General features: G+C 40.8%; 3 protein-coding genes across 7 annotated transcripts; all 3 read right to left on the bottom strand.

Annotated features, from left to right (window-relative positions):
• Nucleotides 1–61,751: 61,751 nt before the first annotated feature.
• On the bottom strand, nucleotides 61,752–103,590 carry STK31 (serine/threonine kinase 31). The gene is given in 25 exon segments (XM_041122785.1): nucleotides 61,752–63,194; nucleotides 63,196–63,383; nucleotides 67,905–67,973; nucleotides 69,958–70,083; nucleotides 71,747–71,896; nucleotides 72,726–72,812; nucleotides 73,073–73,198; nucleotides 73,923–74,048; nucleotides 74,408–74,488; nucleotides 75,546–75,647; nucleotides 76,659–76,790; nucleotides 77,293–77,412; nucleotides 78,481–78,597; nucleotides 81,168–81,347; nucleotides 85,624–85,746; nucleotides 92,185–92,344; nucleotides 93,175–93,290; nucleotides 95,312–95,480; nucleotides 97,387–97,742; nucleotides 99,447–99,605; nucleotides 100,361–100,435; nucleotides 101,451–101,549; nucleotides 102,996–103,048; nucleotides 103,158–103,196; nucleotides 103,513–103,590. Coding segments are annotated over 25 exon segments (3,003 nt in total). The 5' UTR covers nucleotides 103,532–103,590; the 3' UTR covers nucleotides 61,752–63,163.
• A 3,303-nt stretch (nucleotides 103,591–106,893) lies between these two features.
• FAM221A (family with sequence similarity 221 member A) lies at nucleotides 106,894–117,217 on the bottom strand. 3 transcript variants are annotated; one of them, XM_030009203.2, is made up of 7 exons: nucleotides 117,067–117,217; nucleotides 115,137–115,310; nucleotides 114,254–114,342; nucleotides 112,029–112,235; nucleotides 111,082–111,192; nucleotides 110,309–110,397; nucleotides 106,894–108,533 (listed from the first exon to the last, which is right to left on the bottom strand). In XM_030009203.2, the coding sequence occupies exons 1-7, from the start codon at nucleotides 117,120–117,122 to the stop codon at nucleotides 108,465–108,467; spliced, it is 795 nt and encodes a 264-aa protein (XP_029865063.1). In that variant the 5' UTR covers nucleotides 117,123–117,217; the 3' UTR covers nucleotides 106,894–108,464. The 3 variants fall into 3 exon arrangements, with proteins under 3 accessions (XP_029865063.1, XP_029865062.1, XP_029865064.1); XM_030009202.2 differs by lacking the exon at nucleotides 114,254–114,342 and adding an exon at nucleotides 114,476–114,666 and having other exon boundaries at nucleotides 117,067–117,214; XM_030009204.2 differs by lacking the exons at nucleotides 111,082–111,192; nucleotides 114,254–114,342 and adding an exon at nucleotides 114,476–114,666 and having other exon boundaries at nucleotides 117,067–117,216.
• Nucleotides 117,218–125,182: 7,965 nt separating this feature from the next.
• CCDC126 (coiled-coil domain containing 126) lies at nucleotides 125,183–141,664 on the bottom strand. Of its 3 annotated transcripts, none has more exons than XM_030009208.2 (4): nucleotides 141,548–141,664; nucleotides 130,368–130,503; nucleotides 129,356–129,759; nucleotides 125,183–126,849 (listed from the first exon to the last, which is right to left on the bottom strand). In XM_030009208.2, exons 3-4 carry the CDS (start codon nucleotides 129,591–129,593, stop codon nucleotides 126,668–126,670), a joined length of 420 nt encoding a protein of 139 aa, XP_029865068.1. In that variant the 5' UTR covers nucleotides 129,594–129,759; nucleotides 130,368–130,503; nucleotides 141,548–141,664; the 3' UTR covers nucleotides 125,183–126,667. The 3 variants fall into 3 exon arrangements, with proteins under 3 accessions (XP_029865068.1, XP_029865066.1, XP_029865067.1); XM_030009206.2 differs by lacking the exon at nucleotides 141,548–141,664 and adding an exon at nucleotides 141,464–141,507; XM_030009207.2 differs by lacking the exon at nucleotides 141,548–141,664 and adding an exon at nucleotides 133,006–133,382.
• Nucleotides 141,665–143,685: the final 2,021 nt, after the last annotated feature.

A 143,685-nucleotide genomic window follows, 5' to 3' on the forward strand; every position in this document is an offset into this window, starting at 1 on the left:
ATAGTTAAAAAATAAGCAAAACAGGTCTCAACAATATCCAGTCTTTTGTACATACTGGTTAATGGCTTCTGACACTATAATTTCTTAGACACAGTCTGTAGCTATAAAAACACAGCTTTTATGTCAAATTACACAGCACAGATGAAAGGGAGCTAATCCACAAGGCTACACAGATATTATATTGCTCTTTTCATTGAAACCATGAAAGATGGCCTGGCTAGGAACCATGAAAAACTGAACACCATGGCTTGCTTATCTGTTCCTTCTGCTTGCCACAGCAAGGGAAAAGATGCACATGTGGCAAAGGAAGCAATCTCTAGTAGGGGCCTTAGAAAAGCAGTTCTTATAACTTCACCTTTTTGGCTTTGCCACAAAAACAAATGCAGAAATGTTATCCCACAAAATATATCTACTTCTCCTATTTTCTCCTCCTTGCTTTCTTTTGTGATTTCATTTCATTTCTGCCTTCTCCAGATGCAGAGAATTGGCCCTGTGGACACATTAGGCCAGGTAATGTTCATAGGCGAACAGTCCGTCTTGTAGTAGCATGGACAAGTTTTCTCAAGGTGAAATGTCAGCATAATTCACCAGCAAGTAAACAAACAGGACTAATGGGCAAGGACTAAACGCAATATGTACTTCCTTCTCACCATCACTAAGAAAAAAGAGCCAAAGGAAGGTAAAATGGAAGGAGGCAGCAGCCTAGGGTGCTGAAATAAATATAATACTTAAAAATAAAGAGACAGAGAAAGAGGGAAAGAGAGGGGAAAAGAGAGGGAAAGAGAGAGTTATTTCAAAAACTAAATTGGAAATAGGATTATCTTTACAGAGAATCCTGAACTGGGATGTGCTCCATCTGAACACAAGAGTGGAGTATTAAGCTTCCTAAATTTAGTCTGGAAATGTTAAACAGCTCCACCAGCGGGGTGTAATTCTGCAACAGTTACTGCAGTGGGAGCCACAGGGACAAACATCCTCATCGGCTGGTAGGTGGAAAATGAGACGCTTCTCAAAGCCTCCTGTGATACGGCTACCGAGAGCACACGTGGACTGGACTCAAGAATCCCTGAGAGCTTTCACATTCCTGCGTCCTGGGAGAGCCCAGGGCTCAACTGTTCTGCATGTGTATTCTGCATCGTGGTTGTGCATGTTTGGCATAGCAGCATCCAAAATGAACCAAGGCCTTCCTTACAGGACAAAGAGGAAGAGAGCACCCTCCCGGAGAGTTCATGATCTGTACGTGTGAGCGGCGCTGTGGCTTCCCAGCACCAGCAAGGGAAGAGTCATTCACCACTCCACAGCGAGCATCATCTGCCTTTCCAACTGACATTTGCTGCTATTTCACCATATTCTTTATGTTCTGGGAAAGTCTTAACGAGCCTCAGGAGAGCCAATGTGTTGCCCCTTAATTATTGAAAGAGGCAGAAGGGACTGTTTTACCACCCAAATAAACTCTCATGTTCTACAAGTAAAACGCGTTAATGTCACCTAGAGTCCTTCCCACTTGCTTGTACTGCTTCATACATCACTGATCAGCTTAGTACCTGGGCGTTTCACAGGAGTTTAATGAATTCGCCACTGAGTTAGGGAACCAGAAACATCTTTAACGAGAACAGGGACACAGAAGTATTAAATGACTGGTTTTAAGACGCATGGAAATATGTGGTGGAAGCCCAAGTCTCCTGAGTTATAGCCTTATGTGGTCACAGCACTACCGCCATGTGACAGCAACTGAGTAATGACATCAGCGATGAGATCGTGATCTTCTAGTGATTTTTTCCATACCCCACATGTGGAGGCCCTCCCCTACTCTAGTCTTCAGCCACTGTACACACCCCCACCAGCAACTCACTCTTCTGACAAGTTTCACAGAAAGGGAGTAAACAGCATTGTTAATCATTAAAAAAAAAAGTATGTGTATATATATATATACACACACAATAATTTATTCTCACAGTATCACTCTGTTGCTGTCTCGCTTAGACTGTAGGCTCTTCAGAGCTGAACCAGAGAGCATTTTCAATCTTATTCAGCACACTGTGGGCACCAGTAGAGATGTTTAAAGCCTGTTGCAGTGTTCAACCAGATAGCAGCTACAGAAATTAAGGGGAGTTGTGCAGCTGAATCCCTTAGTCATCCATTTATGCTTCCCCTTCCTCATAAATCAAAGGACAGGAAAGCAATTTAATCGGAAATAAACACAGAATTAACAGTACAATTCAGCTCCTTATGCTCTTTCCTCATTGCTTTTGATAAGTAAAGTCAGCAAACAACCAGACAGCAAAAGAGAAAAATTAAAACCCCTGCTAGTATCACTGTGCTGCAGATTTCATGAAGTCCTATTCCAGTCTGAAATGGAATATTCTTCTAGTTCAGGGCAGTCTGTTTCAATAACTGGATTTTCAATTTCTTAATAAGGATCTGATACCAGTTGTACTGCAAAGCTCTAAAATTGCAGACTATACTTAAATATTTGTTTTATACAAACATGCAGTCCAATCGCAATGATGTAGCCAGATCTCTTGTATTCAGCACTCTGTTCTGATGTGATATGTAAATATGCTTGCTAAAGGACGTGGCCAGGAAGTTACTGCAATAACTTAGTAAAAATATAATAGAAATGGGTAACAGCAACAAACGCAAAAAAAGTAAGCCAACTATAAAGATCATAGTAATTAACACATTACTGAAAATGTTAAAGACTCTGCTGCCTTAGAAAACAGTGCTTCTCTATGGCCCTCCCATCTCACAAAAAATGCAGTCAAAACAGAATCCATCTCATAAGGGCAAATAAAACATTTAGGAGCACAGAAAGCCTGTAACAAAGGGTTGGAAAGATTAAAAGTATTCAAAGAATAATTAATGAGAGGATAGACAAGAGATGTGTGAAAACAACAAATGCCATGAAATTAGCCCTTTACCCTCACTGAAAACAGAAACAACAGGATATACAAATAAACTAATAAAAAGTAACGTATTCTATGGGGGTGGCAGAAGGTTTCCCATGGGATTATCTTGGTGAAGATGCTGTCAGAAGATAGCATAAAGGCTAAATATCTTTAAAGGATTCCCAAAAGGCACCATTTTCACAGAAAAACAGAAGCCTTTAAGTAATATTGGGCAAGCTAAAATATAGATGAGAGCTTAAAAAATTTCTTTTAAAAAGTATTTTACTGGATAAGCCAAATAGTAATTGCTCTGAATTAGGAGGCAACTTCCCCTCTGGGAAGATTATTCCATAGTGTCTATCAGTGGGACAAACTTGCCACTTCAGCATCTACCAGCAGTCTCAGCCAAAGAAAGAGCACCACGCTGGTCTAAACCCTGCTATTTAATAGCAAGTCTTATTAATTGCCTCTGGCAATTGTACTCCTGAGTATGAAAAAATGATGAACCTGCATCGGAGTTTACACCAATGAGATGTCAAAACCAGGCGAATTAATATATATTTTGCAAGAGGCTTGCAAAGAAGAGCACGTGTGCTGTGATTTCAGCTGCAACGCCAGACTGACCAGCCACAGGGGCTGGCTCCAGTGCACGTGATGTCTCCAGCAAAAATCACTAAGAGCGTTGGTCACTCCTAGAGCAGCTCTTCGCTTTCCCCATGCTCTTGGATGCTGCTCCGCACTCCCTGAGAATCAGTATCCATTGCATCTGACTCCGCAGAGCCCTCTTCTGAAATTTTCCTATTACACCTAACACACTTAAAAATTAATTAATGCTCCTGGAAGTAAGATGCCATAATTAAACTCTCTCATTTAAGACTGAATTTAAATGATGGTTTGATGGCACTGCAGTACAGTAACATTCGCAAAGGCAAAGCTGACCTGAGACCTTTGTGATGGGTTTTGGCCGTGTAATTGCCAAGGGCTTTCTACAACATCACGATTTTGACCTTCAGCAATATACATTTATAACCACCCCAGCTTTCGGCAATATTGGCTGAAACACATGCATAGGTGGTGATAGGGATCTCCTCAAGGAGAAAATAGAAGTCTTCGGGATTTTTCCCCCCCCAAACTGAGCCTATCTATGTCTCTCTCACACACACTGAGCAGCCACACAACCTTTATGAGTGACAACGGAGAAGAATAAGATGACATTTCCTGACCTTTAAGAAGTGTTCACTGATCAGCACTAACCGCACCATTTCACTCATCTTGTTACTTACTAGCTTGGCTATAAAGAAAAAAAAAAGCTGAAATTCAGTGTATTTTGCTCTTTACGGAATACTACAAGCACTGTACTGTTCTCAGTGCTGTGACTACGTGTCTTCAAAAGAAGGGGGAAGCCCTGATCTGCTGTTTGCATTCAGCTCCCACTGGAGACAGGAGGGCTGAAAATATCTGACATCAGATAGGACATTAATGTACATACATTAGAGAAGTGGATTTATTAGCTAGGTTTAAAGAAAAAAGATCAGGTTTTGGTCAGAATGAACAGCACACCTTTTTTTTTTTTTTTTTTTTTAATTAAAGCCTGAATAAAGCAATAACTAAAAGCAGATAGTCCAAGAGCAAAAAGGGTTCAGTTTGACTCCATATATGCAGTGTAAATATATCCACAGAGTCAGCCACACTAAGAAAGTATGTCTTCAGTGCAGTCAGAGCATGGGACTGCAGTTTGCACACAGGCATAAAGATAGCTCTGAACAACATAGCGTAGGTCCCAATAACACTGTGGCCAGAGTAAGGTGGACATCAGTACTGACTGACTCTCCAGGTATTCAGCCAGGACCCTACACAAGCTTTGCAACTTGCATTAAACCCCACATAATCACAGTTGATCATCTCCATACCGAAACCAACAGCTCTGGGTCACTTGGTGCATGCACTGATTCACTTGGATGTAAAGGACCATCTTGAATTCGGCATCCAAGAGGGCACTAACACACTGAATCTCATTCAGGGCACTTGTGTGCATGCAACTTATTGCAAAGGAGTTTTTTGGCAGTTCAAGCAAAGAAAAAAGCCTCAGAGAAAGTAAATGACTCATTTCTTTCTCATGAAGACTAACTTCAGCTGAAGATGAAGTTGACTGGAGATTACTCACAGTTGCTCCCAGAAAACGTCCATTCTCACAACACTGCCCTTGAGCAAATGAGATCTTGTGATGAGTCTTTTAATGTCACCATGGCATCCACCATGCTCTAGGCGTCCTCCCAGCACTTCTTGATACAAACAAATGAGAAGGAGTTTGTACAAACCACCAAGCTTTAACCCAAACCTTATCCACACTGCTGCTGCCTGCCGGTATTGTATGATAATCCAGAGCCCTGGGAATGGGCTCACCTCAGGGATAGCAATGCTTTCAGCCTGCAGGCCAGAGAAGGAGTTAGGGAGAAAAAAGGTCCAGCTGGACAGGATGGAAGAGGATGACCTCAGTTTTTGATGGGAGATACCGGGGGGTGGGAAAAGGAAGCAGGAATGTCCTCCAGCCTCCTTGTCTGGGCAGCTACAGGAACGGTGCTTAAGGGAGTTCATTTTGTCTTCTGTCTGCAGCTCTTCTCTGTCATGTATATATCTAAATTCTGATATGAATAATTAGGAGGTTCTAAGACTTTTGCTTGACCCAAATATTTAGCTCCTTTCCCTCTCTGGTGGGAGGGGAAACTACTACCAGTTTTCCATTATGAGCCACTTCTACAGGCAATGTCATTCACCCACACAGCTCTCACAGGGATGCTGCAAGAGGTTTGCAGAGACAACAATCTCCACAGGTCAGGGGTATAGCTAAAATAGGGGTTTCAGCTATCGCAGTAAGCATACACTAGCAAGGTATCCCTATTATCAGTTATGATATCAGGATCATTAATCCTAATTTTTCCATATTTTTAGGCCTTAATTACTCCACATCACACAGCTCCTTCAGTACAGACAGGCTCCTGTCCTTTACTTACATCATAAATTTTACGTATCTATACCCTATACACATATACACATTATTTTTTTTAACATATGTCACATATTGATATATTTTATATATCTACTGTTGTATTTTAACCAAGCAGTATCCCAGGAAAACCAACATTGGTGGATGTTTTAAAGCATAGAAGCAATGTTGCGGAAAAATGAGAAATAAGATTCAACTCCCAAGCAGTGGGCTGGAATACTTGGGAGTAGTATTAATAAGTACCCCTGTTCAGGAGCTCTCACAATGGGAGTATCCTCTTGCAGTTAAAGATATGTTAGACACTTATACTAGATTTGAAGCACGAAACCCAAACCAATAACAAAATCTGGGGATTTACAGTTACTTTTCAGCAGTTCTATCCTCTTTTAAAATCTCTGCAGTTCATTCTTACAAGTCTCTACTGCTGTTCCTAAGAATGTCCCCTTTATTCACATTCTTAATGAAAACAAATTCTAATGGGATTTACTGCCGAGCAAGGGTGCAAAGTCACTATCTTCAAGGAGCTAAAACCTTTTCTGGCTGTAGCCTTGTCAGAACAGTCTTACACGTTTTGACTGCCTTTCTAAGCAGACAACTTAGAGAGATGTACATGTGGGACTATGCTAGTCTTCAAAACCCACTGGCTTCCCTGCTGAAGCTGTCAACACAACACCAACAAATAAGCACCATTTGTGAAGGCCGTTTCAGTCACTATTCACTGGTTCATTAGGCAACAGACTGATCCAGTGAGGACTTCTCTTCCAGGTCTGTAAGAAAATTACATCTATGGATTCATCCTCTATGAATTCATCCTCTTCTCTCAGTATCATCATTCCTTTTCTGTTTTCTTCCTTCCTCTAAAAACATATTTAATATCTTTGCCCATCTTCACCCCTTTATCCCATTAAATTCAGATCACCGAAGATTATTCTTACACTTCTCAGATGCACCTAACAGCACTTCATTCACAACATTCCCATTAGCTTGTGTTTTAACAACATGGTTCACATAGTCAAAAGTGTTTTTAACCAAGAGAACCAAGAAAAAAATATTTGGAAAAAATCAAGACTTTGCACTACCTGTTCAGTGGATGACTACTGCATTTATGGCTTAGTATTTACCTATGCTGTGCAGGTTTATTGCCTCTTACATGTATTATTACTGATGAAATAGGTATGCAAGACTTACTTTTTACAAAAATCAGTAGAAACTCAGAGCCTAAATCAATACGGAACTAAGGGAGAAATTGCATTCTACTTCATGGTCACACAGACTGGATGGTAAACAAAAAAATGGGATTAACAACCTTAAAAAAAGAAGCTGGAAGTACTGTAAGTAGCACAGGTTTCAGATGGACTCTCAGGACCCAGTACATCACCTCTGACTCGTGACACCTCTCATAGTGCAGCACTCTAGAAACACAACTGATGGGAGAGAGCCAGAGGAGTGCCCTAGAAACATAATGAGGGAAAATTAACAGAGAAGGCAGCAAGGAACACAGATATATACCCTGTGGAAAAGAAGGGAGATCAAAAATTTATTCCCACTACTGTGACAATTACAAACCATGACCAAGCAACAAACCAAGGCAGCATACCTTCGTAGTGTCACTAGCCTGCCAAAAGCATGAAAGCCTACATAACACATCTTACCTCACTTTAGTGAGTGACTCCTTGGTCAGCTGCCACAATCCATCGGACACCACAGCATCGTGGCTAGAATGAAGTTTCTGAGAAGTTACTGAATTTCAACAGCAGAATTAAAGTTCCTATTTCTCCATTCCTTGATTTCTCATGAAGACAAAGCATTCCAATTTAATTCTGCATTTATTTCCACCCTGTTTGGGGGCTTGTTTTTGTTTTTAAACAGCGACAAAGTAATTGTAACCACCAACATCCTGAGATGAAACTTTTGCATCACACTTCTCTCCTTGATCTCCTGGCTTAGCTCACCCTGATGGCTTTTTCTCCAGCATTAACTATTTTTCCCTGATTTTTTTCTCATTTCCTTCATGTTGCCTGTGCACAAAACTGTAAATTACTGTTTTGAAATAGACTGCATTACTTCTGCAACACAGTTTGATCCCACAACTCCCCTTGAAATCACTAGGTGTACTCATTAAACAATGCACTTCTCAGCCAGAGCAAGCATACCATAGTCTGCCTCATTTGATGAGTCTAATTAAAGTCTTCCAAGTGCGATATGCCAGCTGATTATCTGCTCTACAAAGAGTTTCAACAGGAGCAGAAGGTGTTTAAATTTCCTGAAATTAGACTTATTTGATCAAATGTCCAAATCATGCTTCAAGTATCTTTCATTTCCCTTTTTTTAAAAAATAAAAAACACATGGCTTGTATTTTATTTATTTTTCACAAGCAGCTATATTATTTTTTAACTATCTGTTTGTATTGGGTCTGGCTGAGATGGAGTTAATAGTCCCCATAGCAGCCCTCATAGAACTGTGCTCTGCATTAGTAGCTAGAGAGGTGTTGATAACACACCAGTGTTTTGGCTACTGCTGAGCAGCGCTGGCACAGCATCAAGGCTGTCTCCCCAACATTTTTGCCCCCTCCCTCAATGGCAGGCTGGGGCAGGGCAAGATCTTGGGAGGGGACATAACCAGGACAGCTGACCTAAACTAACCAAACAGATATTCCATACCATATGACGTCAGCCCAGATATAAAAGCTAAGTAAAGGGAGGCGGAAGGGAAGGCATTTTTTGTCTTCCCGAGCAACCACCACGCGTACTGAAGCCCTGCTTCCCAGGAAGTGGCCAGACATCGCCTGCTGATGGGAAGTAGAGAATAATATCATTTGTTTTTCTTTGCTTTCGCGCGCGACCTTTGCTTTCATTTTATTAAACTGTCCTTATCTTGACCCACGAGCCTTTTGTTATATTTTCTCCCCCCTGTCCAGCTAAGAAGGGGGAGTGATAGAGCGGCTTTGGTGGGCACCTGGCGCCCAGCCAGGGTCAACCCACCACACTGTTCTATACAAATATTTAAATAGGGTTCTTTATCTTCTTCCCCTCAAAAAAAAAAAAAACATTAAAAAAATGGCTTGGCCCCGGTGTACCAAGTCAATTCCTACGTTCACTGTCAAGGGAGCTTGCCTTGTCATACTATTTTTCAGCACATTCCTTTTCTTCCAAATTTTCAAGACCTGAATAAAAATGAGAAGCTATTATACAGCACAGAATAAAAAGAGATTGCTCTGTGAATTTTCTTAGAAATGACAATGTTTCATGCAAATCAGCACATTTTATCAAACAGATTTGTTCTTCAGGTTCAGTGTGTATAATTTGATTCCACATCAGCATGTGGACATTTTTCAGATTAATGTCCCGTATTCTTTTGGCCACATCATTTAGGTGTACAATAAAGATCACAGTAAAGCTTCAGTGCAGTCTAAGGAGTCCCATGACATAGGTCATGGCTCTCCCCAAAGAGCATAATCCAGATCTAGTTTCAGAAGGAACCAGGTATGATTTACGTTTTTGAATGTACATATGACAAATCTGGCCATTCAAGAAAAATGCTGCAGACTCTGCCAGCAGTGTTTTGTCCCAGTTGTGCTAAAGCATCTTTACCGCCAAGATACATAAGCAATCAAAAGGAAAGTTTAGGGTTTGGGATTTTTTATTTGGGTTTTTTTTTTTAAACACATAATATGTATTCAACCCATTGCACACTTCTAATGCCTTAGGGGGAAACTAAGTTTTTTCTGTTCTCTTTGTCTTCTACACCTTTTTTTCCTGGAGTTTCTCAAGGAGAAACATTTCCTCTGGTGGAGTAAGGATGGATGCAGTTCCTGTCTCAAGAGTGCTCCCTGTTTGCATGCATTACTGTAAAAGATAGCAACCCTTCAGGGAGGTAAGACTCAAGGCTATGAATCTGATGCTCTTTAGAGCAGAGGGTATCATGTCTCTGACACACAGCTTGATTTCAGCGACTTTTCCCTGGATAATGGATTAAAAGAAAAACAGAGCAAACCACTAGCCTATCAACGACAAGTATGTCAATGCCCATAAAACACTTAACTACCACTGCCTTTCTCAGCTGCTACATTTCATAGCATTCGTACCGTACATATTCCTCCTCCCAGGCTCAGATACGTCCCCCGCTACTTCCAGCCCCACATCACAGCAGCTTTTGTTTGTTTTTCAGAGGAAAGCACCAGGTGAGGCAGAGTCAAACTTTTGTCCTTGTTTGATTGTAAACGTCTGAAAACTTTGAGTTTTCCACTTCCTTAACTGTATACTGATGAAATATTTTGACAAGGCCAAATTGAACTACAGTTCATAGGCTATGGTAAATTTGATCTTGATTCTATCACTGAACTCTCAAAAATTAATTTTCTTATCACTAAACCACGGAAATATGAATTAACCAGATTGTGGAGCATTTATCTTATGTCAAGATGAACTAGTGGTCTGAGCAACAGTCTTTCTTCTTTTGCTGCTACCACACACAAAGAAAACTGTTGACCTGGTATTTAGAGCATTCTTCATTTTCTACCCACCAGTTGCAGCATTCCTCGGAGACTGTTTGTCATTATCATTGAAAAGTGATTTAAAATATCTCTGGAAAAAATGCCTGTGCAGAATCCACATTGATTCAATACACATATATTTATCACACAAAAGTAAAAGTTTTATGTAACTGTCATTATTCGGTTTTAATCAAGACTTTTTCAGGAGGCTGAATGAAGCCATTTTCTGTAAAACTGTTTTTGCACCTCCTCTTTAACAGAAGTTTTACATGACAATACATTAAAATACAGCTGAAAATGCTGTATTTTATTAAGACTAGATGTTCAAAGTTATGATTAAGCATAGGCTTCCAGGGAATAGTAGGAGAGGGATGTTAGGCACCTTCATCAACACCTTCCAGTACAACACACCAAGATATATGAAAGTGTGTGACAGCACAGCTGTGCCAGCACATCAGTATTGCATAGATAAATTACTCCAGCTAAAAATGTAGAACTCCAGCAACTTAGCCAAATTATACATGGAATACCCACCTGCTACATATTTGCATGTATGGACACATCTGCATATAACACACTTTAACAAAATCTTTCCCCTAAAGCTTTCCATTAGATTTGCTGCCAGAGAGCTGCAAGGTGACTGCACTGCAGCCAGCTGCTCACACAGATGCCGTCACTCCAACACTGATGGTTTAGTCAGAGTCTCTAAGGCAGGAAGGTACTTCTTGATCATCTAGACCAACCTCCTGCTCAAAGCAGCATCAGCTACAGTAGGATACTCAGGACAGTGTCCAGTCAGGTTTTGAGTATCTCCAAGGATCTCCTCAGCCTCCCTGGGAGACCTGTTCCAGCATTGACCACACTTACAGTAAAAAATGTTTTCCTTACATTTTAGTGGAAACTCAGTGAATTTCCTGTATTTCAATTTGTTCCTATTGTTTCTTGTCCTGTCACAAGACAAGAATGAGGAGAGCCTGGTTTCATCTTCTTTTCACCCTCCCTTCCAGTACTTATACACATTGACGAGATCCTCTCTGAGCCTTCTCTTCTCCAGGCTGCACAGTCCCAGCAATCTCAGCCTCTCCTCATGCCAAATGCTCCGATCCTCTCATAATTTTTGTGGCCCTTTGCAGGACCCACAGGATCTTTTCTACAAGCTGCGTGTTCATTTGTGCAGGTCTCCTGACACCTTTGCTTGATTTCCTGCTTGTCAGCTTGGACCACTCTTAAGCTTGGAGGTGATCCTTGAAAAATCAACCAGCTCTCCCAGACTGTATCCCATGGGTTATTAATGCCAGTGCTACTCCAGAGATACCTACTTCTCTGACCAAATCACCTAACATAGTGGCAGCAAAGACTGGCCTGCTATAAATGCTGTCTTAGGAAGAGGTATCAAACGCAAAGTCCAACCCTCTGGGGCTGTCAGCACACCGCTAGAACAAAGTCATTAACCCTCAGGTGTCCTGAGCTATTCTAAGAAAACTGACAGTAAAGCTGATGTGAAACTATCATGAAATTCACACAACAGAGTATGTTCAAAGCCTAGATAACCTAAAATGAATCATGTATGATGTGAGGCTATCCATTACCGCCACAGAAACAATAATTTCTGTATTGTTTGAGGCATCCCTGCACCTGAACTGTTAATTTTCACATTGGGCACAGCACTAGCTGGACTGACGGCTAGATTTGGTATAAAGACAGCTACACCACGTCAGAAAAGAAGCCTATTTAGCCCTGTATCTTCTCTTTGGCAGTCAGCAGCAGATACTGAAAGAACGTGAGAATATACTGTACGTACGTATCCTGGTTCTTCCTGAAGGTGTTCTTCCTACTTCCAGCAGTCAGTACCTCAGGACCTTTGTATAAGCATGTTCTTGAGAAGCAACGAATAATCACTTGCCTTCCCTACCCCTTTATTATTCCATAGATTTTTTTCATTTCTTCCTTAGTCTCTTTACAAGCTGAAGTCCTAATCCAGTTAGTCTTCTCTCAAGAAGAAGCTATTACATGCCCTAGGTCATTCCTTTTTCCCTTTTCTGCATCTTCCCCTAACTCAGCTAACTCTCTTTTTAGATAAAGCAATATTCAAGATATGAGGGCAGCATGTGCTTATACAGTAGCAAAAAGATGTTTCCTTTTCAGTTCTCACCTTCATTCTTAATTTCTAACAGCATATTTGCCTTTCTGACCACTGGAAAGCACTGAGTTGGTGTTTTAAGAGAGCCGTTTAGTATAATTGCTAGTAATTAGAGCCCATAATTGTCTACGTACAGTGTGGATTTTTTTTTCCTTGCGCATATTACTTGGCATTTAGTGACCTGGATCTTCATCAGTCAGCCAGCTTTTCTCAACTTTGCCCATGATCTGGTAATCCTGACTGACTATACTCAGCTGTTCTTATAAAAATACCTTATGAGGTGTTTCAAAGTTATTGTAGCTGTATGCTTGATGACCACTAGCACCAGGGAACTAACTGTCCATTCTCATCAATCTGCAGATAACAACCACCTCTTTACTGGAGCTTCTGGTAGTTGGGGGAGACCACCACAGGTTTTGGGATGCTCTGGTTCACCACGGAAATCACTCAATACCCACAGCTGAACGGGAATTACAGGGAGCACAACTTAGCAAAAATCTGTCTGATATGGCCTGTCCCCGTCACGATGTGGGAGGTTCCTCAGCCAGCTCTAAGGATCCAGGCTGTGTACCCACTTTTACCTTTTCACTGACTCTGAGCCACTGGAAAGCTAGAGCTGAATTAGATGGGAGAATGAAAACAATATTACTCTGATACTGCAGCAGCAATTTATTTCCAAAATGTTTTCATATGTCTTGTATGCGGTTTAAATATATATATATCTCTTTGCCTTTGTTTTTTTTAAAGTATTCAATATTTTCTAGAGCACAGCAGACTTTCATTAATCTCATACTACCTCATCTTGCCCTTCAGATTCCACCAAATACCTGCCCTGTTTAATCAAGGATTTTCACAAAGAGGCTCTAGGAATACAAGTTCAGCTTCTTTACAGGCAGACATTTCAAAACCAGAGATACACCTGCACCCTCACAGACATACATGCACATACATACATGCACACAGCCATCACTGTATAACTACAGTGCTACATATACATAACTATATAGCAAGCACTAAGAACTTTAGTATTTAAAATTACATTCTTGTCTGCATGGTTTTTCTGAGAGTGACTTATGGAATGTAATTCTAAATGATCCAAACATGAAGGGAATATCGCCAAGACTTCTTCCACTTTCTCCTTCTCTTCTCCAATTAAGAAACTTCCATTGATGAAGATATTTTTTTCACGGTCTCTTCAGCAAAACAAAATTGCATGGACTGATTTGAAAATCTGCTAAGGAAACCAGCAAGAAATTTCCCCCTAGAGCTATCATGAAAAATAATTATCTTCATATGGGGAATTTCATGGTTTTGTGAGCTCATAAAAAAATACAACATTTACTCTTGTACTCCATAACATTTAGTCTTACTTTAATTTTTTTGCCCAAGTTTAAAATACTGGTTTTGACATTTTACCTCAAGACAGTGTCGCTTAGTCTGCCAAAGGGAACCAACATGAGCTCAGGCTTCACTGGGAAGGTGAAATTTTATTGTGCTTCTCCCACCTTTAAAAAATTCTGTGTCGTAAAATCTGGCATTGAACACATTATTGTATATTCCAAATTCCACATGTACCCAGCAAGTTTACCTAAGACAACACAGACCATGTAGCCTTTTAAGCAAAAACTACCCCAGGAGCAAAATCTGACAGGTCTGCACAGCTGGAATAGGTTTAAGCCCTGGCTGTAAAATATTTTAGAGAGCTTTTCTCTCTCCATATGGACTCTAAGAACAGAAGTTCTCTGGAGTTGATGTAAACTTCCAAGACTGGATCCCTGAAATTTCAGCAAAAAGGATGAGAGACAATAGCAAGAATTTTCATCCACAGTGATAGGAGTTCTGTGGGACTCCTTTGGGATACATATAGATACATATCTATACAAATATCTTCCCATATCCATGAGTATGTGAAAGGTATATTCAGAATGGAATTTGTGGCCATTGCTTGTGGTTTGTATCGAGTCGGTTGTCTACAGCCAGAGCCCTAAAATCTATGCCTGTACCTAACCAGCTTTCTTCAGACAAAAGTCTCTCATCATTTACATGAGCATTCTGCATCAGTTACTGTCTTTTGTAATATATTTGTTTACTATTCAGTAAACCTCTTACACTGCTTTGCTGCAAAAACAACTAAAGCCCTCCTGATTGTTTTGTGGCTAATGTTCTAAAAACCACTCTTTTGAAGCTTAGGAGATTTCACAATGTGACTACGCAACCTGTATTAACACTGCTGGGAGTCTCTTGGTTTTGTCCAAGGTAAAAATCTGCCCCCTCATTAATGTACATTACATTATCTCTGAACGCATCCCACGATGAAATACAAACCTGTGAAAATCTCTAATCTGTAAGACTGCAGACCCATATTGCTCTCTCTTCTCTTGCACACATTCACTTGGCCTTCCCAGCATGCCATGTTCTGTGCCAACCCTTCTAGCTATCAAGGAGAAAACATAGGGTGGAAAGCCTTTTGTGCTTCACTGCCTCCCTAGATGATACATTACTCCTCCTTAGAAAAACAGCACCTCTAAGGAATATGTTTCTTCAGAGAGCCTTGCAAAAATAATCAGTAGTGTTGGGGTTTATCTGTGCAATCAGCCTGTAACCTGGGTCAAAACTGGTAGTCCTTAAATGGTAGGGCTCCTTTTCTCCTATGAAAAATGTTAGCCTTCCAGTCAAGAGTTAGAACATTCCAGATCTAAAGGGCTTCTGTAAACACTTCTCAAGAACTTCAGTTTGGGTGCCCAATGCTCCTACTCTCCTTTACCAACAGCATCCTCTGGTCAAATTTAACACTCCAGACACACATGAACCTCCCATGAGACCCCCATGGCCAAGGTGCTCCATGGGAGATAAAGTCCTGTTGGTTACTTCCACCTCCAGAGGAGACCCCAGAGTGCTATAACCAACTGGAAATATCATAGCTTTCAGCCAACGCTGGTTTTGACAGAGCATTTTTAACCCATCCTATGGGGAGATCTGAGCCCTGCTGCGTCACTGAGGCAAGCAACTTTGTTGACTCACCCTAAGCAGCAAATATACGAGAAAAACCTTCTTGAGCGATAAATCTAGAGCCTGCAGCTGGGCAGAACCCAATGTGGAACATCTGGAAAAGCTGTGCCAGGGTGAACACTGGGAACAGGAAACGTCCAAGCCAGCCTACACCACAAGGGCACTCACAGTGCCAGCCCTTCAACACTACAGAGTTATTGGAAAGCTTTTATATGCTGCCTCTGTCTCTTTTTTGGCAGTCCCCCAAATTCATAATTAAGAATTATACAAGTGTGATTAGAATATTCAGCAAAATTTGAATAGTTTATGGTTTCTACTAAGTTATTTCCCATGAATCCAAAGAGCTCATAAGATCATTCTGAATAATAAAATAAGTTATTCTTATAGGGATAAGGTATCATTATCTAATATTCATCATGACAGAATATAGTCATCTTACAATTTATGCTGCACTATCCAAGATATTATCTAACATCCATCATCAGCTATGTCTTGAACTGCCTATATTATGTTTATTTAAAGAAATTCAGACAGGTGATATGTTCTACAAAGATGCCATTTTCAAACAAGCAAATGGAAAAAAAAGGCATTGACTGCTATAAATGTAATAAACTCCTACTGACATCTCAAACTCGTTACAGTTCACTAACAAGTATAAAGGCTGATTACTATGATAAAAGAAATACAGAGAAATAGCTTCCTTTCCTTTAAAGGAAAGGAAGTACGATATCTACTCTTCATTGCACAGAACCACCTGACTTTTACTCTTGGCATCTGCCTGATATGCTTCCCATCCTTTTTGTTAATGTTACATTCATTAAATAACTCTTTTTCACCCCTATTTTGTAATGCCAAGCTTTGAACACAATTTAAGATATAAGGGATGCAATTTGCAGAGCTATATTTAATATTTCTAGGGAAGTAATTTAACTGATTATTTCTTTTTCAAGTCCAAAAAGTTAAAGAAATGATACAGCACAGCTGATATGCCAGTTCCTTCCTCTGGCTTACTGATAATAAGATGCCAACAAAATGAAATTTAGCATCATGCAACTAGGCAACTGGGTACCAAACAGGTTTTAAAAGATTTAATCCTGACGAAAACTGTGCCTAGAAATATAAAATCCACTAGGTATGTAATCAGTGGTAGAACAGCTAGATTATTCTAGTGAATCATCCTCTCAACACAAACTAGCACTAGCCAAAACCACATGGCTTGCTTCCCCTGTGGCAAAAGCTATTTTGGAATAATAACGGTTAATATCTGTCAGATAAAACAGACAGGATCCTGATGTCAAAATATGTATCTGGAAAAGATTTTTTTTGTGGTGACTTTTCCTATGTTTTATCCCTTGCACATCATCAGGATTTTAAACTTGCCTGAAATTTTCATAGCCACATTCTTACTGATGATGATGTTAAAAAGACAAAGTCAAACTCGGTAGCACGCAAGAGAGGGCAAAGTTCCCCTGGAGCCTGGGAGGAGCTGGGGCAATTCATCTCTGCCCACAGGTGAGTTTCAGCGTCGCTACTGGAGTGGGTGAAGCAGGCAGCGAGGCTGAGCCCTTCCTCCTTTCTCTCCTCTCTACTCCAAAATCCCTTTACTGCCACTATAAAGCTCAATTTGCCAGTGATGCCAAGACGCCTGAAGAGCAAACAGGGCCAATGTCCCATGCTGAGTGCATTTATTCAGATGAAGTCTTTCTGGTTTTGTTTTTCCAATTATTGAACAACAAAGTGGAGAAAGTGAAAAAGGTCCCTTGAGACACTGCTGCTGTCAGCCATCATTTAATGCTTGTTCTCCTCAAGGCCAAATATATAGCTTGATATAACATAATGCTGCTATAAATTGATTAATAATTTGATACAAAAATGATTATTTGCTCATTTAAAGATTAGTTTTCCTCACTTTGACGGTGAGACATGTGCAGCAGGTCCTTCTTAATCTCTAGCCACAGCCATATTAGAAAAAAGTTTTTCTAGCCAGAGAAGATTTTTTCTAGGATTTTTCTAAGCCAGAGCACATGGAGTCAAGGACCCAATACACAGGTGACAGTGCATCTCAGAGTAGCTTCATCTGAAACATTAGCCTTTTAGTTTTCCCCACTAAGTCTAAGCAAAGGAAAAGAATAATAATAAAAAAAAAAAAAAAAAAAAAAAAAAAAAAATCACAAAAGCAAGAGTACTGAGGGGTCGTTTGAAGCACTTCATCCCATTAAATTTATCACAATGAAATATGTCCACATGGTTTTATTGATGCATCCTAAATCTGTCAGTAAATGATCCAGAGGAAACATAGGACTGAATTCTTGAAGTAGGTGTGAAAATCTTCACTTGCCTGTATTTTCCGCTATGGAAAACTAGTGTAGTAAAGAAAAGAAAGGGTCTTGCGCAACCGCCCTTTTCTGTTTCCAAGTAGAACGCATGGGGCACACACAGTCGGTTTGCCCACCCGTGTGACACTGCCCGGTCAGCGGTGCCCCAAGGGTTCCGCGGGTGGCCCGGCAGCCCGCGCCAGCCCGTCCCCATCTGCGGGGGGTGCCTTCGGAGGAGGCGTGGGTGCTGCGGGCTTGGGGCTGCTGAAGGGCTGGGAGGTCAAAGGCAGACGTCTGCGGCTCCCGTCCTGCCTACAGCCTTCTCACCTGGTTTCCTGGACAGCCTTACTAACTGCTGCTGGTCCCACGCAGAAAGAGGCAACTGCTTCAAGACCGCTTGCTCTTGGCAGCCCCCAGAACCGGCACCTGGCCCAACACCCTGGAAAGGCCATGGGGCTGCTGGGCTGCCAGCACCACCCGTGCCGCAAGCGTCCTGAAGTGGGGACCGTCCGCCACTGATTCCGAGAGCCATCACCAGGGGTGGGGAGGAACAAAAATCCTGGTTCTCCTTGGCCATGAGGTGAGGCTTTGGGTATCTCACTGAACCAAAGAGAAAAAACACTACAGGGAGTGCAAAGGAAGGCCCCAGCCCCACAAAGCTTTGCACAGTGGAGGTCCTCTGTGTCCGTAGCACAACTTAAAGGATTGAGGTAAAAAAACATTTAAAGAATCCCTTTCCCCATAAATTCAAGCTTTTTCGGTGCTGTTTGCAATTAAGGGATAATGCATTTAATTGCTAATTGCACCAGTCAGTCTTGACTTCCAAAAAGCCAAGGGATAGTTACTTTCCCTGAATTCCACTCACATAATTGGCATGCACAAGACAGCGTGCAGACTGAAATAGTAGAAGCAGTGGGTTTATCTGTTCGAGTCTATATTCTTCCTCAATTCCAGGCTGCTTTGATGACAATGATTCTAGCTGGATTTCTGGTCTCTTGCTGCACAGTAGTTCTATATTGCAAAAAAAGTAAAGACAGAAAACTTTGCAAAGCAAACTTTTCTTTTATGAAGATACCATCCTATGTTTAAAAAAAAAAAAAAAAAAAAAGAGAGAAAAGCAAACATGCAAAAAAAAAAAAAGGGGAAAAAATGCTCAATCTTTTATATACAAGAACAAATACCCAAATCCTAGTTCTGTAAATTGTTTTGAAAATACGTGATGTGGTTCAAGTTTGGCTATAGCACAGGAAGCCAGTCACTCTTGAGGAGAGATGCCAATGATTTTGCAGTGAGCAATGTCGTTCAAGTCTTCTGTGTGAGCTGCAAGCCTCACAAAAAAGCCTCATAGTGCTTCTGAGCTGTTGTTATTATTAGGCAATAGCATATGTAAGCATCCTTGACACATTCAGCTTGTCAACACATTTCAATCTCAGGAGGACTCTAAAATCTTTGCCTAGCATGTTCAATAATGGTCTCAGGAGGCAAGAAGGAAAGGGGAGGGCAAGATTACAGCATACAAACTGCGGAGATCTTGGATTTTGAGTCACCCAAAGCAATGAGAATCAGCAGTGGCTTGCTTAATCTTTTGTTTCCCTTCCATAATGAGCCTGCCTCTATGAATACAGTTCTCTTGCCTCTCAGCTGTTATCTGCCACTTCATAAAGCAAACACAGCTTCAAATTTGACAGTTTTCTTTTTGTTAGTCTTTGTTCTGAGACCAACTCTCCTGTTGATCTAAAAAGCCAGCAGCTCTCAGCCCCATCCTGTCCTGATTACAATCTTGTCTCCCCAGCGCGAAGACTTTCTTCAACTTGTTTTTTCAGTGCTTTACCTCCCACCCCACAAACCAGAGCATCTCTACTAAACCCTACCACATTTGTGTTTCTCCCTTAACCTTAATAAGGGAAACTAAAGCTAGAAATACTGCAGGAGAGTAACACTGCATCCTATAAACTGTCTGGTCTACAGCTGATCAGAAATTTTTCTGACAAAACTTCAATTGTGAAAAATTTTGCAGGACAAGGACAGCCAGTAACAAATTCTACCAGTCACAGCAGCATTAGAAATGCCTGCAATAAAATTGCTTGCTTCTTCTATTAAACAGCTTTTGGGGGATGACACATTTTGGGAGTTGACACATTTGGGGAGTTGTCACTTCTTAAAGTCTGCAGCGTATAAGCAATGTGATCTAGGTTTGTAACATCTTGTTGGAACAGCTATATTTAATAAGAACAGCCGCTCTGGATCTGACAGAGGAGCTGTCTACCCCACATCCAGGCTCCCACAGAGATGAGCAGCAGATGCCTCTGATACAGGACAAGAACTGGGCAAATATGGCATAATACCTCCCCCAGTGCAACTTCCCTGTTTCAAACAGCCTGAAGTTTGGGCACATCCTCAAACAAACATATGATCTACTGCTTAGCAGGCAAAGGATTTTTCTTCTTTTACTTTTGCCATGGTTTTGGGCACAGATAAACCTTTGGGAATAAAGCCTTCTATAACAGTCATTTTTCACTGTTGGCCAGATGCTGTGCAAGGAAGGACCTCTTTTGGTTCATCTGCAACCTTCACGGACCAGTTCAAGACTGCTCATTCTTGTATTATAAGAAGTTGTAATGACAAGCATTGCTTTGTCACTATATCACTGCATTGTTTAAATCATGGGATATGCATCATTTCAGAACCTGAGCATTTTTTTCTTTTCAATTAATCTTCAAATTCATACTACTAAGCTGAGTTGAAGGGTCCTAAATTTTCATTAAAATGGCAAACCAAGATGTGCAGTCAGTTTCCAACTTTATCAAATTCATGAATCGTATAATTTTAATCAAATCTTTCATTTTCTTTTCTTTTGGGGGGGAAGGGGGAGGCAATAGATAGGAGGAAGGAGATGAAGATATTTATAACACTTACTGGAAAAAAATTGTCTTTTCTTTAAAAACCTTTTTAAGGAAAGAAACATCTAGATTCATGCCTAGAAGTCAGGCATTCAAGAAGGATCTAAATATAAGTATTTTAGCACTGGTGCCTGACCAACTTGTTTCATATAGATCTGCTCAGGTGCAAAGACCACCATGAGAAAGCTTACTGGCCATTCCCTGTTAAACAAGGCAGATGTTGATGTGGCCCATCAGCTTTTCTACACATCATCTCTGCAGAACCTCGAACTGCAGTATTGGGCCTGCTCCAGACACAGCCACATGCGTTGAAACGGAGGGAACATAAGGACATATGCAAGAGTCACATTTAAATGTGGAAAAGTAATCAGAGATGCGTTTTAGACACTTAAGAAACCTAACAAGTTTGTTTAGGGCACTAGCATATTACATAAAACCCAGAAAAAGTTGCAGTATGTGCACTCAAAAGGCTCCAGACTATGCAGGGATGAAGACTGAAGTAAGGAGATGCAAACAGATCAAGCCAACAGCCTTAAATACCTGAAAGGCTACAGTCTAAGGATTTTCCTTTATCATCTGTTGTTCTTTGCCTGAAGTGAAAACAGGAAGGCATTGGTTAGATTTAATTAACTGAAAAACACCTGAGTATTCAATGCATGGCACCTCAGCCTTCTTCACTCAAGACTAAACACTCCAGCAGACTGCCTTTGCTATCACTGTCCTTGTCCAAAACCTGGAGATTCCAATTAAGTGTCCAAAAATATCTGTCAAAGTACAGTTATACTTCCTTGTTGATTCCAGCAGTTACAGTGAGAAACCTTATGTGAACCCAGCACTACAGCAGATCCCAAGTGCAGATGAAATAAGCCACAATGACACAAACACAAGACACAGAGCAAGCTTTGCATGCAGATTTACTCGTCTACACTTGGGGTTTGCTCTTTACCCTAGGGTAAAGTCCCAGTGAAGGCAGAGCAGAGCCAGTGTCATTCTTCCCTTACTCCACTTCCCAGGTTACTCAGCATACACGTCTCAGAGCACCAGAGTCAAACATCCTTACTCTCTAACACGCTTGTCTATATGGTTGCTTCTAGCTCCAAGCAACTGTCACTAAAGCAAGGTTAATAATGCACGTAGCCCGTTTGTGAATATACACTCTACAATATGCTTCAAAGACATCATCACTTGTTCACTTTTTAGTGAAGTAAGCGGAACCACGCAAACTACACTGTTTGGTCATGCAAGCACACATGGAGAGACAGAAAAAAGATGTTAAGAAGATGCTCCTAATTCAAGGGTCTGATGATGGGACATTTCCCAGCAAATAGCATTTGGACTTCAAAACAGAGAAGCAAAAAAAGCGCCAACCTTAGCAGCGTTAACTCCAGTAAGCTTTGGTAGAGAAGCATGGCAAAAAACACTGGAGACATTCCAATATTTACAGATGCAACTTTCTCCCTTTGAATTAGCAAGTTAAGAAGAAAGTTAAACACAAAGTGCAAAACATTATTAAAAATATCACATAATGAGACTAATCAGAGCTTAATCATGACTTGGTTAAATTCACTCATAATCATTAAAACTGTAAAGCTTGTTACGAGAGTAGCCCAGGTCTGGGATTTCCCCCCTGACGACAGTACCAGCAGAAACAGGTAAAAAGCACTCCATAGCAAAGCTAATTGAAAGAAAAAGAGCTTTCCAATGGTATAGGAGTGGTGTTCAGAGAGGGAAAATTACTGTTTACAGTCTTAATATGTAAGGGGCTATTTTGAGTGGCACTATCTGTTCCCTCTCTTCCTTCCACACAAAGCAATTGTTCTCATGATGAGCGGCGCTGCCAAAGTTAACAAGGCAGATCCAAACAAACTTGTTGCTCGTTACCTGACAAGCCCCTCGGTCCAGCAGATCAGTCTGTCCCCTCCTGGTGCACGTTCACAGTTAGATGAAGGTGATCTAAACCCACGTTGTCACCAGAAGGGGTAGAGCTGCCCCCAGCCACGCTCTCCTGCCCTGTGCCGGTGGTCGTACTCACACAAACCATCTGGCCAGCCAGATCCATGAGCTGACATGCAGTTGAAAATTAACCCTGAAAAAATAAGGTTGCTGGCTAACTGAAAACAGATTCAATGCCCTGCACAGTTGCCCATAATGCAGTGCTGGCACAGGGAAAGAAGCAGAAGAAACATGCAGGCAGGCGAAGGGCAGCACTAGTCATTTCAGAGGTGGCACAGACTTAGATGAACTTAACCTGTCACCAAACTACACCCTGAAATCAATCCCCACATCACTCGTGAGGCCCTGTCTCCCAGGCATGGGGGTTTCTGATGTGTTTTGCATCAAAACACGTGGTTTTGGAATAGCCAGGGGCACCTACCCAGGGAAGTGGGGGACAGAGCTCCATCTTCCACCCGACTATCACCTCGAGAAGTCTTATTCAACCTCCTCTGCTCTATGCCCCATCCATACATTGCGATGATACTTAAAATTACCTGGATCCCTACAGATTAGCACTTGAAATAAATCACTGTTGTAAAACTTCTCAGACTACACAAAAGCACAAATCCTCCTTTTCTTTTGGTGCAGCTTCTCTTGAGGACATTTCTCTTAGAACTGCATTCAGCGGAATGAATCAAAGTTTTCCTTGCTCTTTCACAGTCTACCTTCTCTGGTTTACCTGGTTTGATCTAACTGGGACATTCACCATGTTACACAAATACATACACAAAGTATGTAAGATTCAAGTCAGGAGATGATAAATGAAATGTGAAAAATTAATATCTGAGTTGCGTTTATTATCAAAAGACTATTGGTTTGTCGTCAACTCATGGACTAATGATTACTGTCTTCCACCCCAAAATCTCTTGAGGTTCTGCCTGAAGACCAGGAGTCCCTTCTGGTTAGCAGACAACTTTTTTAAAACTTAAAGGTACAGACAGAAGACAAATAGCAGAAGTTGGAAGAAAACTGTAGTTTGAATCACAGACACTTCAACCACCTGGCTTCATCACAGTACATAGCAGGTTGACCACAGCAAAATCCCACAGAATCTCACACCAGAGATACAATTACAACATACACAAAGTGAGGGACGGTCACTGTGGGACATCGAAACCAGATTATCTACAAAACTGTTTCCTTCAGAGGTCTTTCTCAATGCTCAGGGAACAACCCTGGAAGCGAGTTACATGGGATGAAGTTCACTCCAAGGAAGGGAAGGTCCAAGAACTAGACACTGTAGGAATATAAGCACTTTGCAAGCCATTTAAGTCCCATGTAAGCATCATTTTGGAGGCGTGATGAGAATAAGCATTGTGTTGGTCCTTATGTGAATGCAATAGATAGAGAAGATAAAAATATAATCTTAATTTACATCACACTTCAGGGCTGTAAAATCTCCACATAATGAGGTCCACAGGATATGCATAACAGACAATTCAAACAAAAAGCCAGAGTAATATTATACTTTCCAATTTCTGAAAATAAAAATAATCAGAGAACAATTATCAAAGTTTGAGCTCTTCTTTTGCTTTGAAAATAGAACAAAGCAAGAGTTGATGAGTGAGTTGTAAAAATGAATGATTCAGGCTATAACATGCCTCAGAGGAGGTAAACCTGAACTTAAAACAGTTTTAAAAAAAAAAAAAAAAAAAAAAAGGCATGAATTTGCCAGCCAGCCAGCAAGGGAGGTTTTGCCTCTTATTTGATTACTGGCATGAAAGTCACTAAATCCCAACTCTCCTGATGAATCACTGAGAGTGGGTTAACATAAGCCACAACTCTACATTTTCTGTTTCTTCAAAGTTATGCATTATGCTCTGATAAACAAAATTTTTCTTGAGTCATCAAGAAGTCAGCTATCAGCATTAGATTTATTCTCATTTGCTGAAAAGCATTAAGGAAGAGCCACTGTCACGTAAACCAAAAAACTTGGTTCATTTTTGCTAAAGTAAACAAGAAATCTAACTTGTTCTAACAATGGAAAAGGGCAATTTTTTTAAGATATCGTGCAACATGGCTGCTTGTGGTAAAAAAAAATCAGTAAGCCGAGATCCTTTTTGAGTACCTCATTCTCATGGCTTCCAGGAAAGCAGTAAGTCATCAACACATCTGAATATCAGGGTCTGAATCTGAAGGCATCCATTTCCTTGATGATATGATTTATAGCCATTTATTACCACAGCTTGTAATCTATACCTGTTTGTCTATGCCATCCATAGTGGTACATAGTGGACCAGTAGCATCTGTACAGATTTAGCTCTACAGGAGATTTCTGATAGCTGTCAATATCCTATACAGTAAAAGCATTTCCAAACAACTAAATCCTAGACAGAAGCTATCACTAGGCCTTTGCTGAGAGGGAGAGAACCTATTAAATATACATCAAACCAGCTGCCATGCAAGCCTAAAATACAAGAAAAAAATCTATAAATAGAATTATAGACAAGGGGCGGGGGGGGTATATAAAACAACCAAACCCCAACAACTCAAGGCTAATAGTGACCACAGTTTTTCAAAATACATTCACATGCAATAAACAATTGCCCTCACAACTGACAGCATCTGCTCTCTGGCCTTTCACAGCTTTAAATGAAAGTAGGTCCTTCAGAGTCAACCAAGGCAAAGAGAGCAGAAGCATCTCATAAAAGGAATAAAACAGTCTGTAGCTAACACTCTGTTAATCACTATTACACTTAAGTAGGAAAAGTGAAAAAGTACCCCTTTTGATCCTGATACACAGACTACACTGGGGCCATTTTCACCGGATTTTACCAGAACATACAATTTGACAAGTATGCAATTGATGTGGGACTCAGTTCTCAAAGGTGAATATGCACCTTCATCTTCATGCAAGATGCATGTTGATGGGAATCAGCTGTGTTCAGCACCTTTCAGGATTGGGAGCCCAACTGCAGTCAGACAAGAAGTACTTCTCTCTCTCCCATTTCTCCTTTCGTGCAATTTACTCTGCGGATGCTTTGCCCAAACTCAGCCTTGGTAGGAAACATGTTCTTTCTCTGAGATGATCAGCTCTTTGCAGATATTACCATTTTTGCATTAGTCTATTCTACCACTGTTCATGGAAAGAAAGGGCTCTTTTCAGAAGCGCTACAAGTGAGGGAGGTTGTGCGAGTCTCCCTCCTTGGAGATATTCAAAACCCATCTGGACATGGTCCTGGGCAACTGGCTGCAGGTGGCTCTGCCTGAGCAGGACCAGGTGACCTCCAGAGGTCGCTTCCAACCTCCACCACTCTGTGATTCTGTGATGTGCAACCTCCTCTCAGGCACCTGGAGAGGGATCTGTACTTCTGAATCATAGCGAAACACTCCCAGTACAGAATTAACTTCCGAACAGCAGTCAGAACATTTGAGGGACTCATCTAAGGTACACAGCAAGGAAATTCTGTCTTCAGCCCCAGTCTTTCCCAGGGCTTAAATAGCTGTATCAGTTTGGGATTCACAAGTTTTCTAGATCACACCAGATTATTTCCAAAGCAGAGTAGGAGCCATTTCAGACCTTGCCTGCAAGCAGCAACAGCCCCTAATCTTTGCACAGTAACATCACTGTTCGAGCATCCCAACTGCACTGCAGACAAGAATTCCACGCACCCGGCAGTCAGAGAGGATTCAAATCCAAACACCTTTGTTCCTAAAACTACTGGAGTTTTGCAGCTATTCAGGGGGAGAAAGATTTTTAGCCTGCCAGAACCCAGACTGGTGGACCAGAGTTGTGCTTGTTCTCATGGGTGAAAGAAACCAGCTATGTTTTTGCATAGCTGGGAAGAGCCATTTCCACTTCAGCATCATTAGAGCAAGGTGCTGAGAAGGAAATGCATGGCTGGTTCATGCCAGGTCTCTCATTTCCCATAGATAAATGTCATAACCACCAAGCAACTCCACATACTTGGGGACAGGATAGCACTACCCCTCTTTTACCCATCTTTTTGGGCAAGAGTGTCTATGACCACTATTGTCAGCAGATCTTTTATGTACCAGCTGCTGTCCTGCAGACACAGGGACTGACAGATATGATGGAAATTCTACAGCCCACAAGCACACTCGTCATTTAGGTCCCAAAGGAGGTTTGGAAACAACTGAAAATTATCTTTTAGGACTTAGGCACCTAATTTTACTAAATCTTAAATGACTAAGCCTTTTTGTAGTTCTCTGGGATATGACTGCAGGTAGGGAGACAGGAATTAGAAAAGACAAGAATGAGAACAGAATATTATTAAACAAGCAACAGTAATATAGGAGAATATGAATTATATAATACCTGATAGTTTATTAACCACTTTCTTTGGCATTCTGCATTGATAAATCATGAGGAAAGATAACAGACAAGACTATTAGTGTCATTTGTGGGCCAAAAGTTTGAACAATTGAATAAGATTTGTCATGCCTTTGGAGAAATGAGCATTTCTGTATGTCACTCTTTAAATTTGCCAACTGAAACAAGTAAACCTACCAAAAAGAGGTATCTAGAGTACTGGATGTTAAATAATGGCATATTTTTGCAATTTATGAACTCCAGATTTGAAATTCACCTAATTGCAAGCAGAATACAATCTCCCCAAATCCTAAGTTTGTCACTAATAATGAACAGTATAAATTTAATCTTGACTCCATAAAATGTCCTTTCTTTTTCTTAGCAATGGTCATAAAGAAACATCGTGCTAATAAAGGTAGCATGATTTATTTTTGAGGACGATAATACAAAGATGCTGCTGTAGAAGCAATTGTAACATTTACCAAAGGCGCCCATAGATTTTTATTTCCAGACAGGAAGATTATGACTATATAGTCTGGGCTGCTATGAAGCACCGATGACAGACAAAACAATTTCTGCATCAAAGCCCATAAATTCCTGTTCAGACACTTCCTCACTTTCAGAGGGCTGTCTTGATTTACAGTTTTTATATCATATCATTATGCCCTTGTGTGACACAACAGCTTTTAGCCCTTTCTGTTAAATATGTACCCCATGTGCATAAATAGTGTGTGTGCATATACACGTATATGGATTGTGAAAACAGCTATAAATTAAGAAATCTTACATCTTTGAGGAGAATCAATTGGGTCTACACTGAAAGTCTACTTGAAGACTCCTCATATACTCCCCACCCCTCCCAAATTGAACCAATCAAACCCAACTGTTTTGTTACCTGATTGCAAGCACCTCATCATCTGGGGCAACATTCTGATTTCATCGTCTTGGCAAAAGCTGGACCACAACTTCAGGACATAGGCCCAGCCCAAGTCTTCATAAATACATCTCCATTATGGCACTGCACCCCATAAATCAGCATTTTCATTGCTATTAAGATATCTGTGGGTCCTAATACATTAAAGAAATATAAATGCAAAATCAGTCTTTGCTTCACTACAGCAGGAACTTACGCTGAAACCAGCGGTGATCTTATCACAGAGTAGACAAGGTGTAGGCTTAGGCGTCTCTCTAAGTAACATCCTTTGGGTTGGACCATGAGCGGCATTTAAACTCCAGGCTTTCCAGAACTGAAGAGGAGATCAGTCTTCATGAACAGGTGTGGTGGGTTAGCCTTGACTAACAGCCAAACGCCCACCCAGCGGCTCATTGACTCCCTGCCCCCACAGCAGGACCTATTTACAGAGAAGTAAATAGGAAGAACAGAAATGAGAAAGCTTGTGGGTTGAGATGAAAACAAGGAGATCGTTTACGATTACAGACTCAACTTGGGGAAAATTAATTTATTGACAATTAAAAGAGATATTTAATTACTGATTTGGGTAGTAGGAAACAAAAAGACACATATTGAAACAACACCTTTCCTCCCCACCTTCCCACACCCGATCTCCTTCCTTCCCTCCTGCATCCTCTACGTACGCCAAGAGGTATGGGGGTCGATGGGAATGGGGGATTATGGTCAGCAGTTGCTCTCTGCCACTCCTTCCTCCTGACATCTTTCCTCTGCTCTGGCATGGGCTTTCCATGGGCTACAGTTCTTGTCAGGAAAGTCTGCTCTGGCATGGGCTCTCCACAGGCTGTGGTACCTGCTCTGGCACCTGGAGCACCTCCTCCTCCTCCTCCTCCAACCTTGTTGTTGAACCTTGTTGTTTCTGTCCTTTTCTTCCCTCCTCCTCTGCCCGTCCAGTGTTTTCTGCCCTTTCTTGAATACATTTTCCCAGAGGCACCACCAGTTTGGCTGATACGCTCAGCTGTGTCCTGCAGTGGGTCCACTGGAGCCAGTCGTGTCCAGCGTGGGGCAGACCCTGGCCTCTTCTCACAGAGGCCACTCCTGCACCCCACCCCACCCCCTGCCAACACCTTGCCACAGTCACCCAACACAACAGGAGGCACACCAGCACACAGAGGTGTCCCAAAAGGCATGGGTCACATCTGCACGACATGATCCTGCTCAGCACAGAGAAGCCAGAGACAGGCAGAGCCAGCAGCACCCTCACAGCATCATGGGGCAGAGGGAGGCAGCACGACAGTACCAGTTCCTGCACAAGCTGGAACCTTCCAGTGTCTTCTGTCATAAGGAACGCTGAGCTCCACTGAGGATTTTGAAGGCATCAGTGCTTCACCAGGTGAAATTTTGTATATGTTACCACTATATATAGCATCTGTTTGATGGGAAACCCCCTTATCTTGATATGATCATATATTCTGCATCACAGCAAAAAAAAATCTCAAAATCTGAAGAACAAGATTGAGATGGAAGAGACTGATAGAAGGACTGCTCCGTATCCTAGAGAATAAGACCACGCATTTATTACAGCATTTTCTTAGTCGTATGAAAATACCACACAAGAAGCTTAAGTTCACCCCGTTTTTCAGTATTGGGCAACATTTGGAGACATTTCAGGCAGCAAACTTGTGGAATGAAATCAAAAGGAGGAATTATTGGTCTGGGATTAAATCATTAAAATGTTGCAGCTAGAATCCAAATGATTGTTCTGTTCACTTTGAGCACCTTTGTAGGACTGGTGCAAAAGTCTGGCTACAAAATTCTGCACTTCCGAAGACTGGGCAATTTTCAGAACTATGAAAATATTCAGGGAAAAATAATCTGTTTGTTTGTCCACAGGCAAATTAGAGCTTAGATCTGGTAATCTTAAAACAAACAAACAAAAAATGAAAAAAAAGCCAAACAAAAAAGGCCCTCACCATTTTCTAGCTATAGTCACTTCCTCTCAAGAAAATCCAAATGAAGTATTACTGCACCAGTTGCCCAAAGGTATTATTCTTTGCCCTACTTTTTATTTTTTCCCCTCAAGTAATGCCCCCAGGTTTTTCTTCTTTATTCTCATCATGGTTTTGTTCAGCAGTAGAGTTGCTACATCAAAGTCAAATAGCGCTCCTGTTTCTCAGCCAAAACTGAGAAGATATCTAACCACCTTCAGCTCAAGGAAAACTGTGAATAATCAGTTTTGATGATGTTCTGGAGAGCACCCAAGTGGCAGGTCATCTAAATCCAGTCATGCAGAATAAAATCTTTCCAGTCTTCCTCAGTGCAACTTATCCTTAACTGATCCTTACTGATCAGTCTTCACAGCAACACACGTCTTCTTCCAGTACCGTACAGCCTGATGGGAACCAAAGATACCCAACAGTTGGATCACTGACTTGTATCAGTGCTGAATCCCGAGATATAATTTCAAGAATAAACACACAGAAGTATAACATCTACTTCTAATACATTTCCTTTGTTGCCTGGCTGGGAGTTACAGTGTTTGTACTTTTTCTTCTTCATTTTTAAATCATCAGTAGTATAAGCAAGTAGCTTTACAGCTTTGGGCTGAGCAAGAACAAGGTGAGTATCAGATACAATTTCAGGATCTCTGTGGCATTCATTTAATCCTCAATATGTAGGTTTTGGCATCCAAAGTCAAACAACATTTCTGAGATTAGACCCTGGAGAGAAGGAGCCAAAGAGGAATATAAAACAAGCTGAAGGTTTCATCAGCACAAAGCCAGTCGTGGGTGGAGTTGGGTTTTTGAGCAGTGTGCTGTTTTCTTCTAAATGTCTGCTAAGACTGAGGGTACTGATTGAATACAACTGTGCTTGAATGGCTGCTCTGACTACAGAAATTAGTCCTACAGTTGCTGCATGCATGTGTTTAATTATCATGGTCTTGGTTGCTACATGTTTTTATTAGATTGGCTTTTTTCTTTTGTGGCCTTTCACTGATCTGTGTTCACACTTGATGGGGATCGTTCCCTTGAGACAGCAGATCTTTGATCTTCAGGGTTTATTTCAGCTGTCCAAAGCAAGAGGAGGGAAACACAAGCGGTCACAGGCGTGCACGCGCCCCAGGCTGAGTGTCCCGATGAGAGCAGACTGCACAAACAAAGGTTACTCACCAAGGCACGTCCTAGGGGAGGCAGGGATCCCTGTTAATTCCTGTCTCCCGGGACACACATCACCTTTAACCAGGCACACCAAGATTGGGAATACAATTTTCCCTCATTCAAGACAGCACCTAAACCATGTGCACTCTGCCAAAGCCATTTTAAAAATTTGGTTGTTATTTCACATTAGATCAAAGCCCCCAGAAGGACAAACTACACCAAAAAGATCTTTGCTAGTTTCCATAAAACAAGCTTAAATGTATAATCCTTTGTTTTAAACCATCTCTTGAGTGTCTTTAGAAATCTTGGAGCTCCTTTTTACACAACCATTTGTAGTCAGCTTCGTGTTTCTTTCCAGGAAGCACAAAATTCCGATTTCAACGTTATGAACAAAACAATCTTCATGCTGAGACTGACAACTAAGTGGTTAAAGACTGGCATAACCACCTTCACTTGCACAGCAAAACCAGTCAATTGTTTATGTGGTTTGTTACTCTCTCCTCAGGAAGGCAGGTGATTTGAAAGAAACAGCATAGATTTGGGCCAATGGAGTAAGCAATATTCTTAAACATTTCTGCAAATGAAATCCAATGTTCACTAACATCTGTGACTGCTCTTTGTTTGCTCATTTCTCCTTCCTTCCTTTCTATAAATGCTGCCAGTGACCACAACTGAGCTTCTGAGAGCCTTCCTCAGGGATTTATTCCCAAGACCAGCAGGAGTACCCTTCCCTGAAGACATTCACACCAGAAGTTCCAGCACTAAACCCATCACTTCCATCAGAAGTACAACACACATTCTATAAAGACACTTAGCCCTGCTTTAAATCATGGCAGATCCATCACATCCAACAGTAAGTTGTCTCCTTAATTACCTTTACTCTTAATCTTGTGCACCACACACCCCCTCCCTCAAAAATCTATTGCAAGAGATGGCACCTCAGCGTGATGTTATCCCCTGAACCAGCCTCCTCACTGTTACAGCCTGAATGTTAATCTTCAGACCCAGTGCTCTCCTCCTGCACAGATTCGGCAAAATCGAGCACCAGCATGGTAAGAAGCGTTCAAGTTCTTTCACAGTTTGCAAGTTGGCCGAACAGCTATTTCTGCCTTTCCTACGTGAAGGCAACAGATCAGATGGAAAAGCCCAATGGATCAGATCTACCTCATAGATGCTCCTGCTCAACTCCATAAATAAGGGACAGAATAAAGGAGCCATCTTGCTGCTGGAGGTGCCACTGGTGTGACCATTCCCACAGGGGAAACACCACAAGAAGGGAGATGCCCCCCTCCCCGAGCACAGCAGACACTAATGCTGACACTCAGCTTGCCCTTCCCCACCTTTAAAATCATTTACAGCAGTTATGAACCCCCCCTCACTGTGTGCACAACATCGGAGGCATTTTTATCAAAGGAAGGCTATCAATCAAGACCAGCTCTTTATCTAAAGGAAGTGATTTAATCGAATGGGCATGAATCCAGAGAAGCCTTATGAACTGAGCTAGGAGGCCAGACCCAACAACCTGACACCTGTGTCACTGGTGTGAAGTTGGATGCAGAGCTCTGAGCACCTGAAGCCTATGATGGGTGGACACCTAACCTACACCCCATCCCCACCACTGGCAGCTTCAGGGTGCCCTGGGATGCTAGGGACAGAAGGCTCTTCTCCTGGCTGCCATGGCTTGGTGCTCAGAAACCTCAGGAAGATGGTTAATAAAAGCTGGGGTGTAGGTCTCTTCTTGACAGCCATGACATTGTTGTCCGAAAGCTGTTCATTCAAAACCTACTACCAGAACTATCCTAACCATAAAATAAACAAAAACCACAATTGTGTGTATAGTGTTGGCTTTACAAAACTGCAATGGAAGCACTGAAGGCTGCAGCTCTCGTTTTACTCCTAGCGAAACAGAAACATCACCTGGTGCTAGGAAGGGCAGAGTACACAGGCATGACTACTCCCATGAGACTGAAGCATATCCTGCCACAGGTTAGCTCCATCCTCACCACTCAAATTTGTGGACGTACACAAGATACACATGAAACGCATTTGTAGAAACATCAGGATTAATTCTGCAGAATGCACAGGAGTAGTGCTCGCTTTACACCTCAGACTAGCCCAGAAGGTGCTTTGTGTCTCCTCTCGTTTCAGCACCAGACTTCACCCACAGAGGAATGTCCAGGTACAGCCTGTGGCCAAAGGAGCCGTACTTGCAGAGGCCCAAAACAAGCATCCCTTACACCACGCCTGTACCCACTGAGCCTATGCTGTCCACAGACAGGACTGAGAAGAGCGGTATTGGACACAATTTGCCTGAAAAATCCTTTCCATTGCAATAAGCTGCACCACATGAAGAGATTTGCTGAAGGAGCGGCAGTGGGAAATTTCAGCTATCAAAGGGCTGCGCAAGGCTCACCCGGACAACCTCTCATCCACATATGTGGTCACTTCCTTAACGTAAGGATTTTACGCAACTTCTGTCTCTCCAATGAAAACACCATCTCTATCCACAAAGCAGGACCCTTGTTTTTATTCATCAAGATTTCAGAAACAAAAATACAGATCAGAGCAATTATCCTCAGAGAAAAAGCAACAGCAAAACTGGAATGCATTAGCCATAAATGAGGCAATTAAGTCTAACCTTTGCTAACCTGGCAGGTCAATGGTACAAACAGTATGCCAGGAGTTATTTAGGTCCTATAGATGCCCTTTAAAAAGCCAATTATCTAGAAATGAGTGACTCTCTCAGATGACAATACAGCAGCCCTTCAGAAAGTGCTGGGAGGGCGGTAGGGGGGTCTCTCCGCCTGGCCCACATGCAGCTTTCCAGTATAATTGAACAGCTCTCACTGTTCAGAGGAAGGCAAAGGTTTCTTTCAGAAGAAGGTCTTTGGAATTAATTACACTGCCTCTTACTGGGGAATGGTAGGGCACGTTTGCTTGGATGCTATGTCAACATATGAGTAGGTTTTTAAGAGGTATGGAAAAAAGTACAAAGCAAAACAAAAGAAGAGAGGGGACGCAGCAAGCTGTATAAGAGTGCCAAGTTTTTCAAAAATGCCAGGATGAGATGAAACACAACTAACTGAGCTTGAGTTACTAAGAAAAAAAACCCGCAAGCACTAAAATGGCTGTCAGGGCATGTATGCAAACCACGGTTACAAAGCGGGTAGGACAGGCATGCCCATGCTAGGACGGGAAAGGAGGGCCTTATTTCAGTTAACTTTCAAAACTAAAATACTTATCCACATGCTATTTCAGAAAGTGCAGCACATCAATCCCACCCCAGGGACTTCTCCAGGTGACACAGCTGGCCTCACAGCAGCCATCTTAATCAAGGGATGGGATTCCAGGTCCCAGTATAGATTTGGGCTCAATTATTTTGCCTCAGCCCTGATTATTTTTTAAGTCCGTGAAACAAACTAAACCCAGGGAAGTGTTACGAATGATGGTTCAGCTGCAGCCCTGACCCAAAACTACACCACCGTTCTCAGACTGGGCAAGAGGGAACCAGGAAAACCTGAAAGGAAGGCAATGAATTACATTGCTATCTTGTACCCTATCTACGGCGCTCTCCTCTCTCTGCTGTCCCACTTACTCCCGTCTTGCCCCATTGCCTTGAGCATCCATCCCATTTGTCCTTCACTTTCTCTTTCCAGCATCTTTAAGCAGCAGAGGCTGTAAAAGGGCACCAGAAAGCATGCTCATGAAATGCATCCCCCAGCAGAAAAGGAACAGGACAAAAATCACTACCTGCAGCCCCTGCCAACAGGAAGCAAAACCCTGGAGATGAGCCAAAGCCTTGCAGAGAGCCTTTTAAAGCTCAGCCTTCAGGGTGGCGTGGCCAAACACTCTGGAAGGCAGATCTCTGAATATTACATCTATGAATCAAGATAAGCCCTAGGGCCCACCCAGGCAAGCACTATTTCCACTGAAGTGATGAGGCTGCTCACAGTCATAAGCACTACAGTTACTCACACCATGGCTGGCCACCTTCCGGCACCTTCCCAGCTTCAAAGGGTGAGCAGTCCATAGCCTACAGTCTCCCCCAGGTATTCATCCCTGCTGTTCCGACTATGTCACTGTGACACATAAAAATCAGCACTATTTTTAACCATTGCAATACAAAACGGATCTGCAAATTAACAGTATAGATACCACTGGCAGGATATAGGCTACTTTAATGCAATATGCAACACTGCAGGAACAGCAACATGCCTTCTGCATGTGTGCAGTCAGGAACTATGCTGCTCCCACTATCTGCCCTAGCACCGGGATGCAAGCCAGCCAGGCCAGAGCACACATCCATAGAATATTGCTGCTGCTTGTTATGAGACAGGCCCTGACTATCTGCATTATGCACTGCTCTTGAGGACTCATCTCCTCCAGACCACTTTTCTTCTGTTTGTGCAGGATGACAGGCTGGTTCACACTGGTTCCAGTGGCACAGAAGACCCACTGCACTTGAAAAGCCTCTAAAGCGGGAAAAGCATGATGCTCTCTGGGTTAGGAAATTGCGTACAAAAGCACTGTTACTAGTGTAGGCTCCTGTCCTTGTGTGTACTTGTCTTCACAGGCCAACGAGAGAGAATACAAAAATCCCTAAAACGTCAGCAGAGAACAGGGAGCAATTGGAAAGCATGAGATCATAAAACAGTGAAGTACTGCCAAATCATTACATGCTCAGCTTTGACACACAGACTGTATGACTACAGCTTTGGAAAACAAAACATGACTCACAGCACCCAATGAAAGTAAAACAAGCAGCAAACCCAACCACACTCATCAGCCCTGTAACTATCCCATACAGCCCCACCCCTCAAAACCCTTTAATAAACATTTATTAGTTTCTCACCCCAAATTCAGATTTACAACGGTAGACTATTTTCTCCCAGGAGTCCTTTACAGCACACTTCACTCGCCCCCCCAACAGTTACTGGTCTGTAACAGCAGCTGATCTGTACACCAGTCTGTTACAGAGGTGAGCTGAACAAAAAGCATCTCCTGGGGTGTTGAACATTTAATGAGCTGGGATCTCTTAACAGAAGTAAATTTACAAATTTTATATTTATTAGAGCTCTCAACATAAGCAACTGAAATGCACGGACCATTAGTTAAGCTACTTTTTTGGTTGATTACTCTATGTTATCAGAACTCCCTATGGTGATCTGACTACACATTACCCTCTATTTAATGGCAGTAAATGTTGGTGTACCTGATCTGACAATCATAGAGCTTTACAGTTTCTTTCCGAAGAAAAAAAAAAATCTCCAGAAAAGGTGACCCTATGGTCTTTTCTATGAATCGTAAGACAAAGAGCACACTGAGCTCTTCTCAGCAACACCAGCCTCCTCTATTATTAACTTCCCACTCAGTCCACTTAATGCATGCCCCACTGACACTGGACCTAGCAGCTTGTTTCTTACAAGTGCTTAAACAAAGTCCTACCAATTCATCTCTGTTCCCATTGCTATTTTTTTTGCCATTTCATTAACTGCTTAGGTCTGTTTTTTCCCCCCATTTATGTTATCACGGCGGTAGTTTTCATATACCTCAAGCCACCTCCTGTTCAATAATCACCAAGGTCTCAATGCCGCTACCGGCTCCATGTTGACTCAGTCCTGCTGAGACAGCCCAGGGTTGGGTCTGCTCGTACTACAGCCTGGACATGTGCTGCCATCTACTTATAATGGGAAAAGCATTAGTACAGAGGATAAAAAACCTACAATCTCTACTTAGCACTTTTGAGATCAATAAGAGCTCTCACTCAGATCTGACCTTTAATCAAGCAACACAGGACAACAACAAAAAAACCCCCCAAGATCCGAAGATTACTAACAAGCAGTGCTAGTAAATCTCAAAAGCTTAAGAGACACTCTTTGGAAAACAACAGAAAATGTGGAGGGTAGACCTAACCTAAGTATTTGGCATCACTATAGCGCTGCGCTGCAAGCTCAGCAGAACAGATTTTCTTACTTGCAGATGATGTTGTAAATCAGCTCCTTCTGCCATTTAAGCTTTACCCACTTCAACAAACTGGCAATGAGATGAAAGGAAGAAGGCGCATGGGTTTTCCTTGGAAAATAAAAACTGTGTTTGACTATACATCAAACTAGTTGCTTCTTCAGCACCTGGGAACGAATCCTGTCCTCCTGAAGTCATGGCAAGGCTTTTACTGATAAGCACCATAAAGGTGGCGTTCACAGGCCTGTCTTCACACACATGCCTTCTAGTCTGACGTTTCTCCTCCTCCCTCTATCCTGCATTCGGTGCAGCTTTACTTCACGTGGCAAAAGTGATCACAACAGTTTAGACACACCAGCAGTGTTGTGGCTGCACATCTAGTGTCCAGCCACAGTTCTCACTAGATACCGTACAGAGCTAAGCTTGATTTCTGCCTCTTCCAAAGACTAACTTTTCAGCCTTCATACCACTACTTCCTGAAATAAATCTTTGCTCACAGCACATGCCTCCGCTCCTATTTTTGTGGTGCTTCACGTGATGTTCAGGACCTTGCAGACCCTCAGCATCCTCCCTCTCTGCTGATTCTACCCATGTATGACCGGCACCTGCTGCCTTCTCTTTCAGAGCTTGGAGAAGTCATCCTGCTCAGAGACGTTTCTTCAGCACCACTGTCCGTCCAAACTTACTATCTCATGTTTAACCATCTGAATTCCCTCAAAACATCCTCTGTGCTGTTTTATATTACAGTCTACCATAAACGTTTTTCTCCCATTGTGTCCAGTTCCTTAGATATTGCCTACACAGGCACCTGACCAGATCTATGCTGACCAAACAGTTTTTCTCACTGATTTAACCCATTCTTATTGTTCTGTACATATTGTTCTTTCACAGCTCGTTTATCCCATTTCTTTGTTTTTAACTTCTGGTTCCCACCATTATCAAGCCAAATCTTTTTTTTTTCCTCTTCCTTTTAAAGGTTTAAAATATTCTTTGTTGATTAATTACATGTTGTTCTCAGTTGCTTTAGGCCAAAGACTCAAGTAACAGGTCAGAATGAGCACACTGTAATATCGTAACCTACCCCCTCTTTCCTAGCTTGTTAACAAGACTTCTCACCACCACCCTTCCAGTGTACCAACCCCATTCCCCACAGTAATTAATGCCCATTTGTGAAGTACTCCTACCGCTTAAACTGCAGGAGGACCTTGTGTGAAGTCAGTGCAAATGAATCCTTCAATCCAACTGCACACCACTGCCAGAAGGTGCATGGACACCGGTGCTAAACACTCTCATGAGTGAACACTTTCAACCTCTCCTTGGAAATCCCACAGGTTCAGGAGAACAGGTACCAAGCAGTCCTGTCACCTGGAAGCATTAAACACATCATGGCGAAGGGTAGCAGAAGGGAGAAAGCTCTGGCAAAAGGGAACAGCACCAAAAATAGAAACCACTTTATCTGAAAGACTCTTAATCAAAAGCAACCCTTAATAGCAATCCCCAGAAATCACAATGCTCCTTCAATATAATGTCCATGGTGACAATTAGACTGAAGGGAAATTCTTGATACAACATTTGAGTTTGGAAATGTAACAAACCTTTGCATTTAGGTCTGTGCAACACCCAGCTTGCCTGCGTCGATTACAGAAAAAGTAATCAAGGAATTACGTCTTTTCATCTGTTTGGGTTATTCTTGCCTCACAGTGCTGGAACTGACACTGAACTCCCTATTCATTTTTCCTAACAAAACCCAATGATTGCCAGTTGGTTTCCACACTCAAACCTGAAATAAAAACAAGGATCCCACACAAACCTTGTGCAGCCTTTACCAAGTGACTCTTTTTCTCGGAACAAGTTACAGTAATATGGACCTTCTTAGGCAGAGACTCAGCAAACAAAAAAAGCAAGGATTACAATCTCCTTTTCTATTTTATGTCCTGGAACGGCAGCCCAAAGGGTTTGTTTTGTTCACTGTAAGACTTCCTTTTGTTTAGCACTTTTGTCAACAAAATTCAGGGATGTCGGAAATGTTCCATCTTTTCTCTGAAACAACCCAGAAATACCAGATAGGAAATAGGGTTCTGAACATTTAGCATCAATAGCTTTTTGTCCATTTGCCAGGATTTTAAGATAAATCTATTTTACAGACAACCTACAAAAGAGAACTGCAGATGGTCTTAAAACAAAGAATCATGCTGCCTCAGTTAACCAGATTCATTTGCTTATAATGTATGATCTACTAGTATCCTATTCTTCCATAAAAAATGGGGTAGGCAAGATAATTTTGTAATATGAAAGCAAACAGAAGCAAAAATTCTAGATGTCATTCTAATACATCTTAGAAGAGTAACAAAAAATCCAACTCTTTTTACCTTTTGCAAAAGATTACATCATTTATTTAGGAGCTGCACCATCATTTCCAAATGCCTTCTCCACCACAGGAAGTTTCAATTAAATTAGTTATTAAACCCAATTAATTAAGGTTGCACAATTTCTATATACAGATGCACTTGTTTTTGTTCAAGGGAGTCTTATTTGCTCTCGGTCCTCTTTCTAATCAACCTAAGCAAAATCAATATATGAGAGTTGATACAGCCTGTTAGTAGTTGAAGGATGAATTCCAAGTCATTTAGTTATAGTTAATTTGGAAAAAAACTTTCTCTACTACACAAAGCCTACCCAAATTGCCATTTTCTCTTATCTGAGAATCGATCATTTGACTTGATGACAGGGAGGGCTGGGGGGATATGTCCCTTCACTCTACTGTATTAAATGACTAATTGTATTGGGTCTGGCTGAGACGGAGTTAATAGTCCCCATAGCAGCCCTCACAGAACTGTGCTCTGCATTGGTAGCTAGAAAGGTGTCAATAACACACCAGTGTTTTGGCTACTGCTGAGCAGCGCTGGCACAGCACCAAGGCTGTCTCTCCAACATTTTTGCCCCCCTCAATGGCAGGCTGGGGCTGGGCAAGGTCTTGGGAGGGGACATAACCAGGACAGCTGACTTAAACTAACCAAACAGATATTCCATACCGTATGACATCATCTCAGATACAAAAGCTAAGGAAAGGGAGATGGAAGGGGGGCATTTTTGTCTTCTGGAGCAACCACTACGCGTACCGAAGCCCTGCTTCCCAGGAAGTGGCTAGACATCGCCTGCTGATGGGAAGTGGAGAATAACATCATTTGTTTTTCTTTGCTTTCGTGCCCGACCTTTGCTTTCACTTTAATAAACTGTCCTTATCTTGACCCACGCGCCTTTTGTTATATTTTCTCCCCCCCTGTCCAGCTGAGGAGGGGGGAGTGATAGAGCGGCTTTGGTGGGCACCTGGCACCCAGCCAGGGTCAACCCACCACACTAATAAATGTTTTCCAGGTAACATTTTAAGTGAGGAAAAGGAGAACTTAGATGATAACAACTTGTTAGAGCTTGAGGAAAACCTCCGGTCACACAAAATGGCCACAGCTGTTTAGCCAACACTATGAGATCCCACAAGCTGCTCCACAGAAAGCCTAACGTGAAAAGGTTTGCCGTAGTTTTGACTCATCTTCCCTCTCTTCCCACTCACATCCCACTAGGTTTTCTAAGTGTTTTTCTTTTGGTTCTTCCATTCAACAGTTCCTTCAGTTTTTTCTCATGTCTCCTACATTCATTCCTTTTCCCCTTCAAATCCCCTCTTGTCCTTCTCGCCCTTTGTCTCCTGCCTTCTCCCAGTTCACTCCTCCCATTTTTTCCTCTCTAAGTCCATTCCCAGGCAGTTGTAAATGTGACTGCTCAGCAGTCGAGCAGAAAGGGAAAACCCAGGCATCAAGGGAACCTTACTACCTAGGCCTAATCTGAAATAGACTGACATGGGAGCAATTAGAATGCAATTTTATGTAATAAGATGATTTATTCATTAGTACAAGGCAGGGATAAAAGCTTACAGCTGATGAGAGAAGCAGGTTTGTTACAGCTGTCAGTTCCACCAGCAAAATGTATTAGTCATTTAATGTCTTTTTTTTTTTTTTAAACACCAAAAGCATCCTATAATTACATGTATGTGCTCTTCCTTATAGAAGGAGGCTTTGCACAGAGTTCTTTATTTTCATAATGAAACAGCAACAATTAAAGTGTCATGAGATGATTGGTCTGTCAGTGAGTTTGATTGACCCATGTATTACCAAACCCCATATTTAAAAAATATATATATAATAGTAAGATGTTGGACTCAAAATACCTATCTACTTCTCCATAGTAGGAAGGTTAATAAGCATCAGGTACTTCAAGCGCACTCTTAGCCAAGAGATCTTTACAAAAATTCCAATGGTTTCTTTTCAAGGACAGCTGCATTAACAGGAGTCAGCTCTCATTTCTTTCCTGCTTTCAAAGCAATTTCAGCATAGAAATCTGAGTACCAACATTTAAAGCACTTCTAAAGTTGGCCTTCCAAACAATACCGGTAAGTCCCAGCCAAAGATCACCATGAATAACATCTGCACCACTGATGGCATGTGGAAGAGAATGAGAACCTCAAGGCTTTGGTTCATCATCTCACACACTAGCCACAAAATCTGAGACTCTGTAGAAAGTGAAGTACTCTGCTTTATCTCTCAGCGATCTTGACAGGAGAGCACAATTCCCCCTTTGCAGTAGCTCCTAGGTAGAATTCACGTTGGATGGGAGCACTCAAAGCCTGTCCCATTCCTATGTGCTGGAGAGCAACAGGAACACTTAGACCTCAGCAAAACCATACCTGAACACAGACTCAGCACTTAGTGGGACTGAACTGGCAGGAAAAACAGGCAGAAAGGACCCTTGCCCAGTACCAAGTCTCCTAGGTCATTCCACCCTCCCCTTACTTCCCATCTGCCCTCCAAGGACTTTGTCTTCTTCAGAATATGAAATTATGGACTAAGCACCAAAGAAGGGTGCTTATCGCAGAAATGCTGGTGATGGTTCACTTTAAGCAGTATTCTCAACCTGTATGAACCAGACTCTGCTCCTGCTATTCACCACCTAGCAGCGGAGAGCATGAGCACCATCATTGCAGTATTATGGGGGGTTTCATTTGGTTTTACATGTCAGACTTCAGTAATTATATTAGCATGCATGGCCCTGTTAACACTTCAGACAGTGAGATTAAACCCCTAAGACCTAACTTGCATAGAAAGGAACGCAACTGGTGATTTGTGGAATTGACTAAGGCTGGTAGAAAGACATCATACACTGAACAGAGTGAGGCTTCAGACCAAAAAAAAGTGAAGTGTGACAACAGGAAGGTCACCAGGGAAATGAGGAAAAACAAGGAAGACTACGTTCTGTCCGTGGATTTTTCAGTGCAAGGACAACAAGTTGGTAACCCCGTCTTGGATAGGTTTTGGACTGCTTTAATGCCTGACATAGGTAAATTGCTAAGAACACAATCTCATCTTCAGAAGAAGAGTGTGAAGTCTAGCAATCTGCAGAGCAGGTGCCATGTTTGCAAGAAGAGCTGTGATAGGTGGGTTATATCTAAAAAAAAAAAAATTGTAAAGAACTTAAACACCTCCTTGATTTTGTTCAAAACAACTCAGATTATTAAATTCTGTCATTAGATATGCTTTCTTCATGCTCCTTTTGAGAAAGAAAGGTGTCAGAAAAATAAACCCTTTTAAAAAATACACTAACATCTTCCCAGTGTTACAAATCCCATTCATAGCTGCCCTCCCTGCAAGGACACCTCATTCCTCACTGGAAGGAAATAGTCCACCACTACAACATACTGACCTTGTGACACTATTCAAGCAGGAGGTACACACAATGGTGGAAGAGGTGTCTGCCTCTATTTAAGCTGCAGAAGTGCTACACAGAAAGAAATAATGAGGACTAGTCATAAAGCACACAAGACACTTTGTTCTGTACTTTATGAGAAAGCATCAATTGCAGAAGGGAAGGCAGCAGTATAACATGGGAATAGACCGATGCTTTGCACAGACCACAGTGAGCAATGTGACCAATAGCCCAGATGGGCTACAGGGAAGAGATTTATCAGAAAAATTCTCACTCATTTCAGTTTGGATCTACCGTTCATCACAGCTGACTCTACACTCATCACTTAGGACTGCACATCCAATGCATTCTTACAGTACATTGTACTATTTAGAAATGGAAAAGTGTTCATTCACGTAGCTCACTACAGGCTTTGTCCTGAAACAAGTTACACTCCGTAGAGACTCATCCAGGCACATCCTAAAACCTCTTGCCAATGGATGGCTGACATTTCCCTTGCAGCACCTGTGTCAGGTGTCTTCCACTCTACACCAGTCTCCCAGTTACAATGAAAACAGTAAATAGGTGATGAGAATTTAACTTTAAAATAATAGCAGGTCTGCCCTCAGTTTCAACAATACAGCTACTTACTTACACTCTCTAACCAGCTTTAATCTGTCATTTTTCCTCCCCGTTGGCTTGTTTTTAGCTTACAGTGACAAACCTTTCTAAACAATTCCCAGATACATTTTCTAGTTGCTACATTCTTCTCCAAAAACTTCTGTTTGACACTAATTCCCACAGTGCACTGGCCAGGACAGAATACTACCATGCAGAAGTGATTGCACAAGACCTATACACAAACATGCCCACATCCCTCAAATACTAAATGACAGTTTAGTACCTTAATCTCGCTTTCAGATCCTCCTTAGTATCCACTCCTCGCCTTCTAAAGAGGAAAGAGCTAGGGATGTGTGCAGGCTGGAAGAATAGAAAGCCTGGGGCTCTCCACCTGAGAACACCAACTGATGGCTGTAAGTAACATACTACAGAAAATCTAAGTGGGAAGGAACTGCTTCACTGTCTCACAGTGTACAGCAAAGAGAGTACTTGGATTCAAGATCAGAACCTCAGAAGTTGTAAAAATGTTTTTTCGTCCAATCTCAGCTTTTACCAAAGATAACTGAAGCCAGATACAGAACTAGACACAACTCCTAGTGAGCTGAAAACCAGGAATTAAGTGCCTGCTGTTTCCACAACTCCTGAATAAGTTTCATTAGGAGGCCATAGGATTCCCATTCCATAAGCAGTTATGACTTCAGGTTTTTTGTTCTTTCCTTTAAGACCAGGGGTCTAGATTCAAGATTTGTCACCCAAGACTTTGAGTGTCTCAACTAGAAGCCAATGTGGTTCCATTGGTTTGTACAGAAATGAGATAGGCCTTCAAAACAGTCCCTTTGGCAAAAGCATTCTGCGTCTCAAAATATTTCAGAAACAATCATCTGCTCTATGAAGTACAAAGCATCTGGCCTCTAAGTCAGCAGGTTCTGTGGCAATAAACTGACAAAACAAGTCATCTCCAGGGTCAGCAGTGCTGGTGCCTTTCTGCACAGATTAGCTGTGCATGCCTGACAGTGTCATAACTAAGGACAATTAGTGAGTTTACAGCAGCCTTCAGCATGTTAGCCTGAAGATACAGATACATGAGTCATAAATGGGCTCTTTCAGGAAAACATCAGCACAAACATTCCTTCTCCCTATATAAAAAGCACTGCTGTTTAAAGGTTTAAGGTGCTGATATGCACATTAAGAAGCGATAAAATATTGCACCAAGGGTGTACTTTAAGAAATAGAAAAGATACTCTGCAAACCTTTGTGCCAAAACATCCAAAAATCAAAGAAAAAACCAACAAAAGCAGGATCGTGTCATGCTGGTTCCATAAACAAATTAATAAAGAAAATTAAGTGATATACACCTTTGGAGACACTTGGTTTATTAGAAATCTTTGTTCCAGCCTGAAAAAATTATCTCCACTTCTCTCACAGGTGGTAGGAACCAGCATGAAAGCAAACATTGCTCCTGAAGCAAACAGGCGATACGCTGAATTACGCTGAGAACGAACAGCCTCCTCCAGCCAGCAGGCAAGGGTACTGTACAGTTACTGATTCAACTGCACAGAGGTTTTCAGTACCTGTGCAGCAGGCAAGTGACTGCCCGGGCTGAGGCAGCATCCAGAGGCTCCTCTTGGGCTCTGGGCTTTGTTATGCCACAGAAGTTCACACACAAATACCTTCTGCTCCGATTTTTCTAAACCAGGTGAAATAAATGGGTAACAATAAATAAAGGGAGAAGAAAGACTGAAAACGAGATATGTGATTAGAGTCTCACTATGTATAAGGCAACAGCAGCTCCAGATTGGACTTAAAATGCACACATGAAGCCCATTATCTGTAGCTGCTGCTCAGTCTGGCCATTAGCCTAATTTCTTATGGATATTACAGAAAAATGTTACTGTAAATCTCTGCATTCACATTCATTACAAGCACCCAAACCTCCCACTGAAATGCCCACATCAAGTGCCCATACATCATCCTTTGTCATTCAAGTGACAAAAGATTTTTCTTCCCATTTAACTACGTCAAGTATTTTCAGACTCACACTTTCCACCATCAGTTACCAGAACATGCAAATTACTTACACATCCACACAGCTCTGGAGGTGCACAGCAGTACATTCAAACACCTCGTCCAAGGCATCTCATGAAGGATCTTCCCCTTATTGTGGCAGGGGGAGAAGGACCTGCCTGTGTCAGCTCACAGACCATTGCCAGCAGGTCAAGGGAGGTGATCTTTCCCCTTTACTTAGCACTGGTGAGTCCTCTGGAGCACGAGGTCCAGTTCTGGGCTCCCCAGTACAAAAGAGACATGGACATATTGGAGCAAGTGCAGCAAAGATTCATGAAGATGGCTACATGGACTGGAGCATTTGCCACATGAGGAGAGGCTGGGAGCTCAGCCTGAAGACCAGAAGACTCAGGGGTGATCTTATCAAAGTGTATAAATATCTGATGAGAGGGTGTAAAGAAGATTGAACCAGACTCTTCTCAGTGGTGCCCAATAAAAGGACAGGAAACAAAGGGCACAAATTGAAATACAGAAAGTTCCATTTAAACATAAGAAAAAGCTCTTTTTATTGTAAAGGTGGTCAAAACCTGGAACGCACTGCCTGGAGAGGTTTGCAGTCTCCATCCTTGGAGATATTCAACACCCAGTTGGACATGATCCTGAGTAACCTGTTGTAGCTGAACCTGCTTTGGGCAGGAGGTAGGACTAGACAATCTCCAGATGCCCCTTCCAACCTCTTTCACTCTGTGATTCTGTGATATGCTGGTTCTTAAGTGTCTGTTGTCAGCCTAATAGTCAAACAAACAAGCAGCACCTAAGTCACGGAGAGTAAGCACATAAACAGATATGTAGGCTAAACCAATTTATCACAAAATTTTTTTTTTTTTTACATTTTTTTTCTTTTCATAGCATGCATACATCACATATCTGTCTACCCACACACTTGTGAGAGTTGTGAGGTCTGCTTTGGCACGCCCCGAGTTGTTCACATCATCTTGGGGAATATTAAATTAAAATGTCAGCTTTCAGATTAGATACGTTTGAGTGCCTTTCTGTATTTTTGTCAGCAGCGGAGTTAGGAGATTAAGATCTTGGATGCAAACAAGCTTTGCCCTAACATTTACTGACTCCTGGAGAAGAGTAACCGAGTTGAGTCACAGCACAACAAAGAAGTGGATGCAAGCGCATACACACATACACACACACACACACACACATTTTTTAATCATCACCTCCAGGAGGCTGCACTTATTTCACACAGCAACACTTTGAGAAAGTATGAGGATGCAAACCCCTCCTCCTGCATGAAAATCAACAACTACAAACAATACAGTTTCCAACAGGCATTTTACACACTTGTTATAGAAAAAATTTTAAAGGCATCAGCATCTGGAGAAATTCAATTGCTAACTGTGACTTGATCTCTGTCAAATGGTGCAGAAGAACCATGGACCGGGGTGGCAAGCTAAAGGCCCAATGCTGTAATGACAATATTCTGCATCCTGTAAGTGACCTGCTAAAGAAAGTAAGGCTTGAGCAGACACCTGAACATGAGCAGAGAAGCCTTCTGTGCCACTAGCTAGCATATGAAGTGATGCAGCCCTGTAAAGTTGCACTCAAAGGAAAAATACCCAAAGACATGCAGTGGCGGCAAGGGATTCAGTGCAGAGGAAGACAAGATTAAGCAAGACAAGATGCACAGACTGCTGACTGAAAATGAGATTGAGATAAATCATTACGTTATGAAAGTGGAATAACTCCTTTTCCACCCTGCTCCTGCACAGGGCAGAATGTTCCTTGGCATGGAAAAAACTGCATGGCTAATGTGATCTGATGCATTAACTTCATCTGAAGAGGACACTGAAACGTATCCGAAATACGTCCATGGCAACACCATCTCCTTTTGCACCCATAGATGGTCATGGGATATGCATCAAATGTAAGTGGTGTTAATGAACCAAACCTAATCTGCAGAAAACACTGACACTGATCCCTAGATGATAATTTTCTATGCCAATACAGAACATTTTTAATGGGAAAAGACCAACCTCAAAATTAAAAAGGTGTCAGTAATACAAAGGAAACTCATTCCAAACAAATTCGCAATGCATTTGGATATTTTGGCGTGGTACTGCAGCATGAAACTTGGCATCTCACTCTGGAATTCAGAAGAATTTTCTCCTCACTTCCACATTTAAACCAGCCCAGGAAAACAACATGGAAAGTGTTCAAAAACAAAACAACAACAACAACAACAAAACCCAAACACACACAAAACAAACAAACAAAAAACCCAAAACAAACCCACTGTCAAAACACCAGCAACTTTCAAATCTTTATATCATTTTAAGCAATTAAAGGTGAGGGGGGGGGGTTTAACTGTTTCTTTTTTTCTCAGGATTGTCTGGCATATGAGGTGTAAACCATGAGGTGAGATTTCACTCCAGTGCTGGAGAACACCATAAAGAATATATGGACTATACAAAAATTATTTAACAGAAGACTTAATTTTTTACAAATTTTTAGTTGTAAGAGAACTAAAAACCATATGTGAAAACCTGATAGTTTTTCATCAAATCTTTTAATAGTTTCAGAAGTCAACATTCCTAGATATTTTCTTCTGATCTTTCCTTAGTCCCATAAAGTGATGAACAGTAAACATGTGAAAGTAGTTTCAACTAACCAGATGGACAGTGAACTTTAGAAAATAACCTCCAAAACCCCCAAGTATTACCTTGCTTTTTTTAAAAAAAGTCTGCATTTAAATAGGTCTATCCTAAAGTTTTCACAACTCTAAATTAAAATGTATAGAATTGCTTTCAACATTCAAATTGGCATATAAATAGATACATCCCCAGAACAATAAATAAATAAGCAAAACCATACACAGTTTGGTACACCAAAATATTTCGTGGCCATGTTTTGGCAAGAGTTCTTTTAACATGACTGATAGTAAACATCTTTTGAAGCCATTTCTCAGATCTATGCCCTGTCCCTAGCACAACTCAGATTTGTCACAGATAGTCCTAAGTCAATGATAGCTTAGTAAAAGACATCCTTCTCTCCAAAACCTTTAGTGAAAGGCAAAAGGAAAGAATTCATAGGTATGACCGGACAGGTAAGAGCTTCCAGAAGACACAATGTAGAATTACGCTGCTGGAGAAATAACAGCTGCTGGTTATAACTGGCATCAGCAAGTCCCCAAAAGACACAGCACAGATGGGGAGAGGGAAAGGACACAACTGAAGGAGGCAACAGGAGGACGTCGAGTGCTTCCACTGGTACCCACTGCACCATTTCTGGCTTCTGTCGGACAGAAACCCTGGCACAGCTAACAAACTCTGACAGGGATATCCTTCCACTTTACTGGCAAACTTCAGAGTCATTTATCGTGGTTTCGGGGAGTTCTCCACAAGCAACAGGCTCAATTGCATTGAAGGAAAGAGTTTGTTTTCCAGTAATCATTTGCACTGCACTTTGCTACCTAGAGTTAGCACTTCTTCACATTCAGTGATTGTCACAGTTTAGACATTTACTGTCATACAGCTGGCTCTCAGTACTGCAGAAAGGCAGTCCAGTAAAAAGCAAGAAGTTAGATCTTGGCAACTGCAGTTTGCCAGGGCTATTACAAGAACACCAACTCTCAAGAATTTCTCCAGACACTGAAGAAAAATTCTACTTCAGATCCAGGTCCACCATACCTATGTGAAACTCCGAAGAAACCAAAATTGAGTCCACCATAGAGACTTGCTATGGCTCTCCTTGGAAGTGGAGATGACCACTATTGTTCTATAACAGAAATCTCAGTAGTGCATACTTGCAAGGACTGCACTCCTGTTTCCTTTAACTTTGTGACTGGTCCATTAAGTTCCACTTCCATGAAGAGCAAACTCTCAGAAATCTGCCCCAAATTTAACAAGTAGCTTCACGTTTCCTTTTTCCCTTCGATTTTTTAGAGGCACTTCTTCAAATGTTTGGCTTATCTCAAAAGATCTTCTTTCATGTCATGTAATAATGCAGTCTTCCTCTCCATGCCTGATGCTGTCCTATTTCAACACATACCACACGGTAACAGTTACATCAGTAGTAACTTTAGAGAAGGAGTCTTTCGGTCCTAAACATGATGCCCCCTGCCTCTTACTCCAAACATACACTTTTCCTCCTGTTTTCCGTTATTGGCATATAAATTTCCATCACCATTTCCGTTAAACTTTTTTAAAAAGACTACAAGAAACTTTACAAGAATACCATTTCAGCTTTAGTTCCCACCAAGAAACACTGGATGACTCACAAAAAGCCACCAAATTCACATGACACATTGCCCAGATATTGCCTAGATATGTCTATGCTAGACCTACATCTTTCCTATATATTCAGGAGAAATTGATTTTAATATCTTCCAGGAAATGACAAAGTCTCTCTTGTGCATATGTAATTTGGGAATTACTACAGGAGCCATATGTTAATGCTGTAGCCCAAAAGAAAACGCACATCTTTCATCCATACTCTTCCACTCTGGGTCAGCAACACAACATGAATACCATTCCTGTGCAGAAATCAAAACACTCCCAACACCTTTATCCTCAGCCAAACTTACATGTTGTAGGTCAACACATTGATTTAAAAAGCAGAACAGAAGCTACCTAGACATTAGACCTCCTCATCACACAGGAGTTGCAAAGCTTTGAATATACAGCAGGGGAAACAGTGACACTGGTCCAAGTTTACTAAACCACTAAAGACAGATGTTTCAATCCATCTGTACTCAACAAAGCATTTAGGCACAGACTTAAGCACTTTCTTGATGTAAAATCTTTCTGACGAGGTGGGAAAATACTGCACATTCAGAAACAGAGCTGGGAGACGTGGGAGGGATCAGTCTATACCTTGAGTTCACTGCCTGTGGTGGACTTGGAGTAGTGGTACATACTCTAACTAAACTCAACGATTTCTACCGTCACATTTTTGCCGAAATCCGGAATAAAACTCCTTAACAGCAATGAGAAGTTAAGAAGCAGGCACTCCTTTATTGCAGCGCTGGGCACACGGGGGATCGCTCCACCTATCGTGTGCACCTGTCTGGTTTAACTATGCAGGTTAAATACACACCTGTTATACATATTCACTAGATTTCCGAGAAATGTCATACATAATCATTAGTTTTCCGAGAAACTATTAACATATGCAAATGTCCTTTATGCAAGCGCGTTGAAGCCCTCTGGTGGTCTTCAGAAGCCCTCTGGTGGTCTTTCATAGTCTTCCTCACTTGTCCGCTTCTCGACCTCTTAGGTGATTCTGCGCAGTACAATTCTTGCCATCATATATTAGATTACACAAAAGTACATTCTATGTTAATTCCTTTTCTATGATTGGTCTTTTAATCATACCACCTTATTAATATTCTTATGTTAAAACAATCATTGGTTGATCTCACATAATCCATTAACCGGAACTTTGATCAAAGTAGGGTTTGTAAGCAACAGAACTAAGGTCCATAACGATTTCTTAAAACAAACCACTATAATTAACCAATCTGTGTTAAAATTCTATGGTTAACTGACTGTCAACAATACTTGTATTCTTATGATTATGCTTAGCACATTTTGTAATGTTCCTAAGTCTCTATAACTACGTTGCAAACTTCACACTCCTATCTCACGATTTTGTTTTAATCAAATCTTTATCAAAGTATTTGCAACAACATCAGGTGCCTGAAAACTCTTCCAAGATAAACACTACCCTGATTGCATGGATGCAGTGAACAGTAGAATGCTCATTGCCAAGACTGTCTCAACAAGCGAACTGTGAGAGAAGGGACACTTCAGTTTCTATTTACTCAGTCTATCAGTGCAAAGAGTGAGGTGGGTTTCTTTACCTTCTCCTGGTTCAGGATTCCCCCTCGACCTTTGATTTTCAGGCTTCCTGAGAAAGAGGCTAATAGCAAAAATTCAGTATGAGCTAACGGTCTAAAACATTCTACAAATTATATCTCTTCTGGAACTCTTGGCACATCACTCCCTTTAAAAAACCAGTCTGCTTGCATCATACTTTGTATTACTATTTTTTTAACACTACTCCTACCAGGGACAGCTGAACAAAAGTAGGAGGTGTATTTCTCAGAAGTTCACCTCCTTCTGCTGCTTATTCCTCCACCTGAAGACAACTGTGACTAGATCATCATAACTACCTCTGCAGCAGATATGCCAAACAAGCACAGCAGATGAGGAATCAACAGCAGATGACAACCTGTATAAAAAGAGATCCTGTTTTCATCATCAGGAACCATTTGTAAAAAAAGAAGAGGTATAAAAACAGCAGACAGGATTTCGGTAACCCCTCTCAAGGGACAAAGTCAGTCCCACTTTGAAGCAGATATCTGGGAGGCAGGGGGGTCCCATATAAATGCTGATGTAAATGCAACTTCCTGCCCAGCCTGATGACAATTTACCAGCGGGCAGTGTCTTATCTGGCAATTCTTCCCCCATGGCTGATTAGACATATAGACACTATACTCTAAATAGAATGTTTCCCGACAGGATGAGGCATCCGTGGGTGTTTTCAGCCTTGTATCCAAACAAAGCTCGGTATCTTACTAATCACATGCCCATAACATTCTGGCCACAAAAGACAGTTACTGCTTGCAGCAATGCATTTGACAACTAGTTAAGGACAACAGGCCTGTGTATAAAATAAATTAAGATGCTTTAAAACTGATTTAGAGATGTACTGGAAAAGACTTTACAATTGACAAAGCCTTTGCTGAAGTTATCCTTGCAGGCAGAACCTATTCCTTCGAGTGCTGCAGGTCTCTGCAAATGTCAAGCTGCCTTTGGTACAGAGCAAGTCACGCACGCAGCTTCCAATAAAGAGAAAAGGCCAGCCACTTTTTAAGCTTCCTAGGGCTGGAACTGTAGACACATCTCGATTGCATGCAGTTAACCAAGGTCTCCTTTCCTTACCATCTGCAAAAGAGGGATTCTGACCCAGGTTTCTAATTTACCCAATTCAAGGTACTGCAAGTTCACACATTTTTTCTTGATGAAACCAACCTACCTAATAGTGATGTCTTAAGGCAAAGTGATACATTTAAAAAAAAATATTACAAAAGACAGAGCCAAGTAGAACAGAAAAAGAGTTATCCAGCCCGTCTTCCACCCCATAGCAGTTATACATACCTATGTCATTCCTGCCAGACAGTTGCCTTATCTCACTACAGTACTGGAGGCTTCAAGCCTCCCTAAGCCATACATTCCAGTGCTTAACTATGCTGAACTAGAATGTTTCTTTCCCTAATGTCTAACCTTAACTTCCTTTGCTGTAGGAATCAACCCATTAAGCCCCAAAGGGCAGAAGTAGTAATAACTCCATTTTGTTCATCTCAGTTCTAGGCTTTTACCTCTTAGAAGACTTAAAATCCACCCTTTCTTTGCCCAAGTCTTTTTTTCTAGCTTGCAGATCCTGGATTGTAGACCTTTGATTTTCTCATACTCCTCCCTGAACTGTCTCTGATGTGTTTTTATTCTTCCTTGATGCATGATATCCAAGTCTGGAAAAAGTACCTCCACCAAGAGAAAGGGTATCCCCATTATTTTACTGAAAAGACAGATAGCAGCATTGAGGTCATGAGATGTTTTAAGTCTCCAAAAATCCTGTCTTCTGCAATTGATTTACTATGAAGTTGCTTGGCATTTAAATTGCTAAAGCTAACCTAACCTGGTTTTGAGGTTACTAGGATAATCAGTGCACGGTCAAAAGACATGATTTTGCGTATTATTTAGAAGTGACCCAATCTTGCACAAACTTACGCAAATGAAAGTGAGTTACCATACTAAGATTTATCAAAACAATGGAAAAAGAAGAGATATTAAACAGTGGCTGAGAATTCACGGATCGTTCCAGAATTAACATAGCTCTTCTAATGGCACAGTTGAACGACTTCCTCACAGAGCCCCTCAGAAAAGAGACCTGAGTGAATGAAATGAAAGCTGGGAAGCAGCAGTCCTAGAGGAATCTAAATACAAACACCAGAATGCATACAGCCATGCACACATGTACAGGATAGTTTCATCTGTCCTGAACACTGGACAGACATGTGGCAGAAGGGGAGCCTGCATTTTATAAAAACAACGTTTGTTTCAGGGAAAAGTGCCACCTCTTAGTGGCACACTATGATTATATCATTACTTTGTCAAGCCTGTGCCTAGAGGCAATACCCCAGCACTTCAAGCTTATATGACATTTACCTTAGCATAAGCTTGGAAGCTTAACACGAATTGAGGATACTGATTTTATAATGTACACCCATAGGTACAAAGATGCTAGTCATGTATTTATATGCTCATAACTTGTTTCTCCTCACCACACTGGTTCCTCAAAAAGCAATAAACATCACTAGAGCAAATTCATTCTCCTGAATAATGCAAGCTCTGATATAGTAATGTATCTCTACCTACCTATCTATATAAAGACTGATCCTTTCTGCAGAGCTTTTCAAACTTCAAAATGAAGTTAGTAGGTGGCAGGTACTGTTGCTGGCATGGCACCTAAAGAGAGGGGACATTCCAAAACAAATCACACCACTTGAGGATTTTAAACTGAAAGTGAACCCACAGAGAGTAATAAAAAGATTACATTTTCTCTAATTAAATTAGAGACATCAACCATTCAAGGGCTTGACAGTACTTCTGTAGTAGCACTGACTTAACATTAAGCAAATGCTGATTGCTTCCTGCTTAAGTCAGCCCAAGATCACTCTGTGTCTGTGCACTGATCTATGGTGGTAGGTCACCTTCAGCAAATGAACAAACGCATTTCAAAACAATTTGAACAAAATATAAATTTTAGGTTGAGGTAGCGGTCATTTGATAATCTGAATGGCTTAATCAGCAAGTGCTCCACTGAAGCACGGGAAGTTGTTTCACAGATTTAAGAGGTCAGAGGGACAGATTTACTACGTATACATAGGAACAATCAAACCTACATTCTCTCTTACGACTGGGGTGAGACAAGACAATTCTGCCACCTTACCGTTGAGCTATTTATCTGATGACACACTAAAAAAAGAAACGAATAGACTTATGAATCATAAAATGATACTAACTGCAGTGGATGATGAAATTCATGACTCAGGCTACTAAGATTACCATGTTCCAAATTAAACTACTTGCATTTCTTTTATTTATTCTTTTGCAGCTAATATAATTTGTAGTTACCATCAATTAAATGACAGTCATAAATGGAACTTCTAAAAGATAAAAAATGAATCGTGATGTTGAGCCAAAAAGCAAATAAAAATGTCAAAAGATTAACTTTATAAATGCCCTGAGGCATAGTATTAAGATATCAACACAACATGCCGGTCTGTCAGTATGCTCTGACTAGAAAATGTTTTACATTTTCAGTAAAGCAATTTCAGCAGTTTGGCCCATCTAACAGCACTAACAGGTTGTTTCCTGCCACTGTGCTCTTGCAAAGAACTAAAGCAGTAAACTTCTTGTAGAGTTAGGACCAGAAGGAAATAATACTGCCACTTATGCTTTGAAATAGTGTATGGGTGGTATGTATAGACACTATCAAGTACTCTTCAGATGTACTGCAGAGAACAAGTTTCAGTGCACATTCATTAAGCCTCCTATCAAAACCTGTCTTCTTTTAGACAGACTTTCACTGAAACAGAAATACCCAGGAAGCAAAAGGTAGTGTTCAAAAACCAAGTCACTGGTACCCAGTAGCTCCCCGAGTTCCCCACACTGTTTCTGTCTCCAGCAGTGGGAGCAGGTAACTGTAAGTAAGAGTGAAATTGTTGACCCTATCTTTAAAGATTAGCTGCTTCCCTAGTAAAACAGTGGGACAAGATGCAAGCAGACAACCAGACAAGGCTGGAAGCCTATTACTAAGTTGGAGAAAAAAGGCTGCTCCATGACAAATCACTACAGCATACCCAAATGATGAGTCTCACAGTTATGCACATTAGCAGTCACGTTACTTGCAAATGGCACCATGAAGTAAGTAACAGTGTCTCCATGAGAACACCAACACCAAACCATTCTCACCCTCTGCAATAGTGATGTTTGTAGAGATAATGTAAGGAATTAAGTAGTGAAATACAAAGGCTATTGAGTCACAGTGACTGAACTATAAGGCCCTGGTAGCAAAAGACGTCCCAAGAATTTAACAGTTTTGCAGATACGTTACTGTAATACAACAAAGTCAAACTCTGGTTAACAAAATATTTCAAAAGAGTATTAGAAAAAGGCCATTAATGTAAACATACTGTCATACAACAACAACAACTTTAAGATGTTTCTTTCTTTCATGTGATGTGTTGGAAACTGTGGCCCTAGCTGCACCTGCAAGTCACACACGTTTTCTCCTGCTCCTTCAGCATCCTACGTGACCGGGTACAAATGGCAGAGCCTGCCCAAACAAGCCTCAATTCTTCAATGCTCTCCAGTATTACAAGAAGGAGGAGGAGCCTCTGGGAAGGTAATGACCGTGCACGTCCTTTCAAGAGGAGAGGTTCACAGACCATCCTAGTCAAAAAACTCGCACTATGTTCTGCGTGAAACCATTGGAAAAAAGATGGCATACAAGAACTGTCAGAGGCTTGCCTCTCCCCCACTCCCTTGACAGAAGTTACTACTATCAAGAAGTATCTTGCATGGGTAACAGTTGGGAGAGTTGAGCAGCCCTGTGGAGAAGGACTTGGGGCTACTGGTGGATGAAAAGCTGGCATGAGCCAGCAATGTGCACTCAGAGCCCAGAAGGCCAACTATATCCTTGGCTGCATCAAAAGCAGCGTGGCCAGCAGGTCGAGGGAAGTGGTTCTGCCCCTCTACTCTGCTCTGGTGAGACCCCACCTGCAGTACTACGTCCAGCTCTGGAGTCCTCAGCACAGGAATGACATGGACCTGTTGGAGCGGGTCCAAAGGAGGACCACAGAAACGATCAGAGGGATGGAACACCTCTCCTATGAGGAAAGGCTGAGAGAGTTGGAGTTGTTGAGCCTGGAGAAGAACCTGGGGAGATCTTACTGAGGCTTTTCAATACTTAAAGGGGGCTTGTAAGAAAGGTGGTGACAGACTTTTTGTAGGGCCTGTAGCAATAAGAGAAGTGATAACCGTTTTAAACTAAAGCAGAGCAGATTCATGCTAGATATAAAAGGATGAAATCTTTTATGACGAGGGTGGTGAAACACTGGAACAGATTGCCTAGAGAAGTGGTAAATACCCCATCCCTGGAAACATTCAAGGCCAGGCTGGACAGGGCTCTAAGCGACCTGATCTAGCTGAAGATGTCCCTGCTCATTGCAGGGGGGTCGGACTAGATGACCTTTAAAGGTCCCTTCCAACCCAAACTATTTTATGATTCTATGATAACTTGAAAAATATCCAGACACTACAAATTCAATATGCAGGTACAAGAATTGATCATTTCACTAAAAAATTTACATAAAGTTGCAGAGAAAACAGGTACCCACAGTAGCCAACCGTTGGGCCAATGGAGAAGTTAAAAACAGACCAACAAAAGGTTCCAACTAGGTTTTAGGAAAAAAAATAAGAAAGAAAAAAAAAAACTTTACAGAGGAAAGGTGACAGCTGGAAGAATAAATGAACAACAGCTCCACCTCTTGCTGACAAGGACAGAGGATAAAAATTACAGGCAGATTGATGAGCTTACAACTGCACACCCACAACACGAACATTGGCAACAACCAGCTGTCCTGGTTTCAGCTGGGATAGAGTTAATTTTCTTTCTAGTAGCTGGTATACTGCTATGTTTTGGGTTCAGTATGAGAAGAATGTTGATAACACACTGATGTTTTCAGTTGTTGCTAAGTAGTGTTTATGCTAAGTCAAGGATTTTTCAGCTTCTGATGCCCAGCCAGCAAGAAGGCTGGAGGGGCACAAGGAGTTGGGAGGGGACACAGCCAGGGCAGCTGACCCAAACTGGCCAAAGGGGTATTCCATACCATGTGATGTCATGTCCAGTATATAAACTGGGGGGAGCTGGCCAGGGGCGGGGCAGATCGCTGCTTGGGAATTAACTGGGCATCAGTCTGCAAGCGGCAAGCAATTGTATTGTGCATCACTTGTTTTGTATATTCCAATTCTTTTATTATTATTGTCATTTTATTATCATTTTGTTCCTTTCTGTTCTATTAAACTGTTCTTATCTCAACCCATGAGTTTTACTTTTTTTCCTCCCTGATTCTCTCCTCCATCCCAGCGGGTAGGGGGGAAGTAAGTGAGCGGCTGCATGGTGCTTAGTTGCTGGTTAGGGTTAAAGCATGATACCAGCCTTCAAAAACAGGTTGGCATTGCTTTTGTGGAATCATCGTTTTGACAGTTATCTTAAATTAAGAGAAGGAAGAAAAGTTGGTATGGAACAGATCTGCATTTCCCAACAGCAGACTTCAAATTTAAACAAAGTCCTATGGGGTTGGGAGGGGATTTTTTTTTTCAAATAAACCCACTTCCAATTCCAACAGCCTCCACCTGCATCTCCCGATATCGAGGTGTCCTGGGTTCAGCTGGGATAGAGTTAATTTTTACAGGAACCTGGGGGGGGGGGGGGGGGGGGGGGGGGGATAGCCGAGGCAGCTGACCCGAACTAGCCAAGGAGCTATTCCATACCATGTGACATCATGCCCAGTATATAAATGGGGAGCCGGCTGGGGAGAGTCCTCTTGACTTTCGGTGGGGGAAGTGGCGGAGCGTCGGGTTCCGGGTGGTGAGCAGTTGCACTGCGGATCACTCCTTTTGTATACTCTTTTATTGGTACCGTTCTTGTTGTTGTAACTTCTCTTTTTTTTGTGTCGTCCCAGTAAACTGCCCTTGTCTCAACCCTCGAGGTTCCGGGTTTTTTTTTTTTTCCTTTTCTCTCCTCCGATTCTCCTCCCTATCCCCCCGGAGGGGGGCGGGAGGAGTGAGCGAGCGGCTGCGTGGTCCTTTGTGACCGGCTGGGCTGAAACCACGACACGAGGTCAGCAGGCTTTTACTTCCAAGTATTCATCCAGCTTTCATCACAGTAGCTGGACCAAAGCATCTTCAATCTATTTGCTCCAAAGGAATTCTCCTGGTTTCTCTCCTATGGAGACTGACCGATTCTGTAAACTGAGATACTTCTATACAAAGAAACCCTCTGCATTGTGCTGGCTATACACACTTACATTGTACGTGACTTTTATGCTGCACAAGGCTTCTTGCATGTTTGTTCAGTATTTCAGCTGGAAGGACTTGCACAGCTTGCAGGCACCCTGCAATTTACCATGGTTCATGCAAACACAGCATAAAAATTTGAAGTGTGCTAATTACCACTTTAAATCCTTCTACTGAACCACAAGACCAGCTACTGGGTATGTAACTCTTACATTCTCCTTCAAGAACTGCCCATGTCTACTCTACTCCTGCCTTGGCAGGCCAAAGTGGGGCAACAGGCAATAACTTAACCCACCACAGGGTACATAAGGCAACACTATTAAGAACTTGCATTTCACAGATTTTCAGGTTCTGGTAACACCACAACAGACTGTCTTTGAGAGCAACAGAAAAACATTACCAGAGCAAGGACAGGGAACCAAAGAAAACTTCTCAAGAAGGTGTTTAGAAAGAAAGGCTGCAGCAATGCATGGAGGACTTGGTAAGTGATAGAGAGAACATTATTAATGTTCCCTCAGCCCTTGGAACTGACTACATGCAACCATGCACTGATTGCAAGGCCATAACATGCACTTCAACAGCACAGGCATCCTAGGCCACATCTGGGAGAACACACAATCCAAGACACACCTAGTAAGGGCAAAACCTGCTCTTGAGTAATCTATGGGAATAATATCTTGCATCTCAAAGCCCCAGTGCTCACATGCACCATCTTCGTCCACTTCAAACAAGGACTCTTTCTCCAGAGCTGTCAAGTCTGTCAATATCCAGCATACTGACAGCAGGCGGTACAGCTCTTGCCTTTTCCGAAATACCATGCCATAGAGCTGAAAAAGATCATGAAGAAGGCAGAGGACTGCTGAATTGACAGATTAAACTTGTAATATGATACTCCAGACATGAAAAACTTCTGGTCCACACTGGGACTGTCAAGATGAGACAGAACAGATCCAGGCTCCTTGACCATGCTACCAATTGTTAAGATTGCAGGAAAACTGAATAGCTGGAAGTTCACTAGTGAAGAAACGTGTGTCAGGGAGTTTTGGCAAACTTTCCCAGCTCTGCTGTACAGCAAGTGGAAGGGGGTCCTACCCATAGGCCTCAGGCAGCCAACTAGCTACTGGCAACACAGTGGGGTAACGAATATAAGCCATCATCACGTCTTCACACAGCAGGGCAAATCTTTTTCTCCCCACCTATTGGTAACATACCTTGCAGCTGTAACACACAGATGCCAGACAAAAGGGATAATAAAATATATCAAAAAAAGTTCCAATTCAAATGGTTTTAACTTATGAACATGCTTCTATGTGGTGTGATCTTGATGTACTGCAGCCCCCGAATTTAAAGCTGCCAAAACCCAATTCCAACACCTGAGCCCATGTGCCCCCACCCCAGTGTAGGCTGGCACTAGCAGAACAGAATTCCATGTCATAACAGCCCATCTGTCCACAACTGTAAAGGACAGGACAATCTGACAACTGTTTTCAGTCTATCTAGCTACAGTGTGTCTGCTGTGAAAAACCCATGTTTCAAGACAACTGCTGCAGGAGCTACAAGTGAAGTGTGGCATGGTGCATAATTGGGATGAATTCATACCAATTTCCTTGTAAGTTGGGGAAATGAAGTGACTGCAGATGAAATAAATTTTTTCCCATTTAGTGGAAGTCCTTGAGGCAGTTGCCTGTGAAGGAATACAATTTAACCTGCAGGCACCATCAGGAAAAAAATTGTTAAAATACTAGTAAGCTAATAAGAAGGACTCCGTTCTAGCAGAAAGCTATTTTTAAGTACAAAAAAACCCAACCTTCTCTAAACTACACAGGCAGAAGTGTTAAATACTAATGGAGTGACCAGCAGACTACATGTAGTTATGGATGTTAGGGTGGGCATGAAGATTAAGAGGCAGTGAACAGAACAGCAGGAGTCTCCAGAAGTGACCAGACGTGCAGCATCCAGAAAGGAAGAGTAGTTCCTACAGCTCCGCCCAAACCCTGGAGACAGAAATGTTGATGTTCTCCCAATCTGCTGAAAGATTTCCCAAAGCAAGCCAGCCCTATCCCAAGTCTGCAGGCTAGGTTAGATGGAGCCAGAGGAAGTGGTTGTTGGCCGGTACCTGAAGAAAGTATTTCCTCTTAGGTGATTTTGTTACCAGATCTACAGCCTAGAAGGCAACTGTAGTAGCTGACTTGGGTATGATGTCCTGAGCAAAAGCCAAGACTGATACCAACACACGACTAGTGGACACCAAGGTGAGGAGTGCAGAGAGAACACAAGTCTGAAGAAGTAACAAAGGTAACAGTCCTCATAAAAGGAAGTTGTCAGCACCAAGACCTGGAACTGCAGGCTTACCTTTAGAGGCCTCAAGAAGATATGAATGTCTAGGCCCATGACAGCAACTGAAGTCCTTACTTCCCAGTGAAGCAATACTCAGCCCCTGAAGGTCCCGCATCAACATGGTCGGTACAAGGACACTGTTCACAACTGCAGAATGCTGGTACCAAGGAAGGGTGCAGCAAGTGAGGAAAGATACAGACCATTCCTACAGGATCATTTCAACCTCCCTTCTCTATCCTCCAAGTACCCATCTTCTACCCGGAAGAGATGCAGCTGAAAAAGGTGTGTCAAACTTAACAGCAGGCAGGCCACTACCAAAGGTTAGTATTCAGCTTTGGCAGGACAGCTGTGCAACATGACCCTGAACCAATCTATTTTCTTAAGGCCTCCAGCAAGTAAGAAATGAAAGGAAAGCCATGGCTACAAAATTACCATAGGGAAGGTTGAAGTAGAAACAAACAGAACTGGTGACGCTAAGACTGTAATCAACATTTAATTCAAATGGAAAGGCTGTCTCATACCCTGACACTCATATATACCAAAAGGTTTCAAAGTTTTATTGCAGTCTGTTGGGTTTTTTTAAATCCATCTCACATGCTAGGTTCCACATGTAAAAATTGTATTACTTACAGCTGGTGAAGAGATTTTTGAAGAGACTGCCATTTTTTTAATCAAGCATACACAGAGACTTCTGGTTTCAGAAAATCAAGAAGGTTAGCAATTTGGGGATTTAAGAAGTACACTTTAGGTTGCATGGTCTCTGGAGCAGGAAAACTGGGCAAAAATTTATTCTAATATACATGACACCGCACAACACAAACCACCACATTAGTCTTCTAACCTTTATTCAGTGTTTAACATTAAAGTTAGCCTTTTATTAACAGTGAAAGACTGCAATCAGTATTTGGAAAGCATCCCACAAAATTGCTAAACTGTTTATTTTCATTGACAAAAACCAAGATATTATTCTTCTGTGATTTCTGTCATGAAAATATTTATGACACTAACCAAAAATTCTACATAAAAAAATATTTTAACAAAGGTTTTGCTATCATCGTTTACATGCACATTATAGAAATTAAAAAATAATTATCATTTAATGAAAAAAAGGATGAAGCATCTTACATGCTACTCCATATAAAACAACTAACTGGTTTAAGGATGGAAAACCAAGTCTAGTATCAGATGTGGATGTGCCAAGGTATCTCCTACCCACTGTGGATTGTATTATTGTACCTGGGGGCTTCCCAATTCCCCTGGTGCTGCTTCTTGCCCATTAGAAACTGCATTTTTACATTCTTTATCCAACATGCAGCCTCAATAATTCCTCTACAAAATACTAGTCTGCCAACAGCGCTGTCCAAGAGCAACACCCAGAGGCTAAATATACCGCTACAGCAACTCTGCACATTTTGACCTGTTTCTTTCCAAGAAGGAAAACCTTCATAAAGATAAGCAACAATTTCCTGTAAAAATAAAGAGCTGACAAAACTCTTTCAATGGTAACATTAACAGCGAAGTATTGCAGGCAAACAAACCCGCTCATGAAAATCGTATCTTTATAGCTATTGCGAACAACATGTAAGAACAGATGATATATACACACACTTATGTAGAGCAAGCATTTGCAAAAACTACTGCTTGTATGTGTATATTATTTTGGTTAGCAGCAGCACTGCAAAGGAACAACTAGAAGGATGCCTGCTCTCTGGAAAGCCAATTGCGTTTTTCAAATGCAAAAAGACAGAAAAGAGGCAGGCTGCTCTCCATTTCCTTTACCAGTTGTCAAAGCAGTACTTCCCCCCCCCCTCCTTATATCTTGAAGGCAGCTGCTGTGGGAACATGTTGGCTATGCAATAACAAAAAGACTCTAGCAAAAAGGTAATACCCTAGAGCATCTTTAAGAGGAACATGTTATCTGGAATCACAGCAAGAAGAGGGATAGAAAACTGGATACAAAACCAAGTCACTAAAGCTTCATCTTAAAGACCTCTGACATCTAACAAGACTATTCTCTGTAAATTTAAAGCCTATATAACGGACAGACAATAAGGATGACAAACTAAGAACACAATCAGTAACACCACAGTTATATCCCTAAACACTTGCTTAGAATAGAATGTACTTAGAAGAAAACACAGTGAAGATTACGTAATCACAAAACATAACTGCACCTGCCAAACCTTTTATTATTTTGAGACAATGATTTCAAAACCAAACAAAAACAGACATCTCAATCAAACACCTGATGGAAAAGTTCATCATCTATTGAGTAGGGCTTGCTCCATTCTCCTCAGTTAATCACATTCTTCTTTCCATCTGTCTTCTCAGAATCATGTTCTTCACATGGCTTATACTCTTCACCTGGTTGTGGTGAAACTAGAACCGCATCAACTACAAGGAAGCAATCATGCCTCAGCACCTGCTCAGCTGTCAGTCTGTTACAGCAGAACAAATTCAGGAGAAGAGATTTAACTTTATCATCCTACAAACAGAGGGAGAATGATTTCATCAGTAAGCAAAACAAACTCAATTACAAATGACAACCAAGTATTTGATGAACACATCTTGTAAGTGCTGAGGGCCCAAAGTCCTCACAAAAGGTTGTACCATAGCATTCCAATGGTCAGCAACATTTGACAGTCATAGTGCTCATTAACAACAAAATAAAAGCAAGCATTCAGCACCAGCTCTGTCAACCTGGTGCCAGCAGATTTCACAGAAGATCATGAGTTATTATATTTTAAAATATCAATTCACCTAACTACCATAAATTAGAGAAATACTGCAGTTGGTCTTTCTACTGAGAAGGAACAGAACAGGTGCCATTCACCTTCTACAACTTCATCTTTTAACTTCTGTCACATTGCTTTATCTCTCTACAAGAGGACAGGAAAAAAAAAAGAAAACCAAAGTAATGGGCTCTAAATCAACAGTAGCTCTTTTGCTATTAACCCACCACTTACACTTAGGCTCTTTGGATTTATCAGAAGGGATTACATGCCTAAATGCTTAGTACATTAACAGTGCTGGACTCCATACACAAAACATAAAAAACACAGCTGCTACACATATTCATAAACATCAGCTGTTGAGTGAGGAAGAGCACACACTGGATTTTGGACAAGGGGACTGCAAGAAAGACAATCTCAGATGCTGATCTAGAAATCTAGATCACCAAAACTCAATGGGAGCAGAACCTTTCCATAAGAAGGCATGCTTGTTCAGTCTCCAAGCCAGCAACATCTCTGGCCAGGGTCAATAAAACAGCAAAGCACAAGATAGCTGTACACCTCTCACCTATCCCCATTTCACCCAGACAGAAGAATCACTGTAATGCAAAGGATTGTACACAAGTAGTCATAAACTTGACAAGACAGAAAGAAGCAGACAATTTCCAAGTCTTCCACTAATTACCAGAGTGACTCTGTAGAATTAGCCTCTCCCCAAATAATATGAAATCTGGGGGAAAAGATGAGATCTGAAAACCATTGATCTTACAGGCATAACGGATTGTTAAATGTTTATAAAACATTTTAAATGCTCCATAGAAAAATCTCTACTTAAGATGATCCAAATGTGCAATGAAATACAGGAGTGAACCATGTCTACACAATTCCTCTGCAAAATTAAAAGTGAAGAAAGCCTGAGCATTTAAAGAGCTTGAAAAGCTTTGTACTTGTACATTTGCATTTCATGATACTATCAAACGTCTGTCAACAACAAATATAACCCCTTCTCACCATCTTCTCGCACTAAGGAAACTGAAAATTGATTCCACAAGGAATACTGTTGTAGGACAACATTTCATCATATTAACTCCATTTCATTGTGTTTGCTCTTATTTACCTTTTTTTTTAAAAAAAATACACAAAACTGGATGCTGAAACACCCTGAACACTGAAGGTTGGCATGGCTAAATGAGTGGCTACAAGATCTTATCTCCAAACTTTGCTTTTCCTCAACAGTTACCTGACATTAAAGCCCTGTTTTAAAGCTTAATGTTATTTTCCTGTGGCAATTTTACATTTGCTGAAAACAACAAGAATTTTATTAGTTGCAAGTGTGCAATTCCTCTGGGCACAAGACTGAGATGGGAGGGAAATTACCAGCCTGTCAAGACCCTGCAGATGGGCATGGAGATTAATTCTGAATAAGCTGATTACAGATAAAGCACTTAAAAGCAAAACAGATTTTCCCCAAGAACTGGGACAAGGATTAACAGCCAGGGGTCTAAAAGATTCCCCAAGAAACAGCTGAAAGATATTTATTAGCATTACATTTCTCAGTAAAACCCTTATGTGTGTTCCTGTGCACTGCAGGCAGCACAGATTGCTTTCCAGCGGACTTTGGTGGTTGGTGCACGTGCATGCACGCACATCCAGGATGAATCCTTAAAAACTGCCAACTATGATGTATTGATTAGGATCGTATCATCTGACAAGGTCAAAATCAAAGGCTGCTTCTTTTCATTAGGGACAAAAGTTAAAGAAACTTGCTCTTATTAAAAGCTGTAAAATGAATTAATCCCTGCTAAGAACAGTAATGGCTAAATTAATTAATTGTTCTTGAAATAAAGGCAGCTGTTTGCACTTCAGAAGATACCTGCTACAGAAGAACACAGAAGTATAATATCCTGAAACTGGCCGTTTAAACTTTGATTTGCATACTTCAGACCTTATTTGTAAAACATTACCACAGCAGAAATTTTATGGGAAACAGAAGTGAACCAACTCCTGTTTTTGATGTCCCAAGAAATCTTTTCTATTTCCTTGAACAATTAAGTTTCTCTTATGCATGAGACAAAGTTAGGTTTTTCAGTATCTAAGGATTATTATGCATAATCCTGAATGCCACAGACGGTTCTGAATGAGGCAGACTGTTCTGTACAAGTTTTGAGGAATATATTTAAAACCCCCTTGTTAGCCCTAATGGTGAATCATGAAGTACTGAATATTGTTTGCTATAGTATTTTGCGTTTCATGACATTCATTTAATTTTTAATATGAAACCAAGCAACTATAATGAATGATAAGAAACACTATTTACAGGATCACCTCCCTGCTCAAATGGTGCATGTTTTATTCTTTTCTTTTCCATGGTAGTGTTACACTGGCAATACTTTTGCAGAGGGATTTGGTACAGTCCTGTGCTTCATCAGTAATGCTTTCATCACTGGAGAACACTGCTGAAATGAAGTTATTAAAAGACATAGTGTAGAAGATAAGAGTCATCTAATAAAACAAGATTATTTACAGTACTGTGTTATGCAGTAATACACAAGCTACCCTGCCTGGACACTGGAACCACTACAGCTGTGTTAAGTCTGGTACTGCATCGTAACAGTTTCTTAACCTAAACACAGTAAACAGGATACACCAAGCTCATAATGAACACAATTCTAGTAATTTAGCTCCATGCTTTAATAGTTATCTCCGCAAAGCAGGCAAATCATCAATACACAGGTATAACCAATAGAGGGATTTATTATTTGCGTTTCTTTTTCCCTTGACAGAACAACCCAAATTTATCTGACCAACAGCACCTCTGCTGCTTTGTTTTCTACTTTTCTAGAAAACATGGGGATTAACCTCTAACTCTTCCCTATATTCCTTAGGAAATTCTATCCATAACCTAAGACTTCACTTAAAAGCTAAACAGTCACCCACTTGCAGGTTTTTTAATAGTGTAAGGCTTAATTTAGAGAGTTTCATGGCCTCCTCAAATCTAGATAAAGCAGTAAGCTCTCACTTAAAGTAAGATCAACAGAATAAACATGATATGAGAAGTAGTCCATACAGATTAAAAAACACAAGGGCAATCCACTCAAGGGAGATGAGGGACACAGCACAAGAACAAAGCAGTCAGTAACTAGACAGGCAGAAGTACACCAAAAAATTATGAAGCAGGAACTAGTCTGGGAAGGCTAATGATTTGAAAAAGGTCCATAAACCTCCCAGTGAATTTCTTTAAAGTATGTATGGAGGCATCTCTTTTGTTATTCCAACTTTTGTAAGGAGGAAAAGGAATCGCCTGTAGCAAAGGTAGAAGAGGTTGAAAGCAGGCAAGAAAAAAGGGCTTAACTCCTGGCCAGAAGGCTAAAAGCTTATGGGAAAGAGAGTTACACAAGAAAATAAACCCAAGGAAAGACAAGCGCTCAGGTAAATAAGGCACACAGAGAGAAGGCCATAAAATTATCTAATGACTAATATCCAAGAGATAGGGAAGTTAGCAAAGGATAGACTTCAAAGTTGGAGACCTAAGTTGGGTAACATGAAGGCACACAGCTCTACTTATTCTCAAAGAGTCACTGAGGCACTGGGCAAGGATAAGCTTCAAGAAAGGGACTGAAAATAAGAGTTCAAGGTGACAACAGTTGCTGGCATACAGCAGACAGAGAACAACAGTTGAAAGAATGAAAGCAACAACACAAATTCATGCCACGCAGGGTCCACTTTCATCTGTGCATTTGTTTCAGAGGCATAGGAAAGTTTGTTTCACACACACAAAAAAAAAACCAAACCAAAGAATAAAGGGCACAGTACGCTTTTACAACCACGTTTAATTGATTAAAATGGAATTTGGCTGTTTTATTAATGCTTAAGCACTGTGCAAGCATTATGCAGAAAGACAGATGAACAAATTCAACTTCCCTGACTTCAGAAAAGATAGGTTCCCAATTCAAATACCTCCTTTGAGGCTGAATCTCAATGACTTATTCCCCAAGTCTGTAACTTGGTGTCATTCAATTAATAGTTATCTGTGAAGAAGTTGCTCCTCCTGAGGTCAGAGTTAAATATTAAGAAAACTCTGGGGTTTTCTACCTTCTCAAACATAATTTTATTTATGCATGCTACTTAGGATTATCCAAATAGTCAATTAAGAACGTTTTCTCAACCCAGCACTTACAATGAAATGTTTGACTTATTAAAAAAAAAAAAAAATTATTGATTAACCACCTCTAAACAAGAGCAGTCTAATCATCCTCATCCGACAATTAACATACCATGACAACCACATCTACCTCAGGTGTTCCATCTTCTTTTGTGCTGAACTCCTGGTTTTGAATGCAAAGCTGTAAATGAAAAGACACGTAATGCATAATACCAGTGGGGTTTTTTTCCTTTCAGTTTAACAAAACCAAACATCAGTCAAGGAGATGCCAGGTTTCACGTGAAAATGGATTGTTACAGGAAAATGGCAGGGAAAGGCTTTCTTCCTAATTTCACAGTAGGGAAAAAACATGCAAGGGGCTCATCTTCTCCTCACGCAGAAAGAAGGGGGAAAAAAATTAGTATCAAAAGAAACTTTTAGAGGTAAAAAAAAATAGACTTTTAAAAATATGACTCAAAGTCCATGCCCAAGCTGTAAGTTTAATTATATATCCTCTTTAAGAAATGCTGAGTACTCTAACACACAAATACGAACCCTGTACCCATAAACAAAGTAAAATTTCCACAGTCTTTACTTTTGCCTAGAACCATGCCCGAGTACAGCATTTTCCAAAACCCTGCCTGCAGGTTAAGCTGAAAATGCCTCTACTCTGAAAAACTGCACAGACAGCAAAAGGAAACGTGTTTAGTCGGTGGTGGGCTGTTGTGACACAGATCAACAGAGAACTTGGAAAACCACTGTCTCAATTTTTGAAGTGCCATTGCTGTTTAACAAGGGAGAATGCAATTTCACATGCTCAACATGAAACCGGCAACTGCTGAACATAATACTAACACTTGAGCCAGAATTTTCCATCAAATAATCAATACAACACCAAGTCCGAGCTGAAGATTAGTTGTATATGGATTGATCTGAAATTCAGCTGGCAAACTTGGATGAGGTTTCAGAAGCATGTCAAGCTTGCTGCATCCCAAATATTCTCTTCAAGCAGAGTCAACCACTTGTAAAACAGTCTTTTTTTTTTTTTTTTACTTTTTTTTTTTTTCTTTTTACTTACTTCTACTTGTAAAAACCTTTTTTTCTAGAACAGATGAAGATCTGATTAGTGGTACTGAAAGTGTTCTAACTAAACCGTACCACATTAATAAATTATAAACATCTAAGATATTAAGCTACACTTTAGTTCATCTATTTCAGTAGAAAAATTACTTAATTTTAAGCAACTGCTTCCTAAATTAGGAATAAAACATAATGAAAAGTGACTTTTATATGAACCAGCTTCATCATCTCAGCACAGGTAACTGACAGTGGCTACCTATCAACTTGCAGTTTACATCTCTGTTAGGAAGTGTTTTTAAGATGCCACAGCACAAAAGGGATTACTGAAGCCATCACTGTGCAGCTGATGGAACTGCCAGTGTTTCCCAGGAAGACCCCCATGTACCTGGAGCTCCAACTGGTACTCATTGAACCAGTTCCAACGTATCAAGTGCTCATGCAAAGTCACTGCCTGGGAACACCAGCACTTGCTGGGTAGCTTGTGGCTTTTCAGGTCTGGGAGATTTGAAGTTTTCCCATTCAGAACACATGGCACTGACACCCTGAGTTGGGGAGGCAGCAATACAGTGCCAGAAGACAAAAAGGAGATGGAGGAGATGCTATGCAACATACCACTTAACCAGGAACGTAGATTGCTTTCTCCTCCCTGGCATAACACACACTAAGAAACAAAACACCTAATCTAAGCACTGTTGCCAGCAACAAAACATAGGACAGTCCCATCCTTGTCTTGATCTTCCCTCTCTTGATTTGGGTAATTCCTCAAGGGCAAGGTCACAAAAAAAAGAAGAAAAAAAAAAAAAGGCTCACAACGAATGAATAGGAAGTGCAGTAAGAACTGACAATCCACAGCATGAGGAACAAAAGCATAATTTTTGTTCCTATTACTATATAAATTACATTGTATATTTTACAGAAAAATGCACTGCGTTCTGCCCCTAACCGTAACTCCCATTCGTTCTACACTTACCACTCAGTTGAAAACGTGAGCACTTATTTCACCAAAATAGTTCAAAGCAGAAGCTGGAGATAACATTCATTGCTCTTTATAAGCCTGCTACAGTTCCGTAACATTGCTAGAAACTCTCCCACAAGCCATTACATACCCAGAACAGAAGGCAGCCATAAGCATACATGTCAGAGGCTGGAGAAGCTGGCTGTCCCATTTTCAGTTCAGGAGAAACTAAGCTCAGGGTACCGACAACCATAGTGTTTGCAGCAGCACGTTGTTCCTACAGGGAAAAAAATTGTAACCATAATTTCAAGCAAGATCAACAGCACACTGAAGCAGATGTATCTCCCTCTCCCTTTTAACGTGTCAGACTTTACCATAGAGTTCTGTGCTCCATACTAGAACTATTAAGGCTTATAAGGTGGTAAAGAACACAAATTGCAAAACTTCTCAAACTAGGGGCGGGGAGGGGGGGGGGGGCAGGGCAGAAATCAAATCACAAATATTAAAAGACATTCGGCACTATTTTGGAGAACCTTAGTTCTGAAGTTCAGTTCTGCCAGCTTTCCTATTTTCTCTTCTCTGCCCTTCTGGTCTTCACCTGAAAATAGCTGCTTCCTCCCTCCTGGTTTCCAGCATATTTTAGGACTGTCTACTGTCAAAATAAAAGCTAGATCCTGAGTTTCTATCCCCCTCCATGACAGCACCAGCTATAGCCAGACTGGAGAAGACTACTCTCCAGATCACGAAGCGTACTCAGTAACACACCAGTTACCAGCTCCACTCGTGCGTTTGTGATCATGCAGAAAGTACAAGCACTGAGCAGTACTGACACCCCTATAGAAAAGGCACAAACTGGATCCCGGCTGTGAACCATGGGTAGAACTTTCCTGCTCTATCACACGGGAGCTGCTCATTTCAGCACAGCTCATACCTGCAGGGAGCAATAAAAAGAGGGATAGTCTTCCTCAGCTTTTGCACTTTTCACAATGAAACCATGTGTGCCGAGTATGCCCGTTCAGAAAATTCAGCTGTCAAAAATTTTTAAGGCATCTCTCTTTAGCATGTCGAAAATTGAAATTTCTTTCAAGGGAAGCACACCTTGCTGTCCAAACATTTGACACTCTTCATGAGATCAACAGATAATGCATTTCCAAAGCAGAAATAAAGGTTCTCAATGAAACTTACTTTTATTTATATTATGTTTATTATATTAATATAATGGCATATTATTGTAATATATATTACTATGAAAAAATTAAATAAGCATAAAGCAGACCTCTAGCACAAAAAAGTTTTAGCTCAAATGAGTTTAGAAAGTCAAAAGGTTACTACAGAAGAGATACTATTATTGGAGACTTTGCTATGTAAACACAATGAAGAGTAAGAAAATAGCTTGTGTTCTTAAAGAATATTAGATTTTCCCCAAGAACAACTATGAAATTCTTTACTACAGAAACTGAGGACTAAATCAGAAGTACATATAAATTCAAGTATATGTAGACAACATGTAAAATCCTGTTAATTTACCAAATACCGCAACAGATTAAAACACATACTAGAACCCCATTACCTATCAAACAGAAAGGCAAAGACTTCATATGAGCTTGATGAGCCCTTCAAACATGAGTTCTTACCCTCACCTCCGATGATGTTGATTACCTTTAAATACACAAGACAGACAGCCAACAACTTCTGCAACTTCTCTTTTTTGTTCCACTGTTTTGCTTAACCAGAGCCCACACTCAGCAATTCCTTTTTTCCCCTCCAAGATTAGACTGTTTACAAAAATTTCAATGAGACTCAAACTGCCCAACCCTATTCAGAATATGAAACAGCAGTCTCACTGCTAAGCACAATAAATCTTTTAAATTGCACACTCAGCTGTCTGTTTTGATACATAATTCTGACTAAAAGTCACTAAAGGATTTTTTTTTTTTTACCTCTGATTTCGTGAAATCAAAGTCTCCAACGACTCCTTGTTTTCGATTCACAGCAAAAACATTATTTCCATGCAGAGATCCATGCACTATATTAGCTCCATGCAATGTTTGTAGACCTTGGGCCACTCCTTTCATCACTTTTAATGCCTCCTAATGATGTAATTTGGGTGTTTATTACAAAGATAGATATGGAAAAAACAAAGCACAGTATCAAGTACGTTTCTATCCAGAACTAAGACTTTTTATTTTTAGGTTTGTACACATTCAGAATTCATGCTAATTCCATTTTATGAAGCATGGATTAAATCCTAGTAAGATTATTATGACTTGCACAGCCAGGCGGGGCGGGAAGAAAAGCCAGCAGTCACTGATTAACAAATCACTAACATGAAAAAATATGGGGGGGGGGGGGGGGGCGAGGAACATGCAACTTGGACCTTTACAAGTAGGTCCAAGTCAGCAAACAGAAGCTTCAAGTCCTCAAACAGAACTAGAGAAAAGACTGTACTGGCTTCTAGCTACTGCTTCTTTGAGAAGGGATGACTATCCAAACTGCCTATACACTGTGTGGGGAGGAGGGAAAAGAAAACGAGGGGGATGAAGTGAGGCGGGGGGGGGGAGGAATTACACACACAGGAGTCCTCTAAAACTTCAATACAGAAAGACCTGCCCCTGAACATCTAACATGTTCAACTCCAGTACTTTTAAAATGTACTGGTAATACAGCTGAGGCATTAATTTCAATAAATGAAAAAAGTGTATCCAAGCAAAATCTTTCAGAAAGTTATAAACTGCTGCCTGACCCGATGCTAAGAATGCCAGTCAAGCTATCCTGTGCAACTCTGTACAGTCACTGTCAGCCACCAAAGGAAGTACACTGGTGAAACACCATCAGCACCATAAGATACAGCAAAACAGCAGGAGTTCAGTTCAAAAACACATCAACTAAAATGCTGATAGTCTAAGTAGTTATACTTACTTCTAAAGTTAAAGGTGTATCAGCCTGTAAAGCTCCCAGACTTGCTCCTGGGTAGTATGGGACCATTAAATATACCAAAGGATCAGACTTCAACAACAAAAAAGGAAAAATAGACTGTTTCAAATATCAGAAGTATTGGAATTTTAACATGCATTAGATGTGTGATAAAACAATTCATTATGCTAAGCAGACAGTTTATCTAAACTCAGAAAGGAACTATTTTTCTCATTCAATACTCCAATTTAAAATATGTTAACACTTTAAGGTCCCACTGCAAGTTTTTCAGCTTAAACCAGAAATCAAGGTCATCTTAAACCAGAAATCAAGGTCATCAATTTGAATCTTGCCTTGCAGAAAAGAAGGAACAACAGTTGTAATAATCCAGATCTTTCCTTCTGTTGATCCCAAGCTCTGTGATACTTGGCAACTCTTTCTATCACTTTGGCTTCTGAGCTTACATCTACAGAGTAGCCCTTAAAAACAAAACAGATACCCAACCTATTACTCCTGATGCCTCTAACACTATAGCATTAAACTTTTTTTAATTAAAGAAATGCATATTGTTAGGTGCCATCAAATAAATTCCTCTTCTGCTTAACACAAAACTCAATTCCAACTGTCACAGACTGTTCCCATATTTTCTTATTAACTCTTAGAAAGTTTGTACCAACAAAACAGGGAGCATGTCTCTAATGTGAGATTTAAATAAGCCAAGTCAAAAACAAGAAGAGTATTTACAACTATGCCTCTCATAATACTACATCCCCTCCTTTCCCAGTTGCTAGCAGATTGGTAGAGAAGCAGAGCAAGGGAAAAGAAGCAGTTTCTGAAATGTCTCAGTGAAACCATCAGGAAGACAAACCAGCATCTGCAAAAAGAGACAGGATTAATGAGCACGATAAAAGGTCCACCAGATGCCAGAAAGGACAGACAGTAGAAGGGAAGCACTGTTCATTACAGCAGTCCTCAAAAGAAGGGGCGGGGGGGGTCGGGTGGAATTCAGTAAGCAACATGGAAGCAATCGAAGGAAAACAATGCTTCATGTTCTACAGGCCCCAACAAAAAAAAAATCTGCCATCAGAAAAGAGCTGTTAAACACAGGGGTATGAAAGGAACAGCAAAGTTCACTAAGAATCAGCACGTTAATAAGCCAAGGCCTCACCTACAACGCTAACTGAAAGCCAGTGCCAACGTTACCTTTAAAAGAACCTTCTGGCCCTGAATTTCCGAACACACTAAAGGTCGCTTCGTGCTCAGTTCCTTCATGGGCTCAGCATCCAAAAGGTCTCGCTCCAGGCTGTATGTCAGAAGTCCACCGGAGTTCTGAAGCACATGCACACACAGATATCCAGGGTAAGCGCATGGCATTTAACAGCTGCTAAGATTCAGAGGCTTTGACTCCCTCTCCTCAATCAACTTAGCAAAGCACAAAATCAATTGGGACATGTTAAAAAGTTAACAGCATCTGTTATGAAGAGGCTGGCCATGATGAGGCAGCTAATGAAATGCATTCCTTGAACATCTCCCAGAAGAGGGGGAGAAGGAGGAAGACCACAACAAACAATGCTCAGGGTGTATGTCCCCCAAATAGACACAGACTGTGCAGAGCATTGTTGGTGAGGAGCCTTGATAGTGCCTGAAACAATTAACTGACAGTGTATTCAAACACAATCTCTGCTTACCATAAAGTTTAGAATTCCTGCTTCTGGATAAAGAAGCGGTAATTCAGGGAACCATTTCTGTACCAAATATGTAAGCTTCTCCTAAATGAAGGAAACAAGGCCCAAAGTTTCAGGTCACTGGTTTCTGACATATATAAATATACACTGACATTAGCAATGTATACCCAGGACATTCAAATGTAGGTTGACCACGACTGCATCTCCTTCAACAACATCATTCAAAGTAACACTGCCATTTGCTTTAAAACAAACAAACTAACAAACCCCAAAAACCACACCACCCAAACAAACAAACACACACACCCCCCCCCCCCCCCCCCCCCAAAAAAAAGAAAACCCAAACGAAAACCAACACACACAACATGAATACAGCAGTTCAATATGGACAGATTTTTTTAAATCTCCGAGGGTGGGTAGTGTTAAGGCTCCAAACAGCTCATGCACTATCACAGAAAACATTTCATCTTTTCTACAACGGGCATTAGTAGGCCTAAACAAAGGAAAACTACTTCACTACGCATAAGTGGAAGAAGATAGAAATCAAGTAGTAGCACAGACCAGGCCAGCATCTCATGCACCTCCAGACCCTACACAGCTGTTAACGCTGCAAGGTAACTATTACACACAAATGCTACATCTACAGAGGTAGGTATATCATCACAAATTCTGGTGCCCTTCTACTTACTCACAAGGCAATGGTTTCTGATTCTTCCCTCCACATACACGACAAAGAAAGGGTGATCTCCTTCACTTCAGGATAAAAAGCCTGCTTTAACCTAATCATAAGAAAACAGTTCCCCTTCTTGCAAGAAATACACTTTTTTTTTCAGCAACTGAGCTTATGCTTTCACCTGCAGCTCTCCTGGGTTGAGAACTACAGCTCACATCTTTTTCTCACCTCACCCCCTTATGGAGGGGGGAAGGGGGGGAAGGCCTGATAAAACTATGTTCAAATAGGGATAAAACTGATCACCTTCCATGCTTTCTCCCATAGGTTTCACCAAAAAAGGACCATCTTAACATTCAACACTATAAAAATCACAGTTTATGTTTTACCCAGAGCACACATTAAAGCAACCGAAATGTAGAGGTGCCTCATACAGGTTTGTTTTAGTTGCCTAAGTAGTTTAACACTTACATATTCTTCTTGTTCCTTGGATATTCCCTGAAGAACCCTATTTCGCAGATCAGCAATTTCCTCTTTTATTCTTGTCATTTCGAACTCACTGTAATCATCAGACTGCATTAGGAATAACAAAGTTAGCATATAATTCTCATTCTGCTATTATACCAAACAATGGTAACCTACTATATCAGGATTAAAAAACAACTTCGATATCACAGTTCCAGAGTTGAACATATTCTCAAATGCATATTGTACTCAGTCTCCTTCCTGGAAACACAACAGAATCTCTTAAAATCTAATCACGGAGAAAGTTGTTCTCTTTACTTATGTGACAGACCAAACGTTCTAGCCCTTTGCCTACTTGTTTCCTAAGTGAAAGAGCTTTTTTTTTTTTTTTTTTTTAATTAGCTGATCACATATAATCATAACAGCAACATAATTCATAATTCATTCAGTTCCATAATTCATTCACTTTTTTCTCCCATAAGCAGGCATTTTCCTCATGTCACCTCATTATTCAAGAACCCTTTTCCCAACGGATTTCATTAGCATGTCTCATTTTAAATCTCTCTTGGAAGCTTACTGCCCCTGTACAATGCTTACAGAGAGACACATGCAGGTTCTTTTTTTTCCTTAAGCATCATCAGATTAATTAATGTACAATCAAACAAACAGCGCTGAAGCTGGGGTAGTATTTACATTCTTTGGACTTCTCTGAAGGGAACAGACATTGACTTCTGTCACCAAAGGAGAGGTACACCATTAAAGTAAAAACTTAAGGTAATCACACAACCAGCACAGTAAAAATAGCTGGACAAAACTGTTCATGCTGTGAACAGCAACCGTCACCAGAGGGACTTAGTTAAAAGCACAGTGCCATGGCTGGGGACTGAAACAGAAAAGTGGCTATGTACTGACTTTTTTTTTTTTTTTTTTTTTTTTTTAAACCATTCAGGCTTGGTCTCAGGGGCCTGCAGAACTTCCACAGTTAAAGGCAAAATTCAGGTCAGAAAACACAAACTGTTCTATATAGTTACTACTTACTTAGAATAACCAGAATTAATATTTCTAAACCAATTTAAAAAAATAACTGACAAAAACACCAACACTATAACATTTTCATACTTCCTCAAAGTTGTTCTTTTCAACCAGCTTCCACCTTAACTGGGCCTTTAAGCTTTTCACAGTTTTCTTAATTAACAATAAGTTGTTAATATCAGGTCTTCTATTGAGCCATTCCTCAGCCTGTTTCTTGAACTAGGACAAAAAGAGGGGAGAAAAAAAAAAAGAAAAAAAAAAATCAGAACGTGCTCAAGCATTCTATTTTAATATCCTTTAGTCCAATGCAGTAGAGAAACTGCCTGAAGCCTATTTGAATTCAGCTTTTCAGGGTCTTTCCCCACAGAAGAGGGGTTTTATTGTGTTTCATTTTAATTACTTTAACAACCTTCTGGAAAAAACAACATCCTGCTTAAAGCTCAATCCCTTTAGGTTACATACTACTGATTTGTAATGAATCCAGAGATTCCAGCTTCCACAACTTTATTTTTTAAAAAACTATCTTTGTATGTAAATGAAATGAAGCATTGGCTGAGGTAATGCACAACTGCAATTCTTAAGGCTTAACCCAACCAATCTCTCATCACCAATATACTCCTAGAATTTCCTTATAAAAAGAGGACATCTTTCAAAAAGAAATTATGTCAGAAAGGATTACTAGTATAGATCAGTGTGACAAATAAATAAGGCATAAACTCACCTCAACACTGGCCAAGTATCTGTTCTTTATGACAGTGATCATACTTTGCTCCTGACAAACTTTATGTATAACTTTATTGTAAGCACTCATAATTATTCCCTTCTCTGTTTCATCATACTCCTGGATTGAATTACACAGAGGGAGATTAAAGATTGAGAGTTCTTCATTTATGCACACCAATGTTTAACATCTAAAACCTTCACTAAGAAGTTCCATTGTTAATGGCAAAAATCATTTATCAGATTTTTCTCTCTCTTCTTAAAGAGATTCTAAAAGGGAAGTTAGCAAGTCTATGAGTTCATCCAATAGTTTCAACAGAATAAAACTGATTAGCACTTCTATGCAGAAGTCCAACTTCATATTCCACATGCTATGAAAGCATTTTTTTTTTTTTTAAGGATAGCACAGTCAAATAGATATGAGGCATTAAAGCATGCAACCATCCTTCTAAACGAGTCACTGGTTCTATCACAGAGAGCAGTCACAAGCACACTAAACTACTGGTTTGTTGTTAGTATGATGCTGCATCAAAGAACAGGTTCAAATTCTGCTGACATGACCATTCTCTGGCACAGTAGGGACTCTCATTGTAGAGACAATGCAAGTACCTCAAAGAGTTAGCAAAAGAGAATGGATAAAATGCTTATCAGAAAAGGTAAATAACTGGGAAAAAGGCTAACACAAGCATAGAAAAAGATTACCAGTAAGGCAAGAACACTTGTCCCATGGAAAATGAAAGTGATTAAAAACTTATAATCTCTTAAGATTAAAAAAAGTAAATTTATCCATACACGTTCACGCCAAGAGGCAATCCCATTATTTTAAACATAAACTTACTTTTCATCACCTGTATTTTCAACACAAGCACCAAAACTCAGTACAGCTCAAAGAAAGCCTCTCTGCACATAGAGGGGGGGAAGAACCAGTTTTCCCAGTATTTCTGTTAAGCTAGTCATACATAAGCTAAGTTCCGGTAACCCAAAGCTGTCCTCTTCCTGTTACCTGGAAAACACATTCTCTTCTCTCTGGAAAGCACCTGAGTGACTTTCTATCACATCTCCACAAAAAAAAAGATGCTGCCTTGTAGCAAACAAACTCATCCAATACATTAAGAAAAGCTTTAAAATGAAATCAAAGATGTATAAAATATATAGAAGTCATGACACAGTAGGCATGACTAGAACTTACATGTAAGTCAGTATCCAATTCTTCACAAATAGCCAACTCAACCTTTTTGAGAATTTCATCCAGATTGCCAACCACTTCCTCTAAATCTGAAGATGCTTCTGACATCAGGTCAAAACACTTCAAAGAGAGGCGGGGGGGGGGGGGAGGGGGGGCGGGGGCAGAAAGTCAGCCTTGCAATCGAAAGTAAGAAGTTAGCAAGCAGACAGCAAAAGAAAGCAAGAAATACAAAGAGTTAGCACTACTGGAAACCTTATCAGGATTTGTGTCATATCTCACCTTTAACTGCCTCACACTTCAGTGATATAATGACTTCTATAACTAAGAGTTAAGATTCACCAGGCAAGAAGAAAGTTGATTCTTGCCTTAATCGCGTTTCATTTTCCTAATCTCATTTTGATTTTTTACCAAAAATGGAACAGTTGAAGAATCCCAATCCTTCTCCTATTGAGTTTCATGTCAAAAATCAACATGTGTGCTGCCCACACAGTGATACACAAGATGCTCAATATGGCACTTTCACTGTCAAGTGGGCTTTCCATTCCTATACAGTACTACCTGAGATAAAGAAACATCCCGGAATCTATTTCACAGTTTATCAAGTGTGAAATAAGGTTAAAGATTTCACCAGGAAACACTATGTGTTTTCAGAGAAGTCAGGAATAACTTAGCTTCAAGATAGAAGATACAGAAGGTGCCAGAGAAAAATCAGTAGGATAAGCTTATAATTACATTGAATGTTGTTTTCAGCAAAGTTTTATTACTCATATCTGCAGAAGAAGAGGTATTACACTGGCAACCAGAACTACAATGAAAATACGGTCCTGTATTTAACGTGCACAATACGCAGTCATAATAGAAACCTGCGAACTCCACCTTGTTCACTTACCTATCAAGCATGTGTATTCCACTAAAGATTGTGAAAATATTTTATTGCCTTAACCTTAAAGGAACTAAAAATAAAAATGTTAACAGTGCAAGTTCAAACAGTAAGTTGCTCCCCAAAGCCTGGAGTTGCATACAGGAAAGGAGCCGTCCAGTCTCTGAAAATTTCCTAGTCTGCCATTGACCCATTTGCTATTGTAGATTCTGATCGATGCTACACGAGATTAATTTGGATTCAGAAAGAGAGGAAGAGGAGTACCTATTTAAAATAAAGGGAAGGGAAACACTTCAAAGAAGCATTTTCTCTACACGGTTGCTCACCCTTTTTCTTAAAAAAGGAGGTAGAAGTTAAATTGCAACAGAATAATTGCATATCAAAAGCTGAAATGGTTAAATGATGGATAAATGAAAATTTCTTCCTTGGTCTACCCAGCAGCACTTTACCAACCCATGCCAAAAGTCTGTACATTTCCTGTGTCTCTGAAGTGTTTGCAGAAAAGTTCAGATTTGAAACAGGTAAACCAAAGTTCATCACTACACTAACAAACTTTAGTCACTTTCATACATGCAGAACAGCACTCTGAATTGCACCCAGCAATCACAGAAACCCACCTGCCAGTTTGTTTGCCCCCTCTAATAACTGACATGATTATAAACATCTGCAAGTAATTATACTCATTAACATTATACTGCACATGACATGCACCAAGTCTACACTACTGCTGAACAGCATTTACCATCAGGTCAAGGAACACTGTTACTCATAACAGCATCTGGCCACAGTAAATGCTCTGGGTACAATGAAATGCAAGGGCAGAAAACCTATTCACTATGAAAGCGCACAGCCCTTGTGGATTATGTACAATTCACATGGGCAGGAAGGTTATGCTGACACAAACTGAGAACATTTACACACAAGTGCAACAAGATGAAGGAAGCTGGGCCTACAGGAATGGAGAGGAGCAGCTTACAGTCTTTCCAGAAAGATTAAGAATCCTAAACTGAGCAAGAACATAGATATTAAGCACAGAGTCAGGAAAGCTGCAAAGTTACCTCCCTACTTCGCACTTTCACTACAAGCAGAACTCAATGGATGGTAACCCACTTTCACCATCCATCTCCTTTTAAGACAAATAACACGCACTCAACTTCAGTGCTCCAAACCTCCTACAACTCAGACAGAAAGACAGAGCATCAGAATGGTATTCCAGAAAATATTGCAGGGCATGCAAATAGAAGTGGACAATTTATTTGCATAAACTCTCCAAATTCAGCATTTCAATGAGGAAAAAAAAAAAAAATCTATTATATATTTGTCTGCAACCTGTACCTAGATCATGTCCAGTCAGATTGGCTTATTCTTTGCAGTGATCTTTCATCATCTCTTTCAGCAGCATTTATGAACTAGAACCTTTTAAAATCTGAAGTCCTTCTATCCAAAGGCCACTCCAAAGGACTAATTAAAGCATTTCAGTCACAAAATGAACAGACAGAGCACACCCATACAAAAGTTATACTTGCATAAAAGTACTGATCGTTACACAAAAGATGTCCTTTCACAAGAAAGCATAAACTCTGGCTCACCACAAAGGTACACTAAGAATACAGGTAAATTAACACTGCGTTCCTCAACGCATTACCTTTCCCTCTGTATTGAGGCACTGTCATTTAGAGCCACTGTTCATAGGCACAATCTCCCTGCCATAGCTAGTTGTCCCTACTAATGCCTCCTCCTCACAAGCTTGGTTAGACAGTGTCATACTTCATCTTTTTCACCAACAGGAAAAATTGACTGTTCACCTTACCTTTACAATGCCACTGAACCAGTCAGCAAGAATTTGCAGAGCTGTGTCCGTATCATTTCTGACACAAATTAACTTCTTCATTTTAACATTCTTCCACTTAAGGAACTGTTGAAATATCTCCTCAGAGTCATCTGCTTCAGAACCTTGACCATACACCATCTCCAGTGAAGCAGACAGTTCCTGTGCATTGAGTGAATCAAACAAAACCAGGTTTGCAATCCGGAAGAATTTTGTGACCGTATAATATCTATAAAAATCAAGATATTTAACACAGAAAAAGTTAGCACTACCTGCTGTCATAAAATTATTTCCACTATGAAAGCCTCTTTCTATATCCAGTGAAGTATATTTTATATTCCACTTTCCTCTCAGATCTAGTGGCAGTATGTCTACCAGAAAATCCAATGCAGAAAAGGATCTCACGCAAAGATAATAGTGTCTGATTTTTCCCTTCAAAAGATGGAAGGAAAAGACACCACAAAAAGCTTAACAGCTCCTAAGAAGTCATTTGTATTCTAGTTTCTTCTTCCCTACAGATTGGACTTCAAAGTCATACGCATCAGAATAAAGAGCAAAATAGGGTTCAATTTATAATGCTCCTCATAGGACTGCTCAAATTCAGAAAACAAAGTGAACTTGTACTAGGAAACAAGGTGAGCAGCCAGACACCCAAGGAATGCTTCTGGACTGATCCCTCCCTTCAAAAGTCACTAGTCAAATCTCTTCTGATGCACCTTCGTCATCACACTGATGCCCAGATGGAACAGCAATCACCTACATGCCTGATACCTGAAGGCCCTCTGAAACCAGTTTTACAGTCTGGAAACTTCTATTTCTATCTATCTAAAAGCCAAGTATCCTGCAAGTATATGAAGTATACAGTCTACCTCCTTTTGACTTGTATTGGAAAAGAAACTGAAGTGCTGCACATAAGGGAAAGGCATTGAGGCTAAAGCTCAGGGCAAGCAGAAATCACTTTTAAACAAAGGGCAGTCTGTCAAATGACCTGAAGAACAAGCAGGGAGGAATATATCAGTCAAGTACCAGTGGAGACAACATCCTGACAGAAAGCAGCCTTCCTTGCACCTGGGTAGAAAGTCCCATGATGAAAAATACTTGAGAGCTACATTGGTGCTTGCAGGCAATTTAATGTAGTTCAAAAGACAAAATTCTCCCTGAACAGTGGGATTTGACTGGATAAACCTGTGCTTTTGTAATAAATAGCATCCTTCAGCTTTCAAAATCCACCATTTTACTTACCCACATCATTCCTGACAAGATGACTAACGAAACCCCGAGAAAGGCTGCTGACAGTTTGCTTATACACAGTGTTTCACTTTTTTTCTTTTCTCAGATCCCAGAACATTTGAGTTAAATATCACAGACCTTCCCAAACAACACCTAGGTCACAAAGATGAAGAAAAACACCAAAACACCTCTCTCTCCTCCTCTCGAGAGAGGTTTTCATCTTTGCATCCCTTCAGATGCAACAGCCAATACCATGGAAAAAGCAATATGACAGAACTTAAAGTCACTTGTCAGGAGGCAGCAGCAATGGCCTCCCCTTGCCAAGGACTGCAGGTAGTGCAGAGGTGAAGAAGTGAGCTTGATCAATTTTGTAGAACTACACATGATGATGCCACAACCAGGCCCCAGCTCTACAGACACCGCACAGCAAAAGTTCAGATTGGGGCCAAAAGCATAACAATTTCCTCACATTATAACTAACTAAATACAGTCACACACACACAAAACCCACCAACCCAAAACAAACAACAACAACAACAACAGCAGCAGCAGCAACAGCAGCAACAACCGACCAAACAATTGTTACTACAATGAACAGCATTCATTCAGTACAACAGATGGTTTAAAACAGCAATTTCCAACCAAGCCAAGTGACATGAGCTTTGTACAAACATGCTTGTCTGTAAGTAAATACAAGAAGGAAGTTCGTGCTAAATTTATGGAGGCTATTTAAATCACTCAAGTGCACAACAGATTTTTCTTGTATTCTTTTTTAAACAGCTGGAACTTAACATACCAGGATACACATGGATAGAAAATGGCATGGCAAGGCTTTGAAGCCAAGTTCAAATGGAACAGTCTGAAGGAGGGAGAAAAAAAATCATCCCATTTAACAGCAGCTAGAAGTGGGTAATACATCTGAGAAAAGTGCTCAGTAACAGTTTCATATCCAGTATCCCACACTGTTTACAAAAATAATAGCACTAGTCACACCAGAAAAGTATCTGCATGCATTCCATCAGGCTGTCCTCAAGGAAAGAATCCTGTAAGTTACATCCTATTTCTTCCCATTTCTTTTTCACAATACAAACACACTTCCCTAAAACATTAGCAACTTCACCAGCATATGGATACAGAAGCAGGCTCCAGAAGGATAACAAGTTACCATATGAAGACAGCTCAGTGGTATACAAGAACTTGTCCCAGTTGCTATCTCTAAGCACTGTAACTCAAAGGGAGCAGAACAAGCTACTACACACTATCCATCGGGCAGAGGAAACACGCTTACAGACAGCTAACACAGAACAGCTGACTAACTCTTCAGCTCACACCCTAGCTTGCTTTAGAGTAACTTATGCGTATGCCCACACTCTCAGCTTCCCTCTTCACCAATGCAGTATTATCAGTTGGAAAGCATAGAGCTCACTGTTTATTTCGGTCCTAGCCAGTTGGACCAACTGCAGCTGAAGCTGTTTGAATTTGTCTGTAGTTGAGGCCAACAACAATTCTCACCAGAAGGTATAAAACATAAGCCAGAAGAAATGCATGATGCAGAAGAGAGGTTTGCAATACACAGCCTCAGTGAGAGGGGCATTAGCTCCCAAGCTCCTGTTCTGAGAGACAGTGGAAAAATACTTGTCCTCTAGGACAGCACAGCATGACCTCTTCAGCTCTATAAAACTGCAACCAAGGTTCTCGCTGATACTTGGTAAAAACTTATTTCTGTTTCCCTACTTGGGAAAACTGTTTCAATCTTCTAGCTCCTAATACAAGAGAGGACCATCAACACAGTTAAGCTAAAGCCCAAAATTCACTTAACACACCTAGCAGCATTTCAGTACCCCTTCAAGTATTTTCAAAACACTATTAAAATTTCACTGCAGTGCAATTATCTAGAAGATGCTTAATGCCTACCACCTAGTGGATTAGCACAGCATAACCTTTAAACACACACACACACAAAAAAAAAAAAAAAAAAAAAAAAAAAAAAACCACACCAAAAACCAAAACCCAAAACCAACCACAAAACAGACCCCCCCTGCCCCCAACACCACACCACAACTTTCCTCTGTCTGAAGGAGCAGGATCCACACAGGGCCTCCAGTGATAGAAAGCCATGAAATGCCAACCATCCAACCTCTTTTTGAATTAAGACACCAATCTGCATATCAGACTAGAACCAAAAAATAAGTGTATCAAAACACTTTTTTGAATGGCATTGAAAAACAATTCCATTAGAAATTGAGTAAATAATTCCATGAAAATTTGAAAGCTTCGATTTATTAATGCTGCTCCAACCTTAAACAAACCTATGTGCAGCCTGTAATCTTGGTAATTTTTCATAAGAACACAATTTTATCCATGTGTGGATAAATACATCTCTGGAATTTGTACAGACAAGCTGTCAAACTACTGCCAAGCTTTTTCCCCTCTCCACACACACTTGCACAGTCAAAATAAAAGCAAGTACTATTTCTGAAGTTAAAAAGAAGAAAAGAAATTATTTCTAATAGCAAAGGCCAGTAACACCAGCTCGGTAATATTTCTGTGGGTAAAGTCCTCTTCAAAAGTTCTCACTGCCTCTACAGAGCCTATTTCCCCATCTACTTCCCCACCTTCTTATGTTGGGTTGACTGAGAGGGAGAGAGACTCTTGCTATAAATATATGCTTCGGTGGTGTTTAACTCTCACCTTAACAAAAAAAAAAAAACAAAAAAAACCAAAAAAAACAAAAAAAAAAACTTAAAACATTTTACACTTTGCTACACTAGTCCAAACTACACAGCCACCTTAACAGAAAAGGCGAGGAAAGCGTATAATCCAACCATAAAACCCACCACCACAATTTACAGGACAACTGCATTGACTTTTTAATTGTAGGTTCCCTCTTTAACACCTGTCTTCTACTAAATATTCTGTGCTTAGTGAAATCTTGTTAGTCACCAAACACAGTACCGTAAGAGAAAAGCTGTTGCTCAAATCCAGGATCTAGATAATGATTTCCCTAGAAACAAAACATCTAGGAGACCAGGATCACAAGTAACACTGAGAACTACAGCTGTCAGATGTACAACTTAACTTGGAAGTGTTATCTAAAGCTTCATCTGCTGCTGTCAAGGTCTCCAACTATAAAATGTGTAACAGTTAAGAAACACCCTCCACAGGTTCTCTGTTTCAGAATCAATACTGATAAAAGCAACCTCCTTACCTGTAACGTTCTTGAGCGCTCAGAGAGGGGCAGCTGATCCACTTCCAAAATTAATTCTTCCACTGCTGAATACAAGTTCTGCTGTACCTCATCCCTCTTGGTAATCAATTCATCTCTTTCATCCTACGCAGAAAGAAAAGCAAGTCAGCAACTCACACCCAAACGCCACATACACAACGTGGAAAGTGATACAAAAAAGCGTTAATCCTTGCAAAGTATGAATAACACAATACATGCCTGACTAGGAACGAGTGAAAAAGCAAATTTTGTTTTTAAACTCTACTCCTATGACATGACCACCTTGCACAAATACAGCATCCTTTACAGTGTAAAAATATGACATTATCAAACAACTGAAGAAACAGTTTCTGCATGACTGTTGATAACAGTGGGAATCCTAACGGCCTCTGTAAACTTAAAATGTCCTCGTTGTCCTGCAGTTTTTGATTGTATTACAGAAATTAGAATTTGGATTATCCACACTTACATACATGCCAAATTACATCCACGCCAAATTACATCCACAAAGTCAGACTGCAAAAGATTTCTTGCTGGAGAAGAATATTCTAGAATAAAAAAAAAAACCTTTACCAATTTTTTCCTTTCCTTCTAGCAGGAAAGACAGGTGACTTGTAAACTCCCTACTGATTATCTGCAGCAAGATCATTAAACTAAAAATAATTTTCTAGAAAACAAAAACAAAGTTTCCCTTGGATGATTGGCAGGATTAGTTCTGCTAATGGGAAAGAAACCCCACATTCATACCAGACAAGGTACCTAACAGACTCACCAAACCCAAACCTCTCGAAATGGATGAAGGAAGTTAAAAAATCTATACTCAGAAGCACGTTTGCAGTGTTCTTTTCAGTAATTTAACTCAACATGCCCACAGAAATATGAAAATATATATGTGAACATGGAAGACCAAACGACAGCTTTACAGACCTGCTGTAAATATTTGCTATTTCCTTCTACATCCATCTCCAAATATAAAAAAGTAAAATGATTGCAGGAGCTATAACACACTGTCCTGACATATGTTCCCTTCCCCACCCTGCCCGCCGATTTCCATTTAAAGAAATGGAAAACAACGGAAGTGTTAACCATGGCACTAATACCAGTTTCACATGGAGCCAAAGAGGAGTCAAATGAACACTTCCTATTAACAGGCAATATAGAATATAAATGTATCTGTAATATAAATATGTATACACAAACACAGGTTCAACAGTGTTTTTAAATTTACATTATCCAGTGAAATCTTAGAAGTTGACTTAATCAGGAGTTCGTAAGTATCCACAGAAGATAGACTAGAAACCTTTTGCCTGTAACAGACAAGGACAGAATGAGATCCCATGGTTGGAACCTGACAGGTGGACAAACTCAACTAAAAGTAAAATCCCAAGTTGTAGCATACGCTGCTTTAAAAGTTGCATTAGCAATTGAACAGATGTTGTTATTCAGCCAGACATGAGTGGGCTGGATAATAAAAATCAGTGGATTAAGTTCTATTATAAAAGGTGAACACAACATACTGCTTCAGCACTTAAAAACATGAAACAACAACAACAAAAAGATTTAACAGGCAGTTCTGCACTTCTTGGGCATCTTGGGTAACCAAAAGCACAGACAATTTTTACAGACTTCCTGCTCGTTTTCCTGCATGAGACAGGATTTAGTTTGTAAAAGAATACTGTAACACGCTGCATAAAAAGGATTAAGGACCCCTTGTCATAAAGAACACTTTTCAAGACAAGATTTCTGCAGAATATTAGTTTAAAAACTAGAGTGATGGAGACGTAATGTAGTAGAAGATTCAGCCAGGCAACCAAACTCCAATTAATACCAGGTTCAAGCAGTAGAATAAATTTAACAGCCTACACACGATTAAATGATAATCCAGGAACTCAACAGACAGCTCAGGAGCCACAGGCCAAGTCTCCTTCCAATGTCTGCCATTTAACTGGGTACATGTGACAGTTCATGGCTCAGATAATGCCTGTTAAGTAACAGTAACTTTAGAGAGCATGAAGTACACAGGCAGTATTTTAATAGTCTGCTTTACAAAGATGTAAGCTCATCACAACAGCAAACAGTAGAATTAAACTCCTTTAAAACAGGCTAAACACTTCTCAAACTACAAAATTTAGTTTATTTTGTGTCTGGTTCATCTTATACCTTTCAAAAAAAAAAAAAAAAACAAAAACCAACCCCCCAAAAAAACAACAAACTACACACAACCAACCACCAGACTCGGTCATACCAAATGCCAAGCTAGCTTACCATCTTGTTTCCAATAACCATAGCAATGCTTATGAAAGTCCGTAACAGCACAATATGTATAGTGCAATCACCTCATCGATGTATTCTTGCTTTAGTGTGATTTAATGACCTCATAAGCAAGAGAAAAAAAATGAATCCCCCTCCATGGATAAGTTCTAATCCATTTTTAGATCTTATTTCTACTTTCAGCCCCAGGTTTTGGCTCCCTTTAGTGCAAGTTACTACTTCGCAGTATACGAAATAGCTAAAACTAGCTCTGGCATCAGCATCCTCATTAAACAGCTCTATTTATCACACCCTCCCCCACTTTTTTTTTTTTTTTTAAATGAGCAACTGAAGAGTTCTTTTTTAAACATTGGCATAATTATTTTTAAATCCTTCCCACAAAAAATGTTTTGTATGTACACTACAGTCTCCAATAAAGTAAATCTTGAGTATGTTTCTAAATGAAAATCAGAAATTAAGCAATACATCCATAAAACACTATCTACAATGTCTGAAAAGTCAGTATTTGTATTACACCCTATTACTATGAGTATCTACCTACATCGCAATCAGGGGAACTTCTAATTATCCCTGGTTTTTTCATCTGTAAAGCTGCCATCCTCTCAGTAACTTTTCATAGGAGAGCTGGTTAAGTGATCAGCACCACTACCTTCCTATTTGGATGCTGAGTATACGTGAAACTCTATGATTAGTTTTGAACATATTTTTAAGCATTTCCACTCCAGAAGAACCATCTTTGTCATTTTCATACACACCATGCCCCAGTACTACCTCAGTTCACTGATTACCTTCTTATGTTTCCAAAACATACGTTACACAAATACCTTATTAAGAACAAATGCTCCAGTCGCCCATCTTCGTTGTTGGGACAGTATCCAGGACAGACCCAGCTGAGCCAGCATAAACCAACTAAGAAAGCACAGACAATGGAAACTGAAATAATGCCATTTACTCTGCACTCAAACTTTACTGGGTTTACTCATGCCTGTGATATTTGTTTAAGATGCATTAGGTTTCCCCCAAAGCAAGACAAGATGTTCACTCCCAAGAGCTTACAAACAAATGAGGCTTGTGACAGCAAGAGAGGGCATCAGCACTGCAGGGAGGTTAAAAGGAAGAGCACATTGCTTAGGCAACCAAATAGCAAGAATTAACTTAGTAAAACAAATTTTGGCAGCTAGGTTGACAGATTAAGCAAACAGAGTTAAACAGTCTGCTGTAGTTTAATAGCCAGCTATTTCATCCATCTGTTTGGGTTCACTGGGCTTCCTGTACACTGGATTTACCTGTACCTCATTTTAACTGAGCAGGAAACAAAGTTAGTGACATTAACATACTTGTTAGCCTACCTACAGTCAGTATAAGTTAAGTAGGGATGACAGGCAGAATAACAAGCACACCCTTTTACTGTGTGCATCCTGAACATTTCTTGTATTTGCAAATACAGTAGCCAAGATTCTGTGGCATGTTAACAGCACATAAAATACATCTTTAAAAATCAAAATGATTCTCAGGAAAAAAAAGTTAAGTCACTACACTGCACATTGAAACAGGATAACCTTTGTGGTACTGTAGCTCTAGCATGATGCCACCAAAACTCTTGTTCTGTACCCTTCACCTGCCAAAGTCTTCAAAATACTTGAGACAAATTCCACAAGAGCCTTGCGATGTCCTGCTTCCAGCTGCTACCAATTCATCTTGAAAACTAAATTAATTCTTCAGGGAGCTCTACACTTCCACACGCATTCCCACTTGCATACCCTTTGCGGCACTCGGGCACTCTGGGGGATACGTGACATCTAGCAGAACTCCCATCTTTATTTTTCCCTGTTTAATAAAATATTTGTGACACTACCATGACAAATCCTCTCTTCAGATAGCAGGAAGTTTTTTTTACAGCAATGGCGTGCTCTTGAAAGTCACAAGATTTCATGCCACTGTTCATTTACACCTTAGCTTAGGCAACCAGGAAGAATGTCAGAATGGGGCGGGCAGGATGGGGACATGGGGGCTTGCTGATTTCTGAACAAAACAAGTTCTGAAGCCATGTGTGAGGCCACACCTTGCCAACACAAAACAGAGGGCTACACAAACACATGTGGAGCTACCAGAAGCAGCATAGTGCTGTAAGCTCATTTCAGCTGTATTTCGAGTATTTTGGCAGTGTAACACGCTGCAACACATCATGCAGACATGACTTCATTGTTAGCCATTCACAACTGAAACTGGTGACAATGTCCAGATTGTCTAACATATTCCAACAAATTAGTCCATCAGAAAAACCTCAAGCACTCTTCAAGAATGAAACCTCTTTCATGATATTTCTCATGGAAAAATGCTGCTTGCTGGGGCTGGCAACTCAAAACAAAAAACAAACAAACAAAAAAAACCCCCACCCTAAACCTCACACACACTGCCACCTGAATGACAGCAAAGCAACCATCTCCTCTATGGAATAAACAATTTCGAGACTCACTAGTCACACCACTGTATCTGCTGCATCTGTCCTAACTCTTATCCATGTTAAGAGTTTTCTTTCCCTCTATCCCCAGCCCAACTAAGTCAAAGCAAAACTGGACGACTGTGGTGGTGCAGACACCTCCAGGCCACATTGGGATGTCAGGACCAGCCAACATTTTGTTCTTGTGCAGTGAGTTGGGACAACCTGGTACTTTCTTATCCTGGCTACAGTACAGTGAGTTCGGATGATTAGGCATTCCCTAACCATACATGAAACTCCTGCCACTTGGATCATGGCCCACCTTGGAAGGTGCCAGAATTACCTGACAAGAACTATGGCCGGAACAGAAATACACTGACCGAAGTCACCTATACATAGTGGTCCTAAGCAAGACCCTTTCAGCTCTCCGGGATCGCAGCAGGCTGTGACCCAGTATCTCCCCCTAAGTTGGGACACCTCTCAGGGTAGATTTCACGAGGATTTTAAGTAGTAGATATTGTGAGGATTTCAAAGAGTAGATTTCACAAGAATTTCCAAGATTGTCTGCTCATAGATGCCAATAAAGAAGGGGTCAAAGATCATCTGCTGACAAATGTTGACGAAGGAGAATAGTGAGTAATTTTCTAGAATTTGATTTTGTGAGGTTTTTAAAAATAATTTGGCATCAATAGTTTACTATAATTGGCCAAGAGAGAAAATCTTGATTATAGGTTAACCTCTATATCTGTGTGTGCGTGTGATTTAAGAAACTCTGTAGTGCTGACATCAAACTTTATTAAATCACTCTGATAATTGGCTGCTGATTAAGCATTGTTAAAAATCATTCTTCTACACATTACTTGCCTATACAAGATGCAATATTAAAATGTCATCTGCTTGTTAACACTTATCTCAATGTTGCCAAGTTTAAACATTTGACTTAGTTTTTAGTAAACAAAAGAATCTCTTTTCACCTACAGCAATCAAATGTATGCCATGCTATAGATGTTTTAATACTTTTCCCTGCATGAGCAACAGAAACAGAACTTACTTGGATTCTCCTCATGGCTCATTATTTTCTAGTCCATTTCACGAGCTGTTAAATTCAGCGTAATACAGCAATACTTCTTAAGCAAAAATGTTTAAAATGTTTTAGGTTATACTTGAAAATAGTCACAAGACGTTTGCTGTCGTTCTCCCAGATGCACAACTACCATCCCTTCCCTGCCTTACCACAATGCCTGCCACAGACCCGGAAACCTTCCCCTTCACAAAAGCAGCATCGCTGCACACAAGAGACACAGTACATAACCATCCTTATCAACACAGCCATGCCTGCATACCCAGGCAGGCTTTTTCAGATCTGTGGTTGCAGAGAAGTTGCACCAGATGGCAGCTTTCCCCTATACAAGTCCATCTTCCTCTACAACCGCATTTGCATACCGCTCTCCCTACGCCTCCCCATGCAAGGGAAGCATACACTAACTAGTGGCATGCTGCTTTAACAAAAGATTTTGAAGACAGACACTGCAGCTGCACAGTCAAAGTGGTTTCTAACTATTACAGAGTAGAAACCTTTTAGCTACCATGTTCTGATTTCCTTATATTTCTTTACAAAAATCAAGGGTGTCAAAAAGTCTAGGTTTAACACAAAAAAATACTCCACAAATACATCAGTTGTGGCAAAGGTAGAAAAGCCTCTGACCTTACCTAGCAAAGGAGAGATGTTTCCATGCTGTGCTCATGCTATCCAGCTATGCTTGTAAGACTAAAATACTCTGTCAATAGCTGTTAAATTATAGCTCTTGACAAAAAACATAATTCCAACCTACCACATTTCTGCATAACTGAATCCTCTCTTGAGCCAAGTCATACTCTGTCCAAATCTTCTGCAATTTTTCCAAGGAACACGGAACAGTGAGACATCCTTCTGTGACCACTTTTATGGCTTCTGAGAGCTGCTCCCCAAAACAACTGTTCTTCCTTGTGTGCCTAAGTTGTAAGGAGGAAACAATATTTTACCAGTATTTTTTTTTCCAGTAACTCAAGCAGTTTAAAAATCAAAGCTATTCAGACCCCCTGAACATACAAATTTTGAGATAGCACCTGCCTAATAACCTAGGTCCTTTCAAAAGGTAGCAGCTGCAATTTGTCTCATTCAGCTATTAAATCTTTTTTTAAGGAAGGACCAAGAATACATTCATTATACCTCACTATTAACGAGGCTGTACGTGGAAATTCTCTCCTGCTCTTAATTTCTCTTTTGTCCTATTTCCCCCCTTGGTTTTTTGTTTGGTTTTTTTTTCACCCATCTTCCACGAACACATACACCAATATACACATTCCTTCTTAAAGGAGCTCATGGTCATTCCTATTTCAAGTCTTCTTCCCACTGCAGTTTTGTCCCTTCCTTTAAAACCAGAAGGGTAATTTGGGCTACCATAAGAGATAAACCTCTCACAGCAATACAGATACCTAAGGAACTCTGACTACCCAGTTACTTTTAACAACTAGCTCCGTTTAGTAATTAGCATCTTTCTTGAAGATGGAATTGAAAGCTCTTCTTGCAACAGCTACGGTAAAGGAGCAGAAGTGAATTGAAGTCATCTGATAAACATTGAGAAGCATACAACAGAAATTCCAGTGTGAGCTTCCAAAAAGCTCAGGTTTCACCCTTACTTTTGGGCAATACTCCCCTCTGTATACAACACTACATTTTTCTTAGAAAATTAACAAAACAAAACTTTTGGGAAAAAAGCATGCAAGACTTCAAGAGATAAGCAGGGCAATGATAAATAGTATTTTAGAAAAAAAATACATACCTGACTTCTTTCAATGCCTTCACCTTAGCAGCCAAACTTCTCATTTTCGTTCCAATGTAAGTACGCAGGGTTTCCTCAAAACTTTCAGCAGTTTTCCTGGATGCTTCCTTCTCTCTCTGGATTATTTATTGTTTTTGGAGCAGTGTTTCAACAAACAGAGATAAAGATAGATGAAGAGTCAGCCAGGGTTACTAACGTGTGGACCACAATTTAGACTTTGAAAATTAGAGATAAACACACACATATGCATGTACACACACAGAGCTGGCCCTCCTAAAAACACTAACAAAATGCCTAGAAAGACATACAAACCACTGAGAACAATTTTATTTTCTTTAATAGCCTCTTAAAGGTAAACGGTTCATTTATCTCCTCTCATTTCAGTAGTGATGTGTTCAAGTGTATTTCTTCAATTACTCCCTATTTGCTAGCAAGTCTTCAGACAATATGGAATTTTTTCTTCCCTTGCTAAAGAACTCCTACCCATTAGTTCACGGAAATCAAGTCCAGGACCTCACTAAACTCCTTACTCCCACCACTACAACACCTCAAAGTGGTGCAGCAAAACAAGAACTCTCGCTGTACGTACAACCATCCTGACCTTCCTACAAGGAATATTCTTAAGACAAAATAAGGAATATTCTTGACCCCAAAAAAGCCCACACACATCAGGCTATATCCCTCGAGAGGCAACCTAAATTTAAAAGCTCTTGCTCTCATACCACAGAGATGCTTTTATAAACTCCACCTTACGTAATGAAACACAGTCTTTAAACGTTGTTAGTGTTTCAGACTCATTACATATTATATTAGAAAAACAAAAACACCAAGAAACAAAAAAAAAAAAACAACCATAGAAGGATTTAAATAGTTTTGTATTTGCAGATAAGCATCCAAAGTCTCATGACTGCAGGGTGTTTTGGTTTTTTTTTAAGTGCCTCTTAAAGCCACCATCACACACCACCCTTCTAAAACAAATCATTGCCTACCATAGTGTTTTGAGCAGGGAGCAAGTATTTTCTTACTTAAAAGAATATCCACAACCTTTCTTTTAAAGCAGTTTACTTGCATTCAACACAAAATAGTAATTAAAATTTGTAGAAATCAGTTTTTAAAAAAAAAAAAAAAAAAATCAGACTATATGTAAGAAATGCTTCTAGGAATTCCTTGTATTCAAGTATTTTTTCTTAGCTGCAGACATGTATTCTGTTGCTTGTTAATTTAGTTTGCATAGAAATGCACAAACATCATATCTTCAGTGGACAGAGAATCTGTGCAGTGACAGGTTAGTATATGTAGAAACACAGGTGTTCTAGGCAGAGGTAACCAAGTAGCAAAGCTGGTTATGAGTAGTTTTATTCTGCAAGAGAGAAAAAGGAAACAGCTGTTTGCAAGTTCAGGTTTGGGAGTGTCAAAGGGTTATACACATCAGCAGATTTTCCTTTCGTATCTGTAGAGATGAGAGTTTGCCCAACATTTTTCTGAGTTCATGGAAACATCACAATCTTTCACACAATCTCTTCTTACTACTGCTGTTTATCACACTTAAAAACATTCACAGCATTTTTAAGTCTATCAGTAACTATTACTAGGTACTGTGCTTCTCGGATAGTGCTAGGAACTTCCCCTGGAAAGAAACATAAGCACCTTTTCTATTAAGCAGCAATTAAGGAAATAATAATTTTTATCCAGTTCTAAAATTCCACAGCTACTATGATTCTGTGATGCTTAGGAATTTTCAGCCCAACACACAAAAAGCTCTTTTTCCCTCTAAGTGAAAAAAAGGCAAGGATTACATCCTTATACACAAAGCATGTTCTTAATCACAAAGCGCAAAACTCCACGTTCCAACTGAACGCCTACAACCAAACCAGCAGTTGCATCAAGCACGGTGGCAAGCCAGTATGTACACCAAGGGGAGCTAGGGTCCAACCTGGACTGCAAATGTGTGCTAGCACACATTGACAGCATCTCCCTGCATCAGGGCAAGAGAAGTCTTCACGCAACCAGATAAATCCTGCTGTATTCCAAACAACAGTGCACAGCTGAACTGCAGTACGACGAAACCGTAACACAGAAGCATTGTCAGAAACATTTGCAACAAGGAGAGAAGCATCCTCTTTGCATTTCCACATACCTGAAGTTCACATTTCAGCTGTTGAACCTTCAGTTCTAATTCCTTCTGCCTCTGCAAGAGATTTACATTCTCCCTTCTGAGAACTTCTTTCTCTTCAGACAGCTTCTGATCTGGTCTTATATCTGCCAAGCTGGTGTCTGACACTGAGGTAGAAGCTAGCATTTTTTCCCTTTTCAAAATGAATTAAGAGGAATTAATTAAAAAAAAAAAACCACAAAAACAAAAACACCCACCACATGCATTCTTTCATGCTATTTTAATTTCAGTAATGACTACAGAACACCACATCAAAAAGACTATAGAAGCACCTACAGAATCATGCTTTGCTTCTTCAGAATTTGTATCCCTCTCCACACCAGTCTTTACAAGACTGTTACACAACACTATGGAAAAAAATACATCATTTGAAGACAACCTTTTATATGTTTTCATAGTCACTAACTCAAAAGTCTTTCCCATCCAAAAAACATCTTATGATACCACACTGCAGACCCAGAAAAGTCAAGGTCTGTTGTAATTCATCTTCTACCTACTAAATAAGCCAAAGCGCTTTAACGTTAGTGTTTTGGATCTACACCCTAGAAGTTATTTTTATAACCAAGAATAGTGATGCGAAGTTATCTGTCTCAGAGTACTGTGACAGTACTGTACAGTACCAAAGCTCCACTAGACCCTACATCAAATTCATCCTCAGCTGCATGGCTTTGGTTACAGCCTAGCTTCTTTCTTTCTCAATTTCCTTCGCAGGCATACCACCCCAAAAATGCCTGCAACATGCAAAAAGTTAAAGGATGCCAGAACATACAGAAATAGAATAGTGAATCTGCTGGCTGCCGGCGGCTCGGGCCAGTCAGGATAGCGTTGTACACAAAAGCATCTCAATGCTGCATGCCACCAAAAAAAAAAAAAAAAAAAAAAAAAAAGAAGCTATTTATTTTTTTAAATTAGATTCAGAGTGTATCTGTAACTCAGAAAACAGGGCAGATGAGACTATCAAAATAATTCAGGATGAGGCACTTTACTATAAGAGCACTTCATTTCATCTTAGTATTTGTTAACAGCTTAGACTTGCCTAAATGATCTAATTGTAAAATAGATTTGGATACCATGCCAGTATGTGGAAGGGTGTGCCCTTAGGTGAGTCATTGAAACACTGGAGAAGCTCAAATTATGGAACATTAGCAAACCCTAAACAAGTTGTTTTGGAGAACATTACTTCTTACACCATCTCAACTTTCTGAATGCCAAGTACCATCTTTCCCACCCACAAACATTTTTCTCAGCAGCCTGTTACCATGGCAATCCTAGAAACTGTAGGACAAGTCTCTTTAAAAAGATTTCTGACAACAACTGTAACCGCCAGCTTACCATCACCACTTGTCAATGTAATTACAAGCTGCAGAAACACCGTTATCCCCCAAAGTTTACTTCAAACAGTGATTGCTGGCTTTATTTCTTATAAGCACATTGTTACATTCCTAAACAAATAAATCAGCAAAGTATGTTTGTCCTGCTAGGCAAGTGTACTTTTACATTCCACATCTGTGTCCAGTGAGTTTTTAATAGAGGTACAAAAAGTCTTAAGCACAAGCCTATGGAAATTACACAGATGCTAAAACAAACATCATTGCATTGCCTATCGCTGCAAAATCTGCTAGTGGCCCAGTGTCCCACAACCTTTGCTCTCAGCTAAGCTTTCTGCTATCTTCTCCTCTGCTTACTAGCTGCTACCCCTTTCTTCTTTTTCAAAATCTTGCATTAAGATACATAAGAACAGTTTGTCTCTGGAAATCAAATGAGGAAGAACAGGATATCAAATTAGCAACAACAGTAATGAACAGTTTTCTACATACTACTGTCCCAATTCCCACCACCACAGCGCACGCGTGCGCGCGCACACACACGCACGCTTCCCTTCCATTGAGTACCAGTATTACTTGCTGCTGGAAAGACAGAAATTGAACCTTGTATTTTAGATACTCATTTCCCCCTCCATCTTTTCATAAACCCACATCCCACCAACTAGCTAATCAGATCATTCATACAAAGTTTTCTATGACATCCCACTGCCTTACTTTGGGGCAAACATACGGTTTCCAGTAAAATTCCGATTCCTTGTGCTGGCAGCTACTTGGTCAAAGTACCCTCTTGAGGCACCGTACAGTGTGTGACCAGACCTGTTTATCAACAGTGGAACTGTAAGTTTTATCTTCTGATGCTGGTTTTGAACAACATCTGTTTTTTTCTCTTCCGCATCTTTAGTGTTTCCTGGAGATGTGCATTTTGCAGCAAACCCTGCCTTGGCCACCTCTTCCCCAATATCTGTTTTTTCACATTCTGCCTGGGCAATAATGGTACCATCTTTGTGCTTGGCTTTGTGACGTATTTTTATTTCTTTTTCAAAAACTAGGCTGCTCAAGAACTTCCTTCCCTGTTAAAAAAAAAAAAAAATACAATGAAGTCGTGTACTACACACTCTGAATACTTTTGGCTGAAATCAGCCATCTTTCTTTTAAGAAAAAGAGGACATGTTTAATACCAAAACCCAAAGAGCTGCACAGGTAAAGCCTATGTTTAACACATTTATTCTGAAACAATGCTGTATCTGTGCAGCTACAACTGTACCTGATCTAATCACTGCCAATGCCAGACTGGACTTCAACACCAATAGTTCTCCCTCTATGTTCAGCTTTGAAGAATTCAGTACCATTTATAAGTGACAGAAGTTCCAAGTCCCATCAACTCTCAAGAGAAGCTGGCAACTAGGTTATCCAAGTCTTTTAGAGGATACTAGACCAACTATTTAACAGTATTATACAAAACAGTATGAAAAAAATATTCTGATTCTTACATTTTTTAACAGCCTTTCAATAAGTGGTCCAGAAGTTGAAATAGAACATAGCGACGAATTATAATGCATATGTATCTACCTTACTGAAACTACTCATTTAGAAAGTGGAAAATGCCAAAATTGGCAGCTATCAGTTTCATGAGTAATATCAAGGAAAAACAGCTTTGAAAGACTGGGGAATGCACTCAAGACCTTCACAAGACATCTGGGAGGAAGTTATCTTTTATTAACAGGGTTTTTTTCTTTTTGCCCCACCACTTCTGAAAACAACCTGGTTTTGCTGGAAATTAAGAACGGAGGGGGTAGGGGCAGAAAAGCTACACAGCGCAAGCAAATAAAGCTTTAGCTCAAGGAACAAGAACTGTTTAAAAAAAAAAAAAAAAAACCAAAAAAAAAAACACCACACAAACAAAACCCCAGGGAATTGAGAACAGAGATTTTCATCTGTCTTAAGTGATCACATTAAGCAATGTCACTAGGACCCCAGGGACGAGACCATACACAAGGGGTCTCAGGATCTCCTCTAAACGATAGAGGGATACAACAAGGCAAGCAGGACAGCCATCTCCTGCCTCCTCCTCGTCCAGCAACTGCTGCTCCCAAGCCACCGGCTGGAGAAGCACAGGCAGTCCCAGGGACAAGCCTTGAAGAAGCATGCTGTTAAGACTGTAAGTGGTGTCCCAGAAAGGGAGACCGCCACTAGTAAAACTCGAACAAGCGTCACCAGTGCCACTCAGAAGGGCTCAAAGATTTTACCAGTCCTGTTGGCATCAGCTCCTGAGCTTTTCGTGTTCATTGCTGGCCAGGGACGAGAGGGTTCCTACTACCACTCACATTCACCTGCTATTCTCTCTCTCCTCACCAGAAGTTTGTACAGCACCCAGGCACGCGGCGTTCAAGCAGCTCACAGATGTAAGTGAATTTATTGCAGTTTCTGTGACCAAGGGAGGTATTTTTCCCTCTGAAGGGAAAGAAACAGAGGTACTTTGTTTCCTCAGTGCTAGAACAAACTCAGGTCAGTCAGAAATAGGCCTGAGGCTCTGAAGATGGCAAAAGCATACTCTAAAAATCACCCCCCAGCATAACCTGAACCGTTTTTGACAAAACCATTTTAGTTTCTAGAGTATGTTCAGGGTAAGAGATCAGACGCTCCTTCCCAGCATGCCCTGCCTTCACAGTTAAACATCCAGCTCTTAAAATACTCCTCCTGGTGACACTGTGCTGATACTTGGCAGCACCTGTTACAGATCTCATCATCTAAATGCTTCAAAATCTGTTACTCACCTGGTCAAACATGTTTAAGTTCTGATGAGTTGGTATCTGCAGTCCCCAGAGCGTGTACTTCTTGGCAATACTCGGACATTGCAAGTTTGGTGGAATTTCAACTATGTCTGATCTATTCAGAACCTCAGAATTTCCATAGTCAATGTACAATACCTGACACTGCAACAATAATATAAATCAGCAGAGGTTGCACAAACCTCCCACAGAAATATGCGCTGACAGCTACTAGAATATAAGCATTTTAACACATATGCATGTTGCAGAGATCAGAATCTTCCATACTAAGCCTAGACACCCTTCAGAGGAAGGAACCGAGTTAGAGAAATCTCTTAAGTTGGCACCTGTCTAAAAGCTTAGCGACAAAACTTTAAGAAAACAGATCTTTGCTGGCAATTTTGTTTTTCTCTAAAGGCTATGACTAAGAAGCAATACAGAAGACTTTCTTCAATGGACATACATGCAATCTAACGTTTTCAAGCCAACCAGCCTGTTTCGAAATTATCATTTTAAATAGGAATTATTAGCCTTCTGTATCAGTCACTGAATGCTGATTAACAACTCTTTCAGGTCATTTGCATCAGTGCTAACATGTCACACGAAGGCTGCCATTTTCACCACTCAGAAGTTTTGTTACATTGCTTAACAACATTAACTACCACTCATTGTATCTCCCGATAAAGAGATTCAACTGCACTTCACAAGTATGTCATGTTTTGCCAGTATTTTCATCAGCATTTTCCAAAATTACAGGTCACTTGGAAGTCATGTCCCACATGTTAATTTCACTGTTTTTAAATGCATTCACACAGAAAGTTTCAAAAAGAGGAGGAGTTGCATTTATTTCTATCATCCTGCAGGTAAAACTGATACAATTAAAGACTTAAAAAAAAAAAAAAAAAAAAAAAGGTTCCTGCCTTTTCGTTGTTGATCACTCGCTGTACCATACATCTGTACCAACATCCATCTTCAGAAAAACACCCACCATAAATCTGGAAATTAGGAAAAAAAGATCAAGAACAGCATTCTGAAAATACAAGCATACCTCAAAATGGTTATTTGTAATACATTACAAATTTTATTTTCACACTCTCCTATAATTATCCCAACAGCGGTATGAAAACAAAGTAATGCATTTGATATCCTATCTCTCATAACAATATATGCTAGATGCTTCAAAAACATAATCCTCTACTCCAAAAACAAGAGCTCAAAGAAAATTTTGCAACTAGAAAAACACCAACATTTTACACAGCAGACTCCCATTGCTTTTCTGTTAATGTATTGCTACAATATTTTATTGACACTGATGGCTTAGTAAGCCCAACAAAGGAAGAAGCCAGTCACACCACAAACATGCTGGGTTTGCTCTTGGTGCATTTTCTTCCTTTTCAAGAGGAATGCAGAAGGTCCTGCACACACAAACAGTTCAAACAAATCGTTTTATTTAAAACTTACTTTGCAATAAGCCATCAGTAGTTCACACACAAAAACAAAAGTTGCCATCGCTCTTTGTATGCTTCTCATTTTAGAGAATACAACTGCTATTAAACATGTCCTTGTTAAGAGTACTCTTAAGAGTACTTTGTCCAGCACATTTAACATTACAGGTTTTTGTAAGATCTTCCACACTTCTTGAGATGGAGCAAAGAATCACTTCTCTGAAAAAGCCTTGCTCTCTTGTTAAAGACAACCCATTATGTATACTGGACAACAAAAGAGAATTCAGCATTCTGTGTATTACCTTCCTGTAGTATTTCCTGAGTGTTAAAAAAACAACTATAGTTGCATCATTTAGCTGAAGTCTGAAGTGCAGAAAGATTTAAACTTGTTCACACAAAATAAGTGTTTTCTTCAGGAAATCCAGCAGTTCTTAAATAGGTCTTAACAGAATATAACCCACAGCATAATCAAAGATCGAGAAAATACCTAAGAAAATGGTTGCACAGAATTAAGGCTTTTACATCTAGGTGAAAAACAAACTCCACATACACACGACCTACTTACCTTACTAAAATCAGGTGTGCCAAAAACTGCATTAGCCCGAGGACAAGCTTCTGCCAGCGCACAACTTAATTTCAAGAGGTCATTGCATCTACTGACATCCTAAGTGTGGAGAGAGGGTATGAGTTATTAACTGTCAGTTTTAATAGATACTTGATGGCTTTTAACAGCCAAAAATTAAATCAAAACAGTTGCACTGCTATTGAGGCAAGTAACGCCCCACCTTAAGCTTTCAATCTTCATGATTTTAGTTGCATTGGTAAGCTGCTCTCATTTTCTTCCAAAAATTAATGAAATGGATCAGGGGCAGGTAAGGTACCCCAGAGAAACAGTTCGCAACTAACGTTTCTAACAGTTTAATTACCAGCTTCTGCAATCAGTATGCAGATCTTACTTATCAATACATCCTCACAAATTTTAGTATGTATTTGGTGTTCTTTTTCTTTCTCTCCTTAATACAAGGAGACAACAGCTCTGGCATACCCCTCGCTCTCTTTACATGCAAGACTTGGGTTTTGGTTTGGCTGAGAGAAGCAGTGTCCTTCCAGTTACAACTTGGTATCTGAACCACTGTAAGAATGGGTCAATTCCAGTAACACAGCATTTATTAGACAACATTCTACTCGCAATTCAAAGGAAAGGATCCAGAACTTAGAGCAGGAAAGAAAACACTAGTGCAACTAAACATTTTGTTAACCTTAGAAGTACACTCCTAACTTTTGTACCTTACAATATTAAACAAAACACTGTGACTGAGTCTCAGAATGCCAGGGTAAGAATATAAAGAAGAATTACCTATGACTATTACATCTTAAAATCCCTTTATCAGAAGAAGCTATTCCATGAACAGAATGAGTAAAGTTTGGTCCCCCTCCCCAGATTCCTATTAGGGACATAACAACCAGCATTACCACCTCCAACTGGCTCAAAACTACACACGCGTTGACTAATACGCACACACCAATTAGCCCACAGACCAAACAGAAAAGGCAAGCTTTGGTACTCCTGATTTTCCCCTCCCGCTGCTGCACCCCCCACATTAGTGAAAACTATTCATTGTTTTGTTTTTTTACTTTTCCTCAGTCCTCCTGTCCAACATCCTCCTGCCCATCTACACAAAACTTTAAAGGACCTAGCATCTTTGAACCATCTCCATGTCAAGCTTCATTAAAACTGCCCCAAATGCTCAGCTGTTACGAGTAGGGGATCCTGCCCCTGCAGGGCTCCACCTGCCTTCTACAGTATTCTTCAGTAAACAGCAAATATTTTAAGCCTAATTTTTTTTTTTTGGCCTACCAAATATTCAAGAAAACCCAACTACAATTCAAATGGATGGATGGATAAACAATTCTTTTTGACATTTCAGAAAAGAATAACTGATTTCAGTTTAAAAGGGAACAATAATACTTGCAATTCTGAATCCAAATTAACTGTTTTTCCCCCAACATCAAATGCTATCATTTATTATTACTTCTACAGAAATCTGGGTGTGGGGGGGAGGAAAAGATTAAACATCTCAGTTAAAATCAAATAGTTCTCTGAATTCACCTGTGCCCAAAATGTTACAGCATCTTCAACGTGGCAGCCCACAACATCTTCAACTTGAGGGGAAAGAAAAGAAAAAAAGATTTAAATCATTCTCAGATGCGATTTAAATTAAGATTATGGGTTGTGTGGTCATTATTTTTTTGTTAAACCACCTCGCGTTACCTTTGCCATAGTCTGCGTCTCCATCCATGACAACAGATTCTGAAACATTACAAGATATCTACAGTTAAAGGAGAAATTACGGTTTTCTTCCAGAGGCCCGTGGCACAGGGAGGCACACACACCCGCCTCGCAGGCCCACGCGACTTCTCCCCGCCCCGAACACGACGAGACAGGTTCGCTGCTTCGTGGGCTCCAGCCCTCCTACCGCCTCACCCCCACGCTTCTCCTCAGCCCTTCTCCCCGCCAACGGAGAGGCACCCGTTTCTCGAGCGAAAAACGCTTTTTTACGCGAAGACGCGCCGTAAGGCTGGCACGGCCGCGACTTCCCGCCAGCAGAGCAGGGTCCCCTCCTCACCGCGCAGCCCCGCGCCCATGGGGACCCCCGGCAGCGAGGGACGGGCGCCGGCCTCCCCGCCACGGAGCGGCCGCGGCGCGACCTGAGGCAGCCGGCCCCGCTCGGAGGGGAACGGGCCCCGCCGCGGACAGCACGTGCTCCCGCCGCCGCCCCTCAACGCCCGCCGCCGGCCCTGCGCATGCGGCCGCCGGCCCGGCCCGGCCCGGCCCCGGCGGGTTCTTCAGCGCGGCCCCCGCCCGCGCGGTGCCTCCCCTCCCTCGGTGGCGGCCCTCGGGAGGTGCGCCCTGCCTGCGCCCGCCCGCCGGCAAGCCCTCGCCTCAGCCTCAGCCCCAGCCAGCCCACCCGGCGCAGGGGCCGCGGATGCTCTCCAGAGCTCGTAGGCACCAGGCTTTGCCTGCAACTCCGTGACTGCGTGCCCCGATGCGTCCCTCAGCGCACAAAAGGGCGGCGATGGGTGCGTGCCGGCCCTGCATCCGAGGCACGAAGGAAGCAGCAGCAGCAGGGAGGCTCCTGCGCGGACGAGGCCCTCTCCGCAGGCCTCCCTGCTCCCTTCGCTCGTGTTCCTCCGACTGCCCTTGTCCGACGCGTCGGTGCTCGTCCCTGGGTTTCGCATACAGTGTCTGGCAGTTTTCCTGTTCTAATACGAGAATGAAAATGGACGAAGCCATTAGCGAGGTACGGGTTGCCAGCACCACGCAGGCGACACATCACGGTGGAGTCCGGGGCTTTCCCTAGCGAGGTGACCGAATGAGGACGTGGGCTCAGTGCCCAGCCAGGGCCGACCGGCACAGCGAGTGTAAAATCAGAGCTAAAACCAGTCTACAGCCGATAACGATTCACTCTACCAGAAGACAAATGCTAAGGGCTCCAAAGCAAGAGTAGGCTTCTAGACAAAAGTAGTATCTTCTGTTACAAAAAAAAAAAAAAAAGAAACCCAAACAGGTACACCTGTGCAAGGTCTTTTAGACTGGAAAACCTTTGTTGATGTTTTCAATTGTATTTGTGCTAAGAAGAAATACTATCGCTGCCTGCAAAGTTGTCTCTTTTCTTAGGCTGCCTGGCTACAACAAAACTACAGCTAGAGGCTCCAGGGACACACAGACGCGAGACCTGGAAACCATTTAATATGCACAACATGTTGTAAAGACACTGACAACTTGACAAAGTAATTCCGCACAGATGCTGTTACTGGCTGTGAATTCACACATCACATTCCCCTTCCTCCCAAACCTGAGACAGACAGATGCGTTTTATATTTAGTATCAGAGCAGCACAGAACAGGAAGGAGCCCCTTGCCCTCCACTTAGGATTGCTGACCAGTCTCTACTACCATAAATGGCCAAGGTACACCTAAGCCTTTTCATAGAATGATTAAAACTAGTGAAAAAAAATGCTGTTCTACACTCCAGGACTGTTACAATAATGGCAAAATATTGATTCAAAAGCCAGCTATTTAAAAAATAAGACGTGCTTAAGCATTGCCTAAGACCTACGCAATTAAGCTTTAACAGCTTAGAGCACTCGTGTGTATGACAACAAACCATTTCCCCCACGCTGGATTCCTTGGATTAGAGTCAGAAACGGTTAATACATCTAGCTGAACGACAGGTATACGCCCACAAATAAATCATACAGATGAACCGATAACTTATCTGTCCCATGATATTATGTTCAAAGTTCACGACTGCTCTCAGGAAAACAAATTATTGACAAGTACTCCTTAAACTGAGGTCTTTATTTAATGACCACTGTTAATGGCAAATATAGTAGCATTTGGTCTCTGCTTTTACCGTTAAAAAAAAATTTCTTTTTTAATAGAAGTATAAAGAGATTTCTCAATAAAATTGGAGGTTGCAATTTTGATCCTACAAAATGATGATTATTTTTTTTTTAGGGTAAAAACAAGAGTAATTCCAGTTAAGTACAAATTTCACTTAAGACATAACATCAGTGTCCAGTTTTCACAGCCAGCAACATTATGAGATATATTGTACCTGGTTTTTCATGTGTAGGTGTGAATAAAAATTCTGCAAAACAGTACTACATGAATATCAAGAAGTCAAAAGTATGCCTTCTAGTAAGGAAAGTAGGTTTCTTTTACTTTGACATCATCAACACAGGCAAATAGTGGTCAGAACTCCTAAGTAGTATTTAATGCAGTTAGTATTTTTAGGATCCCATCTGTTTTCCAACTAAAAAGAAAATCATGACATAAATGTAATAACTTTTTCATATCATTTAAGTGGAAAAGTTAAATAAGTTTAAGCACAGAATAAAATTTTTTAAAATTGACTTTGATAAAACCAGTTCATGATGATCAAAGTACAATTTAGTAATACTGAATTTGGCAAACACTTAAAACTGCCAAGTATTTTTAACTCAAAATGTCAATAAAAGCACAATACATTATTTCCTAAAAGCAAAAAGTTATGTTATCAGTATAAATACAAGCTTTTTGTAACTATTAAAACCTCTGTCTATAACAATATTTTGCTGTGAGTGTCCTGGTTTTGGCTGGGATAGAGTTAATTTTCTTTCTAGTAGCTGGTACAGTGCTATGTTTTGGGTTCAGTATGAGAAGAAAGTTGGTAATGCACTGATGTTTTCAGTTGTTGCTAAGTAGCGTTTAGTCTAAGTCAAGGATTTTTCAGCTTCTGATGCCCAGCCAGCAAGAAGGCTGGAGGGGCACAAGGAGTTGGGAGGGGACACAGCCAGGACAGCTGACCCAAACTGGCCAAAGGGGTATTCCATACCATGTGACATCATGTCCAGTACATAAACAGAGGGGAGTGGGACTGGGGAAGATCACTGCTCAGCAACCAACTGGGCATTGGTCGGCGAGTGGTGAGCAATTGCATTGTGCATCACTTGTTTTGTATATTCCAATCCTTTTATTAGTATTGTCATTTTATTATTGTTATTATTATCATTATTAGTTTCTTCCTTCCTTTTCTATTAAACTGTTCTTATCTCAACCCACAAGTTTTACCTTTTTCCTTTCGATTCTTGCCCCCATCCCACTGGTGGGGGAGGGGAGTGAGTGAGCTGCATGGTGCTTAGTTGCTGGCTGGGGTTAAACCACGACAGTGAGAAACCTCGTCTCTGAAATACACACATACATTTCTGGAACTGCATTCCCGAATGGGTATAGCCACACAGATAAATATGAAAGTAGAATAAACTTCCGCTATTAAGCTTGCAATAATGTCTCTGAAGACTGAAATTAAAATATTTTTTCTATATTCTTATTTACCTTTTTTTTACCAATGTTATTTACATTTGTTTTTTTTCTTGTAATTCTATTGTGAAATCCCCATTTACTTCTAAGATCAAGTAGAGAATCTGTAGAAATGATTGCTTATTAGGACCAGAAGAGGGAGCTCCAATTAATATTTTTATTTATTAAGTTAAAGCAGTATGTAGTGGTGTAGAATTTAAAGGTAAAGGTTATTTTAAAATATTCATTAACAGTTTGATATATTACACCTTTAAATTAAAGTAACAGATTAACCTCTCTGATTGGCATCTGTAGTAATGGCAGCATAGGTCAGAGTTAAGGTAAATGGCCTTTTTTAATTTTTGAATTTGGGCAGCTGAGCCTTCCATTCCCTTCTCACTTGGATTCCAGCCATCTCCATCAGTCACTGTACGACCTGCATGCAATCCCAAGAACTCTCTTTCCACACCTGATATCTGAACAAAAAAGCAAGTTGCCCTGCACCAAATGCCTTCAACCTCACCTCTTTTCCTCTGCCAATCAGGCACATAGAGGCATTCTCTCTGATGGGAATCAGAGCTTTGTAAGCTTCTGCCAACTCTTGCTATAACGTCTCAGTACACGCATACCACCTGAAAAGTCTTCAATCCCAGACATCTTCAAGTATTTTTAAGCACAAACTGACTTACACCTCTCTGTTTTCAAAGGAGACTAACAAAGTTAGCTCAGGCTCTGCTTTTGCCTCCTAAACTGCAGCCTCCACCAGTTATTCTGTACCAAGTTCTTGCTGTGCTGCTTCGCAGATTTAAACCACCACACAAAGTTACCGAATTTTAAATTTTCCTGTCCTCCACCTTTAACACAACATATGCTGCCACAGCTGTGAATATGGACAAAGAATACAAAAGCACATCTCCCTTCTTGAGGAAGTCTGTGTGTTGGATTAGACATGATGAAAGAGTATCTGTTGGATAAATAAATTGATAATAAAACCATACAATTATTTGTTTACATGCAATAAATAGCATATCCATTTCCACTTAATGTTTTCAGAAGTTTAGTGTAATAGAATCATTGTTATGGACAGTATCAGACAGAGAAATCTGGGATAAAGTATACAAGCAGGATCCGTTCAAGTAGCTAGTAAGGATGTGTGGAAATGGGTTTACAGGCGTACAGAACTTCACATATAAAAAAATATTTATACTTTGGCAAGAACAGAGACTAGAGAAGCGTGAGAGAAGGGTATGTTTGAATTTTATGTAAAGGCAATGAAACCAACAGAAAGAAAAAAAAAAGATTTGAAGGAAACATTAAAATGTCAATATTAACAAAACGAATCCCACCAAGTAAAAATCCATGAACAAGATGAGTCCTAAGGACTCTACAAATAAAGTGCATGCGTCACAGGACTGTAAGACATGTATTTTCTTTGCCCTACTACAATGAAATACTTAAAAACATGGTTATTCTCTCAGATCTTAAATAACAGTTCTGTAAATCACTAAATATGATTTTCCATCCTCAAAGGAATATCTATGTAACAATTATGAAGATTACAAATGCATTGATTAAAGTACCAATTTTTATTACAACAAGATAATTAAAAATTTAATTTCAGCAATAGAACAAAACAGCAGAATAAAGAAATGAAGAAATACAAGCGTGCAGGTAGGGACAGCGAAAAATACTCTTCAATACAATGATTAACACTGTGCCATATAATAAGTATTTATTAATCTCCTGGCTTCTTTGATGGCACTGGACTTTTTTCTTTCCGTTTAGCAGCCTTCTCCTTTTTCAGCTGTAACAAAGACAGACACCAACAGTGGTTCAAGAATTAATTTGCAAGTCGGCTAGCAATGCAGGATTAAATCTCTACATCCACTCACAAATTCACCAGAGTGATAGATGCGGTGGAGCAAGCTACAGATCATTACTAGCCCAACCTAGTATCGCTTACTTTTGCATCACAGGACAAAAGAGCATTTCCATAGCTCTGCAGCTCCTCCCCTATTCAAACCAGCGCTGCCTTTATCTCTGATAATGGCAATCTAGGTATTTATGTATCCCTCAAGTCCAAAGTGCCTCACAAGTGTTCATGGGTTTATCTTTATGTCAATGAAAGGTAAAGAAGTTTTATTACAGACGAGTAACATACACAGTTAGACTAACCAACATGCACAAAATCACATAGGAAGTTTGTTGCTGAAGTAGATGCTAAACCTCCACCTCACCGTCTCCTCACTGACCCACAAGGTCACATCTTCCTCTCCTAAGATTTTTTTACACAGTAGGCTCTTACAGCATGGTATGATTTACCAACACACATACATTTAAATCTGCCATTTTGTAGTAAGACTATTAATCCAAACAAATATATCTGTTGTTTTTAGAAGCAACGCTTGTTCTCAAGTATTGTTACATTAGTGAATGAAATTCTATTTAGAGCAATTACATAAAAGGGATGCATGGAGTTTTGCATCTCATGTAACATAAGATAATCACATTGCTATCAAAAATGCAAGGAAAAATAAAATAGTATTTTTAACATGCTTTTTTTCCCTCATAAAATAGTGTCAAAAGGAAGCAAAGCCCCAGTCCTGATTTGGATGTCTACAAATTAACTCACTGCTAAGCAATCCTGTTGTTGGTCTACACAGAAACTAATTTTAAAATATTCTTCCCTATTTGGAGGCTTGAGGTTTGTATCTGAAATTCCTACTACATTTTGCAAAGAAAATAAAATCGGGGGGGGGGGGGGGGGGAGGCAAGAAACGCAGCAATTTGGATTTGATAGTAGCATATTTTCTCCTATAAACTGATACTGTATTTGTAACATCTTACCATATTTTGTGATGATTTCCATAATAAAGAAAATGATTTAAAATTTCACAAAGCTAGAACAACTTTCTCATTAACAAACACCTTGTTGCAAGCAGCAAGCATAACAGCAGTTAAGATTTTAAAAGTTAATTATGCAACATTGCCTTACAAAAGAATTCATGAACAGTCAAGACATACTCCCAGCTGAGATGGTGGAGCTAAGGAGCTAATGTGGGGAAAGAATAAGTATTTAAGCATCTAAGTAACGTACACCACAGGGCATTTAAATTTAAGATAGTCAGTGGGGTGGAGGAGGCACCTCTAAGGGGGTGATTCAGGTCATATAAGAACGACACACCAGATTTAGCCCAACTACACAGACATTCGTAAGGAAAAGAACATCATGAAGTTTTACAAATGAGGTAGCAAACACATTCCTAAATGTCACAGGGAACTTTTCTGTAAGTCTGCTTTGTTGTGTCTTTTTGTCACATCGTAAAATATTTTGTTGTTCTGTAATGGAGAGTTACCTCAATAAAAATCTGTCCAGTTAAGACAAATACCATCATGACTAACCTCTGAAATCCTGCAATAGCTCATAATTGTATTTAAAACTTTAAGAAGCTAGTGTTTTCTCAGGAAGAGAACAAATTATGTACTGCATTTATATGCCACTTAAATCATACATTTATCTTTTTTAGACATCCTCTTGTGAAAATATATTTGAATTAAGCAATAAATGTAGTAACTTGCCCGTTCTTGGTAACGTTTTTCAAAGTAAGCCATGTCATCATCTTCTGAATGCTTTCCATGAGAAACTTGCCTTGTGGCACTAGAACCACCTGAAAAAAAACCAAAACCAAAACCAAACAACAAACAACAAACAAACAAACCCCAAAACTTTTTTCATTAATGATACTTGCTATTCTATTAGTTATATTTTACATTTGGCAAAACACATTCAAAGTGAGAACTCACCTTTATAGGCAAGTAACAAACCCCAGCAATTGGGACCAAAGAGTAAGCCCTTTAGCGTAGGCTAGCAGCTATTACAGTCTTGGAGGAGTTCAACAGTTATATTAATTGCTAAATTCTCATACTAAATAAGGGACATAAAATAAGCATAACTGATTCCATGCAGAAAAGACTTTCTGGCAGAAGGCAGTTTCACAGGATTGTGCTGAATACATATGATCCATTCAGATATGATGAGCTTGTAGTAGGAATTAAAAATTAGAATAACTGATCCAATGAATAAGTGACAACATTAATAGGGAAGATATGACATGCTAAAAAAAAATCATTAAAGTTAAAAAGCACATCATGAGCAAAATTAACAAGACAGTTACTCTAAGCACTTCAAGCACATGAATGGTGTAGTAACTTTTCACATAACAAGGCTTCAACACTCATTTAAATTTTTAACTTTGATTTTAGCCCTAAGCATCCTTCAACTCATCCATAAAACCAATTAATTTTATATTAAATACTTCTTGTAAAACAGTATTATCCTACTAATATCGCACCTGCTATCTGTGAGATGGTTTGAGCAGAACTAGAAGGTCCCTCAAATGCTTTTAGAAATGGATGATCCATGCTGGTAACAAGGGATTCTGCAAGTTCAGCAGGAGGAGTCCCTGTTATAAAATAAGTTGAATGAAAACAAAAATTAACTTCAGGAGATATATTAAGAACATACAAGACGGGGTCAAAACAAGGCTACAGATTCATATCTACTATACTCAGTGCAGATGCCATAAACTCAAGTTAACAAAAGCATTACAGCTGGCTTCAAAAGAAATGAAAGCTTTGTTTCTTTAATTACTACAGCTATGCTATAGTTCCTAAACTTCACACAAATCTAGGAAACCAGATCAGAATTTAAAAAAGAAATAATGAGTACATGGCAATAATAAATAAAACAGTATTTCAGGACAAAATGTGTCCATTACTAAATGACACAAAATCACAGAGCAACAGAGGTATCAAGGCCAACTAACGTGCCTGTCAAAAATAAAGTTCTACAAATGACTCTTGGTTATTTTATGCTGAACAGCTATTAACCTTTGAGCTTGGGGAAAAAAAAAAACAACTGTAACTGTATAACCAAGAAACACCTGGGCAGTATTAGGCTAAAGGATTAACATAAATATAACATGGAATTATTAAGAGAAAAACAGAAGTTACAGAGTCCTTTCTAAAATATATGCTCCACTTCAGCCAGAAGCTACTGGGCTGAACACCATAATTGTTGATAAAGAGGGTTTTTTATCAGTTCACTACAGGAAGTTGGACAAGATGGTCATAGTGGTCTCTTCACACCTAAGGACTGCTGGAAAAAAAAAAATCTGTCTTAACTCTTACTCCTATTGATCCACTTTGCCTTCGAACTTTGAAAATCTATGTTGAATTACTACTTTTCAAAACTACTTAGTTGGAGAATTAAGTTTCATCTCAGGTCAGCTGCACTTACCTATTCCACTGTCATCGAGTCTCATGTAGCCTTCTGCTAGTGAACTAAAACCAGTCAGTCCTCCCATAGCAGCATAAGGAACATCCTGCCCCACAGGCTTTCCTTGGGCTAAGCGCTCTTGTTTAGTTTCCACGACTGTTTCATGAGCATATGTTGGCTGACCACATGCACAGGTAAAGCAACTATGAAAGCCCAAACACTTGGAACCTAATTAACAAATAAATAAGTGTAATGAGTGAAATTATAATGGAATTTATACTTTACTGCAGCCAAAATGGTGTTTTCCTAAACTGATCTCATCAAAAACTAGAGTTCCTTCACTACAAAAGCATCCAGCTATACTTTCTATTTGGAAACACGTACGTGATTTTAGGCAAAGCAATCAGCTATCTTTGCTGAAACCTTTTACAGCCTCTTTTCATCATGGTACGAAAATGCTGTATAGAACAGGAGAAAGGATGAAGGTGGGGATTAGATCATAGGGGTCGTCCAGTCTCAGGGACTCATTCAGTCAAGTTTTGAGTACCTCTGAGGATGGAGATTCCACCTCTCTGAGCAGCCCAGACCAATGTTGGTCTTCTGGAGCAGACATCTCTTTCCTAATATCTAACTGGATTTCCTGTGTTGCAACTTGTGTCCATTTCCAATACTAACACCCTTCTCTATCCCTCCCCTGACAAAAAATAAAAAAGAAAAGAAATTCTGTCAGTGGGTAAAGAAGACAACCTGCCAGAATTTTGGCAGTATTACCTCCAAAGGTGTACAGCATGTGCCAATGTTGCACGGCCAGAAAACTTAGAATCTCAATTTATGACACAAATCACAATTTAAATGTCTCTTAAAACTAGCAAAATTATCTGGGTAGTAAACAGAGGCTGTGGCAACAGCAAAATAGGTTCTATGTAAGAGTACCATTAGACTGACTTTCAGGGTTTTTTTAAGCTTACATAGCCACAGGATGTAACTGAAATAGTTATACAAATGACATGTGACATTCAGAAACACAGACTGAAGTGAAGTGATATATCTGCCTAAGCTACAGCTAAGACTGTCATCAAAGCCCTGCTGGAGCAATGATGTGAAGAAGAAATTGAGGAACTGATTTTGCAAATATTTCATTATACAAATTACCCTGCTTCCAACTCGCATTAAGAGTTCATTTTGCCGAGCACCAAGAAAGAATTTTTTTAAGTCTTGTGTAATATGTAGAAGGATCACTTTCTTGGAAATGTTAGAGGCTTTTTCATATAATTTTGGGCACTCCTCAATAACAGAGCTCTTACTCTGGATACAGAATAAAGTATATAAAATATATAAAGTGCAACAGCAGTATTTTTTCAATTATAAAGAGAGTACATCTCCAATTTATCTATCACATTAGATCTATACAGCACCGGGCTAGACTAATACCAGTACATTAAAACAACAAAGTCCAAAATAGAAGCAAGTCTTGGCACTTCTCTGTGTAATCTTTGAAGCCATCAGAAGTGTCAGGTATTTTTGAGAAACACTAGAAGACGTGCATAAGGTAAATGATTATTAAAAACACTGTGTTCTAAGGATTCAGTCTGAATCATCCAATTGCACATTTAAGACTTTCATATTACTTAGAGCAAATTCTTGAAAGACTATCATATAACTATTTCATGTTTTATTCTGTGGGATATGATTCTCATCCAGCAAAAGCTGTTTATGATTTTTCCTGTACAAATTACACGGACTTCATGAAAGAAATTTATTGACAGTACAAAAAAAGCTTCAGCTTACTTAATTTGAGGTTTCAAACTAAAACATCTTTATGCATTATTTAGTTTTTATGGTTAATAATTCCTGCTGTTTCATTACAATAACCTCAAACAACTGAAGCACAAAGCTTCCTCTTAATGCCTTCTCAAACCTTTTGCTTGAAACTCCATTCCCATTTGCATTTCTGGACCCACAATCTGTATGCTCGGGAACTGCTTTGTTAGAGTGCTAACTATTCGGGAACAGAGCACTACTTCTTATTGAGTGAGAAAAGATATAAAAATACATTAACATTATATTCAACCAGGCAATAGAGGAACAGAGATCAACACTTCCCTCTCTCAAACTACCAAGTTCAAGTAGAAAAGTCATGTGCATGCAGCAGTGGAAATGACAAACTGCAAATGGGGTGCTTTCATACTGCCTAACTTTAGGCAGCTGTCTCCATATGCACCTAACCGAATCATTCAGAAACTTACTCTCCTTCACAGAACTTGGGGAACCTAAGGTTGTTGTTCTAAACCCTCCTGTGCAAAAGGCGATGTCTTCCTTCCCATTTCCCATCCTTCTGCAAGGACCAAAATATGCATCAGTGACAAGTGCAGCACGTACCTAATACTCTGGGCAGAATACAGATCCCTAACGTACTGTTCCTGTTAAGTTTCCTAGCAAAGAATGCTGCAAGACCATCAGCAACTTACAAGAGTTACATGAAAATCCAGGTGCTGCACTGTGCTGATCAGCAAAGTGTTTGCATCTACAACGGATGGGCTGTGTGCCATTTAGAGGGACATAGTGATAGGACTGGCACTGACAACGGCTCACTCTACAAGGCACACAAATAGGACGCTCTTTGGGAATCACTTCATAGTCCGTTTTGTGTTGCTTATACCTAAAACAGGCAAAAATAATAACTTTTATAACTTTGTTAGTATTAACAGAAAACTAACTGAAAGGCTTATTATTTATCTTACAAGTTCTGTTTTGAAATATCTTTATATTAATTACTGTTAATTGTTAATTTTCAATTAAATTCATAATATCAGGTGCTTTTACATCTATTCATTACGTAAATATCACAGATCCTTATGTTTCATTTTGACAGCACTATCAGAATCAATCTGATCTACAATAACTCATGTCTTAAAGCTGAATTTATTGAAGACTACAAAATCATTTTGGTCTCAAAAAAATGTATTGAGATTTAGATTTAAGAACAGTTCTTATGATTTAAAACCTGATTTTCTCAACCCTTAGACCTTAAATTAACTTGCCTATACTGTACTGTAATGTATCTGAAAACATTTTACGTTTTCCTCATTTTAAAAAATACAACAGTGCAAAAAAAGAAAAGATACCTACCGGTGAGTACAAAAGCACAGTGTCTCTGGTCCCACAAGCTTACAGTCCATGCCAGTTGGTGATCTCCAGCTCACATACAACCTGTTCTGTAACCGAATTGGTAATACTTTTCTTTTGTACTCCTCATATTCCTCAGGGGTAAAGAGCTTTCCTCCATCGTCATCACCTACAATTCTATAAGCATGTCATAAAAAAACCCCATAGGAACATGGAAGACAATAAAAGTAGGTTTCTCGAGATATTTTTTCAAATAATATATACCAACACTTTTGCTGTAAATGCAAAATCTTATCTTTCATTATACTGTTCTAGTGATACACAATTAGCAGAATTATAGCTGATCTTTAGAGAAATTTTGTGAATAATGATCTTTTGAAAAATTTGCTCTGACAGACTGAAAACCAGCATTGTAAGAGAGAAGGAAAAAGTAAAGCCAACTACCAAACCCCTTTTCATACGGCAGAAAAAGCAATGGGCATCAAGGGTTGTGTAACCAGCCAGCTCTGCCTCAGGCTTCTTGAATGACCTCTGGCAAGCCACTTCACCCATCTACACCTAACCTTACTGCAGACTTGTATCAGGTTATCAAACCTTATCCTAGTCTGAGGAAGATTATTCAACTGCAAGCAGGTAACCGCACTGCTGTCAAAGTAACAAACAACACATCCAAGCAGTCTTCTACTTTGCAAGAAGTCTATGCTAGTTTCTGCACATAATGTTGATCACAGCTGTATCCCACACCGCAGACAGGCCCATTTGTTTAAGCTATCACTACGTTCAAATTCAAGGCCACTGAAGAGCGGGAACTCTGGAGCAGCATCCAGATTCTACATTTATGGAGACAGCTGAAGACAGTAAGTAAAATCCGTAAAATACAATTTAGACTTAATTGTAGCACTTACCTATGCTGAAGGTTAGTTTATTAATGTCCGTAAATATTTCAGTTATTGTTACTGTTGTTAATAACAGTATTGTTCAGTTATTGTTTAGGGTGTGCTAAAACATACCGAATGAGAGATTCTTTGTCAAATATTCTGTGGATTTGTACATTGCCGATAATGTACAGCACCAGAATAACGTGTCAACACATCACTGTCATTTGCATGTCAATCCAGCTGACACCCACTGAATCAGTGCATAACTACCTATGTAAGAAAGACCACCACGCCTACATCTGGTGTTTTAGTCAAGGTTTTCCTAGGCTAAATTAAGACCACATTTCAGCGTTAACGACCCAGTTCGTGTTTATTTTTGCTCAAGATCCACTCTTCAAGAGGAGCGCTGATGAGATTAGCAAACACACGTAGGAGTTAGAGGGCAGGCGTCCATACGCTGCAAAACTTAATTCACGACGCGTGAAAGCCCGTGTTTCCTGGAAGAGCGGTGCCATTGGCAGATTACCCTCTCACACCACGCCGCACAGACGCACGGCCGGGCAGGCTGGTGCACAGCCTGGACGTCAGAAAGCGATGCGTTACTTCCCTTGCGGGCAGCCAGCGCCTACAACGTGCCTTCACACCGGCGAGGCGTGCAGGCCTCCCGGCCCTGAGGCCTGCCTCGTTCGTCACCGCCGCCGCTTCAGGGCAGGGAGATGCTCCTTCTCCGCAGAGCCGCTCTCGGGCACCTTCGCGGAGTCAGTCAGGGCACGTCCCCTTTCGCCGATAAATGGCGGGGGAAGGGTTGGGAGGGGACGTGGTGACACAACGAAGCCGCCGCAGACCCCGAAGAGGCGGCCTCAGGACGGCGGGACCGCCCGGGCTGCGAGGACCTATCTCCTCAGGGGAAACCCCGAGCCGCGGGCAGGCCGCAGGGGAGGTAAAACCGCTGCCGCCGGCCTCCCGCCCCCGCGGCCTCCCCCCCGCCTCCCTCCCGCCGCACCGCCCCTCTCCCCTCCCCAGCGACAGCGGGCGCGGCCCGGCCCTCCCCTCACCGCCGGTACTCCGCGTACTCCTCCAGGGCGGCCGCCTCCACCTGCAGCCGCTCCATGCCCGGGCCCCGCCGCCGTTGGGCCGCCGGCTGGAGCGCTGGGCGCGGAGAGAGGAGGGCGAGAGACGGGCGGGGCGGCTGCAGGCCCGCGGCAGGTGGAGCGCGCCGAGCGGCACGTACCGCAGCCGAACGGCGGGCAGGCGGCGGCGGCGGCGGAGGAACGTGCCTGTGAGGACGAGGTCTGTGCCAGCGTGTATGGGCGCGGCAAAGCCCGCGGCCAGGGCACGCGTGGGTGCTTACACAGCCTCCGCGGGGCGGGGGGGGCGGTCACCCCTCGCCCCCTGCTGTCAGAGTCGGAGGGGACGCGCTGGGGGCACGCAGCGGTACGCGCAGGTGCGGTGCCGCAGAAGGGGCACCGGCACAGCCACCCACCCGCAGCGCCAGCCACCCAGCAAAGCCTGGCCACCCCCAGGCCTCCTGGCGCCCGCCCCTGCCCCGAGCTGCCGCCACCGTTCAGGCCTCACCTTGGACCACCGCGTTTCTGGCGCGCAGGTGAGGGGTGGTCGTGGTCGGTCGCTCGTTCCCTGGCACTCTTCCGTTATAAAATACAAGACATGCTCCATTATAAAATACATGTTCCATTATAAATTACATGCTTTGTTCGTAGTTCAAGACAAAAGGAGACCAGCTTTGGGAAATGCTCATAACCAAAGATGGCTCTTAGACTGGCAACCTGCAATTGCCAGTTCCTCTCCATGTGCCACAAACGACGCCACCATGTTGAAACAACTCCTCCAACGTGTTTGCAGGCTGCGGTAAATAGAACCGTAGAACCATTTAGGTTGGAAAAGACCTTTAAGATCATCAAAATAGACCACGGGCTGCTATCTGATACCGCACTGTGTAAATTGACCGCTTCCACTTGATAGAAACATACTGGTCACATCATGACTGAACAGGTGAGCAAAAGATGTATGTTTTTCTTACCTGAGCTTTAGGAAATTGGTATTTAAACTGTGCTCTGCATGGTAGCGTAAGCTACGAGCCCTCAGACTGTCAAAATGAGACCCAAGAGGGTAGGCTTTTTTCCATACAATAACATGACAGGTGCCTATCAAAAAAGGTACAGCAATTCAGGGAAATCTCCAGATTGTTTTGCACTGGGCAAGCCACCAGCAACAAAGCGGAAGGTGAAGAGAGATGTCACAAAGACCAAGACAGCATTTTGCCAAAACGTCCCCCGAAGAGGGATGACACAGCAGGGAGACTCTCAGGTTGCCACCAGTATCTAAATAAGGTGATGGAGCATATGGTCTGGGCATTTGTCCTGTGGCTATGCCACATGTATAAGAAATTTCACCAGAGCAGCCAGCACTGCAGTACAACACACGTGTTCTGTCACACTGAGATCTGAACACAAACCAGTCCCTCCTAAAGGCAGAAAAGATAGGGGCGCAAGTCATCACTGCAGTCAATACATCTTCAAGTAAACTAGCAGAGGAAAATAAAACCACACAAAGAAGTCAGGATTGTTTCTCCAGGGAAAAGAAAATTCCTCCTGTGACCAGAACTTCAAAAAAGAAACAGATGGGGGGAAGGAGAGCTTGAAAGCAGGACAAGAAGCTCTGCAGGCAGGGAATTTGAATGTACTGAGGAACAACACGCTGCTGCACAGGAACTGCACAGAACCAAAGATCTTTGAGATACCTTATCTGTATGCACATTTCACTAGTGCCAGAGATCCCAGCACTGCCAATAAAGCCGGGGGGGAGAGCTCTGGCAAGCCTGGTTCACGCAGAATGAGCAGAGCTGCTATGTCATGGTTGATGGACCTCATCTGTGCAAGATCTTTGTTAAAAACAGTGCTCTGAAATACAGTTCGGGTTTGGAGACCAGAGCCACGTTTCTGAATAAGGCAGCTTTTGGTGAGGGCTACAAATGTTAGTCTAGATTGTACTTTCGTATCAGATTACCTGTGAACAGCGAGTAAGAAGGTATTGAGTAGGAAATGAAAAGTTAATTTTTTGTGGGGCACCTGTTTGGTAACTACCTCCCATCTTAAAAATTGAGGATTTATTCCTGGATTTGATCACAGCAAGTGTTTTCTGCGATAAAGAGACAGTGTTCAGCTTATTAGCACCCCAGCATCTGCTTGGATCCAAATTTGTGCTCATAGACTTACTTGGGAACAGATATAAAAGGTGAAAGACTTTGTAATTAAGAAATTGAGTTCTTAGCTAATAAAGCTATTTCAGGCACCCATTGTTTTACTGTCATAGCATGAGCATTGGAATACATTTTGGATTCAGAAAACCCTCTCCTGTCTCCCATCCCTTCTAAGAGATTATTAATGGACATCCAAAATAAAATTCATTAAAGACTGAGTCAAGCCAGATTTTCCATGGCAAACTATCGAATAATTTTGAATCGCAGGGGGCGGGGGGGGGAAGGCTTTCTGCTACTGTGAAGAGGCTGTGCTACAAGGTAAGTAAAAGGAACAGAATCCAGATGGCATGTTTTACCTCCTATGGCTGTGATGTAGCATACGGACGCTGCTGGCCCAAGATCTCTGAACACTGATCAAAGTGGGTTGAACATATGGACACTCACTTACAGTACAGCTCTGTGAGACCTAAGGTGCTGCCTACACATCAAAGGCAACAGCTTAATGCTGCATAGGGTGTTGACAGTCTCTCTCAACACCCTCTGTTAACAATAAAATGTGTGACCCTTTAAATGTTTAAAAATCCTTACGAGTTTGACATGTGCTTTAAAATTCATCTCAGTGAAATACCTACGTAAATTGAAGATAGCCACTTCATTAATGCAGGAATAAATAATTTAGAAATAACTGGTTTAATATTTTAGACCTCAAGTCATCATTTTGAAGTAGCAGTTAGTCACTCTATGCGTTCGGTTAATGACTATCTCTAATTAGCTATTCTGAAAATGAGAAGAATTGAAGTTACGTAAAGAATAATGGAAACAGTTTCCATCAAATTGTTTCCTCCCTCCACATTTGTTATCAATATTCTGAAATACTTAAAAGCAAATGTAAGCAGTACTGACTTATTATAAACTTCTAACCCTGACCATATATTGTGCTACAATAAAATTTAGTTTGTGCATTATTAACCTAGTTTACAGGCATTTAAAAATGTCAACATGTTTCTCTTCAGGTTTGCCATCAGAGAAACAGAACATGAATAGATATCTACTGAACAGAGTAAGCTGATGAATGCCACAGGGAATATGCAAGCAAGGGTCAATAAATAATGAAAGGTTTTTGCTGGAGGTACTGACAAATATAGTTGGGAAATTTGTAGGAATTAAGATCACTTACAGATAATTCAGTAGCATGTGATGCCACTGGTGCTTAAGTGATATGATTTCATAATGTATGTAATGGGAGGCTTTTTTCATTAACTTGGGCCTCATTTTAATAACCTAAATGATATTTTTAAACAGATATAAACGCACATGTGCATCATCCCAGACAAACTGAGATTTTGAGAAAGTATTTTCTAAAAGATTTTTAAGAAAACATAATGAACTGGGAACTTAAATTTTATGCAGTCATTTTTCTAAATAGACTTCTTGTAGAGGTTCCTAAAATTACTCTGCTGCTGCATTCCCACGCACAAAGGCTGCAACAGCAGTGATTACCCCCAGAATACACACCTGCACCACAGGAGGCACTTGGTCACTTAGGCAACTTGCACACATCACAGACATGATGCAGTTTGGAAAACTCTGCATTAGCAAATATTTTCAATTAGAATTTAGATCTATCTAGCCAGCCTCTTTAAATGACTGTGTTAATAAAAAAGAAGTATTTTGCAGTTACTTGGAAAAACAGACAACTGTGCAATATGTTAGGCATGTTACTGGATGCCAAAGGATACTGATGTTTCACCACACTGATTACAAGAACCTCTACATCCTTGTGCCACGTTTCTGTATTTTTTAAATTATTTTATTAAAAACAGATCAACAAACTTCTGTCATGCTAACAGTGGATAAGCAGCTTGTTAAGAGCCATCTTAGTGTGTTTCAGTGGAGTATCTGTCTGTCCATCCATTCATCCCAAAGGTTCTTTAATGTGGAACCACTCAGCACTTTTTTCTTCTTTACACACAATTGTGAGACAATGCTTGGATATCTTAATTACATCATGGTTACTACAGTGAGATTCAAAAATTATTTATATAGATGAGGAATATACTGGGTCTGGCTTTGTGAAGCAAGGATTTGGTAGCGGGGGGCGGTTACAGGGGTGGCTTCTGTGAGAAGCTGCTGGAAGCTTCCCCCATGTCTGACAGAGCCAATGCCAGCCGGCTCCAAGACGGACCGGCTGTATTGGTTTTGCTGGCAAGGTTTTGGTAGCGGGGCGGGTTACAGGGGTGGCTTCTGTAAGAAGTTGCTGGAAGTTTCCCCTGTGTTCGAGAGAGAGCCAATACCAGCCGGCTCTAAGATGGACCTGCCGCCGGCCAAGGCCGAGCCAATCAGCGATAGTGGTAACGCCTCTGTGATAACATTTTTAAGAAGGAAAAAAAAGTTGGGACAGGCAGATTTGGCAGCCGGAGAGAGGAGTGAGAACATGTAAGAGAAACAACTCTGCGGACACCAAGGTCAGTGAAGAAGGAGGGGGAGGAGATGCTCCAGGCGCCGGAGCAGAGATTCCCCTGCGGCCCGTGGTGAAGACCATGGTGAGGCAGGCTGTCCCCCTGCAGTCCATGGAGGTCCACGGTGGAGCAGATATCCACCTGTAGCCCGTGGAGGACCCCACGCCGGAGCAGGTGGGTTTCCCGAAGGAGGCTGTGACACCGTGGGAACCCTGCGCTGGAGCAGGTTCCTGGCAGGACCTGCGGATCTGTGGAGAGAGGAGCCCACGGAGCAGGTTTTCTGGCAGGACTTGTGAGCCCGTGGGGGACCCACGCTGGAGCAGTCTGTGCCTGAAGGACTGCACACCGTGGAAAGGACCCATGCTGGAGCAGTTCGTGAAGAACTGCAGCCCGTGGGAAGGGCCCACGTTGGAGAAGTTCGTGGAGGACTGTCTCCCGTGGGTGGGACCCCACGTTGGAGCAGGGAAGAGTGTGATGAGTCCTCCCCCTGAGGAGGATGAAGCGGCAGAAAACAACGTGTGATGAACTGACCGTAAACCCCATCCCCGTCCCCCTGTGCCGCTGGGGGGGTTGGTAGAGAATCCGGGAGTGAAGTTGTGCCCGGGAAGAAGGGAGGGGTGGAGGGAAGGTGTTCTGAGATTCGGTTTTATTTCTCATTACCCTACTCTGGTTGATTTGTAATAAAGTGAGTTAATTTCCCTAAGTTGAGTCTGTTTTGCCCGTGACGGTAAGTGATGAGTGATATCTCTCCTGTCCTTATCTCGACCCACAAGCTCTTTGTTATATTTTCTCTCCCCTGTCCAGCTGAGGAGGGGGAGTGATAGAACGGCTTTGGTGGGCTCCTGGCAATCAGCCAGGGTCAACCCATCACACCGGCCAAGGGTGAGCCCATCAGCGATAGTGGTAGCGCCTCTGTGATAACATTTTTAAGAAGGAAAAAAAAGTTGCTGGGACAGGCAGAAATGGCAGCCGGAGAGAGGAGTGAGAACATGTAAGAGAAACAACCCTGCAGACACCAAGGTCAGTGCAGAAGGAGGGGGAGGAGATGCTCCAGGTGCCGGAGCAGAGATTCCCCTGCAGCCCCTGGTGAAGACCATGGTGAGTCAGGCTGTCCCCCTGCAGCCCATGGAAGGTCACAGTGGAGCCGATAACCACCTGCAGCCCATGGAGGACCCCACACCAGAGCAGGTGGGTGCCCGAAGGAGGCTGTGACCCCGTGGGAACCCTGCGCTGGAGCAGGCTCCTGGCAGGACCTGCGGACCCGTGGAGAGAGGAGCCCACGCTGGAGCAGGTTTTCTGTCAGGACTTGTGACCCTGTGGGGGACCCACTCTGGAGCAGTGTGCTCCTGAAGGACTGCACGCCGTGGAAGGGACCCATGCTGGAGCAGTTCGTGAAGAACTGCAGCCCGTGGGAAGGACCCACATTGGAGAAGTTCACGGAGGACTGTCTCCCCTGGGAGGGACCCCACGCTGGAGCAGGAGAAGAGTGTGAGGAGTCCTGCCCCTAAGGAGGATGAAGCAGCAGAGACAACATGTGATGAACTGACCATAAACCCCATTCCCCGTCCCCCTGTGCCGCTGGGGGGGGTAGGTAGAGAATCTGGGAGTGAAGTTGTGCCCAGGAAGAAGGGAGGGGTGTAGGGAAGGTGTTCCGAGATGTGGCTTTCTCATTACCCTACTCTGGTTGACTGGTAATAAATTGAGTTAATTTTCCCCAAGTTGAGTCTGTTTTGCCTGTGACAGTAATTGGTGAGTGATCTCTCCTGTCCTTATCTTGACCCACGAGCCCTTTGTTATATTTTCTCTCCCCTGTCCAGCTGAGAAGGGCAGAGTGATAGAATGGCTTTAGTGGGCACCTGGCATTCAGCCAGAGTCAACCCCCCACAGGAAAGCAACAAAAAGAACAAGAGAATCAAGAAAATCTTCCCTAAGAAAGATGTTTGCCTGCTGGTTATTTTGGTTGTGGAACTTGAGAGCTGTATTGAGACCTGTGGTGCTCCTAGCTGTTTAGACAGCAATCAATATACTCTTTTCTTTCCATTTTTCTTCATTAGAACTTTTGTTTGGGAGTGGATCTTGAACATTTTTGCTACCTACATTAAACAATCATTCACAGGCACAGAAATACTACCAATTACCAAGTAAAATCAGCTGGTAAACACCCATGAGGCAAATTACAGCTGGGAAAATTCAAGTCTCAGAAATTACCAAAAGAACAAACCCCAAAACAATAACCACCACCACCCAAATCAGGAGTTCTTTATATAAGGGAGGTTTTATGTTCCTCTGCCCTCCAAAGAAAAAGAGGAGGAAGAAGAACCCAAACCCAATCCAGCCTAAGAACCAACCAACCTTAAGGAGATTCTGTATTAAACAAAACTTGAAGCAGGTCACTTTGGGGGGATTTGTGATGTCATCTGAAACGGGAAATACATAGCTGCATCATAAAAACTGTAGCACAGCAGAAACACTATTTAAATATTCCTCTTAAAAAAGATTTTAAAAATGTTTGGCAACACAACCAAATGCTGTGATACCATCAAACATTTTGGACCCGGGGTGAGTTGCAGGCTTTCTCTTGCTTCTTTTTCAAAAGCCCTTGGGTTCTTTACAGAACCTCCTGCCATTGCAGGGCTGCCACACCCCTCAAAATACCCTATAAAGGAAGCTGCATAGTAGAACATGCAGATGTTTTCTTGCTGCTGTTGTGGATGGAATAGGCAGTTAAGACCCTCCTCTTATCCCTTCCTTACCCTCTTTTCCTCAGTCCACATGCTTGAAGTTCAGTTTTGCCACTCTTAAAAGTGCTGTCATCTCAGCAAAAAGGATGAAGTGCAGCTTCCACCCTCTGCACTGCTGGAGCACAGAAATCATGGAAGTAGTACTGTGCTAGATAGTTGGTGAAGGGAGAACACACGTCAGAGGCACAGCATGGCGATACAGCACAGAACAAGACTGGCCATGAAAAGAGGGGCACGACGTATCACAGACACTGATATATTGCTGTATCAACCCCTAATAATGCTCGTTTCATGTAAAATTAGATGTAGGATGCTACTAGACTATTTTTAACCTGGTTCTTGATAAACAGTTGTTTCAACTATATTCATGAATGGAATATTTCTGCCATAAGATTTAGGTAGTTCACAGTTTTCCCTATATATCTGTCAAGCAAAAGATAATTCCAATGAGCCATTGTACTACTGAAACTGGAGAGAAAAGCAACTATTTGCTAATGGAACCATGCATTACTATGAGGAGTATGTAACTGCACGTAAGTTAGTGTATCAGTCTCCAAAATCCCTGCATAAAAAGGAAAGTTTCAGGGCATTAGAATTTCAGGAGCAAAAAAACTCAGTGATTGAGCACAAAGAATACCAGATAGACTACTGCAAAACCTCAGAGACATACAATTTGCCAATCCAGAAATACCTAGAGCATATGTAGCAAGAATGATGAGACTGTTAAAAAAAAAAAACCAACAAACCAGGAGTCTTTACAAGTACAGCTGAAAATTTATTTTTCTCTTTCTGCATTGAAGTGAGTACATGTTTACACATAATGTGACAGAAAAAAAAAAAAATCATCTGGATACCGACTAAGGTTGTAAGTGTATTTTTCCTTTGTAACACCCCAGAATGTCAGCAGGGAAATAGAAGAAAAGAAAAAACACATAACTTTGGATGGTATATCATCCAGCACCTCCGGTTTTACTGGTGTGGTTTTTTTTTTTTTTCCTTACTATTGGATTAGACCACCCCCACCCCCCTCAAAAACCCACTCACAGCACACTCTTGGCAATAGTCCCTGAACATACCACCCCACCCCCCTCCCGCAAACATTCAGTACGTTTTAAAAAACAGGCTCAGTGGCACTTTCTATTTAATATGACTTCAGTAACATTTTGAAATACAGTGCATCCACACTGCAATTCACTTTGCTGTAAGGCTAACTTAGACATAAGGCAAACACTACCTTAGCTCTCAAATATTCCATGATAAGACACCCTTAGTACATGTATCTCTGTTAAATGCAGAGATGCCTTGTTTCCCCTTCATTGCTTTTCCTCCTGATCAAAAAAGCAATTCAGGGAGATAGTGTGCTATACTCATCACAGATTGCAACATACTAAAAAGTTAAAAAGAAACAGCAATGAATAAAAATAAACAGTATTCACATATCCCAAACTTAATTCCATCACTTAAATAATTTCATCTGCAATTACAAAATACATACACTTAAATATCTTTGTAAGAAATAATCATCTAAGATATCACAGATTATGATTTGCTTTTGATAATCTAACTGCCCTAACTCCGGCATAAAGATATACCTGGACAGTGTTGCTACCTAGGATGTTTTCCTATTATAATTAATTTTCTTAAATATACAGTAAATTCTCCCTAGCTATTCTGACAGATAGTGCAAATAAAGACATTCTTTGGGTCACAATTTTAAAATATTACCGCCAATGCTATCCTCAATTTAACATTGTTTTAGTAAATGAGTAACAAAATATTGTAAGTATACACATTTTCTAACATCTGTTTAACAATGCGTTTTCCTCAGTTACCTTGGCTTAACGCAGACCACAAAATATGAATAAGCTACAATGCTGCTCACCTATCCAAAAGATATGTTATATTTATAGTTAAATAAATATATTTAGAAACCTACCTATAAGTTCCGCATTGCTTTCCATTTGTTGTTATTATCCAATGGCATACTACATCAAATCATGATAACAAAATAACTTTAAAGACAACAAAGATCACTTCAGAAGTACTGCTCAAAGGCAATGAAATAATGTTTTGAGAACCTATGCACATAAGTTAGGCCTACATAGATCCAGCACATTGTATAATAGAATAGTTCACGCTTCTTTTAGGAGTCAACTACTGCTTTGCCCTAGCCAGAGATAAAAAGCTTATCTTAAATATTACCTATCATATATGTAGCAACACAAAGTGGCCCTGTTTGCTATCTAATGTTGCTTGCCGGTTTTACACGTTTATTTGAAGTTACTGGCACCTGATTGCTAGTTCCATTCGTGGTATTTGTTGCTGAGCCATTCACAACGATGTAATCAACTTTGTTTTCCAATTTCACAAGGCGTTGTAAGATGTCATCCAGAAGAACAGCAATTGTTCTCTTAAGATCAGCTGAAGATAATGGAAAAAACAAATTAGATCCTATTACTTACTACATGTGGAAAAGAACTACTATTTCAACATGTTCACATCTTAAGACTTGCCATCATTCCTACTATACTTTTGGGGAAAGTGCAGATTAGTATACAAGTACAGAATTAAATAGCTGCTTGATTAATATAATTTCTTTGTTATTTTAGGCAAGGAAGATACCGCCATAATAGTGAACTGTGAACAAAGCCAATTAAATACTCGAGTGGAAGAATGAAACCACTAGCTGGAGCATTAGACTAGTGACTATTCAAAGGCAGTATTTCAAATTTCATCCAGACAACAGCACTAGAAAATACCCAGCTATAACACCTTTTAGTCTTCGACAGCAACAGAATATATTTAAATACTTTCCAACATAAAAAAAATGTAGTTCTTAATAGCTTTCTCTAAATAACAGATCTATCCCACAGAAAAACTGGTATAAGAAAGTATCTTATCACTTCTTACATAGGCTATAAAGCAGGAAAAAAAATTTCCATATTTAGGCCTATATTGATTGAAAAACAACAGAAAGGACAGTAAAAAAATTTCCCATATTCTGGAACACAAAAACAGTAACAGACCTTTCAACAAAAGCTAATTACACTGTTGTCAATGTTCATATCACTACATTGTCTCAGATTTGGAAAAAATGAACAAACTTACCAGGTTTTACAAGGCATTAAGATCCCTACAACACACACCAATGCAGACACACACAAGACTCTCCCTGCCCCCGCTGCCCCCAATCAGTTCTTAACTAACCAGAAAAACTGGGAAGGAAAACACAGGTATGAAAGCAAAAAGATGAGTAACCCAGATAAAATTAAAACACTAGTAGTAAATTAAAAAAAAAAAAACAAACAAAAAAACTCAGGTCACTCCCTCTGTCTAAAATTAACTAGATCTTGTTTAGTAATGTCATCCTTGGGAAAAAAAAAAAAAGAAAAAAGAAAAAGATAATTGCTTTACAATTCGAGCAAGAGCAGGGTCTGCTGTCAATGACATGATGTGGGTCATAGTATCATTCTGTGCTCAACAGTCAGAAGGAAGGAATTGTCTACTCAAGTTCTAAGTCTGATGATCAGCATGTAGATCAAAAGTTGACTTAATTTTTTTATTAAACTTCACACAAAACCTCAGAAGGCAAATCTCATTTGGAAACACACTGTAAGACTCATATAGCAGTAGAAAGCTGCAGTATACAAGGGTTTTTTAAAACAAGTTACACAGAAAAGTAATTACACAGTAAAGGCAGGAAATTCTTGAAGAGGAAAAAAAAGGGGGAGGGGGAGAAAAGGGGGAATAAAAGAAAAAGAACTTTTTTACCACAGTAAAAGACTAAAGTTAATGAATGAAAGAATTAAAGGCCAAGACTTTTTGATACTGTCCTTCTCCTCTTGGGTTGCTTCCTGCTCATCTTGTTATCACAGACTTGCCTCCCTGTTCCTGAGCAGCAAAGAGTTCAGACACATTTTTGCTGTTTGTACTTTTACCAGAATGTCTATAAAAAGCATCCTACAACTGGTAGAGCCCACCTTTTTAAGGATTCCTTAAGAAGGCGATCAAAGTACATTAACAAAAAATATATATATATGTGAAGATTTATAAGTATTTCTTTTTAAGCCTTGTACTACTCTTACTTTCACAGATACATTTTTTCCTTCATGTCAGAACACAGGTAGTTTCTTCAAACCTCATCCCCAAGGGATTAACAAGAGCTCATTGCAGCCTTCCCTCAATAGAAGCTACAACGGACCAAAGAGTTTAAATTAAGACATTTTTATAGCTTTGCAAAAAGATCTCAAAACTATCTTTTCTGTATTTCAGAAGACAGGCATCTATTACCAGTCAATACTGGAAACATATTCATCAAGTTAACTGGTACATCAGACAGAGAGAGATGATGCAGCAAATATCAAAGCTCTCAAGACAAGTGACCTAATGGCTCTAACGGCTACTTCTAAAGCAAGGGCAGATTCTGCTAAATTCGTAATTGCCTTGCAGTCTCAAGACTGCAAACTCAACTAGTATGTTGCTTTCCACTGCTTTTTTACTACTTGAAGAGAAGAAAATTAAAGAAATAAAAGCAGAAAGTTAGCAATGAGACACAAGAAGAATCTGGAATGTTCAAGTGACTTAATGTAAAACTGTGTCCCCATATCAAGCACGTGCTTACTCCTCAATAGCTTAAGATGCAGAAAAAGCACAATGTTACTGTTAATCCTGTAAATAACAGTAGTCATATACCTGGAGATACCTAAAAAATTCCTGGAAAACAAACATCTCATGTCTCAAGCTTGATTTTGCGCCCACATCTTAATCTTCAACTTCAGTTAATAAACTAAAATCAAATCAGTTAATACAGAGAGTTTTTTCTCTTAAAGAGCAGTAATACTACTTTAAAAAAGAAAAAAAGTATAACTTTACAGTTTTCAGGGGAAAAAAAATATTTTAATAACCAGTATGGTTTTTTTCTTCTTACCATATCCTGCCATAGAGGCTCCACCGCCACCATTCATTAAGTTTTTATTTTCTTCTGCCAGTGCTTTGACATATCTTTTACTTAGATCTAGTATCTGTCCACGCAACTCAGCACTGCTTTGGCGTCTTGGATACTGGAAAGTGTAGCGTAGCAACATCAAACCCCAAATGATTCCAAAAACTAGTAAAAACATACTCAGTTTCTGGGACATATTTTTTCTTGAAAATGTTAGAAACATGTCTGATGAAGGCCACAGGTGTGTCTTAACTTCAAGACAAGTAATTGAACTCGGCTTTGTCAAATTATATTACATATTAAACAAAAACAAGATTTCTATGAAGTGAAAAATCTTCTGGCTGGATCATCTTGAATACATCTTCTCATGTTTTAGTTGGTCTTGATTCCTAAAATTTGTAAAATATCACTTGGTTATTCAAAACGGCTACAGCTGTTGAGATCAAGGACAAATACCAGTTTCCAAATGCAGTATTATTGCATAATCTAACAAACAGTGTTGGATTTGCATCTGCTTAGAGGTGCAGTCATCTTTCTATCTCACCTGTTGTTTATAAGGTTTCCTCTTCTTATTTTTACTGATTTTTACTTTCCAAACATCAAAACTTCTACACTTCTACAAATCACCTTAAGTATTTTAAATACCAGAATCTGAACTATTAAACCAAAAGGCATTTCAAACAAAAAGCTGTATCTAGAAGAGACTTGTAAAACACTTATATACAACATTTTGATGAGTTATACACATACATCTACACATAAGAAAAAGATCTTGTGAAATTATTCACTTAATTCCGAATACTCACTTAGAAGCACAAGGCAACTATAAACAGATAAAATGCAGAACAAAGTTCAAAGTTGGGCATCATTCTCTTCTGGTTTTGTACAGCATTTTTTTTTTTTTTTTGGTGTCTTGCTAATAAATAAATAAAACCAAAATGAACTGGCACATTGCACCCACTTTTAGCATTTTACTACCACTTTAAAAAAGTCTTACCATAGCAGCCAATTCTGATCCCTCAAGATTAAGGCTTCAGGCTTTCCCACCTACAAATGGTAGGAAAGCTTCAACAATTAAACAAAAAGTATCCAGACATCTTGAAGCAATGTGAGCCAGACATCTTCAAGCAGCTCTGTAGGGGGGGGGGGGGGGGGGGGGTGGTGGTGGTGGTGTTAAAACAAAACAAAGTGCAGGATTAAAGAGACATTCATTTTCACGTGGAGTGGTTGAAGTTGAGGGCTTCAAGCCACATGCTTTTAAAACAGAAATACATTTTTAAACCCAACTTGAAGCAATTGTTAGGGAAGAACATAGAACCCATTTCCATTTTATTATAAATGCATACATTTGAACATTCAATAACCGATTTCAACATACTTTAAAAAAAAAACTTGGTAAGACTCTACCAAAATGTGTCCCTCCTCTTGTGTTATAAAGACAGTGACAGTAGATGTTCCAGATTCATCATATGTGTATATACATTTACATATGTATCATTGTCTTATTCATTTTTCCCCCTCAAAGAAACCTGATCTTTTCAGTCTCTTTACATGTGTATACGACGTATTTCTCATTTTTCAGCCACCTCTGAAATGTCTCCAATTATTCAATACTTTTTTGAGAGGGAGTTTCTATTATTTAACATAGTCTGGATAAAGCTACTCATTTTACATAATAGTTACGTTTTCCCTGTTACTCCCTGTTCTTGCCACATACTACCCAACATGAGCGCTTTTCAGACTGAAGTTACACATTTAATAGAGTTCCCCACCAGACTTTCTATACTGGTGCTTAGATCTCTGTTTTTATTAGAACATTGAGACCGAATTTCTTACCCTGCTAAGCACTCATCTAAACTTAACTCCGCCTCCACGGTATTTTTCATTGCCTCTGCTGACTAGTTCAACTGGCCTTATGCCGACACACCACGCTCTGCTGCAAACACAAGTGTTGCTGCCAGCAGGGTGCCGAGTTGTGCTTGTCTCTTACCCTTCACCTTCACTCTTCAGATAACCCTCTCAATAGGCAAGCCAACATGACTGATTCAAGTGGCAAATTTTTGAAGTGCTCTAAAATCAACACGCGTATCTGAATTATTCTGAAAATGATTAGTCCAAGGCAGGGGCAATATTAGGACTTGGACACCAAAGTTGCTGTAACGTAACAAGTTATCGTGTGTAAAATGCCCTATAGTAACTGCCAGTACATAAAATCTTACTTTTACTGTTGGGTGTACTAATGTATGTGGCAATCACAAGTGGATGAGGAATAGCTTACTTTACCTTAACTGCGGGACATGACCATGCACATGGACAGATAGCCAACATGCAATAATGTGAAATCCCACTGTAAATTCAGTGCGATGTACTTTGTTCAAAGAATGTGCTTATCTCCCCCAAAACTGTTAAGACACAATTTTGTCTTAAGTACATAAAGTAAGAGAGAAAACAATAAAAACTTATATTCTACAGTATCAGCACGAGTATTTGGAATTGTGTGGTTAAAGATTTCCTGAAACAGATCCTCCCTAAACATGAGCTAACCAAAATTTCTTTTCCCTAGCTCTTTGCCAAATTCATGGCTCTGCACTCAGACTTTAAAGTGCACCTACATCATTATGCATCTACATAATCGCTGAATAGTATCAAATATGATGGAAAACATTTACATATGAGGTCCAGGAGTAGGGTATTCATATGATGGCTCAGAAGATCAAACAGTATCACTCAAGGAGAGACCACAAGTTTCAACCCCCGTTCCCCAAAGTCTATGTTTTATATTATTTTTTAAAATTGTCTGAAAATAACAAATAGCTCTTGCAGAATTTAAATTAAGTTCCACTTTCCATAGATCTCCAGCCACATCTCATCCTGATGCATTTAGACAATATCACTACAGAGCTTTGAAGTGGAAATAACTCTGCCATCACGCTGTAAATAAGACCACAAGCCTGGATAAGAGTCCTAGCCAAGAGAACAGATTGAATAAACTCCCGCCAAGGAGCAGTAGGACTTGCAGACTGGGTCTTTGCCGTGTATATTTGATTCACAGTGCACACGCCGACTCCTGAAACTAACAGAAATCAAGGACTTAACCTGCTGGGCAAATGGCGTAACACCCAAATACTGACACTGGGCAGAGGAACTGGGAGTAAGTGTACCAAAATGAAGGGAACTATTTGTACTTGTCACTTTTCCTATGCATTTTTAGAGGCCATTCCCCCTTAACGAATTCCAGTGTAATTTCAAAGTTCTGGAGATTTGGTCTCTTCTTTCTTCCTGAAGCATGCACTTCTAGTGACCCATAACACACTCCCTGCAAGACCCTTCCAAGATTACACAGTGTGGAGCAATAACAACAACAACAACAACAACAACAACAAAAAGGCAAGCTTATACTTGTGTGATTTGCAAGTAGGGAAAAAAAAAAAAGTATTGGAGCAGCACGTGTACATATTAGGAAGAAAATAGCACAGTAAATAAGATGGATGGATTGGAATTTTCTTTTACCTCTTGCTGCCCTGAAGGGTCAGCGCTACTCTATACGAACATTATAGTTCAAACAAAACTTGTCCTCAGAATGGACCTTTGTTTTCAGTAATTCAGAGGTAATATCCCGTGAGGTAACAACATACATGTAAGAAGGAACACTCTCTCTTGTGATCTTTCTTCTCCCTCATTCTCTCAGCTCCTCCTTGCCCACCACTCCCTGAGCAGGGGAAAAATGAAGCCGGAACTTCCTTCTTCACACTGACTTAGCCCGGGTAGGAACCCAGGCTTGCCACTCTCCCAACCACAGCTGAAGGGCTTTTGTGGCAAAGGAGGTCAAAGCACTGCAGAGAGCAACAGGAAAAAAGGGCACATCAGAGCTACGCCTTGTTGGAATTCCTACCATTCCTAACCTGAGACAAAAGAAAGATGACCATGAAGATGAAGGAGTACAGCCAGAACAAAACTTTAAGATCTGAGGAGGGAAAGGAGAGAAAAAAAAAAAACCAAACCCAAAACCACCAAATAAAATAAAACACACACAGGCCCCAAAACCCAACCTCTCCCCCCAGTCAAACAAAACCCCTGACCTGACTGTGCAGGTAAAATGGCATTCCAAGACTCCATGAAGAAGACAGTATCTTCCAGCTGATCCTTTCAATAGGCAGCCTGAGGTGACTGATTCAAGTGGCAATTTTTCAAAGTTCTTTAAAATCAACACGCATATCTAAATTATTCTGAAAATGACAAGCCCAAGCCAGGGGCAACATTAGAACTTGGAACTACAAGCAATTCCTGAACAGAGGATCTGAGACTAGGTTTGCCTTTCGCAGACATAGGGAGTTTGGTTTTCTTCACTGTTGCCACTGCTGGTTGTCTAGGAAATGTACTGCCAAAGCCTTCCAATGTGGATTTAACATTGTCCAGCGATACCACAACAAACACTGACATACATCTGGCAATGAAAGCAATGAACTAAGGCACTCATCCTCTCCAAAATAAAATCATGTCTCTATCCTCTGAGCTGTGGGCCAACATCGGTCATGTATAAATTATATTATTGAGTGCATGAAACGAAACGAACAAGGGCCAAAAAAAAGGAACAGAAAATCCATTGTATGTTCTGTAATAAAGCGAAGTTCTATTATTTCTGATGCTACTTACCTGAACAGTAGCATCAGACTTCAGTTTGAATACTGACCCTTCTCCATGGAAACCAGCCCATACTTAGAAAACATCATACTCGAATTTTGTTGCAAAGTCTTCCTCAGATTCTGCTTTACTTATTCCCAGAAAAACCCAGAGATTATACTCATGTACAACACAAAAAATGCAACAGTTTGTAAGGCAAAGGAATGCCTCATACATCCTCTGAGACGATCGCAGGGTACCATGAAAACAAGGCATACCCAAATCCTTAAAGGGTTACAACGCACTTTACACCACTGTCAGTTCTGCTAGTCAGTCAGCTCATGAAAGACCAGTACATATTCGTCATCATTTTTCTAGTCTGTCCGAGAGATCCCAGCCTTCCACTAGAAGTGGTTATCGGCATCACCAGGGTATAAATTTAAAACTGTGCTGCAGAGATGGTGTGTACCATCTAGTTTTGAAAAATGTACAGGACAGACAAAGATGATCATTTATAAGAGAAAAAGAAAGCCTCAGGCCTGTCAGGTATTTTTGGTAGTTATTAGTAAGCAGCTTTAGCAAAAAAATAACAGAAGAGAGTCAGCAAGAGGTGAAGAACAGAGAAAACTGAAGCCCGAGAATCCCATTCTGTTCAAGGATCAGAAAGACTTTAAGGATAAAGCCAAGAAAAATGCACTGAAAATAGTACTGTTAACATACAGTCCAATAAAGTCACCTCTTTGGTTATGTATTTTGAAAGCCAGAATACCTAATACTAAGGCAGTAGTTCCTCAGTGATAACCTTGAGACCTATATAGGTCTCTAATGAGTATATTAAGAAAGTACCCTTGATAAATGGGAACTTTACTCCATCTATTACTTACTACCATAATACTTATCTGTTCCTCACTGCCAAATTATGATCAACAACAATGTAACACAGTGAATTCAAAAGCAAGTGTGGCTTTGTGACCAATTATTATTGTTAACCGTACAAACACAAGAAATGATTTATCAAGACAGAGATTGAAAAAAAAAAAAAAAAGCCAGATATAGTCATAGGAGACTGCACTCAACTACAAACAGAGGACAGGAAAAAAAAAAATCTTGTAACAGAACAGACCGCAGACAGAAATTAGGACCGTACAAATAAAAGCTGACATTAATAATTACTATAAAATAATTGTACAGTACAAAATTAGAATTTATTACAATCTCAGTGGGAGCATAACAAGTTTAGGAAATTATTAAGGACTTAGAATTAACATACTAAAATTGTGTCTATACAAGAAATTTCTATTCAATTCATGGCAGCAAACATATCTCAGTGCAGTGAGGGTACTGTATTAGTAAACAATAAGCTGTGAACAGGCATAATGATACCTCACTGCAATAGCCAAGGAACGTTTCAGGAAGACAAAAATCACAGGGCATTACAGAATACCAGGAAATATTTCCACAGTTCTGTCAGCTCTATCCCATTAGTTTTCTTTTTTGGATCTATTTAGAGTGTGCTCCCCCCCAGCCCATTTACCTCTGTGACCTCCAAAATCTTTTGTTTTCTGATTTTCCAACAGAAAACTTTGAGCATCACAGTCACTCAGCTGACAGACATCGCGCTGACCACTCTGAGAGCAGACAGGCTAGTTCTATGTTATTTGGAAACCTATCAGCACAGTCGCTGTGCAGCAATGAAAATGGGAAGCCTAAAGAATGACTGACACACACAAAAAAAAGCATAGAACATATATTCACTGACCAATTCATCTCTGAAGACAGGATAATGAAATGAGTCCCTAAAAGCCCAGAAGCTATGTGCTGAGACTTTCTGGAACACCAAAAATGATGTCTGCATTATGGTAATTTGCAGTCTTAGATGGCTATCAGTTTGGCAGTAGGAGAAAAACCTGCATGAGGTGCAGCTAACAAACAGGTACCCAAAAAAGTTAAGTATATCCTGTTACACAGGACCATGATTCCTGGCAACACACAGAAACTTCAGTTCTGCATTCCTACACATAACACAAACTCCCTCTAACAAATCATCTTACCCACATCATTCATATTTAAAACTCGTGCCCAAGGAAGAATCACATTCCTTATGTTTTTAAGAGCACATGAGTTCTTGAAAAAATGCCAATAAAACCACCCTTCTGTACTGGCACATCTGTACTGGTGACTTTTGCAGACCAACACTGCCCTTTCATTCCCAGGTTCATTCAGACAGCTGCATAGCACCGTAAAATAGCAGAATATTCTACTTGGAATCAAACAATTAACAGCAATGTGTGTCGCCAGACAAGTGAAACCATATTTGAGCTGTCTTTTGATGAGATCAACTCTCAGCATGTTAAGTATTCCTATTATTGCTGCTGTAAAATTTGGTCAACAGAAAAATATCACTAGCAAAAAGGGAAAAGAGAAGGATACCCTACGGACAAAACCTCAGCAATGTCCAACATAACAGAGCCCATCAAAATGCTGTACCTGTGTGCTGATGAGACTTGAGGGTCTTTCGAGACTGCATCATAGGTAAGTTGATAGAAGAGAGAATTTATACTAATACCTGCCAGTCTCAAGTGAAAAGAACAGCATTATACAACACACTGCCATCTTATAAATACATAAGAAGGCATACTTCTGGGGGGGGGGATGGGGAAGCCTGCCTTATCAGTATGACAGCTGCTGGACTCCAGGTTTTAGCAGTTCTGTACCACTTTTGGAACGCACTGCCAAAGGAGTCCGCCTAGTGCTTGGTGCCTTTTCCAGGACATCTATCTTTATACCTTCTCCCACAGCATATGTTCCTTCATTCCCTGCGTCTGCATGCCCTAGACTTGCAATTACCAAGGAATGCTGGGAAGAAAACAAAAAAAATTATCCCTTTGCCTTATTGCTACCTGTCTTTCAGGGAATATCTTTAATAGCTATTCCAAGTAACATCATAGAAAGACATGAGGTTTAAGAGAATAGCAAAAATGGGTAACAACCAAGAATACCTATTCTTCTACAGTGCTGCAACAAAGAAAGAAGAAAATCTTGTGTGCTCCCACCACTCCCTGTCTCTCAATGCAGCCAAAGGGTATCTGGGCCAACAAAAGTCACAGCTCACCAAGCAGATATTGTCACTGCTGACAAATTGCTGAGACTACCTCAAACATATCTTAAACCAGGAACAGTTTTACCTCCTACAGGCTTCTGAGAACAGCACACAACCAATTTGTTTTGTAGCTGGACTTCTGAGTTGAAAGCAAAAACATACCACTTTGAACTTGAAAACCCACACATAAGTTTACAGTGGCTCTGGTATAAAATCATCTGAGTGCCCAAACACTAGATTACCTTTTGTATTTCAATATTTTAGAAATAATGGTGACTTGTTTCTATTTTGAACGCATGTAGTCCTATTTGCATTGTTTTTATTTTACACCTTCTGCCTACAATTGTTTTTATTTTACATTATGTCTAAGGAGTCTACTTAAGTACTTTTTGGTACCTTAAAGTATCCTGGCTTTTTTTTTTTTTTTTTTTTTTTTGAGTACTCCCCCCCCTTTTATTTTGCCTACTACTGTCAGTGAATGCTTTTAAAACAGCCATTTAAAAACAGAAATTCTTTGTTCCTTGCCTGCGGGCAGTGAGCCAAGATTCAAGATTCTGAGAGGGGAAATGACTTGGCAAGGGTTGTGAAGAAAATTAAAGAAAGCAGATATCAATGGGGACAGTATATTATACTTGCTGAAGTTCCCCTCCTCCCACTGGGTCCATCTGGGCCTCAAAACGTTTCTACATCTCTGTATCAGCTTCTTAGGGGGGGAAAAAACATTTAAAAAAAATCATCTCAGCTTCATTCCATCTGGGACACTTTTCTTTATGCTTTCTTGCTGCCATTCAGGTCCCAGTAGGACCCTTGCTCATATGAATCACAGTTGTGACAGAGCGTGAAGTACCTACCTTCTTAGCCTCTCATTTCCCAATAAGATTGCCACAATTTTTTCATTGCAGCTGAACACTAGGCTATGTCAAGCACCCCCTTGCAAAGTCCTAACTAGCACCTCTACTCCCTTGTGAAATTTCACAGCTGTGTTTGCACCACTCTTTCCAAAGCCCCTGGTGACTCCAAAACTTCCTTCCAAGATGATAATGTTTAGCTAATTTTAGCTAGTTTTACAGAAAGCCATACCTGCAAGATCATGAGTGTAGGCTACTGAGACGACAGGGATTTTCACTGAACGTTTTAAAGACAACTAAAAGGAAGGGGGTTGTCATTAAAGAGAACAAAAAGGAGAGGGGAGGGTGGAGTCAGCTAACAAAGTGATGGCTGCAATGGTGGAGAGACTGCCGCTGCAGAGTTGGTCACACATGTACACACAGTCCAGCATCCACACAGACACTATTCACACAGAACAGTAACAAAAAAGAGGGCAGAGGAAGAATTTAACTTGCCTGGTTTTACTTCAAGAAACCTGCAGAATTCAAACTGAGTACGGATGTGTACAAGGTGTCCACCAAAAGTATATTTCAGTGGTAAAACTACAATACAGACAGGGCCTCAGATTCACGCTCCCTCCCAGGAGGCTGATCCAGTGGAAGATTTTAGAAAAATAACACTGGAGGCAATGTTAAAAGACAGATTAAGTTCTTCTCTTCTACATCTTTTATTATTTCTAGATTGACTTGTCAGTTTATCTTAGCATAGCAAGGGTATGACAGACAGTAGTTAACCATAGCACCACAGTGGTGTGCATTACAAAATATTTTATTGATAAAATTAAGCAGAAGGTACCCAGAAATTTAACTGGATTATTTATATCATGGTAGCCTCTTATTTCTTCGCTATTACTGAAGAGACCAATTTCAGTGGTATAAGTTTTAAGTCCTCTTGTCTAGGCCTCTAGTCTAGGCCCTGTTTTACGTAAGCAAAGTACCCATTTAGTTCTGAGCAATCCAAAATGAATCTTTTAAATTACATAGCCAAATGGTAATATAATTTTTTTTTTTAAAGTTGACAATCATAAAAGAAAATTTAGGAGACTACTAATAATGCTCACTTGAGGAAACCCAGCCCACGTAATAGTACAAGTTTTCAATCACAGGTGAAAGAGCTTGTCAAATAACAAATACTATATAAAGTACATTTTAGCAGTAAACTTGTACCAGCACAAAACACATTCATTTGAATGACTAAGCTCCACAGATTTTTGACAGCTACTGCAAACAATTTAATGGCTATTTTTGACACTTGCTAGTCTTCAGATATGTTGACTACACAGCTGAGAATTTAAGCTGACAGCATGCATTTATCCTACTTACAGTTTGGGCAAAATACAGGAACAAGTGCCCTGAACTATTCTTGGAGAAGGTACAAGTGATCATGAACTCCAGGGGCAGTATTTTACTTTTAGCAGTTAAATGACATCCAATCCCCAAGCTAAATCACAATAAGTGATTAGCTAATACCAATGCCTCCTTCAAGAAGCTAAAAGCCAAAAGGAGTCTCTAAGAGCAGAGACTACAAAAGCTTTAAAAAAAAAAGGAAGTCGCTTAATTTCCAACTGTAAAAGCTTTAGGAAAAAGACCTATTTACGAGACCAAAGGAATTCCAACATACTTGCTTAATCCTCTGGAGTTATCAAGTACCTGAAATAAATTATTAAACAATTATATATTGTAAGACATAAAATAACAAAAAGAGGCCAGAATAATTTAGGCTTTATACACATGGGTATCTCTAGCAGTCAAAACGGGAACAAAGGTAACAACAAATTAACAAATTTCCACAATTTAGCTAAAACTGCCATCGCTCCTCTTCTGACACTAGAACAAGATGCTACTTACAATATATTATCATCTTCATACTGTCTCCTTTCTTTGATACTCTCATGAAACAGCGATTCATGACCTTTCTTCCAAAATAAACACTACATCACAATTAGAACAAATCACATGCATGCTTAGCTATTACATTCAGCATGTTCATATTCTGAAGGTTCTATAGAAAAAAAAGTCACAATTCCTACAAAGCTCACTTTTCACAGTGGAAAAACTGCCCCCCCCCATTCACCCACTGAGGGGGTAAAACCACAACAAAAGAAACCCCAGTTGTTCACCTGATTTAAACTGCACTAAAGAAACTCCTCATCATGTCATAGGACAGAACAAAAATTCCATCTGCTTTGCTTTGTGGCACACAAACACAGAAATTACACTCTATACTACCTGTCAGTATCTTTTAGATGACAAGATACATGAAAGAGAATTTACAGGATGCTACCACGTTAGATTAGGAAACTGAAAAGTAAGTTTATTAATAATGAATGATTAACAGAGCTACAGAAGTAAGGTAGAGATAAGAGGACGTTATAAACATTTACAGAAATAAATTTAATGGAAGATTAAAAATGTAGTTAAAATATCATCAGATGTTACATATAAAAGCAATTTTACTGCATTGTAAGAAGGTAGCATTATTCCACAACTCTTGCTGTCATTAAGTTTCATATAGTATAATCTCCTAAAATTAAAACAAATAGCTTTGCCCATTTTTTTTCTATGCAAACTTGTTAGTGCCAGGAGATCACTTAACCTAGTATTATTGAGGACCCTGCCTTTGCTCGAATATAGATTAAACAAACTTTTTTTTTTTTTCCTACTAAGTTCCATCACATCATTGTAAGCACATTTTGCCTCCTTGAAAGTTAGGTCCTTACAGTACAAGACAGACATCAATCTTGCAGAGTCACTGCAGTCATAGTTTACGACAGGAAGGCCACTGCAAACGAAGGAGGAGACCAGAAAACCCTCGTTTCCTTCACCGCTTCCTCACCATCCAAGGACACTGCATCACAGCCCTGGAAAACGGTTACCCAGCCGAAAGGACCCTTCGGCCACGGCGGGCAGCAGCACACACCGTCCCCAAGAACCTGTAAGAGGGGCCTGCAGCAACACCGCCACGAGCCGCCAGGAAGGCCCACGCTGGCGCCGGTAACCAGAGCCTGCAGAGCGGGAAGGAACCGACCGGCAGGCAGCACCGAGCGCTCAGGCAGCCCGACAGCACCACCCGCTGCGGAAGGACAGGCGGGGGGGGGCGGAGGGAAAGCTGACGGCTGCACAAGCGCCGGCGGGGGGGGGAGGGGGACAGAAGCATGGCCGAGCCCAGGATGATAAACCTGTCCCGAAGCAGGGGGCAAGCCTGAGGCGGAGAACAAAGCGGGGCGCTCAGGCGAAGTGAAAACCTGGGTTTGCCTGGCAGCCGCAGCCAGACCGCGGCAACCCGGCCCCCCTGCTCGCACACTGCTCGGCTCCCCCCTCGCCACCCCCGGCCGAGCCTGCCGCCTCTCCCCCCGCCCGGCGGGGCCGCCCCGTCTTCCCACAGGGACTGCCGGGCCTCCACCACCCTCACGCCGCCCCCACTCAGCAGAAGGCCTTTCCGCGCCCCTTCCCCAGCTAAGGGGCGGGTACAGCCCTTCCACACACCCCGCTGCGATCTGCCGCCCGGCACGGCGCCTACAGGAGGACGGGGCAGCCCCTTGGCGGAGCCCCCCAGCAGCCCCGCACTACCTCCACTCCCGGCCCTCAGCCGTCTGACAGGCACCGCTCGCTCCGCTTCCGCCCGCCTCGCCACGCCTCGCGTCGCGTCGCGCCACCTGAGACCCCGCCCCTTCTCCCCCCTCCACCCTTCCCGGTCAAGCGGGCTGCCGCAACACCCCACCCCCCCGCGCTGCCTGGGGCGCATGCGCGGCCGGGCCCCTGCCGCCGGCCCCCCCCCCCCCCCCCCCTTCCCGCCATTGGCGGCGGTGCGCGTGAGAGGCGGGAGCGTGAGGGACGCCGGCCGTGGCCGGTCGCCGCTGCCGCTGCTGCGAGGGGCCTCGATGGGGGCGAGGAGGCCTGGCCGCAGGGCCCTCGGCCGCAGGGCCGCCGCCAGGCAGGCGGGGAGAGCCACAGCGCGTTGTCGAGCAGCGAGTGAGGCAGGCTGTGTGGGGCCGGCAGGGCAGTACGTAATTGCAGGCCTGGTAGTGCTTGCTGGAAACACTCGGGGCCGGGCTCCAAACAGGAACCCCCGGGGAAGCTGGAAAGCTGCGTGGCCGTGGCTGTTAATTCCTATTGACGTTCATAACTAAAGATTACCTTCAGAGATACAAACCGGGAAAGGTGTTGTTTCTGCCCTCTAACGGCGTAAGTGAATTTTGTTAGTGGCCTCGGAAGTGAGTGCTGTCCCTCAGCTGCATAAGCTGGACTGTTCGTGGCTGGGACAGTACGTAAACTCCCACCGTGATAGTCACGTCAGCAAAATCCATTGTGGGTATAGGACTGTGCTAGCAAGCTACCTCAGGCTCTTCCTGCAAGGTGATACTTAAAGGAAGTTGGTATCAGTTAACTAAAGGTGAACATAAGGGCACTTTAAACAGCTGCAGTGTTGCTAGTGTTCAGGAGTATCTGTTTTTCACCCTAGCTCAATCCCTTCAGGATTGTCCCTACCTAGACAAGCTGAGGTACCGGTTACAGGTCAGATGTTGCAGGCGGGTGTAGGGGAAGGTTCCGTTTGCAACACTGCATCCTCTGTAAAATAAAACACAGTTACAGCAAGCATTGTCCTGGCAGCTTGCTGATCCCACCACCGCTCTACCTCCCCATCGGTTACCCCCACACCTGCACTGTGCTGCAGCTTTCCCTCCCTTCCAGGGTGTGTCAGAGGCTACCTGGCTCCTCTCCAGTTTTCAACCTTTTTTTCCGCACAGATTAGATGCAGGAAAATTTAGCATTTTAATCTCTTGCTCTAATAGAAAAAAAGGATGTTGATACATCAGAGGGGTTAGTGGCCAAGGCCTAAGTAGATAGACAAAACTGTTGGCAGGTGGTATCATGTCAGCCAGTGAATCAGTTGCATATAAAACTTTTCTAATGTTGGCTAGTTTGCAGCCCCTTATTTCAGAGTCTTGTGAAACATATTTGGGGATTTTTCTTTTTTCTTTTCATGTTGGTCTGGAAAATATTGGTGTTCATCTGAGAATTTAAATTTGAGAAAATTAGGCAATTGTTGAATAGAAGGCTGTATTCCCACAGAGAATTCAGAAGAAGCTGCATTAAAGGATTTATATTTTTATTTGATTATGCAATCCATCCCATGGACAAAAGTCTTTTGCTGAACTATACAATGTTGAATGAGGACAGGCAAAAAAATAAAACCTGAAATATTTAGTAAGTAAGCTTTCGAGTGAACAGATTGACTGTATATTGTGCAACACCAATGAAATTGTTGCTAGAAGCATGTTCCAAAGCAGAATCACATCGGATTCTGTGGGTATTTTCTCATGAAGATTTCCTCTTGAAAAGATCAAAAACAGATGGTCTGAAACAGACTCCACGTAACAAACGTACTGCAGCTATTTACTGCCATTTATTACGGTACTATTTGCTCAGTGATTAATCCTCTGTTTTCACAGACGTGCGCTGAACAGCTGTAATGTCTTTGCAAATATAATTTATATGGTATTTAGAGATTACTAGGGAGAGAAAGGGAAATCTGTCAATGATGTAATAACAGGAAGATTTGCTTGTGGATGTCACAAAATTGTATTAAGAAATCTGTCTCCATTATAAACATACCCTCTCTTGACAGGAACTCTGACCTATTAATAACATTCTTAATTCCTATTGCCTGAAGGCCTCATGTATTTGGCCATCTTTCACGAACATGC

This window comes from Aquila chrysaetos, chromosome 3 (genome assembly GCF_900496995.4).
Source record: "Aquila chrysaetos chrysaetos chromosome 3, bAquChr1.4, whole genome shotgun sequence".
NCBI lineage: Eukaryota > Metazoa > Chordata > Aves > Accipitriformes > Accipitridae > Aquila > Aquila chrysaetos.

Bases quoted from the DNA above. Each gene is read 5' to 3' on its own strand.
- FAM221A (XM_030009202.2), bottom strand. From the start codon at position 117,122: ATGGAGCGGCTGCAGGTGGAGGCGGCCGCCCTGGAGGAGTACGCGGAG. The intron at 115,311-117,066 runs GTGAGGGGAGGG...ACATGCTTATAG, and splicing joins GAGTACGCGGAGTACCGGCG to AATTGTAGGTGATGACGATG. The intron at 112,236-114,475 runs GTAAGTTGCTGA...TTTGTTAATTAG, and splicing joins TGGATTTTCATGTAACTCTT to GTTCCAAGTGTTTGGGCTTT.
- CCDC126 (XM_030009208.2), bottom strand. From the start codon at position 129,593: ATGTTTCTAACATTTTCAAGAAAAAATATGTCCCAGAAACTGAGTATG. The intron at 126,850-129,355 runs GTAAGAAGAAAA...CATTATCTTCAG, and splicing joins AGCCTCTATGGCAGGATATG to CTGATCTTAAGAGAACAATT.